Genomic DNA, 133,818 nt, shown 5'->3' with positions numbered 1-133,818 from the left:
TCACAGGCCAGATCAGCTTCAGTGGTTGTGGAAAGAGATGCCATCTCTTGATGAGAGAGTAGCAAGGGCATCTTGCGAGGGAACTGGGTGTTGAGAGGGGAACGTTTGGGGCGGTCTTTGCAAATAAGCAGAAGGGGCACTGAGCACACAGACGGGGAGGCACGAGTACTGGACGGTGGGCAAACCTCTTGTCCTTTACCAGAGCCCAAGCTCAGCATGTCAGAGGGGCTGAAGCTAAGAGCCGGATCAAGAAGGGCTTTGGGTGCCATACCCAGGCATTTGGGTTTTGTTCTGAAGGCGGCAGAGAACCACGAAGGAGATGGAGATGGGCAGGCTTTCTGTTTTGAAAGCCCTAGTGACTGGGACAGGGAGGATAGATGAGGTCACCTGCGCAGGCCCTCGCGGGGCCACCAGGGCGTGAGGATGGAGGCCTCATGACTAAGATTAGTGTCCTTAAAAAAGGGACCCCGCAGAGCTCTCTTGCCCTCTTTCAGCCATGTGAAGACTCAGCAAGAAGACGGCTTCGCCAGCTCCCTGATCTTGGCCTTCCAGCCCCCGGAGCTGTGAGAAATGGAGTTCTCTTGTAAGCCACCCCGTCTCTGGCATTTTGTGACAGCAGCCCAGACCGGCCGAGACTCTTACCCAGGTGAGTTCTGCGGGATCTGATAAAGGTCACACATAAGATGCAGGGTGGTAAGTGCTGTCAGCCAAAGCTGTCCCGTAAAGTCCGCCTCCAAGTACTATCTTGACTTGGTGTCGTGTTTGTATTCTTGGTCTTAACTTTGTTTTCTGGTAATTCCCTGCGAGTCTTTAAAAGAATAGCTTGGTTAGATGGATCCCGCTGCAGCTTTTGCCTGTTACTGCCTTTGTCAGCTCTAACTATGTCCTATGTCAAGGTCACCTCCCTGTTAATAGAGCCTCATGATTCAGTTCATAGTACAAAGCAGTAATTTGGCCTCAGGACTTTTTTTTTGGCTTGGAAGAATTACTCTCAGCATGTTTTCTTCAGCCATACAGAATGTTTTCCCAGGGACCTTAACTCCATTTAATTGCCTTCCATGAGTCTTGCTGTTTTCTCTTGACTGTTCTGGTTTTTTTCTGGAGAGGAGAAATTGTACTAGAGGGCAGTGTCTAAAGTCAGAGGATAAACAGGTGCAGAGTGAGGATGAGCCCAGAGGGAGTTGAGGGGAAGGAAGCCCTTTGGCGAAAAATCTAGATTCTCAAACTATTACTGAGCAGCTCTAGGTACAAAATGCTGTGCACACTGGTGCTAAGGAGAAGCACGAAGACACAATATTAACACTAGGTTTGGGAGATGAGCTACGAACTTATGAAAAGTCGCACAATACAGGAGAAATAGCAAGATAGGTGGATTGTTGATGCTCTTAAGTAGTGAAGTAATAGCATCGGCAGAACCTTTAATGAAGTCAAGAGTCATTCGGTGTGTGGTCCTCGCCGCTGGGATGTAGCGCTGAGCAAGTCACTTGTCAGGCTTCCTAGAGGACCTGGTTTTCAATTCTAACTCAAGAGGGGAAAGACAACACGATGGTTTGGACCAAGATGCTGAAATCCAGGAGAGATTTATGGGGCCGTGAGTAAATCGTTGGAAGTACGTCTTCCAGAGTGATCAGCTGGACCTGGATCCTTTCAACAGCTGCCTTGAGAGGAAGTTGTTAAGAGGCTTAATATTTTTTTTAAGATTTATTTACTTATTTGAGGAGGGAGAGGGAGAGAATCTCACGCAGACTCCCGGCTGGGCGTGGAGCTCCACATGGGGCTTGATCCCACGACCCCAAGATCTTGACCTGAGCTGAAATCAAGAGTTGGCCACTCAACCGACTGAGCCACCCAGGTGCCCCAAGGCTTGCTTTCTGATAGAGCAGCTGTTTGCTCTCCCAAAATGAGGCCTGTCCCTTTCACTTTCTGACGGGAAAGGCCCCTGTTGTGCTGGATCCTGGCATGACACTGGGGGTCAAAGGTCTGGGACAAGCTTGGCGCACGGTTACAAAAAGCCAAGGGGACTGTGGGAACAGATGTGGCCCTGCTTGAACAAGCCCCCTCTGCAGCTGTGCAGCCCCACAGGCACGGGGCTTGTGCCAGGGACATGTCACGCTCCGAGCTGCGGTGGCCCTGCGCGCTGGCCTTCCCGTCCTGACCAGGATGCCCGGAGCTCCAGCTCTCGCTAGGGCCGGAAGGCCCTGGGAACACTCTCTGCACCTGCTGCCCCAAGCCTGTATGACTCTGTTCCCCGGGGCTCAGGAGGGGTCTCTGAGCAGGGCCCGGAGACGGGGCCGGGACCATTTGAGTTAAGGGCGCCCGTCCTCGGGGAGGAAGGAAACCTAGGGGCACCCCAGCTTCACCTCTTTGCTAGAAGATGCTGGAACGCATAAGATCAGCTGGCTTATTAGTGACGGAGTCAGCCCAGCTCTCTACCAACTCTTCGCCTTTTGTGGAAGTGTGATGCTGTTCAGCTCCTAAGCCAGGTGTGCCCCGGTGTGCCCGACCGTTCTAGGTGGCCTCACCCTCCCTGCATCTCTAACGCGACGATTTGCCTTTCTCTTCCTCTTCAGGTCCTGCCTCCTTTGGTCCCGCGCTTCTTTCCAAGAAGAAAACAGAGCATCCCGCACCCCTATGTGTGTCTCATTCGTCCCCTTTGGCAAGTGACATGTCAGCCACCACCCCTCTCGGGCCCTCCCGCTCCTGCCTCCAAGCTGGCCCCTCTGTCTGCCCCCCCAGACCTCACCCAGACCTGTGGCCGGGCCTCCTGCTTGCGGGACTTCAGTGATGCTGCGTTCATCTCCAGCTCCTCCCTGGGCCTGGGGCTCTGCACCCACAGAGCACAGGCTCTCAGGACCCTTGCAACCAGCTTGCAACCAGCCCCCCGCAGAGCCGGCACCTTCGTGTCTAACCCGCCCCCTTTCCAAGGTCCCTGTGCTGTGTGTGGCACCACCAGACGGCCTGTGGTCTCAGCCAGGAGCCCGGGTCCTGCCTCAACCACTTGCCAGGTGAGTCAGGTTCTCTGGGTTCTCTGTCCTTGTCTCTCTGGCCTCTCCCCACTCCCCCTGTCGCCGGCTTAATTTAGCTCTTCGACTGAGAACCTGTACCCCTGCTTCAAGATTTGCTCAGCTCAAGTGTCATCGCCCCCAGGAAGCCTTCCAAAAGTCTGCTCAGACCATTATGTAATTGTTGGGTTATCTTTTTATCCTCTCCCATCGGACCATAAGTCTCTGCGAAGGCACTTCCCCCACCCCCCTTGTACCCAGCACGGCACTTCATCAGTGATTCTCAACTGCTCGAATGTGTAATGTGCAAATGGGTGAAGCGGGTCTTTTTTTTTTTTTTTTAAGATTTATTTATTTATTTATTTATTTATTTATTTATTTATTTATTTATTCCTGACAGACATAGAGAGAGAGAGAGGCAGAGAGACACAGGCAGAGGGAGAAGCAGGCCCCATCCAGGGAGCCTGATGTGGGACTCGATCCCGGGTCTCCAGGATCGGGCCCTGGACCAAAGGCAGGCCCCAAACTGCTGAGCCACCCAGGGATCCCCAAAGGAATTCATGCTTTTTAAAAAAAATTTTTTTTAATTTATTTATTGAGAGACACAGAGAGAGAGAGGCAGAGACACAGGCAGAGGGAGAAGCAGGCCCCATGCAGGGAGCCCGATGCAGGACTCAATCCCGGGTCTCCAGGACCACATCCTGGGCCAAACGCAGGCACTAAACCGCTGAGCCACCAGGGATCCCCTTAATATTTATTTTCCACAGGTGGGATTTGTGATCAAATGTGGGTGTTTCCATTCAACCTACCACATTCCACAGATTTTATCAGGTTTTCCCAGGCATATTTTCTCTTGTTCTCTTTCATTCTCTACTAAACACACGTGGAAGCAAGACTCAAAACTCAGAATACACGCTAGTGGCGGGAGATGCCACCCCAGGTTCCTGGACCAGAAAATGAAGTGAGTAAGCATCTCCAAAGGAAGTTAAGGTTGTAAACTGCAGTCAGACAAAATTAGCAAGCAGCAATTCCATGGGCCTGCCTGGGAGAGTGACTTTCCAGCCCCCCCTGGCTGGCCGTGGGTAGGAACACCAGTGGGACACCTTACCTCGCTCCTGTTCTCCCCGGGAGTTGGCCGCTACGGCTCGATTTTAGGCAAAGCGTCGTCGTTAGGGATGGAGAGCAGGTAAAGAGGGGCCAGCGTGGGGCCATGGGCATGGCATTCCCGCAGAGGGTGGAGGACAGGAGGCGACTCTCCGCCTGGGCTTGCCAATTCCCAGATTGTCTTTGCTGATTATAATGTACCGAATGTCAAAAAAAAAAAAAAAATTGGAGGACTTCGTAAGGGGACAGGTGGTGACTAGACATTATTGTGTTGATCGTTTCCCAGTGTACACACATGTAGAACCACGAGGTTGTTCCCCGGAAACTAATATAATGTTGCATGTCAATTACACTTCAATTTAAAAATATTACCTAATATTAAGCGCTCACATCCCCTATGTGTGTGTGTGTGTGTGTGTGTGTGTGTGTGTGTGTGTGAGATAGAGTCACAACCGGAAAAACCGTCTGGCCATTGCCATCGAGATTTTTTTTTTTTTTAATTTATAGCCTGAATGGGAAGAGGACAGGGAGTAGCGCATGTGAACCCATTTGTCAAATTATCCTTAGTTTTAATTCTTCCGTGAGCTCTGATTAAAGGAAACGCATTTGGGGAAAAGGTCATCCTGTTTGTTTATGTAGGACTTTTTTTTTTTTTCCCCTAATTTGTGAGAGATGCCGTGTCAAAGTGTGGAGGGCATTCTCTGGAATAGATCAATATGCCCCAGCCAAAGTCCAGATGTCCCTTTTTGGGGAAGTGGGGGAAAGGGTGATGGTGGCAATGTGGGTCTTTATGGCCCTGGCTGCAGAATTTTTCCCAGGCTGCTGGAAAATCCAAATTAAGGACAGGGCTTCTGGTCATACAGAGACCTCTGTCAGTTCAAAACCCTTTTGTGGTGTTGGTTGAACAAGCTTGGCACTTATCCCCTCCAAGAGGAATGCGTGCTCATGTGACTCAAGCCCTCAAGTGAGAACTGGCCTTGACCTGCAAGAAGGGCAGTGGTGATAAAAGAAACCTGATACGACATTCTAATCAGGTCCAACCCAAGCACCGGGGTTGAAAAATACAGCTGCTCCTTGTTCTTCCTTCTGCCAAGGAATTTGTTTAGGGAGCCTGAATTGGTGGAGTGTCCGACTTAGAGCTCGCGTCATGTGAGCTAGTTAAGCACAGGCTCCCTCGCTCCGGAATTTACTGAGCATTTGGGGCAGATGTTTAATATGTGTACGGCTGGATATTTCTAAGAACCATCCCCTGATCATTTTATGGAGGGCTGCAGCCATTCTATCATGGCCCTTTCACAGAAGCAGTGATGAAGTATTGCTTCAGTGGATGTCATTCAGGTCTCCACATCCTTCGTGCAGGAAACTATGTTCAGCAGCAGCATGGGTGTGAGAGGAGGCACGCTCAAACACGAATCCTCCTCTTGCAGGTGCTGCTGAAGGGCCCAGGCGCTGACCTGTGTGGAGGTTGGGTCCCCTTCTTTCTCTCCATAACAAAACCCAAAGTGATTTTTAAAAAAAGATTGTACTTATTTATTCATGAGAGACACAGAGAGAAAGAGAGGCAGAGACACGGGCAGAGGGAGAAGCAGGCTCCATGCAGGGAGCCTGATGTGGGACTTGATCCCGGGTCTCCAAGATCACACCCTGGGCTGAAGGTGGTGCTAAACTGCTGAGTCACCGGGGCTGCCCCAAAGTGATTTTTTTTAAACTTCAAGATTTTATTTATTCTCTCATGAATAAATAAACAAAATCTTTAAAATAAAGAAATAAAAACGATTTTATTTATTTGACAGAGAGAGAGCACAAGGAAGTAGAGGGGGAGGATGAAGCAGACTCCCCACTGAGCAGGGGGCCCAGTGCCGGGCTGGATACCAGGACCCAGTGATTATGACCTGAGCCAAAAGCAGACGTTTAACCAACTGAGCTGCCCAGGGGTGCCCCCCCCCCCAAACTGGAGATCTTATGAGAAGTAGTTGGAATGACAGGATTCAACTGTGGAATGAATACGGTGAGGCTCGCTAGAAAGTGTACTTAAGGAGATCATGGATCTGTAAGACTTATTTTGTTGTATTACAGGTACGGTGTTATCAGTTAGGAAAACTGCACGTGACAATACTCAGTCAAAGCGGTATTTTGTTTCATGGAACAAGAAGTCTGGAGGCAGGAAGCTGCTGGCCCTGGTTCAGCTCCACAATGTCTGGAGGACCCTTTCTGTCTTTGTCTTTTGGCCCCGCCCTTCTTAGCATGGGGGTCTTCTGTCATCATGCTTGTCACTTTGGGACGGTAAGAGGGCTGACACAGCGCTGGCACCGCATCTCTACTATAGGTAAGAGGGTGGGAAGGGGCAGGGCCGGGGGGCCACTGCTCCCAGACCTGGTCCTCTTACATAGAAGTAAAAGCTTTCCCCAGACCGGCCCCTCGTGCCCCCCAAGAGTTCCACCTATGTCTCATTAGGCAGAACTTGTCACATGGTCATCGTGCCCAGGTACAGAGGGACTGGGCCAGAGGTGTTGGGCTTTCTCCGCTTCTGTAGAGGAGGCTGCAAAGCAGAAGAGAAAGAGGAATAAGCCTCCCAACCAGTAACAAAAGAGTAGCTACCAGTCCTCCTTTAGGGAAGCAAGGAGTGGTCGGAGTCCATTTAATTGCTTCCTTTTGCGACACTTCTGTGTGAGTCACACTCTCCTCAGCTTCAGGATGCAGATACCTGCTCTGGTTCTTCTACTATTGTGAGGGCTACGTAGGGAAATAAAGGAGACAGGAGGTTACCTCAGGCCACATGGTCAGACCTCTGTGGTCAGGCTAGGTGGGACAATCTGGATGTGGTCATTGCTCCATTTCTTCAACGGCAGCTCTGGCGACACTGTGACAACAGTACCTGGTAGGTGGCTCTTCAGAATCGGCACCTATAGACCCCATGACTCAAATATTTGGTTTCTAAGCCTCTGCTCCTGCCTTTACCAGCAGACTTTCTCCTTGTGGCTTCTACCAAATGTCCTGAGAGAGCATCTGTTGGACCACCTGCACTGTCCCCTGGAGGAGGTGCCCTTGTGGGGCGGGGCGCTGGCTCACAGCCACCCCACCCTCTGGCTGGCCTGGCAATGGCTTCCTTTGGCCAATGAGTGTGTGAGCAGGGGGATGGGTCAGGGACTACCACTCTTGTCACTCTTGAACAGAAGAAGGGGAGAGTGGATGGGGTAGGCTCCCTGAGGCGACAGAGGAGGTAATGAAACAGTGTCCAGTCTGGATCCTCAGGCTCTCTGCTGCGCTGTGTCAAACTGGCCATTTTTTGGGGGGAGGTGGTGCAGCTGTTTTCATCTTTATCAAGAGTTGTCTCTCATTTGCTCAAAGTTAAAGCCCTAAAAGTTTTCTGCTCTACCCGAGTGTCCGAAAACTGGAATAAAAACACAAAACCCCTGCATTTTTATTGTTCTGACAGTATGTGTTCCTATATGCTGTTTTTTGCTTTTGTTTTTGTTTCTTAGAAATTGAGGTAAAATTCACCTAAAACTGAGTCTTTTGAAATTATATTTAGGGCATTAGTACACCGACCGTTTTAAAGTATACTTAGTACGTTTGCAATGCCGTGTAACTATCACCTCTGTCCAGACCCAGATGGTAGATTTTTGAACAAGTGTGTGTGAGTGTCGGGAATGACCCGGTCCTCGGTGCTGGATAGAAGGACTGACCCCAGGAGCTATCTGTTTATGGACCTCCGCTTCTTTATAGACTTCGCATAAGAAAAAGATACCCTCCTGCCCTATGTTACCAGCAGCTCTCCCAGTCCTCAGAAGCCTGCTTGTCCTCCCAAATATCCCTTAACTGCAGAAGACACAGTGAGAAGCTGTTTGTTGGCTGAGGATTTATTGTTTAATCATTTTATGGTGCCTTAGATAGCAGTTAAATTCACACAAGAGCAAACAAATGATGACCAAACGGAGTTAGGTACAAGGCCGTGGGTGGTTTGGTTCTGACATGAAAATAGAATCCCTCCTCCCATTCACTCTCTGGGGGAGGAATCTTCCAAATTAAGGCCTCAGGATGGATTCTCAGAGGGCCAGGCCACTACTAACCTCAACAGCAAGTTTTATGGCAAAACCCTCTCCCCTTCCTTGGCGCTGCCACAGAATCAGCTCATTGGATCCTCATAATGGGCCCATGAAGGAGGCAGGGCAAGTATTGTCATTTCTCTGTCTCTCTTTTTTTTTTTTATTCATTTATTTAAGAGAGAGAAGAGACAGAGATAGCAAGAGAGAGAGAGAGAGAGCACAAGTGGGGAGAAGAGGGAGAAGTAGGCTCCCCTCTGAGCAGGGAGTCTGACACAGGGCTCCATCTCAGGACCCTGAGATCATGACTCGAGCTGAAGGCAAACATTTTTGCAACTGAGCCAACCAGGTGCACCAGGTATTGTCATCTTATAAGACCAGAGATTCTGGGCACCTGGGTGGCTCAGTGGTTGAGAGTCTGACTTCGGCTCAGGTCGTAACCCTGGGGTCCTGGGATCGAGTCCCCCATGGGGCTCCCTGCAGGGGAGCTTCTCCCTCTGCCTGTGTCTCTGCCTCTCTCTCTCTCTCTCTCTCTCTGTGTGTGTCTCTCATGAATAAATAAATAAAATCTTAAAAAAAAGACAGAGACTCTGAGAGCATTGTCTGCCTCTCTCTTGACCACCCATCCCCTCTAACCCTACAAGGATAAATGGAAGAGCCACATAGGCCCCTCCAATTATAGACTAGCTTGGAAGGAATATGCTCAGATTTGACCTTTAACACCAGTGTTTTTTAAACTGATGTTTTTCAATTTAGGGGGCTATGAACAGTGTGAACATCAAGTGAGAGAGAATAGAATAATGAATATCAGAGTCACTGTGCTCATAGTAGGTATTTTCTCCTGGAATGTTTGCTTCAGTAGAGTGTGTGCGCACGCACACGGGTGTGTATGTGTGTGTACTGGGGCATGAAGTAAAATGTGTTTCCCAATGTAGGTTATAGTTTAACAAAGTTTGAAAGCTATGGACATAAATGACTATGGTCTGGTCAGGTCTGCTCAGATTTGGACATCGCCAGCCTCAGGCCTTGCCTATCTACTGCCCTGACCCTTCAAATATTAGCAGGATGATAATGGGTGTGTTCAGAGTCCTCGTGCCAAGCTCATGGACACTCTACCAGAGGCAAAAATTGAACATGACAGTCTGCACCGAGGGCAAGTTCCAAGAACGGAAAACACAGCCCTTGTAGGGTTGTATGACTTTTCAACTGTAAAAACAGTGTCAGTCCTGGCTTTGCTGTCCCCCCGATAATTTTGTGAAGGTACTTGAACATTCTAGTGCATTTCCAGAGCCACAGGCCAGGGCGCTGACCTCCCTTACACTCCGAAGAAGCCTGCTGCAGAGTGCTCTGGCTAAAATTATCCCTCTGAAGCCACCTGTTTCGTTCCTTTTATACTTGTGCCTCTCAGCATTAGATGTCCCAGATCACTTGTCCCAAATTCTTTTTCATGGAAAAAGCCATTATTCCATCTGTTGGAGGTTTTTCTTTTTTTTTTTTTTTTATTAAGATTTATTTATTTATTTTAGAGAGAGAGTGGGAGGAGAGGCAGAGGGAAAGGGAGAGTGAAACCCACGCTGAGCCCAGGGCCTGACGCGAGACCCAATCTCAGGACTCGGAGATCACCTAACCCTGAGATCATGACTCAGATCAGGACCTGAGCCGAAACCAAGAGTCGGATACTTAACCGACTGTGCCACCCACATGCTCCTCCATTTGCTGGAGATCGTACTTTGCCTTTTCTCTTTTGCTTCCAATAAGCTTAAGTCTGATAGTTTTCTTAGGCAGTGTCTACATGAAGGCAATCCCGAAAATTAGAGGTAAAATATTTTGTCAAATGAATAGCTATAAAAAAAATGCAGACAATTCCAGTCAAAGCTCAGCTTGATTTTTTTTTTTCCTGTTGAATAGTTAGTTTTCTTAGTGTCCCATAGTTTTAACTAGCCATTTTTGTTTCTGTTTCTGCCATATTTTTAACTTTTTAAAAAGTAATCTCTAGTTGCCGATGTAGGGCTTAAACCAATGACCCCGAGATTGAGAGTCACCGGCTCTTCTGACTGAGCCAGCCCATCGCCCCATGTTCCCATGTTCCTATTTGAAATTATTATTTAATAAAAGTTCATTAAAAGTATTGGGTACAAGCCTCAGGACCAAACCACCAAGAAATGGTAAGAGCTTAACTTTTAGATTCTTAACTATCTAGTAATACTGGTTTTACCTAAAGGCAGTGGGCCTTTTGGGTATAAGCTGAGAGAGATGTTCAGAACTCATGATGTTCAGAACACTCACGATGATGATGATAAGGATAGTGACGGTTGCGAGGCTTATTATATGCAGGGTGCCCTATTCATTATTTCATTTATTTCCTTTAATTATTACAAACACCCTCTGAAGAAAGTATGACACTGATTTCACCTTTAAGGACACTGAGAATTATAAAGAAGATATGTAACTTTTTCAGTTCTCACTAGTGAGATGCCAGGTCCCCAAATAACTGTGGGGTGTGTGTGTGTGTGTGTGTGTGTGCGCGCAAACCCAAGCTGTTCCTGAGTGTTGACAGGGGGACCAGGGGAAGTGAAGGTCAGGTTCCCAGGAGCATGCCCCAGAGCGCCCAGGCGTGGGGCTGCGAGGGGGGCACGGGGGGCTTGGGTGAGGGAAGGTTCAGGGCAGACCCAATTAGGGGGGACAGGGGGGTGGGATGGCCGGGGGCCGGGGAGGGCGCATTAGCATCCCGTCACTGCTAGAACCAATGACCACGGCCTCGGTGGCATAAAGCAGGACACATTTATTAGCTTGTAGCTCTAGAGGTCAGAAGCCTGAGCCTGGCCTCGCTGTGCCAAAGTAAGGTGCTGGGCAGGGCTGTGCTCCTTTCTGCAGGCTCTAGGAGAGAATCCGTTTCTGTGACTTTCCCAGCTTCTGGAGGCTGCCGGCCTCCCTTGGCTTTTGGCTCCTTCCACCTTCAAAGCCAACAATGGAGGGTTGAGTTCTTTTTTTTTTTTTTTTTAAGATTTTATTTATTTATTCCTGAGAGAGAGAGAGAGAGAGAGAGAGGCAGAGACACAGGCAGAGGGAGAAGCAGGCCCCCTGCAGGGAGCCCGACATGGGACTCGATCCCGGGTCTCCAGGATCACGCCCTGGGCTGAAGGCAGGCGCTAAACTGCTGAGTCACCCAGGGATCCCCCGAGGGCTGAGTTCTTACATCAAATCACCTGGCCTGTCTCCATAGTCCTATCTCCTTCTATGATTTGCTGCCGCCCTTTTCCATGAAGCAGCGCCCAGTGATTACATTGGGCCTTCCTTCTGCATAATCCAAGGTAACCCGCCCCCCTACAAGTCAGCTGGTTAGTATGGTTCGCAACCTTAATTCCCCCGGCAATCTACACCCCCCCTTATAACCTAACACAGTCATAGGCCTTTTGGGGGGTCATTGTTCTGCCCACCACAGCGGACTCTTGGATAAAGGAGGGATTAGGAGAGATTTCTTGGAGGACATTACCTCCAAAATGAGCCCTGAACGATGAGAGAGAATTAGCAAGAGCAAGAGTTTAGCTCGCACAAGGTCCCAGGAGTGCCAGGGAGCACTGGGCACGTTTGCGGAGGTGCAGGTGTCTCAGAGAAACACTCCCTGGCCCCCCCAGAAGATGTGTGCTCAGAAAGGCGCCTGTAACCGAGAGAAACCTATGCCCAAAGTGACAGTCCCACGAAACAGAATGTCTCAAACCTCAGCACCATTGCCATTTTGAGGATTCTTTGTTGGGAGAGGCCTTTCGGGGCATCGCGGGATGTTTGGCAGGGATCTGTGGCCCCTCCCCGACAGGTGCCAGTAGCCGCGGTCCAGTCGTAACAACCAAAAATGCCTCCGGACATTGTCAAACATCCCCTGAGGAGGCAAAATCTGGCTGAGAACCGCTGCTGTGAGATATAATGATACAGGATTTTACTGGCTCATTCCCCGTATCCCAGCTGGGAATCCTCGCCTCGCCAGGCGTTCCTGTTAGGATAGCGATGGCTCATTGCTGCTCCTCTTTGGCAAGGGGAGGGGAAGGTAGCTGGATGCCTCAGATGCAACCTGCAGCCCTTCCCCCCCCCCCCCAGCCCTCTCTTCCCCACCCCCACCCCAACCCTCCCAAGCCACTGAAGACTATCCCTAAAAGTGGTTTGATTCAGGCCTTTCGCTGCTTGGCACCAAGCATACAGACTCTTTCCTGTCAAGATCTAGGGCCACAGAACAATGTATCAGCATTGTTCCTTCTTTGTTTTAAAAAATATTTTATGTATTTATTTATGAGAGACACAGAGAGAGAGAGAGAGGCAGAGACACAGGCAGAGGGAGAAGCAGGCTCCACGCAGGGAGCCCGATGCGGGACTCGATCCTGGGACCCTGGGGTCACGACCTGAGCCAAAGGCAGAGGCTCAACCCCTGAGCCCCCCAGGCCTCCCTCAGCGTTGTTCTTGTAATTTAATGCAGTTGTACACACATTTGCTAAACTCTAGCTGATTTCACAGCATTTGCTCCTCATTAGGACACGACGCAGACTCAATGGCCAAGGCGATGAGAGACACGATGTGGGTGAGGGTCCCTCCTGCCCAGCTCGTCATGTGGACTGCGACAGTCCACTCATGGAGTGCTGCCTTGTGACTCTGAGGATCTCACTGCTCTGAACGGCGGCAAACCTAACTGGAAATAAGGATAAAAGCCCAGCTCCTTAAGATGACCTGTTAAGAGATAAGTGAATCAGTGAGGAGGATGGGGAACCAGATTCCTGGACTGCGGAGCCGGGAGGACCACACAGTGACGGGCTTCTGTGCCACACTCAGGGCTTGTCCTTAACCCTGAAGACTCTGGGGAGCCGATGAAGAGTTTTAAGCTCATCAGCGACAGAGCCCGATGAGCTTGGAAGGTATTTTTAGAGGACTTCCATTTTTACAAAGTGTATTTGTGCAAGCGTCACCTCATTTAACCTCCTGTAGGGTAGGTATTGTTTCCATTTGGCAAGCGAAGACTTCGAGACATTATTCATTAATCGAGGTCAGAGCGCTAATAAAGTTGTGGCCAGGACCGAGTGGAACCTAGGTCTTCATTTCCGCACAGCCATTCCGGGTGTGTTTATTGTAGTCAGATAAAAACTATACACGGAGAGCTGGTAAGGGGAAGTGGAGGCAAAGAATTATAAGAAAAGTGGTCGTGCCCGCCAGGGATCCACGCTGAGTAGTTAGTAGATTTTGTTTTGAGGCTTCCTACTGCTCTTTTGCTATTCTTGTTTTTAGAAGGTGGAGGAGGGACAGTAAAGTATCTTCCAAATTGAGAAGGCACTTTGAGACTGAATTAACAAAGCAGGTGACCCCAGACAGTTTGTAGAGAGTTTTATTCCGGAGAATCAGGTGACAATCCTGACGCTATGCAGGTATTCTCAACTAAGACCAACCTTTGTCTACAGATTGTATAGGGAGATGGGAGGTACAGAGGGCACTGTGATGGGGTCAAAGGGTCTGCATACACATAATTGATAATTAGCATTTAACAGACCTCATGGTATGACCTGTGCATGGGGGGGTGGTGGGGGGTGAACTATATTATCTCCATTAGTTATCTAAACAACCTTAGGGAAGACCAGAACAAGCCTTCCTACATTCCGGGCCAGGGCATATATTATCCTCCAAGGACATGAAGCCCCAAGGGAGGTCCTCACGGGGACGAACAAGATGGAAGGCCAAAGATGGGGTCAGTGTTGTCAGCGGCGTGCACTTGTTCCTAAACTAATTATGATGATGTAACCAAGTTACTGTTCCCCAGGGCAGTGATTTCCAACCTGTGGATGAAGGCCTTTTGGGGGGATCCACGACTATTCAGAGGGGCTTCAGGTTCAGTGCACATTTTCTTAATGGGAGCTGAGAATACCACCATCGATTTTATAGGGACTCCAAAGGTTTTAAAATTTTAGTTTATGTTACAAAGAGATCCTCATACTTGAACAGTTGGAATTGTGAATTACTAAATACTAAATATAAATTACTAGATATTATGTGTGTGTTACTAAGGATTATACGTATATTGGCAGAGGGTGGTAGGACATGGGAACAGTGGGGTTTGGGCGTGTAAAGGATGGATAGGAAAGCGGAAAGTCCACTTGGTGAGATGAGCATGGGGGCAGTAAACATCATGTATTTCGTCCCCTGCCCTAGAAAAGGAAGCAGGTCAATGACTCCCCCACCCCCAGACTGGGGATTGCATTTGTTTTTAGGTCAATTCTGGGGATACCCCAATCACGTCCAAACTGTATCATTAACAAAACAGCATGTAGACAAAACTTGAAGGATTCATTTAGAGTTCAAGTTGGAGGGAAAAGAAAACACTTTGTAAGCCCACGGCCGAGGCTGCTGGAGAAGCAGGAGAGGGGAATGAGAGAGGGTAATCCTGGGTCCTGGTATAGGCCACTTACCTCCAGGGACCTCAGTCCCTCATCTGTGAATGGAAATGACACCTCTTTGGTCTGAATAAACCCATGAATGTAAAGATCGCCGCCGTGACTCTTGGCATCAACAGCTGCAGGTTCTCTACAAATGTGTTTACTCTCTGACCCAGTGATTCTCCCGGGAGTTTACCCTAAAACTGTCTCTCCTCCAATAAAAGGAATACAAGCAAAGGCTTATTCACTATGCCACTATTTGCCATGGCAAAGTATTGCAAACAACCCGCATGCCGTGTTTTAGTTTTCTCTTGCTGCCTAATCCATGACCACAAGATTTAGCTGAGAGCAACATCGACTTGTTGGCTCCTAGCCCTGCCCATTGAAGTCTGACGTCGTGGCTGAGTTCTCTGCTCAGGGTGAATCAAGGTGTTTCTTATGGCGCCAGGACCAAGGATCCCGTTTCCTTGCTGGGTGACCCTCTCAGCTCCCCGAGGCTCCCTGCACCTCTTTGCCATCAAACCAGCACATCCAATCCTTCTTGTGATTTGAAGCTCTGACTTCCCTTCTGAGGGCAGCTAGAAAACACTCTGCTTTTAAAGGGCCTGCGTGATTAGGTCAGCCCACTGGACAGTCTCGCTCTCAGGGGATCAACTGATTTGGGACTTGACTACATGCATGCAAAATCCTTTCACAGCCATACCTAGATGAGTGTTTGATTGAATGGCTGGGAGAAGCATGTGTGCACCAGTGGCCAAGAATCCTGGGGCCCATCTTAGGACCCTGCCCATCACACATAGGCAGCTGAATACGTCTGCTGGGTCCAGGCACATGATGAAGAACTATGCTATAGTGAGAAGCGATGAGAGAGGCCTCTGTGGACTGCTCTAGCATGACTTCCAGGATGCGTTATACATTATCACATGCAAAAAGCCAGGTGGAATAAAGTGTGCTTCCTTTCCTGTAAGAAAGAAGGGGAAGTTAAGAAAAACATATATTATGGCAGGCAGCCTTGGAGATGGGCCCCAATGATCCTTGCCTTTTACATGTAAGCTTACATAATCCTTTTCCTTTGAGTCTGGGCTGGACTTATCAACTGGTTCCAGCCAATAGAATATAGCAGAAGTGTTAAATTAGGTTACGAAGGGATGATTGGCTTCCATCTTGGAATCAACGTCCCTGTCTCTCCCTGAGCTCGCTCTCTCTCTCTCTCTCTCTCTCTCTCTCCAGGGCAAAGCAAGCTGCTATGTTATGAGTAGTTACACGGAGGAGCCACAATGCAAGAAACCTAATTCTGACTCTTGTGGGTTGAATTGTGCCCACCAGAAAGACATGTTGAAGTTCTAGCTCACCTGGTACCTATGAGTATGACCATATTGGAAATAGGGCCTTCACAGACCTACTCAAATTAAGGTGAGGTCGTACTAGATCAGGGCAGATCCTGCTCCCCTGAAGGAAATGGGGACACAGAGACACATGCACCAAGGGAAGAACATCATGTAGAGGCAGAGGCAGAAATTGAAGTCATGCAGTTGCAAGCCAGGGAATGCCAAGGGTGGCTGGCAATGGCTCAAAGCTAGGAGAAACACAAGGAAGGACTTTCTTTTAGAGCCTGCAGAGAGAACATGGCCCTGCTGACATCTCAATTTTGGACTTCTGGCCTTCGGAACTTCAAGAGAATGAAATCTTGTTTTTCAAAGCCATCCAGTTTGTGGTAATTTGTTATGGCAGTCCCAGGAATCGAATACACTGGCCAGTGGCCAGTGAGGAGGACCTGAGGCCTGCCAATAGCCATGTGAGTGAGCTTGAAAGAGGATCTTCTAAAGCCTGCCAACAGCCAGGCTGAGTGCGCTTGGGAGCAGATTCTCCCCCGACTCCAGCCCTGATGTGCCTGCACCCACAGTCGAGGGTGCCACCTCGACTGCATTCTTGGGAGGCCCAGGAGGCCTTGGGAGCTACAGGTGTCTACCGGAGCCCCTCTGGGTTTTTGACCTACCAAAACTGTGAGCTAATACATGTTTGTCGTTTTAAGCTACTAAGCTTAGTAATATAGCAATAGATAACTAACAACTATATCTATATACAGTTATACATATTTTTAACATGGGGTTGATGAAAGAATAAGCTAGAAACTAAGGAAAGTGGTTACTGCTAGGAGGTGAGTGAGGCCAGAGTGCAAGGAATGAGGAGGGAGTTCAACCTTTGCAAGATTTTATTTTGAACCAAAAAATGAAATTGAATAAAAAGATGAAAAAAAGCAAACTCTCAAATTGATGCAAATAAAAATAACAAACTTAACAATGTATCAAATAGAGGACATAACCATATCAAAAAGCAATTAATTCAAGCAAACTTTGAATGCAGTACTCTCTCTACCTGCACAGCATTTAGAAGGATGTATTATAAAGATACAAAGACCTGCCAAGAAATCTGGAGCTTAAAATGTTTGTTGCTGGTGGTAGTACTGGTATGTGAGTCTCAACTAGTTTCTGTATATCGAAGAATAAATGAGCAAATATATTGATGCCGTTGAGAACTAGGGTTTTCATTGAGGGGGGAAGAAGATATAAATACAGAAAGAGGAAGGCTAGAATGAATCCTATGGTGTTGGATTTTGACTTGGAGGCATGAACTCATGACTCAAAACTATATTGGGGTGAAGAGGATAGCATTTACTGTGTTGTATCTACATCTCCATGAAAAAATATATATGCTCTGTCCACTGTAAGGGCCTAGAATGACAGCCCAGTAGCAATGAGCACAAGGACTCAGATCCAATTTCCTTAGTGCCATTTCCTACTAGAAGCAACTAGAGTTTTCCTGCTTAGGGCAGAGAAGATTCGGTGAAGAATTAGTAGGTCTTGGATCAGAAAATAGGGAAGTGCTCAAAGATTGATAGGATATTATATATATATATATGAATAAATATAGGCATATTATATATTTATATAAATGTATAAGTATATACATAAGCATATGTATACATATATATATGAATAAAGAATAAAGGTCAGGAGGCTTCCATTGGCCAAATATGGACAATTTGAGCATCAATAATAAAATAAATGAAGTATTTTTTTTATAGTAACTGAATTAAATTGAACTAAAAAAATGCAGGAGTCCACACTTACTCAAAAAGGGGGAGGTGGGGAGGGGAGCTGGGAAGGGAAGAAGGATGAGAAGCAGGGGGGAAAAAGAGGGGTACTCTTCTTTAGACATTTAGAAGGAATTAGAAAAGCATCAGAAAATCACCACTTTGTAACCAATTTGATGAGCGTTCATCAGTGTGTGCTACACCCCTTGGGCAAAAATATTCAACCCTCCAGCCTGCACTGTGGAGAGTCTCCGCTGCAGTGGGACAGAGGTACAGTTTTTTTTTTTTTTTGAGAGGTACAGTTAAAATAGAAAAGAAATGGAGACCAGCCTTGAAATTTCTCTAATCAGACAAAAACCAGTTTAATCATACAGAGCTTCATCTGCAAGGCTAACCTGACCTGGGTACTTTCTTGCGTAGGCTTCTGGCCATCCTAAGCAAGGCTTGGACTGTTTCTTAAGGTTGATATGAGGTAACCACTGACCAGTTTCCTGTCATTTAAGAGAATCCTAAATATTATAGCCAATTGCTGTGAAGAGCAGTCAATGCTTCCTGGCTCTATGAGCTGATTTATCACACACTCCTGCGCCTCGTTCTGTGTTTTGGGTTGGGTGCTCTCAGTTTGCAAACCATCCTTCTGATGCGGGCACAGTACACTTTTACTGATTACCAGCTTGGAGATTCATTGGTTTTATACTTCTATCATTTCCGGGCTTCTGACAATACCTTTGTGAGAGAGACCTGCCAACCGGTGCCCTGACCAAGTCATCCAGATCAGCACCACGGATGCCGGGACAAAGGAACACTGTGCCTTCTCATGGAAATAGCATCACCTGCTACTTTCTTACTAACATGTTTAACCCGCATCTGATCATAAGGAAACACTTCGATAAATCCAAATTGATGCCGTCTACGAGACAGTTGTCCTGGGCTTTCCAAATGTGTCAAAGTTATGAAAGATTTTGCAAAAAGTGGAGGCAACTAGTACACAAAAGGAGTTTCTAGAGGCTTGATGTTAACCAGGACGATGTGGGTAGATCCTGAATTTTCACAACGTGTGTGCGCACGTGTGCAGGTGCATAGCAGTTCGGGACAACAAAGGAGACTTAGATATAGACAGAATGTTGAATGCTGTGACCAATGGCATGGAATTTCTTGCAGGTGATAATGGCGAGGTAGGTAGGGGTGGGGCTGCAGCGTTGTGTGCAACTTTCCAAAGTTGGAGGGTGGAGGTGGGGGGACTTCTTTAGTGACAGCAAATATAGCAACTGTGAAACGGGAGCCCTGGGCGGAGGGTGTAGCGTCCACAGCGTTCCTATGCTTGCAACTCTTCAGCGGGTTCGTAAATTTGCAGACTAAAAGGCTGGGTTTAAAAAAAAAAAAAAAAAGCGCGAGTTTCCTTCCTCTGCAGAGGTTCACGCGGATGCAGAGAACCAGCACCCTGAGAAGCCTCCCGTCCCGCGGCCCTCGGTGCGTTGCCGAAAGTTTCTCTTTTCGCTGCAGAGTCGGGACCCGCGGCGGCGGGAGGGGTCGGCGGGTTCCCACGGCTCGCATCCGGGGTGGGGGGGGGGGGCGGCGAGCCTGAGACTCCGGGCCCGGGGCCCTCGGCCGCCTGCCAGTCACCGGCTGCTGGTAGGCGGGGCCGCGCGCCGGGACAGCCAATGGGAGCCGAGGCTGAGGGCGGGGCCGCGCGGGGTGGGCGGGGCCACACGCCGGAGCGGCCAATAGGAGCCGAGGTGGAGGGCGGGGCCGCGCGGGGTGGGCGGGGCCGCGCGGGGTGGACAGGCCCCCGCGGGGTGAGCGGGGCCGCGCGCCGGGGCGGCCAATGGGAGCCGAGGCGGTGGGCGGGGCCGCACGCCGGAGAGACCAATAGGAGCCGAGGCGGAGGGCGTGGCCGCGCGGGGTGGGCGTGGCTGCGCGCCGGCTCTCGGGCCGCCCCCGCGGCTCCGCAGCCTTTTCTCGGCTGCAGGCCGGCGGGCTCCGCGCTCCGCTGGGCGCCGCGGGGAGGACTCGGGGGCCGCCGCCGCCGGTAAGTGTCGGGCCGCTGCGTGCCTGCTCCGTGCCTGCTCCGTGCCTGCTCCGGGTCGCCCTCCGCCGGTCGGCCTCGGCGCGGGGCTGGGACTGCGGCGGGCGCGGCGCGGCGGGGCGTGCTCGGGGCTGCGGCTGCGCCCCGGGGTCGCGGGCAGAGCCCGGCCCCTGGGGCGCGCGGTTGGGCGGCGGGGCCCCCGGCTCCCGGCTCCCGGGCCTCGCCACTGGGCGGCGCGGCTGCTTGCTGTCCCGGCGTCGCAGCCCCGGGGAGCCCCGTGTGCCCCTGGCGCGTGCCCCCGGCCCCCGGCCCCCGCCCCCGCCTGTCGCTCCTGCGCCTGCACCCCCCTGGCTCAGGCTGCAGCCGGCGCCCGCGGGGCCCCCCTCGGAGAGGGCACCCCGCGCCCCGGCCTGCCCCCGGGACACCCCAGCTTGGCCCGCGTGGGGGCGGGGGTGCAGTCAGGGTGGCCTGGCCCTGGCGTCCTGCGCACGCCGCGCACCACGGCGCGGGGTCGGCCCTGCAGGCTCCGGCTTCGTCTTCCTCAGGTGGTGAAGAAAGTTGAGAGGCACGAACGCGGGCCTTGGCTCTGCCTTCTGCCGAGTTTTGCGATCGTGGGGCTCGGTTAATCCCTATGGAGTGAGCCGGGACTTCTCCAAGATTCCTCTTAAATCCCGTGCATCCTGAGACTGTGATGAGCCTGTTTTCCAGGCTGTGCCTGCAAAGAGAATGGGACCGAGGGAGAGTCTGTGAAGGGAGACGAGCAGGGAGCAGAGACTCAAGAGGGCACAGAGGTTTAGACGCTGGGATTGCAGCTTAAGACTGCAGAAACAGGCACAGAAAAAACAGGCACACGTTAATGGGAAAGGGCTTATCCAGAATTAATTGTATAACGGAAACTTGGAAGGCTTCCACAAGTTCCAGAAGCAAGTGCTGTAACTGTAGTTTCACCTCCCTTTGCAGCTGTGCAGACGGGGTGAGGAGAAAATCAGTACCAAGTCCACGTAGGAGGGAGGATGCTAACTTAGTACGCATCCTAAGTGTAGGGAGAATCCTTAATTTGTGCAGACCTTTGCACTCAGGAAACACACACACATAGGTGGAAAGTTTCTATTTCCTTTGCAGGAAAATCCTACATTTATTCCAAATGTGCAGAATGTCGTCCACTCCCATGTGCTTATATTTTTTCACAGCCTCTGTCTTTGTAGTCCACAGAGGAAAGGCCCTTTGCCCCTTTAGGGAGACCTTAGTTTGCCTACTTTCTAGCTGTGTGACTAGGGAAAGTCACTTTTTCCTCTCCGAGGCTGTCTTTCCTCAATTGTGAAATGTGGCTAATGGTACCTACTTAATAGGGTTGTAAGGATTAAATAAGATCTCTTATGTAGAAAATGTATAGCAGTCCCCGACATATAAGATGCAAGATATTCAATAGTGATGGCTGTTCTTAGCCTCGTGTCTTATAACGAGGAGTTTAGGTTGCCTAGAGGGTACGGCCTAGAGAGGAGTGCAAAGTGGGAAGCGAGCCATAAGCACTGCTGTGCCTGACACTGGAGTTTTTGCAAAGTTGGAATCCTTAGACCTCAGGCTGAGAGGTCATCCACACACTAGTGATTGCCTAGGATACCAGTCTCCCTGACTGCGTTGGCCTGTCCATTTGGGGACTTGAGTAGAGTTGGGATCCCCCCCCCCAAAAAAAAATTGTGCTAGGAAGTAAAGCAACATGTGTGAGGGGCGAAAACCCCTCCAAAGAGAGCTCTAAAGCAAAGAAATGGTTCTGTTTACCGACCAGAGATTACAGCTTGAGATAACTGGAGCCCGGTCTCAGCTTACTGGGCGTAATGTCTCCCATTCCAGTCTCAGCTAGAACCTTTTCTTTGTTTGGACGTTAGACCAGCTCCTGATACTCCCTGGTGGTTTTCTAAGCTAAAGGGACACAGCAAACATAAACCTGGGAATGCGGGGGGTAGTCTTCACCGCTCAGTAATCTAGCCCTAGTGATGGGAGAAGGGAGTCGAGCCCAAAGGTGATCGAATAGAGAGCGCTTTCTTACAGTTTAACCAGGGTTACAGGAGTGGACACTCCTGTGCAAGAGAAGTTTATGGTGGTGGGACATCTAAATAGGAGCAAATGGGTGTATGCTCCCTCCACCTGGGGGAGGGGGGGCAATTCCACAACAGTTTTGAGCTCTGGTTGAGTGTTTGTTTGCATTTGAGTCTAACCCAGAGCTTTCAGGGTTTGATCTAACCGAAAACTTAGTGTCAAAACTGACAGAAGGCATGAGAAGACTGGGCTGCCTGGTGGCTCAGTTGGTTAAGCATCTGCCTTGGGCTCACGTCATGATCTCAGGGTCTTGTTGGGGGGTGGCGTCTGCCTGTTGGGGAGCCTGCTCCTTCTCTTCCCTCTGTCCCTCCTCCCCCCTCTCTCAAATAAATAAATAAAATATTTTAAAAAGGACAAAGTAGCCAAAAGTAGCCATTAAAACCAAGCTAGTAAAATAAGTATGGCAGGAAACCAGAAAGTTAATCAGTGAGATGGCATGAAGCCATATGAAATAGTCTTAAAAATTTTTTTTGTTTTATTTTTAAATTAGAGGTCAGTTACGATTTCATTTCCCATAGAGTTTTGCTGGCATTTTGGAGGATAGCTTGTGTGTGTGTCTTCACATATGTAGACGCATTTATATTTCTCCCTATACAGACACACACATATGTATGTGTGGAAAAAAAAATCCCGGGGATCCCGGGTGGCTCAGCAGTTTAGTGCCCGCCTTTGGCCCAGGGTACGATCCTGGAGACCCGAGATCTAGTCCCACGTCGGGCTCCCTGCATGGAGCCTGCTTCTCCCTCTGCTTGTGTCTCTGCCTCTCTCTTTCTCTCTCTCTGTGTTTCATGAATGAATAAATTTTAAAAATCTTAAAAAATCCTACATTAAAAAAAAAAATCACTACTAAATGGAAGCATCAACTGTAACATCATCACCGGGAATTAACCACTTAAAATGGGAATTTAAGTGGAAAGTATTCGAAGTTGTGAATTGGCCGCCACATATTTAACTCACTGGTTTTCCAGTAGCAGCACACATGCTTGGGGGGTCCCAGAGAACCTCATTCTGTATGTGGGACCTTAATGCCTCTTAGTTTAAGGAGCTCTGTAGTCTGGCTAGGAACTACTACGGAGTCCTGCGCACCACACCCATGCCTAATGCATAGACAGGATCACGGCCAAGGAAATAAGAACCGTATGGAAGCCATAGGGAGAGGAGAATGGGAAACAACTGGGAACTGGTTTTCTTTCCTGGTGATGAAATATTTTGGGATATTTGGTCATCCCACATCCTGAGTGTATGAACTGCCACTGAAGTGTTCACTAGAATGGCTTATTTTATTAGTATGTGAATTTCACCGTCAGGAAAAACTCCAGGAATTTACTCGAACACACTCTCCATATGCTGTGTATTGGAAAAATAAATTACTGCTATTCAGATGGACTGTCTACCTTCTGAATATTCTCAAGACTTTTCTCTTAAATTAAGCACATTTTTATTGTTTATAAAATGCATCTGTATAAGATGTACTGTGTAAGCGGTGCCTTTTCGAAGCTGCTTGGTAATATTTTCTCCTTAATTAAAACCCCATTAGTCCTTTACAGCCTCAGATGGTAGCAGAAAGGACCCTGTACTTGGAATCCAAACACTCGGGTTGGAGGCCCAACTGCCCCATCAGCCATGTGGCCTTGGGCAAGGCACTTTGCCGAGACCCGGTTTCCTAGCCGATTTTTCTGTCCCGTCCCAAAGGTATTGAGAGATCCACTGAAATCACTTCCATCACACACTTTTCTAATGGCAAATTACAGTACTTCCACATGTCGCTGTTCTGTAATTATTGCTTGGGTTTTTTTTTTTTTTTTTTAACTTGAATAGCAGAATCCAAGAGTGGATTAAGGAAGGTACTTGTGGACCGTTAATGAATTATTGGATTTTTTTTTATTTTTTTTTATTTATTTATGATAGTCACAGAGAGATAGAGAGAGAGGCAGAGACACAGGCAGAGGGAGAAGCAGGCTCCATGCCCCGGGAGCCCGACGTGGGATTCGATCCCGGGTCTCCAGGATCGCGCCCTGGGCCAAAGGCAGGCGCCAAACCGCTGCGCCACCCAGGGATCCCTATTGGATTTATTATTAATGAAGCCCTTTATCCCGCTCACCTGGAACCAGTCTGAATTCGGTTAATGTCTGTAAATGAGAACAAATAGGTCTGTTTAGGGTCTCCTCTGGGTTCCTTGTGTTTTTTCTTAGTTTAAGCAAGCCCCTCGGCTTTGCTGCAAACTGACATTTTCGGCAATAGTGACTCTTTCTTGAAAAACGTAGCCTTGGGAAACTCCGAAAACGTGCAGAGTAAAGCCCCTGGGTATATTGTTCACCAATTATGACTATAATAAATTAGAAATTTTATTTTAAACCAACAATAATTATGGCTGATAGAGTATATATATATATATATATATATATACGCAAAAGTGTGTTAGTTTGCATGTTTCTCCTGTTAATGGACACGAGGCCAGGTTTTATTAAGTGAAAGTGCATAAAATTCAGAATGGGTAATGACTGTGGGGGACCTGGCATGGAAGTGTGCAAATACCTGTCGCCTGTGAGCACCTTTTAAGTGAAAGGAAGATGAAAGGCAGTATTTGTTCAGTGTCTTTTTTATGCTAGTTTAAAAGGATATGTTTAATTCCCACGATAGGAGTAAAAGGTAGGCATTTTATTTAGCATAACCAATTAAAGTATGGGCTCCACCACTAATTGGTTGTGTTGGCTGCTTCAGTGGTGATGAAGTTGTCGAAGAAAAAGCCTAGAGGTTGATAGGAACTTCCCCAGGAAGGATGTGGTGTGGCACTGACCCCAGAGTCCACCTCTTTCCTAATGCCAAGCTACCTCCCAGCTATTAACGCAACGTGGATGAGAAAAGAAAACGAAGATTTACAGAATATGAACTAGAAGTGCATTTTGGTACTTTTAAATAATTGTCAGTTTACCTGAGGACACTGGGTTGCAACATTTGTTTGCTCTAGTGCACCCAAGGGACTCGCTAAGACGATGGCAAACAAATGGCAACTATTTGTTGGATGAAAATGAATGGATTTTAGATCAAATAGACTACCCAGAAAGTGGCCTCTGTCCACTCACTGTATTACCGGACCAGCGTGTTGTATTCCTGAATGAGATTTAAAGCAACTGATAAAGCGAGGTTTAGTAAATACCCTGGCTTTGCTTTATTAAGGTGAGGCTCCCCTGGGGAATTGTGGGAGGGATGGGGGGGTTCATGGGTAGCATCTCCTGGCATTCTCCAAATGGAACCCAAGTTTAAAGAAGAAACAAACTGCTTTGTCCTCGAAGTTATAACTTTGAGATGTCTTCCTTCTGTGTCCAGGGAAAACCCTATTGGAGGCTATGTTGCTCTGGTCAAAGGAGACGAGACGGTGGTGAAGATGTCAGCCCTCAACTGGAAGCCCTTTGTGTATGGAGGGCTGGCCTCCATCACGGCAGAATGTGGTAAGGGGCCCGGGGGGCCACGCAGGTCTGTTTGCTTGCTACATGGGATTTTTTTTTTTTAAATTCTGTTTATTCATGAGAGAGAGACAGAGAGGAAGAGACACAGGCAGAGGGAGAAGCAGGCTCCCTGCGGGGAGCCTGATGCGGGACTCGATCCCAGGACCCCGGGGTCACACCCTGGGCCGAAGGCAGATGCTGCACCGCCGAGCCCCCCAGGTGCTCCTACATGGGATGTTGATTAAGAGTGAAGGTCGCTGTCTGGTGTTTGGCGGGACAAGCAGGGCCTGTGGGAATATGCAACGTTAATCTCAGATTTCAAAATTGCCTCTGTTGGCATGTTTTTCAAACAGTCATTTTGGCCGCCCACAGTGCAGAGCTCAAAGTTTAGTGTGGAAAAAGTTGAACCTGTTAATCAAACAGAAGTTTTGTCTGATTACATCTGGCCCCGGGTCCCTGTCCTTTAACCCACTTTGCCTCTGTTGGCGCCTGTGGCCGTGGAGAGGCTCGAGGAGGTCCCAGGTTCCAGGGACGGCCACTATGCCGTCCCGTGCCAGACGTGCACAGTATCCGTGTTGTGTTTGTGACTTTGCATCAGTGGAGTTCCACGTCAGATCCTGTTTATCTTGGTCTATATCCTGGCATGATTGACTCAACAAATACAGCTGGCACTCGGCAGTTGCTGGGCCTGACATGTCTGGGCCTGACATGTCATTTGCTTCTGGGGCTCAGTCGCTGCTGTCCTGGGCCAGAGGCTGTCCCCGAGGGGCCAGTGAGGACGGGGTGGAGGGGTTAAGGCGCCTTAACCACGCACCCACTTGGTTGACGGTGTGGGTGGGCCCTCCCGTGGCCACAATGAGTAGAGTTGCTGAGCGAGTGGCACGTATTTGGGTGGCCTGTCAGCGGGGCACTGGATTAAACATTCTTACCTGCGTTAACAGGTGCACTTTCAGATGACGGAACACAGAGCGGGAAGCTCCCCCAGAAAGTGAACTTCTCTTTCTTCATCCCTGTTGAACCCGACTGTAGCTTTCACATATGCAAAATATAGTAACTTATTTTAAAATTGCCCTTTTGTGTAAATCATTCCATGTACCCATCTCTTACAGCCATGCAGCTTTTAAAATCCTCTGCAGGGTAAGATGGGAAGTAGATAAACATGTAAAGAAAGAAAAATACAAAAAAAAAAAAAAAGAAAGAAAGAAAGAAAAAAGAAAGAAAGAAAGATAATTTATGCATTTTGGAGGGGGGTTAATATTTTGGTACCTTTTTTTTTTTTTTTTAAAGATTTTATTTTTTCATGAAAGACACAGGGAGAGAGAGAGGCAGAGACAGAGGCAGAGGGAGAAGCAGGCTCCCTGCGGGGAGCCCGACATGGGACCGGATCCCTGGTCTCCAGGATCAGGCCCTGGGCTGAAGGAGGCGCTAAACCACCAAGCCACTCGGGCTGCCCCCCTAATTCTTTTTTAATAGAGAAAAGATTGCAAAGTATCTGCTAGTTCTTAATTTTGTTTCTTACTTTATGTTATAGTTGCAGTGTTTTTTGTTTTGTTTTGTTTTGTTTTTTTAGTTGCAGTGTTTCCTCAGTAATCTCTCACCATGTAGCCTTTATTTAGTGGAATTTCTTTTTTAATCAAGTGAAATATTTCTTTTTTTTAAAAAAATATTTAAGGTACTTTTCCGATTGATTTAACCAAGACACGGCTCCAGATTCAAGGCCAGACAAATGATGCAAACTTTAAAGAAATCCGGTATCGAGGAATGTGGCATGCGTTGGTGCGGATAGGCAGAGAAGAAGGGCTGAAAGCTCTGTATTCAGGGTAAGTCGACCTTTGTGCATTTGTACTTGACTATTGACCTTTCAAACAAATAGATGGAAAAGTAGGATTCATAGAGAAAAAGTAGAAATCCACGGTATATTTGAAAAGAGCAAGTAGTTGGGCAGATTTCTCATTTCACCTTTAGTTTCTGTGTATCTTTTATGTAGTGAACTTTGTGGTGAAAGTATGTCTTTATTACATTCAAATACAGATGATAATGTAAAAATTACGTTTGTTTCAGAAAACAGTGATTCAGTGTTTCACTCTGAAAAAAGCCCTTCCCGTTGGCTATTCTGAATTACGAGGTTTTTGCTATAAGGAAAATGATAGCGTATCGGATGTGGGTAGGAGTTGTGAACAGCTTTTCTTTAATCCAGTATTTAGAGAACGGTGTGCTGAAGGCATGAGATAGGAAAGCGAGTAAGCCAGGTGCCTGCGTCAGCCTGAGTCCCTGCAGAAAACAGAATTCGCTTGGGTGGCTTCAGTCAGGAGACTTTAATGAAGGGGCTACTAAAAGACTAGAGGAAGCATACTGAGGTTCCCAGAAACTATCAAAGTGGACCCTAGGACCAAAAGGGCAAGGACAGGCATGGTGTTAGCAGAGCCTACTAGGACCGGAGCCTTGAAGGAGCAAACAGTAGCTGTGGTGGTGGGGAGGGGGGATGCTTTGGTAGTGCCCAGGAGAGGAATATACCTCCCCTCCCCATCCATCCATCCATCCATCCATCCATCCATCCATCCATCCCATTGTCTACTGGTGGAATCCACCTGGAAGCCAGCTGGCAGGAAGCCTGCATGATACAATCTGTGGGTGCCACCCTCTCAGGGCGCAGAGCATCACAGAGAAGGGTGAGCCTGGATCTAGGAGGTCGGAGGGGGATTAGCAGCAACACATGAAGGGGCTGTCGTTTAGTGGGGACAGCACATGTCCACCAGCCCGAGGGTGTGGAGGAAGCAGGGGACAAGGTTAATGTCTTGATTTCTGGTTTGGGCCAGAGTGTAGATGGAGCTTCCATTCCCTGGTCCGGGAAACAGAGAGGAGAGCCGATTGGTTGGAGCGGGAGGATGATGAGTTCAGTGTGGGAGCTTGGGTCGGAGGTGTGTGTAGCACATGCGCGATGAGAGATCTACGGAGCAGTTGGCAATGCATCGTTGGGCCAGTGCTGGGAGCAGGAATCCAGCGTCCCGAGTCTCGGACAGTGGTGGGCGCCGTCGGAGTCGATGAGCTCACCGGGTAGCATGGAGAGCGGGGAAGGAAGAGAGCACAGGACAGAATTCTGGGGAGCCCCAGAGGGCAGGGGTGGGAGGCTGTGGAGGAAAGGAAACCTGGGGGAGAGGGGCGTGTTTCGGAGCTCGGTGGGGGGCTGGCTGCGTGGAGGACCGAGGACAGACCAGCGAGGACCACAGAGAGGCTATGTAGGGTGCTAAGGGAGGGCATCGCTTCCTTCAGCAACACAGATGTCAGCTGGTCTCCTTGGGGAGGCAGCTTTGATGGAGGGGGGAAGGAAGGCACAGTGCGTTTCGAGGAGGAGGTGGGAGCACCGAGACAGTTGGGGCGGATAACTGCCCCAGGGTGGTTCTGGGCGCTGGAAGGATGAGAGACGGAGAGGAAGGACCTGGAACAGGGCCCCCCAAGTGGATGGGGGAGGCGCTCCAGAGCCGCAGCAGAAGAATGGCAGATGCTTGCAGAGGGCAGAGGTCACCAGGAGCCTCGCCTCGAGATGGAGGGCCCTTTCCCTTGAACGCCCGTGAGCACCAGAACCGCACGTTCACTTACACGTTTTCATTAAGGGTAACTACAGGGGCTGAGCTTTCACCTAGCACACTGACGATTTGCACAAATTTAACTGAACCCGACTATATTTTTGTTGGATCTTGAATCGTGAGAAGTCTGGTGTAGCATAGTTTGATTGTGGAAGGCGAACACGTGGTTGCGCCTGTGTGCCTCCTCGAGGATTTAAAGCGATTTTTAGCATCTCTGTCCTCTCGTACGTCGGCTTGCCAGGATTGCCCCTGCGATGTTACGCCAGGCTTCCTACGGCACCATCAAGATAGGCACCTACCAGAGCCTGAAGCGACTGTTTGTCGAACACCCTGAAGGTGAGTGGGGAATCTTTCTTCCACTTGTGGACAGGAGCTGGGCGGGTTGTGTGTCTTTTAGTCAAGACAAGATCAGGTTTTCTTTGCTGAACTTAGGGGAGTGGCAGTTAAAAGGAGCAATCTCTACAAAGTTTTATTTATTTATTTATTTTTTTTTAAAATTTTTATTTATTTACAATAGTCACATAGAGAGAGAAGGAGAGGCAGAGACATAGGCAGAGGGAGAAGCAGGCTCCATGCACCGGGAGCCCGATGTGGGATTCGATCCCGGGTCTCCAGGATCACGCCCTGGGCCAAAGGCAGACGCTAAACCGCTGCGCCACCCAGGGATCCCTCTACAAAGTTTTAATTTTCCTCCTCTCCAAAACACCTAGACCAGAGGGTGTGGTGTTGTAGTTCTAGCCAACTGAAAATTTTCTAAAATTTTCTAACAGGCATTATCATCTATTTTTCAGGAAAGCCGTAAATACCCTTCTTAGTATTAAGAACTGAATTCCTTTTTTTTTTTTTTTTAAAAAGAACTGAATTCTAATAATGTATTGCTGGTTGACTTTATGACTTTGCTTTAACCCATAGAACTTTTTTTTCTTTTTTTCTTTCTTATTACAATGAGACAAGCACCAAGCACCAGTCAACTGTTAGGTGAGAGTGGTCAGCACGAGCTAAGATGTTTTAGCACTTCAGTATACTTCACATTAAATCTATACGGCATGCTTTAAGACTATCTTCTCAGTGTCTCCTAGGAATGTACCTTTTTTTTTTTTAAGACTTATTTATTTACTTGAGAGAGAATGCACACATGTATGAGTGGGAGGAGGGAGAGAGGGAGAGGGCGAGGGGGAGAGAGAGAGAGAGAGAGAGAGAGAGAGAGAATATCTCAAGCGGACTCTCTGCTGAGCATGGACCCTGAATTAGGGCTGGATCCCAGGACCCTGAGATCATGATCTGAGCCAAAATCAAGAGTCGGAGGCTTAAATGAGTGAGCCACCTGGGCGTCCCAGGAGTATATATCTTTCTTATTCTCCTATGACCTATTCCTCATCTTAATTACTGTGGTGGTCAATATTTACACACAAAAGTGAGTTAGTATATGGTTGTTCATTTTGCATGATAATTCACAGTCCTTTTTGGATATCAAGTTATTTTGCTAGGCAAAATCCTGGTCAGCCAGCAAAATTCCTAATATTTTAAAAATTGCTTGATTCAGGGGCACCTGGCTGGCTCAGTCAGTGGAACATGGTGACTCTTGGTCTCAGGGCTGTAAGTTTAAGACCCATATTGGGTATAGAGATTATTAAAAGGAATAAAAAAATCTTTATTTATTTTTAAAAGTTATTTATTTATTTATTTATTTATTTATTTATTTATTTATTTATTATTCTTTTAAAGATATTATTTATTTACTCATGAGAACACAGAGAGAGAGAGAGGCAGAGACACAGGCAGAGGGAGAAGCAGGCTCCATGCAGGGAGCCCGACGTGAGACTCGATCCCGGGTCTCCTGGATCACGCCCTGGGCTGAAGGCGGCGCTAAACCACTGAGCCACCCGGGCTGCCCAAATAAAAAATGTTTTAAAAAAATTGCTTGAGGGGCAGCTGGGTGGCTCAGTTGGTTAAGCCTCTTGCCTTCCACTCAGGTCATGATTCCAGGGTCCTGGGATCAAGCCCTGCTTCGGGCTCCTGCTTCTCCTTCGGCCTCTGCCTGCTATTTCCCCTGCTTGTGGTCTCTCTGTCAAATAAGTAAATAAAATCTTTAAAAGAATTGCTTGATTCATAAAGCAGGAATTTTACGATTCTCTGAAGATGTACAAGCGGTATGTCAATGAGTTACACCTACTGATGTGAAGAGCTCTGTGTATACGAAAAGTCAAATAATATGTGTTTGTTTGTAGATGAGACTCTGCTGATAAATGTGGTGTGTGGAATTCTCTCTGGAGTCGTATCCTCTACCATCGCTAATCCGACTGATGTTTTGAAAGTAAGCAGTGCGATCCGTATCTTATAGGCACACTCCACATTTTCTTATTGAGAACAACATTCAGATAATGAAATGCTGCGGATATAACCCACCCTGGATGTGTGAATTTGTTTATAATTTAAGCACCATGAAGCCTCTAGCTTCTAAACATCCGCTGGGTGGATTTCCCGTGGATACAGAGGAGCTCACAAAGTAGAGCTCGTTGTAGAGACAAGGTTTTTGGTGATTAAGCAGCAAAAGAAAAAAATCGGGCATGGACACATTTGAATTTCATTTTTCCTTGAAAATCTTCCTTGTTTTATTTGTTCAGAAACCTAATGACCGTTTCTGAATGTGTGATGTCCTCCGTTAACTTGATTTCAGGGAATATGAATGGAAATATTTCCTGATCACAGTTTGACATGACGTATTGGCAGACCTTGTTGACAATACCAGGGATAGAACCTTTTTAGATCCTTTCTGGAATAAGACAAAGAAGTAAATTAATTTTTTTTTCTTAAAGATTTTATTTATTTATTCATGAGAGACACAGTGAGAGAGAGAGAGAGAGAGGGAGAGACACAGGCAGAGGGAGAAGCAGGCTCCATGCAGGGAGCCCGACGTGGGACTTGATCCTGGGTCTCCAGGATCAGGCCCTGGACCAAAGGCAGATGCTAAACCGCTGAGCCACCCAGGGATCCCAGAAGTAAATTAATTAAACAAAAGAGAAATCAGGCAGGACTTACTTTTTTCAGTGGTTCTCAGGATGTTTGCCTCTGTCCCTCCCTCTCCTTTTTTGTTCCTATTAGTTGACCAGTGTTCGCTGTGCTGCCCTCTGCCAGTTGATGTGCTGCGTGCTTAGAATCCCCAAATTAGTAAGATAAGGACCCTGCCCTCAGAGCCTTCACTCTGACAGGAGAGTCTGGCAAACATCAGAGTTCTTTTTTTTTTTTTTTAAGATTTTATTTATGTATTTGAGAGCGAGGAGCAAAGGAAGAGCCCAAGCAGCTGGAGCAGCAGGCAGAGGGAGAGGGAGAAGGTACCTCAGCTACCTGGGCTGAAGGTAGACGCTTAACCCACTGAGCCACCCCGGCGCCCCAACAAACATCAGAGTTTTATGCAGCAGTGTGTTGAGTACACTACACTTCTGCACAGTGAAGTGCTTTTGCCAGGATTTTTTGGGAGGGGGGGAAATAGAAATATCCCCACTCTTAATCTCTCTCTCTCTTTTTTTTTTTAAGATTTCTTTCTTTCTTTATTTATGATAGACGTAGAGAGAGAGAGAGAGAGAGAGAGGCAGAGACACAGGAGGAGGGAGAAGCAGGCTCCATGCAGGGAGCCCGATGCAGGACTCGATCCCGGGACTCCAGGATCGCTCCCTGGGCCAAAGGCAGTCGCTAAACCACTGTGCCACCCAGGGATCCCCTCTTAATCTCTTAAACATATGTCCGGGCTGATAGAAAGGCAGTTCCTGTATTTTGGTTTATTTTCCCACGTTAGCTTGGCAGTAACATTTTCCTTGGGAAGCTAGAGGTAATGTATTTGCTCCCTGAACAAAAAATAAGGTACCAAGTTTTAGTGAGAAGTCCCTTTTAATTGTAAAAAATGTAGAGAGCTACATCAAACGTTATCTCTACGTCGGAATCTCGGTCCCACGAATTCCACGGCCGCTGTCCAGTTTATTTGTAAGTTCAAGTGTAATGGAGCATGACGGGCATCATGTGATCATCTTGTGCTCAGCTCGCCTGCATACCTTTTGGTTCAGCTGGTTGGAAATAGTAGTGGGTTGAAGTAACTAATTTAAGAAATATGCTCGTCCATGCTCAGCACTGCCAACTATGCTGGATATGGATACTCTTATCAGTTATGTGAAGTCAGCCCATTGTCACATTCTCTTAACTGGTCAGTGACTTACAAGGAAATATGCCATTCTCTTTCCTTTTCAGAAGACTAGTTTTAAAAATCCATCTTTTTTGGACTCTTAATGAGCTCCGGCCTCAATGCATTTTGTTGATTCCAAAGTGCCTCAGATCCAGTCCTCATGAATGTTAAATCTTTATGATTATAAATCCTACAAAGGATATATTTTAGCATTACAGTTGTATTTATACTGCAATTCTTGTAATGGTTAGTAAACAACAGATTGAATGATTTCCGAAGTCTGCATTTGGGGAGAAATGTGCTTTCCTTCTCACGTCTGTCTTCAAAATAATCTCTAGATACGGATGCAAGCACAAAGCAGCACCATTCAAGGCGGAATGATTGGCAACTTCATTAACATTTACCAGCAAGAGGGAGCAAGAGGACTGTGGAAGGTGAGCCCACGGAACGGAGCCGTTTTCCTTCTTTGAATTTATTTCTCCTATTTCCATCATCTTAATCTGAATGGCAGATTGACCTACATGAAGAAGAGTGGCCTCTGCCCTCAAAGTTACTTTCTCCCTTATTCTCATTCCCCGCAGAGTGGAAATACAAGGCGTATGTCATAGTTTTAAAGTGCCTTTTGAATAATTCATGTATAAGAAATTCTATGAAGATTGAACATTTTTGTTTACTTTAAAAAATTCGTACGGAGAGGGGTTTTCTAGGTTATAGTTAGGCTGGATTTTTTTGATCTGTGCGGTTTCCCAGTCCCCTAAGTGAAGACTGACTTACTAGGCAGGTGCTGGTATGGGATGCTGTTCCTGCCTTTCTGGTGGCCCATCAGTTCCCAGAATAGGCCCTAAGGGTCATCCAGTATAGTGCTCTCTGTATGTACCAGGAAGCCAGAGCCTCTGTGAGGCGGCTTGTCCTGCCTGGCCAGGGTCTGGCCAACGTCATATAGTTAATGCCAGAATTAGGAGCAGACTTGGGAGCGTCTGATTTCTTTACCCTCTGGTCTTTTCTGATCTGTCATTCTATAGCTTTTTTTTTTTTTCCAAGGCCTGTTTCATGGAGAGCTCTCTGAATCTTGTTATTCGTATTTTTACCCAGGGCGTGTCCCTTACTGCACAGAGGGCTGCCATCGTTGTCGGTGTGGAGCTACCTGTCTACGACCTCACCAAGAAGCATCTGATTCTCTCGGGCCTGATGGGAGACACTGTGTATACCCACTTCCTGTATGTTTGTAGATTTAAAAAATAACATTTTAGGTGTGCATGAGGTTCAGGGTAGCGGTTTGCTACGACTTTATTAGAGATTTAAAGGTTTATTATCAAAGTATTAGAGTCTCATATTTGAAAAATTACAATTTAGAAGTGAACTGAGAAGAAGCAGAAGCCCTTATCTGCTTACACAGGTGACCGTTGTCAACAGCTTGTTTTTCAGGCACATGCAAGTATGTATAAGAGTCTACCCTGTGTACTTAGCGCACAGGCAAGATCATACTTAGTATTCTCTTACTTTTTTATTTTAATTTTTTAGCTTTATTGAGGTATAATTGACAAACTTGTGAGCTATTTAAGAGTGTACAGTATAATGATTTGATGCACATACACAACGTGAAAAGATCTGACCCTGAGTTCATTAACATATCCATCACTTCACATATTTATCCGTGTGTGTGCGCGTGTGCGTGCGTGCGTGTGTGAAAACATTTAACTTTTACTCTTTTAGCAAATGTCAGTTATGTGACTGTGTTACCAACTGTAGTCACCATGTCCTATATTAGATCCTCAGACCTTGTTCATTTTATTTTATTTTATTTTTGATTTTATTTTTTATTTTTATTTTTTAATTTATTTATGATCGTCACAGAGAGAGAGAGAGAATGAGGCAGAGACATAGGCAGAGGGAGAAGCAGGCTCCATGCACCGGGAGCCCGATGTGGGATTCGATCCCGGGTCTCCAGGATCGCGCCCTGGGCCAAAGGCAGGCGCCAAACTGCTGCGCCACCCAGGGATCCCTGACCTTGTTCATTTTATAGCTGAAAGTTTATGCCTTTTTCCCAGCCTCTTCCTATTTCCCTTAGCCCTTACCCCTGGCAACCACTTTTTGGTTTCTATGGGTTCTGTGTTTTTTGCTTTTGTATAGATCCCCACGTGGGGTACCATGCAGTATTTGCTGTTCTCCCTTGCTTTTTAAAATTTAATAATATATTCCAAATATCTTTCTGTGTCAGTTCAAACCAACGTCACATATTTTTAGTAGCTGCAGGTTAGGGTGGATGTATCATGGTTTCATCCACTTTCATCCAAATTTTTGGCAATTTCTGGAGACTGTTCTGACTGTTAGGACTGGGGGAGGACTGTTGGCATCTGCTGGGTAGAGGCCCGGGAGCTGCTGAACAGCTTACGGCCACGGGCCAGCCCTCCACAGCAGAGACCTGCCTGTCCACAATGTTTGAGGAGTGTGGGAGTTGAGAAATCCTGCCCTGAGTTGACTGATGCCAAGTGTGGTCTGTAGTCTTGTTGAGACCCTGTGGGCGCATTACGTGAGGACGTCTTTTTCTCTGCTAAGAATGGTGTGGTTATGATGGGACTAAAATTACTCTGACGCCTGCTTATAGCCAAGAGATGCAATAGATCATCGTTGGAGGACATTCTTTCGTGTTTCTATGAACCTTTGACATTCCTGTCCCTCAAAGTTTTTCTGCGTCGAGGCGGGAACTTCTAAGCCACCATAGTGCTGTATTTAAGAAGTTCACGCAGTGCCTTAGTGATGGGCCTCCTCCTGGAAACATTTCCTCTTGCTGCACGTCACGTTCGTGTGGTTCGGGAGGAGGCTGTTTCCTGCCTTTGATAGTGGTGGTTGCAGCTCAGTGATGGTGAACTTTCTGTCCCTCCCCCCCCCCCCCCCCCCCCCCGTATCTTTTTTTCATAGCTCGAGCTTCACCTGTGGCCTGGCTGGGGCCCTGGCCTCAAATCCCGTCGATGTTGTGAGAACACGTATGATGAACCAGAGAGTCCTTCGGGATGGCAGGTGCTCTGGCTACACAGGTACCCTGGACTGCCTGTTACAGGTGAGAGTGAACGCTCTCCTGGGCAGGGTCGTGAGGTCCTGTCACAGCCCAGTGGCTTCCTTGTTCCCCTCTGAAGAGCTTCTCATCATGATACAAACCACAGGGGTCAGAGCAAGACAAACCTGTGGATTTGTCCCTTGTAATTGTGTGACTTCGGTCGAGGTACAGACTCTCTACCCCAGTTTCCTCATAAGTGGAATGGGACAACAGTCGCATCCACGTCACGGGGTTGTGGTAAAAATCATTGAGATATAATGCCTACGAAACGGCACCGTGCCTGGATTACTGTGTAGTAAGCCCTGTTGGTATAAGTACTAATATTAAGGGGTACTTAGAAATAAGTTTATTTTACTTAATCTCCAATATTCCAGTGGTTCGTTTCAGTTGAAACTGCCCCCCCCAAATGTGTGTTGTGTGTGAGTACATACGTACGTGTTTACACACACACACACACACACACACACACACATTTGTATACAGATACTTGACCTAAGAAGTCACTGAATTTTGAGGGTTATTATAGCTAACACGAGTGATGCTCTCAAGCCCCGAGATGGGACCCAGTTCTGGCCACGCCGGGCTAACTCTTACAAATACAAAAATCTAGATGAATGTTTAGAAATGAAAGTTCATTTTCTTTATACCGCTGCTCAGCTGTAAAGGGAGAGAAAATGGTCAGAATTTCTGCCATCGCAATAGAACGGTCTCCTTGCAAAATGCACCTCCCCACTCTTGCGTCTGACCGCAATGAATATCCCTCATTCCGACATCTCTCCAGAGAATGTGTCGATCTTCCTGTAATTTTCAGTTGAAGTAGTGGGGCCTCCTGGTCCGGAGGGGATGAGAGTTTGTTGTGTTCCTGACTAGATTGCCACCAGCCAGGGGACCAGGGGCCGCTTGGTTGCTCCAAGCGATGCTGGCAAGTCCTAGACCTCAAGTTTGGCTTTCACGACGCACAGGTGCTTGTGTGGCTCCACCTCGTGACCTGAGGTGGCCGTGGTCTGAATTAGGTCCTAACCACCATCGACTAGCGTGTTTATTTCCCACCTGCAGTTGGGATTCAATCTCTTTTTTTTTTTTTTTTAAAGAAAAGCAGCAAAGCATCACGAGGTGTTTTTGTTTTTTAAGATTTATTTATTTATTCAGAGAGAGAGAGAGGCAGAGACACAGGCAGAGGAAGAAGCAGGCTCCATGCAGGGAGCCTGACGTGGGACTCGATCCCGGGTCTCCAGGATCAGGCCCCGGGCCGAAGGCAGCGCTAAACTGCTGAGCCACCCAGGCTGCCCCAGGATTTTATTTCTGAGAAAAAAAATCATTCGGTCTGACTCCTAATTATTAATGCACTTGACATCACTAGATAGTTGGAAGCTAACTTTTTTTTTCTCCCTCTTATAACAGACCTGGAAGAATGAAGGGTTTTTTGCTCTGTATAAAGGGTTTTGGCCAAATTGGTTGAGACTTGGTCCTTGGAACATCATCGTATCCTTTTCCTGTCGCACTACATCCGCCGAAAGCTGTAGCTACGAGACGATTGTTGGCATAAGCCCGTGTTTTGAATGATAATTTGGAAGTGGCTTCTTATTCTTTTGCATTCGTCTGATTCTAGGAAATGATGATTCAGTTTCTTTTTTTTTTTTTGATGATTCAGTTTCTATCTCAGCGGGTGTAAGATCTCTGTCCTGGGCTATCGGGATCTGGTTTAGTGATGCTGTCCCTGACCGGGACTTGACTGCAGTCGACGTTGCTGGGAATATTTATGATTACAGGAAGGCGCGGCTTGATTGCACATCCCTAGGCACCCTTGGGAAGGATCCGGTTTGGCGGCAGTGGTCCAGAATGCTTATTTTAGAGGGTCCCCGCGGATAAACAGGAGTTGGCTCCTGAGTGATGTGGCTGGTTAGCGGCAATGCCCCTACGCTAGGGGAGGCAGGACGGGAGTGGCACCTCGTTAGACGTGCCAGGGCCGAATGCTAAGGGGATGTGCTTTTCCCCACCCCCCGTTTCTCTTTATCTGCGCCTCCGTCCTGGTGAAGGCCTGCCCAGCCGTGCCCCGTGAGGAGAGCTCCCCGGGACTTGCTCGCTCTCTGTTTCACACAGAGTTGACTATTCTGGAAGGTCTGCCCATCACAGCGGCCGCCAGGGCCAGGCAGTGTGGACGTCCTCTTCGGGGAGGCCCTTGGAGCCGATGCTAGGGGATTTCTTTGTCTCCACTGTGATTGTTCTGCTCCAGGCTGAGCTTGGGAAGGCGGGTGGGAAGATGGTTTGGGGTGGGTGAGGCTGGCACCCCTCATGTTTAATGTGTCCATGGCACGTGGTCTGCCCAGACGCATCTGTGACACCTGCTGTCCCTGAGCCTGTGTTGACGCGTCGGGGTTGTTGAGATGGCATTTTCTTTGTCAGCCTTAACCAGTCACTGCAGTTCTTCGTGACCTACGAGCAGTTGAAGAAATTGGACTTGTGACAAGTCAAGGCTGCATGAGACGGCGCTCTGCAAACGCTCACTTCCGAAACAATAAAGCTTCCCATGTGTCACGCTGCTTCTCACTGCTTGGTTCATCACAGATGCTGAAGCGTGAGCAACACATGAAGGTGGGGCTAGTCCAGATGGCCGGGTGTGGGCAGCGGCCGCTCCGCGTCACATGTTTCATGCTAGAGACTAACGTCCAAACACTAGTCCCTAGCGTGGAAGTGCCCCCTGACGTCAGAGACAGCACATGGAACGCATGTTTCTTGCTCAAGAAAGCTGGCAAGGAGATCGGGAACCGGGTGTCGTTTTCTTCAGGGCTCAGGAGCACCTGCTGTGGCTCAGCTCGCCCCTGGGGAGGCCAGACGGCTCTGGAGGAGGCCATCGGAACCACGGAATAGAGCCTCCGGGACGGTGTTCTCGTTCCTGAACTTCTGACGGCTGTCGCTTCTCGTCAGCGGGAGAGATGTCACACGTGGAGACCTGGCCCTTTAGCTCCGGGTGTAAACAGTGCAGCAGATAGATCCCTGGCATATTGCACTGCTTTATAATCTCCTATTTCGGCAGGATCTTTCACTTATAATAAGTGACTTTAAGCCTTTGAAGGCCTGACCTTCGTGAGGAATTGTTACAAAGCGTTCGTATCCAAGCCCGTGACGCTGTGATGTGTTGGCTTTGAACGTGGCAAGGTCCATGTTGATGGACGATCTTTGAGGCAGCTTGGGTTGGCGGTCTTAGGTAACGTTAGTAATTTGCTCCGATTTTTAGCCAAGTTTGTGACTTCCCAGTCTGTAAAATGAGGGTAATAACGCATATTGATGCTGGGGGGGCAAAGGAAGACAAGGGTGGCTGCTGAGACCTGCCTGGAGGGTGGGCCTTGTGCACCAGCTGTGCTGTCGGCCCGCCGGAATGGTGGGAGAAGAATCCCCAGCAGAGCCCCTCGCCAAAGGCCTTGTGGAGACAAAGAACACGGTATGAGTGAACAGTTTCATTATGTTTTCCTTGGCAAGATGTTGCGAGTGAATTGAAGAGTTGATCTTTCCAGGTTTCTCAGTTTTTTGCTTTCGTTCAGGTTCTGTTTGTGAAGATATGTCCCGTGTCGGACTTCCTTGAAGTCCTAAAACACTTCCTGTCCTTCCTAAAACACTTGCTTGAAATTTTAGAAACTCTCCCTTTAGCACTGTACCTGTTTTCCAGTTTCTCGAAGAGGTCTATCGTATCTTCCTCTCTTTCTCTAAAGACAACAACAACAACAACAAAAAATCATTCTCCTTTCTCGCCTTCATCTTGTTCTTTTCAAAAATAAAACGTGACTCCAAGAGCCCTAAGAACTTCTAGAAGACAGCCCCAGGGAAGGGAACATATTTACTTGGGGACCTGCAGTTGTACGTTCGAGCACATTAAATACACCCTGACCCGGGGCTCCCAGGCGGAACCCCACACCCCCCCCCGCCCCCCGTGGTGTGTGCGGGGGCAGGTTCCCAGTTTCTCCCGCCCTGGGTCACCACTTCCTTTGACCCAGAATAGAAGGCATGGTAGGTTTTTCTTGGGGATCAGGCGGTTTTGTTACCTTTCCCTTTCACTTTGCCTTCTTTATGGATGTTTACTTTGAAAAAGCTTTTGTGAGGCAGAGTTGTATTTCCAAAACAGAGACAAAATCCTTAAAAAGAGGAAGGAAGGAAGGGAAGGGGTGGCCGGAGTGGCCTGTAGGTATTAACTGGTTAAAGACTTAAATGCAAGTCCAGACCCCACCCCCACCCCCACCCCCACCCCCCATGTGACTGTGCAGAGCTGAGCTCCCTGGGCCCCACTCCTGGTACTGAACCATATCTTTAGGCAGATATTTTTCTTCTCACCAAAACATTCCATTGACCTGGTCAGGGCGTTCTCAGGAAGACTTTCACTTTTGAGTTCTGGAGTTTAAAGGATTACTTTTTAAGAACCACTTTTTTTAAAATGAAGAAAACACTGTATTTTTTTAAGTGTACATATAATTTCTGAAACAGTAGAAGCAAGTTCATTTTGAAGACCACCTAAAGAGTCGACGTCACACAACATTCATTGTTATCAATTGGGTCAAATTATGTACGTGTTCATACCAGGATGAAAAGAAACTCAAACCTCACTATTAACCCCGAGCATGTTTTTAGGACAAAAAGAGAGTATTTCTCCAGTGTAGACATATGAAACATGCTATATAGAACAGGATCGTAACCTGTTCTGGTTTTTCTGCTTCCTGAAGGAGTTCATGGAATTGTTAAGCTTCTAACCAAGAAAGAACTTAAGGACTTGGAGCCTCGGTCCCCTTATTTTCAGGGGTGTGATTACAAGTCCCCCGACCCCCTTGGATATTGCTGAAATGTGGCAAAAGGATTTTTAGCTTTTATAACTAAAATGAAGATAATGGGGTTTTTTGTTTGCTTGTGGATTTCTGTAATCATTGATGCCAAATATTGCTAATCTGTGAAATAAAATGGCTCCTATCCTCCATATTTATTCATGAGCTAGAAATAGTATATATTATATGAAGACTATGCATTTTTCATGAGCCTTTATATTTCAATTCAAGCTCTTTATTTAAGCGTTGTTGGAATATGTGGCATAAACCTTGTTTCATTATTTAATAAACTGGACTAATACATAATAATCCAAATGATCTGTGGTTATTTTGGGTAAAGAGAAACCTTTAAGCAAAGATAAGCTCCAGAGAGTCCAGGAGGCTGGTGCACACATGGCGCTTGTAAAAGTGGCTACAGTCATTTCTCCTCAGGGAGAAGTTGTTGGGATCCTATATATATATATATATTTTTTTTTTTTTAATTTATTCATTCATTTAGAGAGGAGGAGGAGGGGCATAAGGAGAGAGAGAGAATCTTAAGCAGGCTCCACACCCAGCACAGAACCCAATGTGGGGCTGGATCTGAGATCATGACCTGAACCGAAACTGAGAGTTGGGTGCTTAACCAACTGGGCCATTCAGGTGCCCCTTTTTAAATTCCGTGTAATTTTAAAAAATTATTTATTTACTTAAAAGATTTTGAGAAAGAGCAAGAGAGCATGAGCAGCGGGGAGGGGTAGAGGGAGAAGCAGACTCCCACTTGCCAAGTGGGGAGCCAGATGTGGGGCTCGATCCCAGGACTCTGAGATCGTGACCTGAGCTGAAGGCAGAAGCTTAACCGATCGAGCCACCCGGGCACCATTTAATTTTATTTTTAAGTAATATCTACACCCTGCATGGGACTCATACTTACAGCCTCTGAGGTCAAGAGTCACATGCTCTACGGCCTGAGCCAGCCAGGTGCCCCAGCATCGTCTTCATTGCCTGGACACCTGTGTGACCTCTTAGAGGCCAGTGACTTTGATTCATGGACCGGCTTGGCAAGGTAGCTTGGAGATGCAGAGCGCCAGGGTGATGACACCAATGCCTCGCACTTTCGGGTTCCCTCAGTCCTTACAGTGTGTGCTGTTGGCTAGGGATGGGAGCTGGGATGTCTTGTTAACTGTGGACCAGGCAGGGGCACCTCTGGTTGGCATGGAAGAACCAGGGGATGAGACACAAATTCCTTAATTCTTCCACTTAAAAATATTTTTGAGGCGGCTGTTACACCCTCCTCTGGAGCTTTGTACTCTCACTTTGCTATTGCTCAATAAATCTTGCTTTGCTGTCCACCAAAAAATAAATTTTCAGGGTGCCTGCCTGGCTCAGTTGGTGGAGCATGTGACTCTTTATCTCGGGGTCATGAGTTCAGGTCTCACATTGGGCACAAAGCTTACTTAAAAAATAAATAACAAAAAATAAATAAATAACAGATTAACATATATACATATACACACATATACAACATTGTTTTATATATACATTAATATATTTGTGTGTGTATATATATAAATATATATATATATATATATAAACATTTTGAATTAAACATGGTGGTTTATTGAAAAAAATTGAGCTGGGAGAAAGGGGAGCTTTCTCTGTTCTATCACCTGAGAGATGAAATGACGTACGTGATTGACCTTATATGCGGGTTAGTGAGAACCACTGGCTTCTGGCGTTTCTCAAATACCTGTGGACAGTACACCGTCATGTGCATCATGGTACGTGTTAAGACACATTTGGCTTTAAATTCAGGGTATTTATGTCTAAACTGGAAGCTGGGAAAATATGACACTAAATTTTTGATACATTATAACTAGACCCATTCTGAAGCAAAACAGGAATACAAGACAAGGGCAGGTGTGTAAATAGGTTTCTTGAAAGCTTGGTGCAAATAATGGAATGAAGAGCAAAAAAACTAGAAACTATATGCCTCCACGTCCCTTGCTTAAATAATAGTCCATACAATAGCTTGCTGTGTATGTGGCTCTTGAGAATGAATTAGATCTCAGCCTGCTGACTTGGAACGATGTCCCTGATACGTTATTAAGTAGGAAAATTTAAGAGGTAAATCTTAAGGAAAAAGCATCTTAGGGAAAAAGCAAATTTAGTGTGTATGGAATGAATTTACATATTAGAATTCTCCAGAGAAACAGAGCCAGCAGGTGTGTGTGTGTGCGTGCGCGCATGTGTGCACATACATAAATGATTTAAGACACAGGCTCATGCAACTGTGGGGGATTGGCAAATCTGAGATCAGGAGGATAGACCAGCAGACTGAAAACTCGGGTGGGATTTCTGTTACAGTTTTGAAGTAGAATTTCTTCTTTGGGAAACCTTCCCCCTTGAAGCCTTTAACTGATTAGGTGGGGCCCACCATATCATGGAGTGTAATCTTAAAGTTAACGGATTATGTAAGGGGTTCACATCTACAAACTATCTTCACAGTGACAGCTAGCATTTGCCAGTCAACAACACCATAGCCGAGCCAAGTTGACACAAAATTTGATCATTATAGGGTAGAAAGGATTAGAAATTTTTTCCTTATACATAGCTGCATTATGGTTTTTGGCTTTTCAAAAGCCTACATTTTGTAATTTAAAACAAAACCTTCACCCAAAATCCAAAAAGGACTAGGTTGGGTTACAGATGTCTTATGTATGGTAAATGGGAGGAAGTGGGAGTTGCAGTATGTATAATATTTGATTTACATTTTAAGTATATAATGTTTCTAAAAGTATATTAAATATCTGTCAAAATTGAGCTGATAAATAATGGGAAATTTTTGCTCTTTATTTCAGTTTTTAACTACTTTTTATTCACAATACCTCTATGATTAAAAAAGCAGCTTAGCCTTTTTCTTTTTTTGACAGTGGGGGGGGCACCTCTATAAAGAGTGCATCAAGTGGGCTGTGTACTTAACTTCTAAATTCCTGGGTTATTTTACATAATTCTTAGTCTTTCTCTGACCATACAGACTTTCAAGTTATACTGTTTCACTGGACTGTATGGTAGAGACAGCTACGTTCTTAAGAGATTTTACTTCATTAGCTGTAGTCTTCCAAATATATTTCTGAAACACTCCACAATTCCTTTTTTAAATTTTTTTTTTATTTTGCTTTTATTTATTTATTTTTTTTTTTTTTATTTTGCTTTTAAAAGTATCTATTTATTCATTTGAGGAGAGGGAGAGGCAGTGGGAGAGGGAGAAACTTAAGTAGACCCTATGTTGAGCACAGAGCCTGACATAGGATTCCATCCCATGACCCTGAGATCACAACCCGAGCAAAAACCAAGAGTCAGCTGCTTAACTGACTGCACCACCCAGGTGCCCCTATTTATTTTATTTGAGAGAGAAAGATTTTTAGGGAGCGGTAGGGGGAGAGAGAGAATCTTACCCAGACTCCCTGCTGAGCCCCACTGGGGGCTGGACCCCCAGATCATGACCTGAACCGGATTCAAGAGTCAGTCGCTCAGCCGACTAGGCCACCCAGGCACCCCAACATTTCACGATTCTTTATGGAAAGGGAAGCCAACTGAATATAAATTATTGCCCATCTCCCTTGAATTTATGTGTGTGAGTTATGATGGCTCTAGACTTAAAAGGATTCCGTGTCGTACAGTTAGAGCCAGAGTTACAAACATCCAAGAACTGCTTAAGGCCACTGGCGAACTTCATCCTTAATTATATCCTTGCTTTAATTTGCCCTACTTTGCACTTTTTTAACCTGGTGTTTGCACATGGTAGATAATGGGGTGAATACTTGTGTTAAATGGAAGCAACCTTCTGAGGTTCGTTTGCTTACGACTTCTGGGATTCTTACGTGGTGTTATCTCAAGGTCACCAAAGATCCTGTGACAATTGGGGTGGGGCTACTACTTTTCTGAATTCACTTATTAGTTCTAATAGGTTTTGTCTTGTTTTGGTCCGTGTATGTGGAATCTTTAAGGTTTTCTGCATATAAGATCATATCATCTGCAAAAGGAGATAATTTCACATCTTCCTTTTCAATTTGGGTGTCTTTTATTTCTCATTGTTTCCTAATTGCTCTGGCTAGAACTTCTAGTACTATGTTGGATAGAAGTTACGAAAGTGGGTCTGTTTGCCTCATTCCTTGTCTTGGAAAGCTTTCAGTTTTTCACCAGTGAGTATGATATTCTTTGTCGGATTTTCATATATGGCTTTTATTCCTTTGAGGTAGTTTCCTTCTATTTCCTAGTTTGTTGGGTATTTTTTGCCAGAGAGGGGTGTTGACTTTTGTTAAATGCTTTTTCTGCATCAGTTGAGATGATCATATGTTTTTGCCATCACTCCGTTGATGTGGCGTATTTACATTGATCCATTGTCATGTTACAGGAATAGGTCCCACTTGGCTGTGATGTATAATCCTTTTAATATGTTGCTGAATTCAGTTTGCTAGTATCTTGAAGATTTTATCAATAATCATAGTGGATTTTGGTCTGTAATTTTCTATTATAATGTCTGGCTTTGGTATCAGGGTAATGCTGGCCTCATAGAATGAGTTAAGAAGTGTTACCTCTTCTTCAATTTTTTGGAAAATTTTGAGGATTGGTAAATATTTGGTGGAATTCACCAGGGGAACCATGAGATCCAAGGCTTTTCTTTGTTAGGAGATTTTTTTGAAAAAAAAAAAAGGAGATTTTTTTGATTACTGACTCAATTTCCTTACTAATTATAATTAGTATAATTAGTATTAATACTAATATAATTAATACTAGTATAATTAATAATTATAGGTCTATTCAGATTTTCTGTTCGTGATTTAGTCTTGGTATATTTTGTGTTGCTAGGAGTTTGTCCATTTCATTTAGGCTACCAAATTTGTTAGTGTATATGGTATACTTTTAGACTCCTTTTTATTTCTATAGAATCAGAAATAGCCTTACTTTCATTTCTGGTTTTAGTAATTTTATCTTCTCTTTTTGTCCTAGTCTATCTAGCTAAATTTTGCTGATCTTTTCAAAGACCCAACTTTTGGTTTCATTGATTTTTTTCTATTGTTTTTCTAGTCTCAATTTCATTTATCTCTGCTCTAGTCTTTATTATTTCCTTTATTCTGCTAGCTTTTGAGTTCTTTCTTCTTTTTATAGTTCTTTAAGTTATAAAGTTAGGTTGTTGGTTTGAGATTTTTCTTTTTAAATGTGTTTATAACTATACATTTTCCATTTGCACTGCTTTCACAGCATCCCATATGTTTTGGCAAGTTGTGTTTTCACTTTAATTTGTCTCTAAGTCTGTTCTTTCTTTCATTCTGTCTTTTTCTTCTTTTAGAGAGAGAGAGAGTGCACATGTGTGTGAACGGGGGAGAGGGGCAAAGAGAGACTACAAGAGAGAATCCCAAGTAGACTCCATGCTCAGCATGAAGCCCAACATGAGGCTTGATCTCAGGACTATGAGATCATGAACTGAGCCAAAGACAAGGCTTAACTGACTGAGGTCCCTTATTTGTCTCTAAGTATTTCTTTTTTTTTTTTAAGATTTATTTATTAATGATAGAGAGAGAGAGAGAGAGAGAGAGAGAGGCAGAGACACAGGCAGAGGGATAAGCAGGCTCCATCCCGGGACTCCAGGATCGCGCCCTGGGCCAAAGGCAAGCGCTAAACCACTGAGCCACCCAGGGATCCCCTGTCTCTAAGTATTTCTGACTTCCCTTCTAATTTCTTAGATCCATTGATTGCTTAAAAATGTGTTAATTTCTATAATTTTGTAAAATTTTCAGTTTTCCTTTTGTTATTGGTTTCTTTTCTTTTTTAAAGATTTTATTTTAAGTAGTCTCTACACCCAGCCTGAAGCTTGAACTTACGAGATCAAAACCCACATGTTCCACTGACTGAGCCAGTAAAGCATCCCTTGTTTTTGGTTTCTAATTTCATCCCACCATGGCCAGAGAAAATACTTCGTGTGACATTTATTTTTTCAATCTGTTGAGATTTTGTGACACAGCACATGGTTATCTTGGAAACTTTTATATGTACTTAAATAGAATGTGTATTCTCTTGTTGGGTAGAGTTTTCTGTATATGCCTGTTAGACCTAGTTATTTTATTGTGTTAAGTCCTTTATTTCCTTTTTTATCTTCTGTTTAGTTGTTTTATCCATTATTGTGATTAGGGTATTGAAGTCTCCAACTATTATTGTAGAACTGTCTGTCTCTCCTTTCAATTCTGTCAGTTTTGCTTAAAATTTTTTGATTTTTTATCATTAGGTGTGTAGATGTTTATAATTGTTATATATCAACTTGCTATATTGAACCTTTTATTAGTATACACTGTTCTTTCTTTCCTGTAAGCTCTTTTGACTTAAGTCTATTTTGTTTTTAATGTAGCCATTCTTGCTCTCTTTTGGTTACTATTTGTAGGGAATATCTTCTTCCTTTTATATTCAGCTTGTTTGGTCTTTGGATCTCAAATGAGTCTCTTATATATGGCATATATTTGGACCTTGTATTTTTTGATCCATTCTTCCGATTTTTGTCTTTTGAGTGGAGAGTTTAATCCATTTATATTTAAAGTAATTGTTAATAAGGAAGTACTTTTGTCATTATGTTATTTGTTTTTTTATGCCTTATAATTTTTTTGTCCCTTATTTCCTGTATTGCTGCTGCCTTTTGTGTTTATTTGACTTTCTGTAGTAAAATGTTCAAATTCTTTTCTTATTTCCTTTTACGTATATCTAGAAATTTTCTTTGTGGTTACCATGGGGATTACATTTAAAATTGTAAAATTATAACTCTTTAATTTGAATTTGTGCCAGCTTAACTTCAATACTGTACTAAAACTCTGCTTCTTTACAGCTCTGTCCCCAGCCCTTTTGGTTGTTGATGTCACAAATTACTTTATACGTTGTATGTCTAAAACAAACTAACGCTATTTAAAAATGCATTAGTCTCTTCAATCATTTACAAAACATGGTATGGAGTTATAAGCCAAAGTTACAGTAATACTAGCTCTTACACTAATAATTTAAACTTTTTCTTTAAATAATACCACTGACTATTGCTCATCTATTTACCTTTATTGAGATCTTTATTTTTCCGTATGGTTTTGAGTTACTGTCTAGTGTCCTTTAATTCCACCTTGTAGAACTCTCTCTAGCATTTCTTACAGGGCAGATCTTGTGATCATGACTCCCTCAGCTTTTCTTTATCTGGAAATATCTTCACTTATTTCTCATGTGGAGGGCAACTAGTGTTATATCATAGTTCAATACTAGATACCATACAGGTAGAAATCAATATTTTTACCTAGAGAATAAGAAAGAAGATTAAATACAAGGTAATCTTGTCAAGGTTAATTTGTCTTTAATTCTCAACAATTGAAGTAATAACATTGAGCAAAACTGATATTTATCTAGTGGGTGAAGGTGCAAAGAATATTCTTTGTAAGAATAAATCCTTTTTGGTAATATACATAGATGCTATAAAGTTCAAAAGATACCAAAAGTAATGCAATAAAAAATCCTTTTGTCCTGTGCTCCCCACCCCTCATCATTTTTTTTTTCTGCAGAGGCAACTGGTTACCGTGTGTGTGTGTGTGTGTGTGTGTGTATCCTTTCAGAGCAATAGATTATTTCTAAAAACTAATAATAACATACAATGTTGTGAGCCTTGCTCCCATTTAACAATATATCAACATTTTTTCCATATTGATATTTTAAGAACTACCTATTTTTTAAAGACTAATTTGTAAACCACTCTGAGATTGTATCATATTTATTTAGCTATTTCCCTATTGATGAATATTTAGATTGTTTCCAATTCTTTTGCTACTTCAAAAACAGTATATTAAGAATCTTTATATATTTATCATTTTTCATATCTGCAAATATTTCCAAAGAATGAAGTCCTGGGTCAAAATAATTGCAAATCTTTTCAAAGTTTTATTTTATTTGAGAGAAAGAGAGAAAATATGGGGGGAGAGGGGCAGAAGGGCAGTGGGGCAGAGGAGGAGAGAATCCCAAGCAGAGCCCTGTGGAGTGTGGAGCCCCACATGGGGCTTAGTCTCACCATCCTGAGATCAGCACCAGAGCCTAAACCAAGAGTTGGATACTCAACCAACTGCACCACCCAGGTGCCATGTGATTTTTTTTAAAGATTTTATTTATTTATTTGAGAGAGAGAAAGAGAACATGAGCAGAGGGGAGGGGCAGAGGGAGAGAGAGAGAAGAAAACTCCATGCTGAGCAGGGATCCTAACATGGAGTTCAATCCTAAAACCCCTGGATCACAACCTGAACCAAAGGCAGATGCTTAACCAACTGAGCCATCCAGGCATCCCTAATTGCAATTTTGATAGATGCTCCTATATATGTGAAATTAAGCAGATTTTCTTAGCAAATATACTTCTTAGCAAAGTACATTTATATTTACATTTTATATTTTTATGGATTTGTATTTCTGTATTTATATTTACATTTCTTTTTAGTCATTGGTCCTTTTCTTGCTGTCCATGATGTGACTTGTATTTTTTCGCAATTTGTCATTTGATTTTTGATTTTGTATAGAGTTTTTTTTTAAACCATGTAGAACTTTGTTTTATGTAGTCAAATTTATCAAAAATTTTTATTCTGTTTTTGTGATGTAGTGGATTAAGAACATGAATTATGGAGTGCAGGTGCTCAGATTCAAATCTTAGGGCTGCCACTTACTAGCAGTATGTTTCTGGGCGAGTTACTTAACCTCTCTGTGCTGGAGTCTCCTCCTCTGTGAAGCTGGGATAATAATAGGACTTGACTCATCATAGAGTTCTTGTGAGAATTAAGAGTTAACATTTGTAAAGTGGTAGAGCACATAGGAAAAAGTCTACGTAAATGTTTACAGTTGTGTCAGTCAGCACAGATTAGGTGATGCTGCAGTAACTAATAACCCCAACATCTCAGTGGCTTGTAACAAAGATTTATATATATATATTTAAACGATTTTTTAAAAGATTTTATTTATTCATGAGAAACACACACACACACACAGAGAAAGGCAGAGACACAGGCAGAGGGGGAAGCAGGCTCCATGCAGGGAGCGCGATGTGGGACTCGATCCAGGGTCTCCAGGATCACACCCTGGGCGGAAGGTGGCGCTAAAATGCTGAGCCACCCAGGCTGCCCTAAAGATTTATATTTTAAACACACTACATGTACATCAAAGATCAACTAAAGCTCTGCTCTACATTGTCTTCCCTTGGACCCAAGGTGATGGAACTTATTTTGGTATATGGTTGGTCTGTGGCACAGAGAAAAGAGATTGTGGTGAAGCACATCGTGGCTCAAGGTACCTACTTGGAAGCAATACACATTGCTTCTCATCTTATTGGCCAAAGCAAGTCACATGGCTACTCTTGAGTTCAACAAGATAAGCATGTATTTTCCTTCCGGGGCATGAACATCCAAACAAGGCCATCATAGGCAAGGAAACTGGAATGTTTAAGAGATAGTTATGCAATCTACTGCAGCCCTTCTCTTTTTTTTTTTTTTTTAAGATTTTATTTATTTATTCATGATAGAAAGAGAGAGAGAGAGGCAGAGACATAGGCAGAGGGAGAAGCAGGCTCCATGCAGGGAGCCCGACGTGGGACTAGATCCCGGGACTCCAGGATCGTGCCCTGGGCCAAAGGCAGGCGCTAAACCGCTGAGCCACCCAGGGATCCCCCTACTGCAGTCCTTCTCATTCTCTTGCATCCTATGTGGGCCTCTACACCAAGATTGTAAAAAATACTTCCCATGAATGTGTGCCCCAAGGAGGGCCCAGAAGATACTCCCTTCAATGAGGTATGATGAAATGTGCTGATAGGAACAGCTGCTTCCTTCAGAAACTTTGCAGGAGGTGTCCCCTGCAGGCTGAGAATGGCGGTGAGCAATGCTGCCACTTAAGTGGATTTCCTGATCTCAGAGGCCAAGTGACAGTGTTTCATACCAGAGACAGTAGGCATGGTTACTGCAATTGGCAGCAGGCCCGCGGTGGCAAATAGAATGCTTTGACTTCTGAGGATCTTTGATGGAGCCCCTGTCAATGACGTCGATGGTCAGCCTGCTAAAACATAATTTGATTTACGTAATTGGAAGGTGCCAGGTAAGCAGAGATCTAATTTGGGTCACTATCTTAGAATCATGGCCTTTCACCCAGTTCCAAGGTCTGAGCTGGTTCACAGACCTGGACCTCTTTGACACTGCTCCAAGTATATGCTCAACATCTTTCCTCAATCCCCAAGAGACCGATGGCCATTACTATGGGCTTCTTTGGAGGCAACATACAGGACATTTGAGTTTACTGCTGTGACCTATTTAGGAAGGAACTTGTTAGGCTGCCAGTTTGGAGTGAGGCCCAGAGCAAGAGAAGGTCTGTGGCAAGTTCAGGCCGTAGTACGTGGTGTTCTAGCACATGGACATGCCTGAAGTGTCTAGGACAGATGGATGCTGTATGGAGACTTCAGGAAACCCCACTAGCAGAATTGCAGTGCACACCCCTGGAGTTTGGGGGCAAAGCCATACCCTTTTCTGCAAATAACTATTTTTTCTTTGTGAAATAGCTTAAATTGTTACTGGCCTCTGACAGAAACTAAATGTTTGATAATGTGGTTGAGCTGCTCATCATGAAGTGGCAGGATTGAGGATGGCTCATGAAAGTTCTAAGAACAGAGCAAAAAATTTTGTTTTATAAGTATGATGGGAGAAAATGGAAAAATCCTAGAGTACTCCCAAGCCCTAGTAGAGTTGGACAATGGGGTAGAAATAGCCGTGAGGGGCATCTGGGTGGCTCTGGTTGAGCATCTCTCTTTGGCTCAGAACGTGATCCCAGGGTCCCAGGATCGAGTCCCGCATCGGGCTCCCCACAAGGAGCCTGCTTCTCCCTCTGCCTGTGTCCGTGCCTCTCTCTCTCTCTGTCTCTCATGAATAAATAAATAAATAATCTTAAAAAAAAAAAGAAAAACAAATGGCTGCGAAATCTAGGAGGCAGCTTCTACTACTTACGGGAAACCCCAGCATGGTGTAGGGAGAAATCAGATGTTCTGTATCTGACTGTGGTAGACGACACCGTGGAGCTACAGTAGGGCCTGGAGTGCGTCTGGCAATTTGGCTACAGCTCCAAGTGACTGGGCACCCCTCAGTTCTCATCTCTAATACTTTTGCAGGGAAGGGCTTCTCTGCACCCAGGGTGAAGTCCAGCTTGCCATCACGTGCTCCTGTGGCACCCTGTACTTCCCCTTCTTCAAGGCTAATTTTCAGGGAAAGTTAAAAGTGTCTCTTGTGCAGATAGAAATTAATGAGATGGAAGGAGTGTACCAGACAGGGAAAGAAAAACTATAAAAATGAACTAGGCAGATATAAAAGTAACTGGAGTTTTAAAAAATGATAGTATTTTAAAAATATAATCTTTGGGGCACCTGGGTGGCTCAGGCAGTTAAGCGCTTGACTCTTGATTTTGGCCCAGGTCACAATCTTGGGGATGCAAGCCCTGCATCGGGCTCTATGCTCAGTGTGGAGTCTGCTTGAGATCCTCTCTCCCTCTCCCGCTGCCTCTCCCCCTGCTCAAGGGAGCTCTCTCTCTCTCTCAAATAAAGAAAAATAAATCTTTAAAAACATAATCTGTAAAATGGGAAAAATATTACTGGAGGTTAAATCGAAGGCAAATGGTTGAAGAGAGAATTAGTAAACTGGAAACCAGATTGAAAGACATTTCTTCACATATAGCATGAGACAAGGAGATGGGAAGCTTCTGGGGACAAAGATTGGCTGTGGTCATGGGTTCCAGACCTCCAGCACTGGCAGTACCAAGGTGCCATTGGAAGTCTGAGCAGTCAGAGGATTTTCTTTCCCAGTTCTTTCCCAGTGACACTCCTGATTGGGGCTGTCACACTGCAGCTGTTCACATGTAGCCGGTACCTAGGTATTGTTCAAAACCATCTATAACCAGGCCTGCGTCTTTCCTTCCTCTGCCCGTAGGGAAATCCCAGTGATGCCAGGTGTGGCTTGAAGGAGAGGTAGCAGTGCGGCAGAACGACATGGCCCGGGAGTCGGAGCCACCTCCTCTTGCCTTCGGCAGCTGCCTGCACTTGACACCCCAGAACTTCCACATACCGCGCTCCACCGCCAGGCGTCCTGTCTCCTCTCTGGCCCTTTTACTTCACACTCAGTTAAATCCTCAAGCCCTGTGGATTTTATACTAATATCTCTTCCACGCATCCCCTTTCCCCATGGGCTCTCTTGTGGTCAGGCCTCCTAGACGGCTGAAAGAGCCTCTGCTGTGTCCCCACCTCCCTTGACTGGCCTCCTGTCATTGCACGTGTCATTCTGTCCAGAACCTTTCTGCATGGCCAGCGTGGCAATGTCCTCCCTGCTCCTTCTCCTCAGCACAGAGGCCAAACTCCTCAGCATGGCACCCAGGGTTTCGTACTCTTGTCTTGATGCACTTCTTGGCCTTCATCTCTTGTTCTTTTCTAAACTGAACTCCAAATTCCAGCCATCTTGGAAAATGTTTGACTTCCTGAAAGTGTTCTGTATTCTCCCTTCTAGGCATTAGCACGTGATCTTTCCTTTGTCTTGAAAGGGTTTCTTTCTCCTTTATTTGCCCTTTGCCTTTTTTTTTTTTTTAAAGAATTTATTTATTCATGAGAGACACACACACACACACACAGAGAGAGAGAGAGAGGCAGAGACACAGGCAGAGGGAGAAGCAGGCTCCATGCAGGGAGCCTGATGTGAGACTCGATCCTGGGTCTCTAGGATCACACCCTGGGCTGAAGGCAGCACTAAACCACTGGGCCACCGGGGCTGCCCCCCATTGCCCTTCTGATACCAATTCATTCAAAATACATTTATTGAGCATCTACTGCATGCAAAGCACAGTGCTTAGGTGTTCTTTCCTCCAGGAAACAAACCTTATCTTCCAAGAATGGATGAGATGCTTTTCTTCCGTGCTTTCTGTACTATCTCATGCTTGCTCCAGTGATATATTGGAATAACATATATGATCTATACAACCAGTACTTCTCTGTCTCTCTCACTGAATTGTAAGGTCCTGGAAGGCAGGGAATGTTCTTATTCAGACTAGCTAGCATGCCACCTGGCACATAGTAGGTACACACGAAATGCTTAATAGGTGGATCAGTTCATGAATGAGCTGGTTAGGTTTTGAGATCCTTTTTTTTTCTTTTTAAAAAATATTTTATTTTATTTATTTATTCATGAGAGACACAGAGAGGCAGAGACACAGGCAGAGAGAGAAGCAGGCTCCTCACAGGGAGCCTGATATGGGACTCGATCCTTGAACTGGGATCACACCCTGAGCCAAAGGCATACACTCAACCACTGAGCTACCCAGGCGTCCCAAGGTTTTGAGATCCTTAACACTATAACACACACACACACATACACACACACAACATACATAATGAAAATACAGGGGATTCCTGGGTGGCTCAGCAGTTTAGCGCCTGCCTTTGGCCCAGGGCGCGATCCTGGAGTCCCAGGATCGAGTCCCACGTCGGGCTCCCGGCATGGAGCCTGCTTCTCCCTCCTCCTGTGTCTCTGCCTCTCTCTCTCTCTATGTCTATCATAAATAAATAAATACATCTTAAAAAAGAAAATACATAGGAGTAATTAATATATACACATGGTGATAAATAATACATATTTATTTAACAATATAAAAAAACAAAATATAAGTAAAGTTGAAACAATTTAAATGACTAATAGGCCATCAAACAAGTTTACCATAGTTGTAGACTTAAGTTGCTTCCAAATGTTTGTTGGTATCCTATGATGAACATCTATGCACATAAAGATGTTTTTAAATATTTGATTACCAATTTTTTAAAAAAGCCCAGAGGTTAAAAAAAGTTTAAAAACTCCCGATAGATATTTTCAAAGATGTTCTACCAATGTTTATTCTCACCAGGGGGTGATAATGATTTTTTTGCACTTGTTTTAATTTTATGGCTAGCAAAGTCGCAGCTCACAGGTTTTTGAAGTTGAAATATTGGAAGGTAATTATGTCTGTCTTCAAATCTGACTTGACTCTAAATATTGATTCTGAATTCTAAGCTGAGAGACTGGTTGTCTGATCCCGGGCAGCAATTCTTCTTTTAATATGAAATAAAGCCTTTGCTACTATTTAAATAAATTGTCAAAGTTTAAGGTGATTTAACAGTTCACTGAGACGTGAATGAGAAATTGATAAAATGAGTAAGCAAGGAAATAACTTGAAAAAGCAAATAGATCTTCAGATACTTGGTAAAGCTATAAATGCCATCCCAAGAGAAGTGGTTCTAGTAGGCTGGAGGATTAGGCATGAAGAAATTCAGCCGTGCCAACCGTGCCAAATTCACATGTCCTGAAAATTCAAGAAGGTGCAGGTGTGCATAAGAATATTTTCTTTTAAATTATTCCATTTTGCAACTTTATTGCAAGTGAACAAGTCAAATGGAAGGGGATCTCAGAAGCCTTCCTCCCCTTCAATGCCATGATTTATGAACTACTTGAACTACTACTCCTGCCTCATAGTAGAACAGAACATACCAAAGCTTCAAGCCTTTTCCTCTTGGAGGTATTTCTTTGAACTTGTAATGCTCATGCTTGAGACTCATCCTTGCTACAACGTCCTATTACAGAAAGGTACTAATGGTTCCATGCATGTCCTCAGGTCACTCACTGTCATAATGTTAGCGTTGAGGGGAAAGAAGATCTGATCTTATCAGGCATCCTGGTTCCAGTGATAGGTCTGCTCTCTACCAATCATTAGTTAAGTAGGTCACAAACCTCCCAGGGGTTCAGTTCTTCACTCACTAATTGGAGATAATATCCACCAACTTTCTCCTAGCGTTAAAGTGAGAAGCAGATGCGAGGTACTTTGTGACTATAACATTGGCTCATTTTGCAATGTTGCATTATGAGCAGGGGTCCTTCCCAGTGTTCAGAATTTGATGACCGAGTGGGGCTGACCACCCAACGTGGACCTCTGCAGTACCCACTTTAAGGTCTTTGGATCCCTATGTCCATCTCTTCTGCTTCCTCACCCCTTCCCTGACCTGGAACAATCCTGCTGCTTGTCCCTTAGACATTTTTCCATTACCAGAGGCCCTGGAATGTGGATTCCCAGATACTTGTAGCAGGTGACAGGGAAGTTTCACCCCTGTCCATGCCTTTAGGGCAGCAGGACATGGTGCAGCGTTTCTCAAACTAGAGCCTGTGAACAACATTGTAAAATGTGTGTTTTCATTTCATGTATTTAAACAAATATATATATATTCTGGGTCGTCACCATGACTGCCTTAAAGCTAAGGGTTGCCATGTGATTTCTGCTTCCACCCTCTTTGTTTATGCACATATATGTATGTGTATATGTATGTATATATATGTATTTTTAAAGATTTTATTTATTCATGAGAGACACAGAGAGAGGCAGAGACACAAGCAGAGGGAGATGCAGGCTCCCTGCAAGGAGCCCAGTGGGACTTGAACCGAGGACCCCAGGATTACACCCTGAACCGAAGGCAGACCGGTTGAGCCACCCAGGCGTCCCAGTCTAATTTTTTTTTTTTTAAAAGGCTGTGTACATCACTCAAGTTGGAGAAGCTCCGAGGTAGTACAGTGAGCATCAGCCACAGAAGTCAGGTTATCTAAGTTCTAGCTGGGCTTTGACTAGCGTTAATCACCTGAGGGACTCTGGGCGAGTGGTCTCACCTCTGTACGCCTCAGCTGGCTCCTCTGCGGGATGGAGGGGTTTGATTATATGCTCTTTTGACTCTCTGCCGGCTCGAACTTCTCTTCTTTAAGAGGTTAAAGCCCTCCCTGGGGAAGGCGGCCTGGCTTGTGCCATTCGTACCCTGAGAACGAAGGCTGAGGTCGCTGTGACTTTAGCGGGAAGGTGTCCAGAGCACCAGGAGGCTGCTTCTGGCTGCCCCGATGCCCAGGGCAGGAGGAGGAGGCCTCGGCAGGTGTCCCTGATGCAGACACAGGTGCACACCTTGGCTTACCCTGCTGCACCGCGAGGATTCCTTATGGGCAGGGTTGCGGGGTGGTCATCAAGAGCAGGGGTTCTCAGTCCAGCGACCTTCCGGAGCCCCATCCCACCCGGGAACTGGGTTGACGTGGGACCCCTGCTGCCGTTGGGCCTGCAGCAGCTCCCCCTGGGGTGGGCCGCAGAGAGACGGCCTGAAAGCAGCTGAGGACTGATCCTTGGGGTGGGCTGGGTGCATTCCTGGAAGATGCTCCCAGGCAGAGGTGCAGCTGTGACCAAAGTCCCAGGGTCTTTGGAAGGTCAGCCTGGAGAATTCCAGACGGATCCTCCTCCTCCCCTCTCCTCTCCCCTCGCCACCCCCCTTCTCCAACAGCTCAACCTCACCGAGCACCTCCCATGCTTGAGTCTCAGGCTCTCCTATGCATCATCTCATTGTATCCTCGCTGCGCATCCTCTGCAGCAAGTACTTTTATTATTTTATTTGCACATTTTCCTACGAGGGCTCTGAGGCGCAGAGGTCCTGGGTGCCCCTCTGCATGTGTAGAAGAGGCCCAGGGTACCAGGCCCTCAGGCGGCCGGGCTGGGGTGCTTGGGTGTGCGCACGGATGCGAGGACAGGGGAAAGCGGGTGAACGGCCTGGACCCCAGGCCCTCCCCAGGGTGGGAGGGTGAATGGTGGGGCTCCGGCAACGACTGTGGCAGAAATAAAGACCCCCTAGGCCTGCGTCTGCAGCAGGGAGCTGAGCCGTGCTGGCTGCCTGGACCCCTCCGGAGAGGACAAGGGGGTCCCCAGGCACCTGTTCCTGATGCGCAAGGGCCGCAGCCTGGGGGTGGGGGGGCGAGGGGAAGGGCCAGCGGGCCGCCACCTGGGGGCGCTCCTGAGCGCGGCGGGGCCGGGACGCGAACCCGCAAACCTGCGAACCCCGTGCGGGCACCGGGGCCTAGGAGGCCGGACTCAGGGCGCAGCAGCCCCCTGGCAGGCTCACTTCTCAGCAAGGAAGTAAATAATAAATACAAGAAAAAGTTTATAAAATGGTTTACTTGGGGACCCCTGGGTGGCTCAGCGGTTGAGCGGCTGCCTTTGGCCCAGGGCGTGACCCCGGGGTCCTGGAATCGAGTCCCGCTCAAGCTCCCTGCATGGAGCCTGCTTCTCCCTCTGCCTGTGTCTCTGCTCCTCTCTCTCTGTCTCTCCTGAATAAATAAATCTTAAAAAAAAAAAAAAAAAAAAAAGGTTTTCTCTTCCTTCCCCTGCTTAGAGTTTGCAGATAAAAATGCCAGACCTGCTTGATGGAATTTGCAGACACAAATGTAAAACCGTAGGGCCTGGATTAGGCTGGTTGAGCATCTGCATGTTATGCCATGATGTAACCATGAAAGGTCTTCAATCTGAAAAAGGACAGATCTGCTCTTGCGTGGTTTTTTTTTTTTTAAGATTTTATTTATTTATTTATTTATTTTATTTTATTTATGAGAGACCAGAGAGAGAGAGAGAGAGAGAGAGAGAGAGAGAGGCAGAGACACAGGCAGAGGGAGAAGCAGGCTCCATGCAGGGAGCCCGATGCGGGACTCGATCCCAGGACCCCAGGATCACACCCTGGGCGGAAGGCGGCACTAAACCACTAAGCTACCGGGGCTGCCCTGTTGTTTTGTTTTTATTCACACACAAGCACACAAGGTTCACATACCAGGCTGCTAGTTTTAAAACTGAGAGCTCCAGGGACCCCTGGGTGACTCAGCGGTGAAGCACCTGCCTTCGGGCCAGGGCGTGACCCCGGGGTCTCGGGCTCAGCCCCAAATCGGGCTCCCTGCGGGGAGCCTGCTTCTCCCTCTGCCTGTGTCTCTCATGAATAAGTAAATAAAACAACAACAACACAACCTGAGAGTCCCAAAGCCTGTCTCCACCCACCGGAGTCCCTCACAGATCCCAAGACCTCTCCTCCCCACCATCCCTGCTGATAGGAGCAAGGAGAGGACCTGCTTTGCTGTGTGTTGGGGGAGGAGGGCCCCATTCAGACCTTGGGCCAGGGCTCATTTATCTTAGATTTACCACTGGTGCCTGTTAACAACTTTTACATATTTTGCCCCTATAACCGCTCTGGTCCCTGGCAGTGGGAATGCAAGTCGAGGGAGTACTGTGTGTGGAGTTAATAAGGAGCAGGGGCCACTGGAGATGGGTTTCTAGCACCTGGTCAATCCCCTGAAGTCCTAATGGGCTTCCAGTTCCTTCTTTCTTCTCCAGTTCCCCAGCCGGCTCTCAGTTTCTGGGCTACTGTGATGTCTACGCTGCTGTTCCTCAGGTCAGAGGATGGTCGTGAATCTCTTTTCCTCCACCCTTTCCTGAAAGGCTCCTCAAACCACTGAAAAACAGTTTTGAAGATCTACCAAATGAAACTTCCAGTTTCTTTATGATAGCTTCGCAATAAGAGTTGCACACATTTTGTAGAACATTAGGAATTAAAACAATCCCCCAGAACGCAAATGCGGTAGCATAAAAAGAGGCCCCAGTAGAGTGGGAAGCCCAGATTGTCTGACACACTTGACTTCGAGCAGCTCAAAGCTTGCCAGCCGCACGTGACCGCTTGTTCCGCTGGCCCGGAGTCACCCTCTTCCCCGGCTAGGGGACTGGAGGCACAAGGAGGAGCTGTGTGATTTGGGCAGGTGCGAATAGGGTACTTGATGGAGTATTGCTACCGACATGCAGGTTTTGTTTAAGGGCCTCAGAGCTGGAACTAGAGCTCGCTTTGTCTCATCCCCAATCCATGTTCATTCCTTAACAATTCTTTTTCAAAAAACAGTCTTAAAATAATGAAACCCCTGCCCTCTACCCCTCTCTCTGCCCTGCCAACCCGACTCACAGGGGATAATCTCTAATAACATTTTGCTACATGTCTTTTCAGACCTTTTTTCTTTTTCCTGTGTGTACGTGTAATTTTTGAACTAAATGTGGGATTATATTTATATTTTTCAGCAGCTTGCTTTTTTTTTTTTTTTTTTTTTTTAAGAGAGAAAGATAGAGAATCTTAAGCAGGCTCCAAGCCCAGGGTGGAGCCCGACACGGGGCTCGATCTCAGAACCCTCAACTGAAAACCAGAGTCAGACTCTTAATGGACTGAGCCCCCCAGGTGGCCCAGCAGCTTGTTTTCTTAATTCAACAATACATGATGACTCTTCTCTCATGTCATTACTTACATATCTGCTTCATTCTCCCTTACCCCAGTTTATAATGACTATGTTGCGTGTTCCTACGTACACTACACATGTTTCAACTGTACAATTTGCCCGGTTCTGACATATGTGTATAGTTGTGAGGTGACCACCAACAACAGGCAACAAGATAACATTTCATCAAACCAGGACATTTCCATTACTTTTAGAAGTTTCTTCATGCCGCTTGGTGATTCATCCATTGCATAGAAGCAGGATTGATAAAACACTTCATTCTTTTTAATGGTTAGCAAATTCGGACTCATGATGAGATTCAAAAATGGTGCCAGTTCTTTGCAACTCCTTCCACTGGGAAGCAGAGTCCATTTGCCTCCCACACCCTGGCCTGCCCGTGGAGACTCTTGACACACAGTGCAGGAGAAGGGACCTGTGACTTCTAAGGTGAGGTCAGCAGCCTCTGGGAACAGTCTCGCTAAGCTTCAAGCCACTGTCAGAAGCCCAAATACTCCTCATGCTAGAGAGAGCCCTTGGAGAGACCACATGAGGATGTGAAGATGGGCAGCCCAGTCCCCAGCTGTCCAGCCCCTAGTCATTTGAGTCAACCCCACCTATGATAGCTCCACACCTGTGAGTGAGATAGATCTTTTCTAACATGCCCCTGTAGACATTTCTGAGGCTCCCAATTATGAAAGATAACAATAACAAAATGGTGGGGTTTTTTTTAAGGGCATAGTTTTTTGGTTTAGTCTGCTAGGTAGCAATAGACAATGGGAACAAAACTATTCCTTTATTGAAAAATATTTAGGTGGTGTCCATTTTTTTCTCCATTACCAACTATCCTCTACATGTACCCTTTTTTTTTCACGTGTAGGAAATTTTCAGAGATAGAGTTGCTGGATCAAAGAGCTATCTTGGGGCACCTGGGTGGCTCGGTTGGTTAAATGTCCAAAGCTTGATTTTGGCTCTGGTTAGGATCTTGTGGGTGGTGAGACTGAGCCCTGTGTGGGGGCTCCACGTTCAGCAGGGGTCAGCTTGGAGATTCTCCTCCTCTGCCCCTCCCCCCCATGGGCACCCATGCTTGCTCTGTCTCTCTCAAATAAATAAATTTTAGAAAAATTAAAAAAATTAAAAAATAAAAAAAAAAGAGTTCTCTTCTCCCTCTCTTTCTTCCCATTTTTCCAGCCTCTGACTTGGTAGGGGTTGGCAAATTTCTCTCTAGAAAGAGCATATCACTTACCAGATTTCTCCACTGTAAAGTTAATATCTCTATCCCCCATTGTTGCTAATAAAAACCTCGTGGGAGATCATTTGATACAATGCAAATTTCTGGTTATTCTGAAACTTTCACCCACTAATTTTAGAATCCATTCTTACATCTTGCCTGTTGATTATTACCATTTTCCTCACTGTATATTTATTAAAGATTAGAATTCCTCTGTAGAGCTATCTCATTATTCAATCATTTATTTTTATCAGTATGGACTCACAGATACTGACTTATTCTTTAAGTTATGGAATATAGAACTTTTAGTCTACAAATTACCCAATACTATAGCTGTTTTGTTGCTCAAAACTGCAATGTGGGAGCTCCTGGGCGGCTCAGTGGGTTAAGGCATCTGCGTTTGGCTCAGGTCATGATGTCAGGGTCCTGAGGTCGAGCCCCACCTCTGACTTGTCTGGGAGCCTGCTTTTCCCTCTCCCTCTGCCGCTCTCCCTAATTATTCTCTCTCTCTCTCTCAAATAAATAAAATCTTTAAAAAACCCTATGATATGATTTAAAAGACTGGATAATATTTTTTAAATGATTTTATTTATTTATTTGAGAGAGGGAGAGAGAGAGAGTACAAGAGCAGGGGTAGGAGCAAGGGAGAGAGAGAGAAGCCCATGCAGACACCCTGTGAGAATGAAGCCCCCCCTCCTCCCCCAGCAGAGCTCCTTTCCTGGACCCTGAGGTCACGACCCCAGCACAATTCAAGAGTCCAGGGCTTAACTGACTGCAGCCACCCAGGTGCCCCAAGACAGGATGGCATTTCAATTTCATGTCTGTGCCATGAATTAATTAATCCAGCCCTTCAATATTGGACAGCCAGGTTGTTTCCAGTTATTTGAAACCATCAAGGATTTTTGATTACAGAAATCTTTGCATTTTCATGTGTTTCCATAACTTGGTTTTCTAACAGCATAACTACTGCACGTTGGAACAGTTTTATCCCGGTGGTTGGGATCTAGGCGGTTGGGATCCAGGTCGACATGTCTACACCGAAATCCCACGGGGTCTGCACGCTCCACCCCAACCGGTCAGCGGGGAGCCCAAGCCGCAGATCCCGGAGCTCGGGGGGACCTCTGCTGGCAGGGCTGCTGGCAGGGCCCGGTAGCGCAATTGTCACTAACCCGAACAACACGTGACAATAAAGTTATTGAAGTTGAGGCAGAGACTTCCGGTAGGGGCAGTTCTACTTCCGCCGCGGCCTGGCTCCCCCGCTTTCCCCGGCCTCCCAGCCGGAAATAGTCGTCCGCCGCCCAGAGCCACGTCAGTCTTGGCCGCGGTCCCGCCCACTCGCGCCGCGGAAGCACTTCCGGGGTGAGGGTCCCGGTGCCTCGCTGGAAGCCCTACTCCCCCGGAAGTGGCCCGGGCCTGCCTGTCGGGGTCCCCACCGGCCCGCGGCTGCTGAGGCCCGCAGGGGCGGCGGCGATGGCGGAGGCGGCGCTGTTGCTGCCGCAGGAGGCGGCGGCGGCGGAGCAGCGGGACGCTCGGGAGAGGCTGGCTTTCTGGGATCGGAGACCCGACACGACGGCGCCGCTGACCGACAGGCAGACGGACTCGGTGCTGGAGCTGAAGGCGGCGGCGGAGAACCTGCCGGTGCCGGCCGAGGTGAGGTGACGGGCTGGGCGCGGGCCGTCGGGCCTCGCTCTGCGGGTGGCCGGCCCCAGCCCTCCGCCTGCGGCCGTGCCCGGGGCGCCGCCTCCCCCCGCGGCGTAACCCCGCTTCCCGGTTCCGTGGCGGCGCCCGCACGGCCAGCGCGTCAGCCCGAGCGGCGCGCCCTGCGCGGCGACCTCCCCGTCAGGTGCGGGGACGCGACGGGCGTTTCCTCGGAAGGTGGGCACCCCCCGTGCGTCACCGGCACCGCAGGCGGTCGCTCGGAGGGGTCAACGTGCTGTTGCTTTTTTGCTTTTTTTTTTAAAGATTCTATTTACTTATTCATGAGAGACACAGGCAGAGCCCGACGCTGGACTCGATCCCGGGACCCCGGGGTCACACCCCAGGGGCTAAACCGCTGAGCCCCCCGGGCTGCCCTCAGCGTGTTTCTTCCTGATGAAAATATTACCGTTTGCACGATTCAGTTCAAGTAGTTACAACGCGAAGAAGCACTTTTTTTAAGGTTTTATTTATTTATTCATTCATTCATTCATTCATTCATTCATGAGATACAGAGAGATGGAGAGAGGCAGACACACAGGCAGAGGGAGAAGCAGGCTCCATGCCGGGAGCCCGACGTGGGACTCGATCCTAAGGCCTCCAGGATCACACCCTGGGCTGAAGGCAGGCGCTCAACCGCTGAGCCACCCAGGGATCGAAGAAGTACTTTTTACGAATTGTCACATGTTTGGCAAACTTTTTTTCTGGGTTGCGAGGGCCAGGTTTAGGATTATTATTTTGTTATAATAATATTTGTTGTAATTTTATTATTTTTTAATAATGATTTTTATAAATAAGTTTTATAGTTCTTACAATGTCATGATAATTTTTTGAATTAGTTTTTTTTTTCTTTTTAAAGATTTTAATTTATTTATTCATGAGAGACAGAGAGAGGCAGAGACACAGGTAAAGGGAGAAGCGGGCTCCACGCAGGGAGCCCCACGTGGGACTGGATCCCGGGACCCTAGGATCACGCCCTGAGCAGAACGCAGACACTCAACCGCTGAGCCACCCGGACGTCCCTTTAATTATTTTTTTAATGTCGGAAGCACTCATTGTACACGATTTGGAGCTGTGTCCAAAGGCAGATTGTTTTTAGAGGCTCAAAGTTTTTTTTTTTTTTTTTCTACTCTCAAATTATAGAGGTTAAGAACTCTGATTGGAAACTACGCTGAGGGGATCCCTTGGTGGCGCAGCGGTTTGGCGCCTGCCTTTGGCCCAGGGCATGATCCTGGAGACCCGGGATCGAATCCCACGTCGGGCTCCGGGTGCATGGAGCCTGCTTCTCCCTCTGCCTGTGTCTCTGCCTGTGTCTCTGCCTCTCTCTCTGTGACTATCATCAATAAATAAAAAATTAAAAAAAAAAAAAGGAAACTATGCTGAAATGAAGGAGGAAGCAGGTGGAAATCTTTTGGCTGGGCTATCAAAGTCTTTTATGCTCTAGATAATAGAAGTTGTTTGCTCTATAAATGTTCCAGTCTGTTTATAATTGATTTGGCCTGTTAGGGAAGCAGGATGCTTGAATATTGCAGCCCCTGTGGGGAACATAGTCCACAAGAAAAGTAACCCAATTGTGTTTTTTTTTTTTTTTTTAAGATTTTATTTACTTATTCATGGGAGAGAGAGGGACAGGCAGAGACATAAGCAGAGGGAGAAGCAGGCTCCATCCCAGGACCCCAGGATCACACCCTGAGCTAAAGGCAGGCGCTAAACCACTGAGCTACCTGGGCTGCCCAACTGAATTGTTTTTATTGTCTTAGCTCATAAACTCTTATTATTCTCATTGAGTGTGAAGGAAAGGGTTTGGAGGAAGTAAATGAAATCTTTAATTTTCACCCCATTTCCCCCCATATTTATGCAGTATAATGCCCACGTTAACCTCATGCAGTTGTTTGACATATATTATGTGCCCACCTTGGGCTGGGATTGAGGATAGAAAGATAAGAAAACCAAGAGCCCCCGTCTCATGGAGCCAATATAATTGTGATCATGAGCTTGTAAAAAAGAACAGGGTAAGTTGAGACGGTGACCCATGATACAAGGAAAATAAAACAGGATAGTGTGACACAAAGGGATGAGGTGTGCTCTAGACAAGGGAGGAAGCCCAAGAAAGTGACAATCCAAGGTGAGAACTCATGATGGAAAATACGAGATGCCAGCCTTGCAAAGACTAGAGAAATAACCTTCCAGGTGAAGGGGAAAAAAACCATGTGAAGTCTAGGGTAAGAGATGAGCTTGACAAGTTTAGGGCTTCAGTGAGGGTGTTCTGGTACATGCAGAATAGGGATTGGATTCCTCCGGGAATGAAATGACCTTTATTTACCTGTCTGGGATCTTCCATTATGTCTGGTGGGAAGACTGGAATTGAAATTTTTATCCATTACCACTGTCAACACTAGTGATGAAAAGGAATGCCTCAATTTTTATTTTGTCCAGTGTATCTGTGGAGGATTTTCTGTAGTATTTCACAATTTTCACAAGATATATTACTTCCTGAACAACTGGAACTAAGCAGGTTTGTTGAATAACAAAAGGCCAGTTAACATGTCAGCAAATATTATAAAACTGTTAAACTTCTTAAATAGCTTTGTCTTTAAATGAAGGGGAACTGGTTTTACCTTGGAAAGAAGTTATATCTTTTTTTTTTTTTTTTTTTTTGGTGTTAGATAAGAGAATTTGGAGTAAAATATTAGTTAGACTGGCCAGGGCAAATTTTCTAGTACTGAGTGCCTTTTTCTTTCTTGATAAATGCTGCAATTGATCCTGAAGTTTACCTGAAATGTACTGTGACAGTTGTCCTAAAGGCTGTGTGTTCTTAATAGATTTAGCTTCTTTGAGCCCTTTTTCTTCTTTATAAAATGGGGATTATAATACCGTTTATTTGTCTGATGGGGAGATGTGAGAATTCAATGAAATCATGTATTGTTAAGTGCATATGGCACACGACCTGCTAATATTATATTATATGCCTTTCCCCCCCAAATGATTAATAACTTGAAAGAATAGATTAGAATTTTGTGATCCTGAGCTGGTATAGGTGTCTCAGAGCAAAGGTAAGAAAAGAGAGGTTAGTGCTTTGAGGAAGGTTCTGAGATTCCATCTGTACCTCTTCATTGATTTGCTCCAAAGAGAGAAAGGAATGCACAGGTTTCATTTAGGGAGTGAATTGTTTAGATTATGAAAGTTGTATTCTCTAATCCAGAATTGTGAAAAAAAAAAAAAGTAAAGTTTAGGAAAGAAAGGTGTATTTGTTTTCTTCCTGGACCTGCTTAGCTGGTCAGGTAAGATTGATAGTTTATTGTAATTATTATTTAAGATATTAATGTGCTATTTGCATAAACTATACAGTAGCTCTCAAGGACTGACAATTAGGGTCTGTACTCTTCTCTCTGTGGTGGTTAAATGTCTGCTCCATCTGGAAGCTAGCACAATGTGAGTGAGCCAGAGGACTCAGGAGTGAATGAGATCCATCAGTTTATTTATTTATTTATTCAAAGTAATTTCTACATGCAATGAGGGCTCAAACTCATGATTCAGATCAAGAGTTTCGAGCTCCACTGACTGAACCAGCCAGGAGAGCCAGGAGTGAATGAGGGGTCAGAACAGGAAAGTTCACGACACCACCACACCCCGTCTTGATTTTCCATTCTGTTCCGGGTGCTTTGAGAAAAGAAGACAGCTGAGCAAGTGTACCCAATGGGAACATTTTTTCATACTCTTTTTTTTTTTTTTTTTTTAATTTTTATTTATTTATGATAGTCACAGAGAGAGAGAGGCAGAGACACAGGCAGAGGGAGGAGCAGGCTCCATGCACCGGGAGCCTGACGTGGGATTCGATCCCGGGTCTCCAGGATCGCGCCCTGGGCCAAAGGCAGGCGCCAAACCGCTGCGCCACCCAGGGATCCCATTTTTTCATACTCTTAAAAGCAACTTGTTTTGTGTCTCTAAAAAATTACTTCCTACAAGCAGTCAGCGCGACTTTTGCTTGGTTTGAGAGAAAATGTTTTTGTATCAGTGAGACAAAGGGAATGGGACAGGAAGCCTTTTTCTGCTTCTGGTATTTAAAAGTCCTTATGCTTGCAAAGTAGTTAGTATTTGTACATAAAGTAATTCTATTTAGAGTGCTTTATCATATATTCAAATTATGTTTACTCACAACATCTAGACTATAGACTCTGTCTAGAATATTTACACGAGCTTCTCAAGTATCTCGAGTTTTCATATGATTTTTGTTTTCTAAAGTAAATTAGAAGATAAATATTTTTTTGGTTTAAAATGGCAGACTGAGCACATGTGTATGACCCTTGGTCCCTTTGACATCACAGTAATAAATGCGTGGCACTCCAAAAAGACAGACAGTATCAGTGAACCTGTAGTTTTGGTAAATTTATGGAAGCCGGGAAGTATGTACTGCTACTTAAAAAAATCTAAAGACTTAATTACAAAACAAGGTATCAACATTATTTTTATAATCTAAAAAAGAGATGGTATAAATAACAAAATTTGAGGTTAAATGTAGAGGAAAATGTTAGCAATACTTATTTCTTAATTTTATTTAGCGAGGACCTCGAATTGATGAATTCAGTGAAGACAATGCCGTAAATCTGTGTTGTAGAGTTATAGGGTAACCGTAAATACTGAAAATGGCTAAATTGGCTAAAAGTAGGGGTTGGGGGAAGGATTTTACTATTCATTATAACTCTTGATGATTTAGAATAAAGTTGTGTTTATGTGTTTTGAATAATTTTGATAAGGGATGATAAAGATTGCAAATTATCTCTTTGATTCTTTATTAAGTTCTTCATTCTGCCCTCAAATTCCTTCAAAATATTTCTCAGTTATAAACACTGGTATTGCCTTAACAAGGAACTGCCAGGATAGAGGAGAAGAAGGAAGATTTGGTTTTTACTGAAATAATCATTCTGTACTCCTAGACTTCTAAAATAAATGGGTTTGTTATATTTTAATGACAGAGTTATGAATTTAAAGTGAGAGAGTAAAATCCACCTTTTCCTTACACTCTGTTGAGAGAGAATTGAAAAAAAAAAAGAAAAGAAAAAAAGAGAGAGAATTGAAAATGCTGCCTATTAAATGAAAAAGGCAGAGTGTATATGGTACCATTATCCAGGTTAAACAGGGTACACTTGGGGATTCCTGGGTGGCGCAGCTGTTTGGCGCCTGCCTTTGGCCCAGGGCGCGATCCTGGAGACCCGGGATCGAATCCCACGTCGGGCTCCCGGTGCATGGAGCCTGCTTCTCCCTCTGCCTGTGTCTCTGCCTCTCTCTCTCTCTCTCTGTGACTATCATAAATAAATAAAAATTAAAAAAAAATTAAAAAAAAAATAAACAGGGTACGCTTCCCTTGTATATACATAGGCTACCATAGGGAAGAGTTGTGAGAAACTAAGTAACTAATAGCTTCTGAGAAGGAACTGGATGGTTGGAGAATGGGTCCAGGAGAAGGAGACTGAATGTCCTTTGAATTTATTTTTTTAAGTAACTGTTTAAAAGGACTGCTATATGTATTAGAAATGATTGTGGAACAAGAGGAAAGTTACTTTTATCTGTAATTTGATATATCATGAAGTAGTATCAGACTTCTGTGGTTTAATACCTCATAAACTCTGATGGGAGAATATGATTCTTACATTTTCATTTGTAAAACCATAGTATGTGGTATGACAATCAGGGTTTTTTAAAAATTTTTATTTATTTATGATAGTCACACGGGGAGGGAGAGAGGGAGAGAGAGAGAGAGAGAGAGAGAGAGAGAGAGAGAGACATAGGCAGAGGGAGAAGCAGGCTCCATGCACCGGGAGCCCGACATGGGATTTGATCCCGGGTCTCCAGGATCGCACCCTGGGCCAAAGGCAGGCGCCAAACCGCTACGCCACCCAGGGATCCCAAGGAAACAATGACAATCAGGGTTTTGATATTGATCTACAGGATTTTTAAAGATACATTTAGGGCCTTTTTTCTCAAAGTGATTTAATTAAATTTAGATATAGGTTTTGGTGGTGTATTGAAGGACTGAATTTTGTTAGGTCCTCTGTGTGTTTTCAATATTTTAAATGATTGCCCTGGTGTTTATAACTTATTTCTTTAATTAGTCACAGTCTACCTTTATTTATTTATTTAAAGAGATTTTGTTTATTTACTTACAGGAGACACAGAGGGAGAAGCAAGCTCCCTGCAGGGAGCCTGATATGGGACTCAATCCCAGGACCCTGGGATCACGACCTGAGCCCAAGGCAGATGCTCAACCACAGAGCCGCCCAGGCGTTCCTGTTTTGTTTTTTAAAGACTCAGTTTTCTGTCTGGTATTATGTTCCATCTGCTTTTGAGGAGCTGGCTTTAACATTTCTTTTAGCCCAAGTCTGCTAGAAATGCATTCTCTCAGCCTTGTTTAAAGTCTCTATTTCCCTTTCATTTAAAAAAAAAATTCTAGATTGACTTTTTTTTCCTTTTATCACTTAAAAGATTTGCATAACTTCTGATGAGAATTTTTCTGTAATTCTTATCTTCTTTCTTCTGTATGTAATGTCTTTTTGGAATGAAACAAAGGCCCTTTTACTTTCAGAATCCCTGGTAGTAGCTCACAGTTGCTGCTGACACTTTAGACTGAAAGATAGATTTTCTCTGGATTTGAGAAACTTAGTTCTTGCTATGTCCTTTTATACTGAAGTACTATGTCACCATTCAGAAAGAGTTTACGTGAATACATGATGCCCTTAATAAGACGTGTTTACATATACCCACAACCTCCTGGCTCCTAAGTCAGACTCATTTGTGGGGAGAAGGCAGATGGAGGACCTTTCCTGAGCATGTTTGTTTGTTTTTTGGTCTGCAGCTTCCTAGCAGTATAAGAAGACTATTTTCCCACACCTGTGTTTTCTTTTTTTCATAGTGGTTCGTGATACATACTGTAATTCTTACTTTATAGAAAAGAAATTGAGGATTAGAAACATTAAGTAATTTGCCCATTGTCACACAGCTTATAAGTGAGCAGGAGCATGGTTCCAATCAGGCTGCTCTGTAAGGTGCTTTACCAAACCAGAAAGTATAGCTCCACTTGAACTCGGGTACAAAAACACCTGTTTTTTAAAGGATTTATTTCTAAGTTAGTGATGGTTCACTGTGCATCTAGCTTTTTTTTTTTTTTAGCTTTGAAGGTAAAATACTGTCTTTGGATGAAAGTTTTTTTATCTAGAAAAACAGGTGGGACAATTTTGTAAGGTCTTGGGTCAAGGTTTTATATAGGTGGGCCTTAAATGTTACGCTCTAAGGACTAAAAACTGGAATTGAAATGAAACAGGCCCTTTTACCCTACCCTGCATCCACACTCCATTTATTGGAGGTCTAAAAAAAGCACGTCTCTGTGACTATAGATGAATTAACACCTGGATTAGCTTTAGTGATTGAGAACTAGAAAGTGTTGTAGGTCTGATGGCATCAAAGTGAGACCTTATTTGTGGGCTTTTCTAAAAACTGTTGAGAAACTGGAATTCTTTCTACTCAGTTATAATTTCAAAATTTGTCACCAAGAAGGTGTGGTGGGTAAGTGTGCCAGTGGTAGAAATGGCAGAAGGAGATAATTGATAATTATTGATAACTGATGACTATTGATAGTTAATTCTTGGATGTGATTTATTTTCTGTTGGCAAGCATTAATGAGGCCAGGCTCTTTTGTTAGATCCTGGGAAAGACAAGCTACTTTCAACAACATACAGGTTTTTACCTTTGGTGCCAGCTTATAAGAGGGTCAAGGAAGGAAATGTGTATTGATCAGCACAGATTCACGGCTAGTATTAGAAAGGTAACTCAAAAATCCTACCTTACGGGATGCCTGGCTCAGTGGTTGAGTGTCTGCCTTTGGCTCAGGGCGTAATCTCAGGGGCTTGAGTCCCGCATCGGGCTCCCCACAGGGAGCCTGCTTCTCCCTCTGCCTATGTCTCTGCCTCTCTCTCCGTGTCTCTGTTTGTCTCATGAATAAATAAATAAAATCTTTAAAAAAGAAAATCATATTTTACTAATGGTGTGATCCAGTATCAGGTTTACATTTTGAGATTAGCATTTAATAGAAAGAACCTAGTTGTAAGTGTTATTAATGGCGTTTATTAACCTCAAATGATTTAATAGAAAACGTTCTTTTGTCTTTCAAAATGGTGAGATGGAATAATAATTTTGAGTTTAGAGAATTTTCAAGTTATTTAAATATCTTTATGGTTCTTTTTTTTTTTTTTTTTTTAAAGCTTCCAATTGAAGATTTGTGTAGTTTAGCATCCCAGTCGCGGCCCATTGCACAGACTTCAATAGTACCTGAATCTACAGAAGACATTCTCTTGAAGGGGTTCACTTCCTTAGAAATGGAAGAAGAAAGAATTGAAACTGCACAGCAGGTGAATGTTAATGTTATTCCTAAGGATGTTTGATTATTGTAAATATCTTAAGATAGGGCAATTAAAAAATATCCTAATTAAAAGTTCTAAACATTTGAAACTATAGTTAATATCAGATCTTTCTAGAACATTCTTGATTTTGTGTTAGCTGTGGCTGTTTTGTGTTTTATTTTTTTATTTTTATTTTTTAAAATATTTTTTATAGATTTTATTTATTCAGAAGAGACACGGGGGTGGGGGGGCGCGGGGAGAGGCAGAGACACAGGCAGAGGGAGAAGCAGGCTCCATGCGGGGAGCCCTACATGGGACTCGATCCTGGGGTCCCCAGGATCATGCCCTGAGCTGAAGGTGGCGCTAAACCACTGAGCCACCGGGGCTGCCCTGTTTTGTGTTTTAAATGAACCTATTGCCCAGTTATACTTGGCATACAAAGATACGATATTTCAAGTTTGAATGTTGATATCTACTCATTAGGGTTTATATATTTCATGCATTTTTTATCTCCCCCAGTGTATGTTGTTATTGTGTTCCTCTAGCGTGCCCGTGCCTGTGCACAAACACTCACATGTACACACACAACCCCTCTGCTTGTTGCTAGGTAATTTCTTTTTTTAAGAACTTAATTATTCTCTTCAGATGAATCCTTATAATTATTTTCAGTAATTTACATATGTAAAGTTCTCTTGATTTTTATTTTTTCCTAATTATAAACCTAAATGTTTAAATACCTAAATGGCAGTTTCTTCTGCCATTTCCCCTGTCTTTCCTTCCTACCCTATAAAAATCAAAGCTTAGGCCTTTACCAAGTAAAACAAAAAGCAAGCATGCTGAATTGCAGGTATAGTAAGTAAGTAAAGAGGCAGTGCTGCAGAGTGAAAAAGAACTCTCCACTGCTTGAGTTAGGCCATCCTAGATGTGAAAGTCACCTCCATCACTTACCATCTTTGTGAGTTTAGGCAAATTACTTGTATCTTGGGCTTTTAGTTCTAATCTGTAAAACAAAGATGATTGTGTACCCATTTTAGGAGATTTTTTCTGAAAGTTAAATAAGATAATGCATGCAGTGTATGGCAGGCACACAGTCAGTGTTCAGTAAATGATAGCTAAGGTACTTGGCAAGCCTAGTATCTTTAGGGAATCAAGCATACCCTTGACTTCAAATCCCACTTGAGAGTTGTAGAAGATAATCTTGCACTATGTCAATGACCTTATTTGGACTCTTTGAAAAAAAAAAAAGAGTTGTCTGGGCTAAATTTGTACCTGTGTATCTCTCTTTCAATTTTTTAAAAAAACTAATATATTGAGTTAGAATTTACACCCAGTAAAATATACTCCTTTTAAGTATATCACTTGATGAGTTTTGACGAGTGTAACTACCACTGTGATCAAGATATAAAACATTTCCATCATTCTTCATATTGTTAAGGTCAGTCTTCTCCACCTCTTTTTAATAATAGATATTTTTCATGACATAGGTGGCAAGGCCCCAGGACTCAAATCCAGGTTTAGGTGATACAAAAGTCCATGTTCTTAAATCATTCTGTTATATTATTTCAGTTTATATTTTTACAATTCTTATTAGATAGCATTGATATTAACATTTACCCCAAACTCTATGTTACCTATTCAAATTTAGCAAAGTAGCAAATAGGCATTAGCTTCTTCAACAGGGATATATATTTTTTACGTGTTGTATCTTTAATACTCTTCCTTGTTTGACTCCGAATCCAGTGTCTTTAAAATCCTTTGCTTTTCCTAGCATATAGATACTGACTATGGAATTAAATTATTATCTCCTGGCTTAAAAGTAATTATTAATGTCTGAGCCCCAAACAATAAGACTTAGTGTCTACTCTTTTGACTTGCTGTTTAGCATGTAGCCACTTTTCATTTTGTCTGTTTTAGTTTTGTTGACACTATAATACTTTTTATTTTTCCAGTTTTTCTCCTGGTTTGCAAAGCTACAAACTCAGATGGATCAGGATGAAGAAACTAAATACAGGTATGTGGTTCTTGAGTTTGTTGGCTCCCTACAGCATTTCATTTCATTTTTTTTTTTTTTATTGTAATCTGTCTTTAAAAAGAATTAAGGTATATGTCACAACAGTGACATTTTCTTTAAAAAGAGCTAGAGAGGGGATCCCTGGGTGGCTCAGCGGTTTAGCACCTGCCTTTGGCCCAGGGCATGATCCTGGAGTCCTGGGATTGAGTCCCACATTGGGCTCCCTGCATGGAGCCTGCTTCTCCCTCTGCCTGTTTCTCTACCTGTCTCTCTTTCTCTGTGTCTCCCATGAATAAATAAATAAATTTTTTAACAACAGCAACAACAACAAAAAAAGAGCTAGAGAGAAATTATGTGATTAAAAAAAAAGTTCTATCCTAATTTATTAATTAGGTTAGAGAAATTATGTGATTAAAAAAAAAGTTCTATCCTAATTTATTAATTAGGTTAGGAAGTATAGACATTGGGTTGGTAGATAACTCTAGAAAGGTTTGGGTTCAAGTGGGAATTTTACAGGAACTATAAGAGATATCTGTTGCTTTTCTTTAGATGTAGGGACCCAAGAGATTTTAGGGATGCCCACCTGGACTGAGTATAAAACTGTGTTGTTCTGTTTGTGTATATTGATAGCATGGAAAAAATGAATGGTGCATCGTTTCTAGCTGATTTGGCGACAGTGGGTTGAATAATTGCATTTATTTAACATTAAGTGACTGTTATTGCTAGGTAGTGTGTTAGGGTTTTTGATACATGATTCCACTTAATCTTTACAGCAGCTATGTGAGAAAAGGTATTATTATCATTCCCTTTTTACAAATGTGCAAACTGAGGCCTGAAAGTAACTTGCTTAATGTCATAGAGACTTGGACACAGCTGGAACTTGGACTCAGGTCTTCTAATTCCAAGTCCGGAATTCTTTCCATGACATCACACCATCATGGGATTTTTGGCATAAATGACCTGAGGGATTGACCTGCTTGATACCTTGGGATGGCCCTAGTGTCTCAGTTTTTGAAAGTTAAGCCAGGGCTTTGTTGCCGATGTGTGGAAAGCTAACTTTTGGCTTCAAGGGTGATTCCTTTTGTTGCTTATAGTTGCAGTGATTTTCCCTCTAAATTACTGAAAAAGGTGTTAAAATACTTTTTGAATATAATGAGCTTTAGTAGTGGGTCAGACTTCTCTCCTGAAATTAAAGCATTTGGGGAAAATTGAGACTTTGTTGTTTATTGACTCTGCTTATTGGGGGAAAATATTATTGCCAATCCCCTTTTGGTTCTGTTTTCTAGACAGATGAGGGATTACTTGTCTGGGTTTCAGGAGCAGTGTGATGCTATATTGAATGATGTAAACAATGCTCTTCAGCATCTGGAATCATTGCAGAAACAGTATCTTTTTGTGTCCAATAAGACAGGAACCCTACATGAAGCCTGTGAACAGCTCCTAAAAGAACAGGTAATTTGGAGTATGGGAGAGAGTGATTATATTTAATATTTTATTTTTAAGTAGACGGATAGAATTTAATTCTAATTTCTTTAATTTCTCCAAGTGTATATTGAAGTCTGCTCTGCATGAGGCCTTGTGCTATGCATACAAATTATTACATTGTCAGACTGTTTTTTATTTTAAATAAGCTTACATGAATGAATGGGACAAGACAGGCTTTCCTATGTTATGAGCTAGAAGTTCTGTCTCAGTACAATTTCAGTGAAGAGGTTACATTAATTTGCTCTGTCCACTCTTTAGACACTTTATAGACAAGCACGGTGATTATAGTAATGGTGGAGTTTATGAAAAGATGAACTGATCTTTTTTTTTTTTTTTTAAGATGAACTGATCTTGATTGCAGTAAAATTTATGATTTAAAGATAGAACATTTAAGTTATTTTATGTGAGTTTTCTTTGTGTATCTTGTGTGTTTTTTGAAAGGCAATTTATTGTTTTATAAAAGATCATATGTAAGTTGCTGTACTAATCATTGTTTATTAGTTCATAATTGTAGAAATCTTTGAGCATTAGTCTGAAATCTTATGTCTAACATAAACCTGTATATCTGATATAAATCTGTTCAGTGCAATTTTGAGACTGGAGTGTTGATTCGTATATTCTTATACTGATTTTTTTCTTTTAAAAAATGCAAGTCGGAACTTGTTGATCTGGCTGAAAACATTCAACAAAAGCTTTCCTATTTTAATGAATTGGAAACTATTAACACAGTAAGCATTGTTTTTTACTTTTTTGTAAAGTTAATGACTTAATTTTATATTTTCCTTTTGGAATATAACCTTTAAATTTATAAATTGGCCTGAGTGGTATTTGAACTTAATAGTTTGCTTGCTGATAGGATATTCTATTTGTACCTGATGGAGGTAACATTACTAGTTCAGATTTTTAAAAATATGATTTAAGTTGTGTAGTTCTTCTTAAGTTATATTACTGTTATTAAAATCTCCTTGTCAGTTACCACTTATAGTGTCTTATTTGTAAGCTATGAAGGTTGTAAAAAGAAATATTAAATTTTAAATCTAGCTGTGTTTGTGCTGTTATTAGTAATCAAAACATTTTTTAAGTTAATCTCATGTTCAGTTTGAAGTATAGTCCTTATAATGCATGCTTATATCCCAAAATAATAGTTTCAATGAAGACTGCTGTGTAAATTACATCCCTGTGTCTTTCTGGCTCATAAATTAATCATAAGTAGTATGTATAAATTATTAAAATTATTGAATTAATAATAATTATTATAGTTTACTACAGAGATAGAAAACTAGTAGCCAGTTAACAATGGGATACAAGGGAGATCATTCATTGCCAAACTATCAAGATAAATAATTGTCCGTTTATATTTTAACATACATCACTTATATTTTTATATATTATATAAAGACATATGTTATATAATTTTATATATCTTAATATGTAATTTTATACTTTATTAAAGATTTATATGTTATTTGCATTTATACTTATTTGTGTATGTTTATTTTTATATACATTTACTTGTAGTTTGCTTATAGATTTTATGTTTTACTTTTGTAACATGACTGCGAAACATGGTATGACTGCTAGTTAATTCTTTAACTTGAGAAAATTGCCAGGGTTTGAAAGTAGGAAATTTGTATATGTTGTAAAGTACTAGAAAATGGGAAATCTGGGTAGTTGATGTGTTATTTTAGTATAACGTGGTACAATTGGGTGAATAAATATTTGTTAGTTTATGTAGAGCCCCCTTAAAGCTCATTAGTAATAAGCTGAATTAAATCAGTATTTTTTTGGTCCTTTCTTTATTATTATTACACGTGGGCTATATTTGAGGATATTTTAGTAATTATTAAAATATAAGGACATTAGTATAACTGTTGTAGCCTAAAGGGAAATATGCTAATTCCAATACATAATTTTCAACTTTCGCCTGTATATTTTTTGTGAATTATGATTTTTTTTTTCTTAAAGAAATTGAATTCTCCTACGTTGTCTGTTAATAGTGAAGGATTTATACCTATGCTGGCCAAGTTAGATGATTGTATAACATATATCTCATCACATGTAAGTCATGGTATTTTTGCATGTTTTTAAGAAATCTTAACATCCCTATGTATCATTTCTTAGGCTATAAAGTAATTATTTCTTCTGAAGGGAAAAACGTATCTGTATTATACTTGAAGAAAGACTGTAGTAAATTCTTAGTCGTTGTTTGCAGTGGTGTAAAGAAGTACTTTTAGCTGCTGATGCAACAATCCCTGGAGTAGAAGAGGTCCTGGCTGACAGTTTTATCCCTTCTAACAGGAGGAGTGATTTTTATGCTGTTGACTTCCTGTTGTTTTAGATACTTCTTTGGAAATAAAAAGTGTTACTTGGGAGGAAATTAAAGGAACAGGCCCTTTAATGTAATCACTCTCTTTCTGTCCACCAAGGATTTATAGCAGTATAAGGTTTCCCCCACTATCTGAAAGTAGTAGCTGAAATGGCATAAAATGAAACATTTACCATTTCATAAAAGTGAAAATCCTCTTTGGATTTCTTTTCATTAGCGAAAACAAGTACTATTGTAGGTCTTATGTCAAATAAAAGTGAAGTGGCATAAAGTGAACTTTTGCTTGGGCAGGTGTTGGTGGGGTGTGGGCAGCCTGTATTCATCTTTGCTGAGAGCTTCCTATCTGTGTAAGACCCTATAAAAGACAGATTTGTTTTTGTAGTTTACTCTGCCTTTTTTTGTTTCCTCTTTATAAATCTTTCCCTTTCCTTTACAGCCAAATTTTAAAGATTATCCTGTATATTTGCTGAAGTTTAAGCAATGTCTTTCTAAAGCTTTGCATCTTATGAAGACCTACACTATAAACACACTACAAAACCTCACAAATCAGTTATTAAAAAGGGTGAGTTACCTGATGAGGTGGTTTTTTTTTTCCTTTTTTTATTCATCTTCCATAATCTAAATATAAGATTAGTACTTATTAACTCTAAAAACTTTTTTACCTTTTGTTAAATAAGAATATGTATTGGTTTTATTTATAATATGAAAAAATGGCTGTATTGTATCTGTCCATCAGACTCTTATTTTCAAAAAATATTTAATAGTGTGAGAAGTACTCCGTACTATATAGTAAATAATAAAATTCAAACTATTTGTCATTTAAAACATTTTCTTATCTTCATGAAAGTATTGGAAAGAAATACATCAAAATGATAAAAGTGGTTCTTAGTGGTGGGATTATATATAATGGATACTTTGAACTTTTTTCCTTATGTAAGATAGATAATTTTCTGTGTTTAGCAAATGTATTTTTATTGAGTGCTTTCTCAGTGCTTGGCATTGTACTGGGAACCGTACAATAGAGAGAAGGAGCCAGCAAGGTCCTTGTGCTCATGGAGCTTATATTCAGGAGAAGCAGTCAGCAAAGACTGCTGGATCCTTTGCTGAAGGAAACAAATTAATTATAGATGGAGCAAAACAAGCTAGGTGGAAAATGGACAGGGTGTTATGTTAGAAAATTAAGAGTGGACCTAGCTAAGATGGTCATTGAACACATTTCTTTCATAAGAAAATAAAATCATAAAGATTATGCATTTTATTTCTTAAGCTCAATTTCTAAAAAACATGGAATATCTTCTTGAACTTTCAGTTCAAAGCCACTGATTTTGGGGTGACAGTTTACTGTTCAGTTGCTCTTAACTGATATGAAGGCCGACTATATAATTTTTCTATTTTGTAAAGTTTTTAATAAGTTTAGGAAATTAATACCTAATCAGTACTAGTACCTACTGTGTTCTAGTAACTAGGCCTTCACTGTTGAGCTGTATAAAACCTTTATGAGTACATGTTATCACCATTTGGTGGATGCACTGAATCTCAGGTCCAGTAATTTGGCCAATATCCTACTGTCAGTAAGTGACTGAGTATGAATCTGAATTCAGGTCTATTTACCATCAAAATTCATGTAACGTAGGGTAAATTTTAATTATAAAGAGGTAGGAGACGACAGCTCCACATAAGTATTTCTCATTTTTAGCGATAGTACTACAAAAGAGATTTCATTGAATATGAAATCTCTCTTTGAGATTTTTCTCTTTAAGCTTTTGGTTGGTATATAGGCCGAGCAGTAGCTGTTTGAAATGATTGGTGTCACATTTTCTGAATAATTATTTGTTGGGTGACTATCTTCCTTCCCTATCTTCCTCCATGTCTCTTTAGGATCCTGCATCTATACCTAATGCAGACAATGCCTTTACATTATTTTATGTGAAATTTCGAGCTGCTGCTCCCAAAGTCAGAGTAAGTCCATTGACATAAATATTACTATGAAGTTTATTTAGCCAGCTGCTTTGAAATTCTACTATATGTTAGGCCTGTTGCTTATACCAGGAAAATGAACATGAATGAAATGTAGACACTGTCTTTCCATATTACAGTGGTGTACCTTAGTGGTATCTTAAAAGCAAGGGGTATCACATATGCTAATCCAGGAAAAATGGAGAACTAGTGAAGTATTTTATTGTATTTATTCACTTATTTTAAATATTTATTTGTTTAGTTAGAGAGTGAGCAAGTAAGGGGGGGGGTGTAGAGGGAGAGAAAAATCTCCCGCAGATTCCCCTCTGAGTACAGAGCTGGACATGGGGCTCAAACTTGTGAGGTATTTTATTCATTCATTCATTCATTCATTCATACGTTTTTAAAGATTATTTATTTATTTACTTATTTACTTATTTATTTATTCATTCATGAGAAACACAGGAGGAGAGAGAGAGGCAGAGACACAGGCAGAGGGAGAAGCAGGCTCCATCCCTGGAGCCTGATGTGGGACTCGATCCCAGGTCTCCAGGATCACGCCCTAAGCTGAAGGCGGTGCTAAACTGCTGAGCCACCTGGGCTGCCCTAGTGAGGTATTTTAAACAGAAGAATGATTTGGTCAGATTTGCCATTTCTTTGAATTAAGGATTCACTGTGTAGAATGGATTGTGGTGAAAAGAGATTTTCAACAGGGAGGCCTGATTAACAAAGATTTTGCAGTAGTCCAAAAGTAGTCCAAAAATAGTCCCCTATTTTTGAGAGATAGGGGTTGATAAGTGTTGGTATATATTCTTGAGGTTGGGAACATGTGACTTCTTTACTGTCCTTTGTTAGCACAGTGCCTGATACATAAAGGAATGCACTGAATATTTATCTTGATTGAGTGATTGGAATTGGAGGGTGCAGAAAGTAGATAAATGTGTTAATGTTTTCAAGTATATGCATGATACAGTTGACTAGAGCTGGTACATGTATCCTTTTTCTACTTCATTGTGAAGATACTAGAAATTCTGAGTAGTCTACCTTTGCTGCCTCTGACTCCTTGTTTCTCTCTTGAGAGTTAGTGAAGGATTTTTTTTTTTTTAATTTAAATTTTAGTTAGCATACAGTGCAATATTGGTTTCTGGAATAGAATTCAGTGATTCATCACTTACATACAATATGCAGTGCTCATCACAAGTGATCACAAGTGCCCTCTTTAATACCCATCACCCATCTAGCCCATTCCCCTCCCATCACCCTCCATCAACCCTCACTTTGTTCTCTATCATTAAGAGCTTCTAACGGTGTGTTTCCCTCTCTCCTTTAGTCCTTTTCCCCTTCCTCTTATGTTCATCTGTTTTCTTTTTTAAAATCCACATATGAGTGAGATTATATAGTATTTATCTTTCTTTGACTGACTTATTTCACTTAGCATTATTTCGCTCTAGTTCCATCCATGTCATTGCAAGTGGCAAGATTTAATTTCTTTTGATGGCTGAGTAATATTCCATTGTATTAATATGCGCCACATCTTCTTTATTCATTCATCAGTCAATGGACATTGGGGCTCTCTCCATGGTTTGGATATTGCTGATAATGCTGCTACAAACATTGGGGTGCATGTACCCCTTCGAATCTGTATTTTTGTATCCTTTGGGTAAACACCCAGTAGTGCAATTGCTGGATTGTAGGGTAGTTCTCTTTTTAACTTTTTGAGGAACCTCCATACTGTTCTCTGGAGTGGCTTCACCAGTTTGCAATCCCATCACCAGTGTAAGGGGGTTCCCCTTTCTCTACATCCTTGCCAACACCTGTTGTTTCTTGTGTTGTTCATTTTAGCTGTCCTGACAGGTGTGAGGTAGTATCTCATTGTGGTTTTGATATGTATATCCCTGATAATGAGTGATGTGGAGCATCTTCTCATGTGTCTGTTGGCTATCTGGATGTCTTCTTTGAAAAAGTGTCTGTTCACGTCTTCTGCCCATTCCTTTACTGGATTATTTTTTTGGATGTTGTGTTTGATAAGTTCTTTATAGATTTTGGAACTAATCCTTTATCATGTATGTTGTTTGCAGAATCTTCTCCCATTCCGTAGGCTGCCTTTTGGTTTTGTTGATTGTTTCCTTTGCTGTACAGCTTTTTATCTTGATGAAGTCCCATTAGTTTATCTTTGCTTTTGTTTCCCTTGCCTCCAGAGAGTGTCTAATAGGAAGTTGCTATGGCTGAGGTCAGAGAGGTTGCTGCCTGTGTTCTCATCTAGGATTTTGATGGTTTCCTGCCTCATATTTAGATCTTTGATCTATTTTGAATTTATGTTTGTGTATGATGTAAGAGAGTGGTCCAGTTTCATTCTTCTGCATGTGGCTGTCCAGTTTTCCCAACACCATTTGTTGAAGAGACTGTCTCTCTTCCATTGGATATTCTTTCCTGCTTTGTCAAAGTTGACGCTATAGTTGTGGGTCCACTTCTGGATTTTCTATTCCGTTCCACTGATCTTTCTGTTTTTGTGCCAGTCCCATACCATCTTGATGACTATAGCTTTGTAATATAGCTTGAAATGCCTCCAGTGTTGTTTTTTAGAATTGGTTTGGCTATTTGGGGTCTTTTGTGGTTCCATACAAATTTTAGGATTGTTTTAGCTCTCTGAAGAATGCTGTTGGTATTTTGATAGGGATTGCATTAAATATATAGATTCCTTTGGGTAGTATAGACATCTTAACAATGTTTTTTTCTTCTAATCCATGAGAATGGAATGTTTTTCCATTTCTTTGTGTCTTCTTCAATTTCTTTCAAAAGTGTTCTATAATTTTCAAAGTACAGATCTTTTACTGCTTTCATTACGCTTGTTCCTAGGTATCTTACTGTTTTTGGTGCAGTTGTAAATTGGATTAATTTCTTGATTTCTTTTTCTGCTTTAGAAATGCAACAGATTTCTCCACATTGATTTTATATCCTGCAAATTTGCTGAATTCATGTTTAGCTCTAGCAAGTTTTTGGTGGAGTCTTTCGGGTTTTCTACATAGAATGGTATGTTGTCTGCAGATAGTGAAAGTTGACTTTTTCCTTGCTGATTTGGATGCCTTTTATTTCTTTTTTTTTTTTTTTGTCTGATTGCTGTGGCTAGGACTTCCACTACTGTGTTAAATAGTAATGGTGAGGGTAGACATCCTTGTCTTGTTCCTGACCATAGGAGAAAGGCTCTCAGTTTTTCCCTGTTGAGGATTACATTAGCAACTGTGGGTCTTTGATATATGGCCTTTATGATGTTGAGGTATGTTCCATCTATCCCGTCTTTGTTGAGGTTTTTATCAGGAAAGGATGCTGTATCATGTCAAATTTTTTTTTCTGCATCTATTGACAGGATCATAGGGTTCTTATCCTTTCTTTTACTAATGTGAATCATGTTGATTCATTTATGAATATTGAACCACCTCTGCAGGCCAGGAATAAATCTCACTTGGTCGTGATGAGTAGTTCTTTTCATGTACTGTTCAATTTGGTTTGCTGGTGTTTCATTAAACATTTTTACATCCATGTTCATCAGGAATATTGGCTTGTAATTCTCCTTTTTAATGGGAGATTTGCTGATTTTGGAGTCAAGGTAATGCTGGCTTCATAGAATGAGTTTGGAAGCTTTCCTTCCTTTTCTGTTTTTTGGAACAGTTTGAGAAGAATAGGTATTAGCTCTTTAAATGTCTGATAGAATTCCCCTGGGAAGCCATCTGGCCCAGGACTCTTGTTTATTAGGAGATTTTTGACTACAGATTCAATTTCTTCACTGGTTAGGGTCTGTTTTAATTTTCTACTTCTTCCTGTTTCAGTTTTGGTAGTTTGTAAGTTTCTAGGAAATTTGTCCATTTCTTCTAAGTTGTCCAGTTTGTTGGGATATAATTTTTCATAGTATTCTCTTATAATTGTATTTCTCTGGTGTTGGTTGTGATCTCTTCTTTTTCATTCATAATTTTATCTGTTTAGGTCCTTTCTCTTGATAAGTCTAGCTAGGGATTTATGAATTTTCTTAATTTATTAAGAACCAGCTCTTAGTTTCATTCATCTATTCTACTGTTTTTTTGTTTCTATATTATTTCTGCTCCACTCTTTATTACTACCTTTGTGTTATTATCAATGAGTTTTTACATATTTATTAATAATTGATTTATATGTTTGGGTGCTCCCAGGTTGGCATAAATATTTACAATTGTTAGATCTTCTTGATGGATGGAACCCTTAATTATGATATAATGCCCTTCTTCATCTCTCGTTACAGATTTTGTTTTAAAATATAGTTTGTTGGGCAGCCCGGTGGCTCAGCGGTTTAGTGCAGCCTTTGGCCCAGGGTGTGATCCTGGAGTCCCGGGATCGAGTCCCGCATCAGGTTTCTTGCGTGGAGCCTGCTTCTCCCTCTGCCTGTGTCTCTGCCTCTCTCTCTCTGTGTCTCATGAATAAATAAATAAAATCTTAAAAAAAAATATATATATATATAGTTTGTTGTGTATGGCTACTCTGGTTTTCTTTTGATGCCCATTAGCATGAAAGATGATTCTTCATTCCTTTGCTTTGAACCTGCAGGTGTCTTTAGGTCTAAAATGAGTCCCTTGTAGGCAGCATATAGATAAGTCTTGTTTTTTTTTTGTTTTTTTTTGTTTTGTTTATTCTGATACCCTGTGTCTTTTGTTCGGAGCATTTAGTCCATTTATATTGAGTAATTATTGAAAGGTAGGAATCTAGTGCCATTGTGTTAACCTGTAGAGTTAGTGTTTCTGTTGATGTTCTCTGGTCCTTTCTAGAGTTTGTTGTTTTTGGTCTTAGAGCCCTTAAAATTTCTTGTAGGGCTGATTTAAATAGTGGTCATGAACTCCTTTATTTTTTGTGTGGGACACTCTTTATCTCTCCTTCTGTTGTGAATGACAGCCTTGCTGGATAAATAATTCTTGCTTGCATATCTTCCTTATTCAGCATGTTGAGTATTTTCTGCCACTCTCTTCTGACCTGTCAAATTTCTGTGGACAGATCTGCTGTGAACCTGTTTTCCCTTGTAGGTTAAGGACTTTTTTATCCCTTGCTGCTTTCAGGATTCTTTCCTTGTCTGTGTTTTTTTGTGAATTTGACTATAATATGCCTTTGCAATGGCCAGCTTTTGTTGAATTTAATGGAAGTTCTCTGTGCTGCTTGGATTTGGGTGTCTCTGTCCTTCTCCAGGTTAGGGAAGTTTTCAGCTATAATTTGTTTGAATAAACTTTCTGCCCCTTTTTTTCTCTCTCTTCATCTTTTGGGACTCCTATGATATTAATATTATTGCACTTTTTAATAAGTCACGAGTTTCCTAAGTCTACCTTTGTAACCCATTACCCTAACCCACCTCAGGCATGTGACTGAGTTTCAAAACTCCACAATTTTAGGAATTCCCCTGGTGCAGACCTGTGCTGTTCCTACTGGAGAGGGTCTTGCCCCACTTTTGCCATTTGTCAGTGGGCCCTAGGAAAGGTCAGATAGCTGCGCAGCTGTTTGCCGTTTATGGCAATGCAGAGCAGAAAGCTGGCACCAAGACCTCTGCTCTCAGCCGGCTACCATGCTCCTGTGCCTGGTGCCACCCCTTCTTATGACCCAGGGGATCCTCAGACCAAGATATTACTCCTGGGATTTTGCCCTGCTTCGTTACCTGAGCCCCCTGAAGACAGGCACGACCCCCATGGTAGAGGACTTCTAACTAAAAGTTCAGATTTTATGCTCTGCTGCTTCTAATACTTTAGTAATAGGCTCCGTAAGCAGGCTCCCTCCCTGCCTTCTCACCCATAGCTATATTTCCCCAAAGTCAACTCTCTGCACCTCTTACTTTCTTGAAAACATGATTGCTTTTCTATTTGTAGATTTGCAGTTTTTGTTCTCTCAGCTCTCTGATTTCTTGGATGTTCAGAATGACTTGATAGCTATCTAGCTGTGTTTGAGGGTGGAGATAGGCTTAGGGTCCCCCCACTCCTCTGCCATCTTGACTTCTTCCTCAATTTTGTTGTTTTTTGAAGTAAGAGAAACTTGGACTTATTTATAGAAGATACAGGGGAAGAGTGGTTCATTGATGGTATAAGGTTTAGATTGTGCCTAATTGGTTGCTTTTGCTTAGTAGTCAAGTACCAGTGGTTAAAATTTGATTAGAAAAGAAATGGTATAGATAAGTGTGATATAGCTCAGTGTGGCAAGTGGATATAAAATGATTAATTATATAATCATTATTAATATAATCATTAATTATATAATTATAATATATAATATATATAATCATTATATATATAATATATAATTTATATATTATATAATACATTGTATATATAATAATGTATATAATACATTATAATACAATGTGTATATATATACATTATATATATAATATATATAATATATAATAATATATAATCATTATAATCATTAATTATATAATTATCAGTGGCTTTCCTATATGCCTTTTACTAATGGTAACCAATTAATATAAGTGATGGAGTCTTATATTAGTGACAGCACAAAATACTTACCTAGAAATAACTTTAATGGAAATACAAGGATGAAGAAAATGAAAAAGCTAGACAGGAAATCACAAAAGATTAAATAAATAATAAGCCTATCTTGTTCTGGTTGAGGAAACTTAATTTTTTAAATGTCAGTTCCTCCTAATATAATTTATATGTCAGTTTCTCCAAATATAATCTTAACAAAAATTCCAGTGGAATTTCTTTTTGGATGATGCTGAAATTCATTTGGTATACTAAATTAGCAAGACTAACTATATAAGTAAATTTGAAAAATACATTGATACAGATTCAAGAATTCGTTGATGGATCATTGGAATGGAAAATTCAGGAGCTTAATACATAAGTCAGTCTTCTCAAATCAAAGAGGAAGTGTTGTAGTTTCCTACATAATTTTGGGAAGTTTTGCTAAGTATGTGGGGAAAAAAGTAAGCTCTTCATTTTATAATATTAGAATACATTCTAAGTGAACTAAAGAGTTAAATGTAAAAATAAGGAGGAAAAAGGAGGAAAAGAAAACTAGCAGAAATTATTGGGAAAAAATTACTGAGTAAAAGATTCAGGCTATAAAAATTATATTTTCTGAATTTTAAACAGCGAAAGAAAAGCAGAAACTAGCATGTTTGCAACAGATAAGTGAGGTTAATATTTATAGTGTGTGTATATAACAAACTGAAAGAATATTATAAAATATTGTTATTTTGTGATATAGGTGGTTTTTATGTTTCAGCTTTTTTGTATTTACAGATTTTCTAACATTAGCATGTTTTAGTTAAAATCAGAAAGTAAATAAAAGTATAGCTCAAACAGATGAATTTTTAGTCTATTTTTATTTTGCAGACTCTTATTGAACAAATAGAACAGCGATCTGAAAAAATACCTGAGTGAGTACCTAGAAGTTCCTGTTTCTACATTACCTTCTTCTTGACGTGCTTTTTTTCTGAATCTGTTATGTTCCTAGTATTTTCTGAGAATTACTTTGCATACTATGCAAGCTTTTTCTTGTAGCACATAACTTATTTTGGGAAAAGGTTGTAGACCTAACTTTGAGTTTGCAAGACATCTCTTTTTCCCATTGCAGGATTTGCTTTTAATTTCAAAGATATAAGATTTTTCTCTACTCTTGGGAGATAAATCTTTAAAAGAATAAAAATCATAGCTTTTGAACCACAGTTCATTATGGTTTATTTTTTTCTTTTTATATATAATAAATATTTCTAGTGTTTAATATCGGGCACATGAGAGGTGACCTTATTGCTTTAGAGGTTTGGAAACTTCTGAGATTTAAGATCAGATTTAATTTACATATCTGAAATCAGAAGTTTATATTCCAATCTCTTTTGCTTTTTATCAGATACCAACAACTGCTAAATGACATCCATCAGTGTTACCTTGACCAGCGGGAGCTCCTTTTGGGCCCTAGTATCACTTGTACCGTAACAGAGTTAACAAGCCAGAATAATAGAGATCATTGTGCCTTGGTAAGCTTCTGCTAGTTCGGAATGATGTTAAACCTTCCTCTGAAATATTTTGATGTCCTAGAAGCTGTATGTAGGTATAAATGTTCTGGATCCCCTGTCAAAAAGCTTAAAGGATTTTTCTTTCAGTTATGAGACATCTGGTATAGTAATTAGCATTCAGCTTATCAAAATACTCTGATTTTGATTTATTTTTTAAAGAATGAAGATTGACAAACAACTGTTACTACTTGAAAGATGAAGTTTCAGAGTTTGTGGATTTATCCTGACAATTTAGTTTAACTTTTGCTGCGGAAGTGCTATTTTATTTAGTGATTTTAATTCGTATATAGAAAAATACACAAAGATTCTTTTATTAAATGCCCCCTCTTTAACTAGAAAAGTAATTTCATTGTCAAAAGTTTAGAAAATAAAAGAAGAAAATAAAAATGAGTCATATTCACATTATGCAATAAATGGTTAAAAATCAACCATTTTCTGTTCTTCAGTGAGTTCTTTTATGAATATATGTGCACAATCTCATTGCAAATAAAAGATTTATTTTATTCATAAATGCTGAAATCATTATGTGTCTTTAACTGAAGGTAATGTGTGTTTCTTTCCTGCAGATTCGCAGTGGCTGTGCCTTTATGGTCCATGTATGCCAGGATGAGCACCAACTTTACAATGAATTTTTCACAAAACCAACATCAAAATTAGAGTAGGTGGTACACCAACTCTAACTCTTAGTTTTAAGATTTAATTTGCTAATCACTCTCATAGCATATTATAGGAGTATTTTAACATTAACTGCAGAGTGTTTTAACTTTTGTGGATGTGTGAACAATACTATTGGATAGGACAGTAGTTATTTTAAAATAAATGTGCAATTCAAAGGCCAACATGCTTTTATATTATTTATAATGTATCTATGGAGACAATACAGTAAAATAGTAAGAGTCCTATGTTGGGAACTAAGTCTTAGCAATCTATGTCTGTTTATCTCACTAAATATAATAATTCCTTCTAGTTGAAAAATTCTGTGGTTTTAACCAATGAAAGACACTTAAAAACACAGACATTATTTATTTAATACCCTTTCCTATTTTTCCCCCAAAGTGTCTTTCAATGCCTGTGTTAGTCACTTTTGGTTTCTTCATATTGGTGATGTTGACTCTTGAAAATATTCCAAGATTATGACTCTTGTAGTGAGGAAGAAACAAATGTATCTTATAGTTTTGATTAGGTTGATCACTTCTGATGAAATGCTATATATGAAAGTGCTATTTAAGTTTTTCCTTTCAAATGTTCAAAATTGCCAAAAATACTTGTATGCCCAAGTGCTTTGAATTTTGTTTATCAAAATCCAAGTATTGAAGAAGTTTGAATTCATCTTTCGCAGGGAAAATGTTACATTTGATTCACAAATGATGTAGAATATAAAAGAATAGTTAAATCAACCAAAATATTTGTTACTGTGTTTAAGAGGATATATATATATATAAAGTATTGCTGAAATAAATAAGGTTGTAATGAATTGACATTTAGCTGGGGGAAGCTACTTTGGGGTGACTGTTGAAGACTGCTTTTGGATTTTGAGCTCTTAAAGCACAAAAAAATCTACAGTATTATTTTCACCCTTCACTTTTCATTTTATAATGTTCCCATGCACTATTTTCCAGTAGATTTTTATTTTTATTGACTGGAGGAAATCAATGTTGCCTTTTAAACTATTAGAAAATCCTGAAAAGATTACTACTTATAACCATGTTTTATTCTTTCATTTTAGTGAACTTTTGGAGAAACTCTGTGTGTCATTGTATGATGTCTTCAGGCCATTGATCATTCATGTTATTCACTTAGAGACTCTGTCGGAACTTTGTGGAATTCTTAAAAATGAGGTGCTTGAAGATCATGTACAGAACAATGGTAAATGATAATTAGAAGTGATAACCTCAAAAGTCTTAATTTTATCTGTGGCTCTCACAAATTCACTATTTGAAAACTCGCTATCCTCTACCCCACTTACCTATGTAAAGTTTAATATTTTTTATAGCCCGAGTTGGTGCCGTGTCCCTTTTAAAGTCAAGATGTACCTTATTTTTTTGACTAATGGTACAAATTAAATGGGGAAAGAGTTTTAAAATCTGGACAAAATTAGTAGTGAAATATGGTTAACTATTCTTCCTGGCATCTAAAATCCAGAGTGAATTGTTGGTTTTTGCTTAGACATTTATTTTTTTTTTTTAAGATTTTATTAATTATGAAAGAGACAGAGAGAGAGGCAGAGACATAGGCAGAGGGAGAAGGAGGCTCCATGCAGAAAGCCTGATGTGGGACTCGATCCTGGAACTACAGGATCATGCCCTGAGCCAAAGGCAGACACTTAACCAATGAGCCACCCAGGTGTCCCTAGACATTTCTAATACATTCTTACCAAAATACTTAAAATCATGACTATATTGCATACTCTTCATTTAAAAACAGGAATTGTTTTAGTGTACATATATAATAATGACCTATCTTTTTTGAAATTACAGATAAGCAATTCTCTGGAAAACTCTAACCATCTGATATATTCTTTAATATTTGATTTGTCATAGAGAACCTCATTTTCCTAATGAGATTTAAGTAACTTTAAAAAAAACTCTTCAAGTAATTATTTTACTAGCAGAAATTATTGTTCTCATTTTGATTTTCGTTAGGAGACACTTTAGGTTTTTTATGCTTCCAAAGTTTCTTATTCTGCGTTTAATTCATTCTAAGATGTGTATTTTCTTACATATTAATGCCTCTCAATTATATTAATTTGAATATTTATGTTATGCAATGTTTTCAACACCCTGCCCTTGGAAAGTTGTTACTGAATTGCTGCTGTTTTAATACTGATGTCATCTAAAGAATGCAGAAATTCTATATAAACTCATATTTCATCTTAATTTTTTACTCACTTTTCTTTGTGGAAACATTAACAAGTTGTTTAATATCTGTGGAACTCCATTTAATTTTAAAACTGGAATGATACAACTAGTAAGCTGCTCCAGCTGTCTCTCAGGATTGGTCTGAAGCTGAATGAGATAACTTTTAAAAGCACAAAACACTTTAAAATTCAGACTTTATTATTCACATTAATAATAGAAATAATATCATAGAGTTTCAGGAAGAAGATATAAGGGCAAATTTATTTCCCAGTTTTAAATTTGAGGAAATTGAAGGACATTTATTAAATTTTTCTGAGGTCATTGAGTCATAATGAAATAGAATGCAACCACAGTCCCTGAGGCCAAATTACTTCCTATTACTACTAGACACTTGAGTAATATTTTTGCTTGTTTAAAGAAAGTATTTTTCTAAATACAAAGGAATGGTTGATTACATTTTCTTACCAGCTGAACAACTGGGAGCATTTGCAGCTGGAGTAAAACAGATGTTAGAAGATGTCCAAGAGCGCCTGGTCTACAGAACTCACATCTACATTCAGACAGACATCACAGGGTACAAACCTGCTCCTGGAGATCTGGCTTATCCTGACAAGTTGGTGATGATGGAGGTAGGGTTCCCTTAATTCATTTTGATCTCTCCCTTGGCCGCACACACCTTTTGGTATTAGTGAAAATAGGATTTTTCTTTTTAATTCTCATTCAAGGTATAAAATCAAGATAAACTTATCATAAAATCACAGGAAATGAAATTTTAAAAAATTGAATAAAAGATTTATTAGGTTGTTTTTCCTTCAAGTTGTATTTTATAACTCAGTTCCCTCCCCTTTTTAGGAAATGAATGTTCTCAATTTTTTAAAAGATTTATTATGTACTTTTGTGCATGCATGAGCATGGGGAGGGGCAGAGAGAGAAGGAGAGGGAATGGGAGAATTTCAGGCAGCTTCCTTCCCGAGCGTGGAGCCTGATCCCACGACTCTGAGATCACAACCGGAGCTGACATCAAGAGTTGGACACTTAATCCCCTGAGCCACCCAGGTGCCCCGCTTTCTCAATTTTTAAATTGAATTTGTGCTCCCTGTGATTTCTCTTTTTTTTTAATAAATGGCATAGAAGAGGATTGATAACATAGGAGCCACCATAGTTGATTTTCATATAACCATGTGTCATGCTGTCTCATAAAAACCCTGTAGGCCATCTCTTCAAAATTCTGCAGTACCAATGTCCAGTTTATGGTGTGAAGAGTTACCTCACTGATCATTTGTCTCACTGATGCAGTTACACATGAATCTTTATTTTCTTTGAGTGCTAGACTGAGTTTAAATAATGCTGAGGATATTAGTGCTAAAACAGAATTAGAACCTAGAAATTTTTTTTTTTTTTTAAGTAGGTTCCATGCCCAGTGTGGAACCCAGCATGAGACTTGAACTCACAACCCTGAGATCAAGACCTGAGCTGAGATCGAGTCAGATACTTAACCAATAACCAACTAAGTCACTCATGCGCCCCAGAACCTAGAACTTTTTTAATAGAAGTTTCAAATATGAGCAAAAAGTAGAGAGAATAATATAATTAACTCTTACACATCATTACCCCAGCTTCCACATGGCCAGTCTTAGTTCACTTAGACCTCCATTACTCCTCTTCCCTACCATTAGTTACATTGGAGCAAATTCCTAACATTTTATTAATAAATACTTCAGTAGGTGACTTTTTTTTTTTTTTTCAGTAGGTGACTTTAAAAGGTAAGGGCACATTTTATTTTTTTGCAATGAAGTCTTTTTTTTCCAGTTTTATTGAAAGGAATTGACATATATCAGCAAATTTAAGGCATAGACTATGATGATTTGATTTATATACTTTGTAAAATAATGACCACAATAGGGTATCCCTGGGTGGCTCAGCAGTTTAGCGCCTGCCTTTGGCCCAGGGTGCGATCCTGGAGTCCCGGGATCGAGTCCCGCGTAGGGCTTCCGGCATGGAGCCTGCTTCTCCCTCTGCCTGTGTCTCTGCCTCTCTCTCTCTCTCTCTCTCTCTCTCTCTATGTCTATCATAAATAAATAAATAAAATCTTAAAAAAAAAATAATGACCACAATAGGTTTAGTTAACATCAGTCATCTCATGTGGATAACAATACAAAGAAAAGAAATTTCTCTTTGTGATAAGCTCTTAGGGTCTACCTCTGAACAACTTTCCTATCTATACACAGTCTTATTGTTAACTATGGTCATCATGTTGTAAGTTACATTTATAGTATTTATTTTATAACTGAAAATTTGCACTTTTTATTTATTTATTTATTTTATTATTATTTTTTTTTAAATTTGCACTTTTTAAAACAATTTTTTAGATTTCACATGTGAGATCATACAGTATTTGTCTTTCTCTGACTTCACTTAGCATAATGTCTTCAGGGTCTATCCATGTTGTTGCAAATTGTAGAATTTCGTTATTTTTTTTAATGGCCAAGTGATATTCCACTATCTCTATAGATCACAACTTCTTTATCCATTCATTCATTGGTAGACACTTAGGTTGTTTCCATGTCTTAGCTATTGTGAGTAATGCTGGCAGTTAACATGGGGGTGCAGATACTCTTTTGAATTAGTGTTTTCATTTCCTTTGGATATATTCCCAGAAGTGGAATTGCTGGGTCATATGGTAGTTCTGTTTTTAATTTTTTGAAGATCCTGCATACTGTTCTCCAGAGTGGCTGCATCAGTTTACAGTTCTGCCAATAGAGAACAAGGGTTCCCTTTTCTCCATATCCTTACCAATACTTTTTCTTTTTATCTCTTGTCTTTTTGATAATTGCCATTCTAACAGGCATGAGATGGTATCTCATTGTGGTTTTAATTTGCATTTCCCTGATGATTATTGATGTCGAGCATCTTTTCATTCCCTGTTGGTCATTTGTATATCCTCTTTGGAAAAGTGTTGATTCAAGTCCTTCATCCATTTTTAATTGGGTTGCTTGGTTTTTATGCTATTGAGTTGTATGAGTCTTTATTAACTCCTGATCAGATAGATGGCTTACAAATGTTTTTTCCCATTCTGTAAGTCATGTTTTTGCTTTGTTGATGGTTTTTTTTTTTTTTAATTTTTTTTTTTTAAGATTTTATTTATTTATTCATGATAGTCACACAGAGAGAGACAGAGAGGCAGAGACACAGGCAGAGAGAGAAGCAGGCTCCATGCACCGGGAGCCTGATGTGGGATTCGATCCCAGGTCTCCAGGATCGCGCCCTGGGCCAAAGGCAGGCGCCAAACCGCTGCGCCACCCAGGGATCCCTGTTGATGGTTTCTTTTGCTGTGCAGAAGCTTTTTAGTTTAATGCAGTCCTACCTGTTTATTTTGCTGAGCGCACTTTTCATTTTAATACAACTGTGATATAGTTATCACAGCTATAAACGTTATTGTAGTTCCTTAATATCATTGAAAATTCAGTTGAATCTGGAATTTTTTCAGATTTAGTAGTTGTTAGTGTTTTGTCCCACTTTATCTCTTTGTATGTTTTATTACTGAACCATTTGAGGGATCCCTGGGTGGCGCAGCGGTTTAGCGCCTGCCTTTGGCCCAGGGCGCGATCCTGGAGACCTGGGATCGAATCCTACGTCGGGCTCCCGGTGCATGGAGCCTGCTTCTCCCTCTGCCTATGTCTCTGCCTCTCTCTCTCTCTCTCTCTCTCTCTCTCTGTGACTATCATAAATAATAAAATTAAAAAAAAATTTGAACCATTTGAAAGTAAATTATAGACATTGTGATACTTCACTTCTGAATACTTCAGTTCTTACTGTCCTAAGAATAAAAATATTTTTCACATAATCACATGCATATATATTTTTTTACATATATAACAATTAACATTAATTCAACAATATTGTTTATATGCAGTACATATTCAAATGTGCCCAGTTGTCCTTCAAATATCTTGAAAATAGGATAAAAAAATTTAATAGGTGGAATCCAGTCAAGGTTACCATTTCTCCCTGTTTTTTTTTTTTGTTTTTTTTTGTTTTTTTTTTTTTAATGACATTGGCTTTTTTTAAAGAGACTGAGCTGGCTTTATTGTAGAATGTGCCACATTCTGGATTTGTCTTATTGTTTTCTTCATATTTAGATTCAGATTAAACTTTTGTCTTTAAAACAATTTTTTTTTGCAAGAATACTACACAGCTGATGTGTACTTAACTCATGACATCAAAGGCACATAATGTCAGGAAGTCCCACAATTGGTTAAGGTAGTAATCGCTAACTTTCTTCATTATAAAAGTTCATTATCAAAAACAAAACAAAACAAAAGTCCATTATCCCCTTTATAATTAGTGAGTAATGATGAAATGATACTTTGGGATTATGTGGGGTTTATGTTCCCCAGCATCTTTTTACCTGGTGGTTATTGGAACCATTAATGATCTGTGCCTAAACTAGTTATTATGTTAGGAGTAGCAAAATAGCAATTTTCTTATCTGCCATTTCTTCTGCATTTATTAGTTGGCATTCTACTGTGTAAAGAATTAATTTCTCTTTCTTGCTCCCTTTTTCCTACCTCTGACCCTTCTAGACTAGCAGAGTTTTTAAAAAATTTATTATAATATATTGCCATTTTTCTTTTTGAAGCTCAGAATTGTCCCAGATTTGACCAGTGGAAGATGGCTTCTTTGTCCCTTAGACAGCTTTTAGATGGCTTCTTTGTCCTTTTGACATGTTCCTGTAATTTTTGAGGACTTCTTCCTTTTTTATAAACAGTTTTATTGAATTATAGTTTATAAACCCCAAATTCACCCACTTAGAGTTTATAATATATTCATGGATAGGTGGAACCATCACCATACTCAATTTTAGACCATTTTCACCATCTCAGAAAGCAACCCTGTACCTTTAGCTGTCAGCCTTCTAGTCTGAGGCAGACACTGATTTCTGCCTATAGATTGCTCTATTTTAAACATTTCGTATGAATAGAATTATGTAATATATGGTCTTTTGTGATGTCTTTCACTTAGCATGTCTTCACAGTTCATCTATGTAATAGCATGTATTAGTACTTTTTTCCTTTTTAATGGCTGGATAATATTCCACTGTATGATTGTAATAGATGTATCACATTTTGTTTATCCATTTGTCCACTGATGGACACTTGGGTTGCTTCCGCCTGTTGGGTGTTATAAATAATATTGGTTCAAACATTCACATACACATTTTTGTGTGGACATGAGTTTTCATTTCTGTTGTGTATATGCCTAGGAGTGGAATTGCTATGTTATAGTAACTATCTGTTTACTCAGAATAGCTAGATTGTTTTCCAGAGTGGCTGTACTAGTTTACATTCCTACCAGCAGTGTATGAGGGTTCTGATTTCTCCACCATTTTCTTTTTTAAAGGTTTTATTTATTTAGTTTAAGAGAGAGTGTGTGCAAGCAGAGGGAGAGGGAGAGATATAATCCTTAAGCAAACTCCCCAGTGAGTATGAAGCCTGATGTAGGCTCAGTCCCCTGACTCTGAGATCATGATTTGAGCCCAAATCAAGAGTTGAATGCTTTCACTTGCCATGAGGGAAATACAAATCAAAACCACAATGAGATACCATCTCACACCAGTGAGAATGGGGAAAATTAACAAGACAGGAAACAACACATGTTGGAGAGGATGTGAGAAAGGGAAACCCTCTTGCACTGTTGGTGGGAATGTGACCTGGTGCAGCCACTCTGGAAAACTGTGTGGAGGTTCCTCAAAGTGTTAAAAATAGAACTGCCCTATGACCCAGCAATTGCACTGCTGGGGATTTACCCCAAAGATACAGATGCAGTGAAACAGCAGGATACCTGCACCCCAATGTTTCTAGCAGCAATGTCCACAATAGCCACACTGTGGAAGGAGCCTCGGTATCCATGGAAAGATGAATGGATAAAGAAGTTATGGTCTGTGTATACAATGGAATATTACTCAGCCATTAAAAATGACAAATATCCATCATTTGCTTCAACGTGGATGGAACTGGAGGGTATGATGCTGAGTGAAGTAAGTCAATCGGAAAAGGACAAACATTATATGGGTCTCATTCATTTGGGGAATATAAGAAATAGTGAAAAGGAATAAAGGGGAAAGGAGATAAAATGAGTGGGAAATATCAGTGAGGGTGACGGAACATGAGAGACTCCTAACTCTGGGAAATGAACAAGGGGTGGTGGAAAGGGAGGTGGGCGGGTGGTTGGGGTGACTGGGTGACAGGCATTTGACGGGATGAGCACTGGGTGTTATCCTATATGTTGGCAAATTGAACTCCAATAAAAAATATACAAAATAGGGGATCCCTGGGTGGCTCAGCGGTTTAGCGCCTGCCTTTGGCCCGGGGCGCAATCCTGGAGTCCCGGGATCAAGTCCCACGTCGGGCTCCCGGCATGATGGAGCCTGCTTCTCCCTCCTCCTGTGTCTCTGCCCTCCCCCCCCCCCCCCCCCCCCGTCTATCATGAATGAATGAATAAATAAATAAATAAATAAATAAATCTTTTAAAAAATGTATATATATACAAAATAAATAAATAATCACAAAAAAAGAGTTGTAATAATTGTGTTGTTTTAAAGCTAACAGGCTTGAAATATATCAGGCTATTTAGTTTATTGCCCTTGCCTATTTTAAGAATTTTCTCAACTTTCATCCCTTCGTCTGACTTCTATTTACATTTATATTTTGGATAATTAATTATTTGCATAGTACTTCTTGCTAATAATATATAAAATCAGCCTTATAGGAATCAGATATATGATAGGTAGGACATATAGTTTTGAGGCTGTTTGTTTATTACCCAGCTTTTATTACTCTGCAGGCTCATAGTAGGAATATTGCTAATAATTCCAAGGAAAGGTAGATAATCCCTTTGCAGGAGTTACTTGGCTTTGAAGGCCACAAAGTTGGTATGATGAAGACTAGCTCTGTTTCTCAGTCCAGTCTGGGGAATTGTATTCTCATTCCTTCTTCCCCTTCTTTCTTTGTCTTCTTTATGAATTTCAGCTTTATATTTTAGATAGAATGCCTGTTTTAATAGTTCTGATAGGATGTTAGGTGATGAAGCTTACTAGAAGTTGCCCTCCCACTGTAACTTAGTGATATATTTAGTATGTTTACTTAGTCATCACATGACCAGTATCCTAATGCTTTCTTGTGTGGACCTTTTGGCTTAAGGATACCACTTTTCAGTAAATATGCTTGCTTTGTTTTTCTTTTGGTGTGGGGCAGGGGCATAAGGTGATCCTGCTGTGACACTTGTGTACCATTTAGGGATTGGCTGTACTTTCTGGTTTCTGCATGCAGAGAGGACTGGCTCGAGCCATATGGAGTCTGTCTCCCAAACGGTTTTCTGGCCATTCCTTTTGGTAGTAGCTATGTGTTTGTTAGTTCTTCATTTCTGTATATTTCTACCTTTATAAAGCTATAAATATGAATTAGTGAGATTTTCATTATTAACTTAGTAGTTAGTGACGTGTGTCTATTTGATGTTATTCTTTAGACAGTGAAGAAGGGTTTCAAAAATAGTATACTGTAGCTATTCTCACATAAAGAGAAAGCCAGTTGTTTAGATTGGCCAGTTAATTGATAAAAGTACTTCTGATTCAGAATATATCCTCCTATCCAATCTTAAACTTTGTTTCTAAGCATAAAGTTGAAAATTAGCTTCCTATATACTAACCTGTTTATTTCACCCTTCAGCAGATACCTGGTAATGGTTCTGAAATTAGTGGTATATTTATGGGAATAGAGACACTATACTAATTTAATTTTTTCATTTCCGTAGGTGGTTTTGCTGTGGTTCTCTTCATTAGTCCATTTATTTATTAACTAGTTTTTTTAACTTTATTGAAAAAAACATGTTCATATTGCCAAACACAGCTGAAAGCTACACTTTAATATTTCTTCTGATTTCTTTATATAGCAAATTGCAAAGAGTTTAAAAGATGAGCAGAAGAAGGTACCTTCAGAAGCTTCATTTTCAGATGTTCGGTTAGAGGAAACGGAGTCTAATAATCTAACAAAATCTGGTATGTTATGGTGTTCAACTCTTTTATTCATTTGTTTAAACTTTTATTGAGGACTTGTCATGTTCTAGGCATGATAAACAGTTTTCTGCCTTTGAGGAGCCCACACTTGGGTGGGCGGGGGGGGAGATTGATAAGCCACAGATATAATTGAATGGTGACATGCTAAAGATATGTACAGTGCACTCTTGGGCCATAGTAGAAGGGCATCAGAATTATGAAGGGAGATGAGGTTTGAGTGCAGGAAGGTGAGTTCGGTGAGAGATGTGGTATCTGAAAGCTGTACTGTATAAAGAAAAGAACGAGAGAACCAGGTGAAGTAAGGTTGTTTAAGATAGAATAGCCTGGAGGAGGATGTAGGAATGGAAGACCGTGGTGGTTTTGGGGAAGTCAAATGGTTTTGGTATGTTTGGGCATAGGTTGGTTGTAGGGAAGAGCAGATAAAACAGGCCAGGTAGGTGTCCATAATAGTCCCATGGACTTTGGACTTCTTGCTAATATAATGTTTTGGCAAATTCCACATTTGCATCTTATAAATATATTGAGTACCTGGGACTGGGATAAGATACTGATAAAAATATATGGGATAGTTTGGACTAGGGTGCATGTTATGAAAGAAACAAAATTGTCCAAGAAGCGTCCTGAGTATTTATGGATTATGTAGACCACAAGCTAGATGGGAAGCAGGGTTATTCCTTCTGCTCTCCTTTTCACTGTAAGGGAGACACTGAAGCTCACCTCCTCATGGAGCTGGGACTGACTGGGAGTTGGGGTAGTGAGAATGGGAGGCTTTAAAGAGCCCCAATTGTCTCTAAATCCCCAGGTTTAGGGCATCTTCAGTTATTGTGTGATATTCTATGAATAGTTGTGATACCTCAAAGCCAGAATGCCAAGCGGCTTGGATAGTCCCTCTTTGGCGAAGCCATTTTATCACACTTGCCTCATAGAAAGAGAGACTCATTGGGGGTTAAAATTTCCTCCTTTGAAATAGAACCTGTGCCGTATCTTAGTATACCTTTTGATCCTAGTATACACCTTGGACCTAGTAAACCTCTGCAAGAGTAATTGGAGAGATTAGAGTACATTTCTGTCTTATAGACCTTGGTCTTGTACATCTTCCCTTTCCCCAGTTAATTCTATTCTTTTACCCATGCCTGGCCTTGATATAAATAAGGTATTGTTGGCAGAACTATAGAGACTAGTTAGGAGATTGTTTTGTTTTCATTTGGAAGATAAAAGTTTGAGCTAGGGCACTGACAAGAGGATGGAGAGAAGTGAATAGATGAGACATCTGATTAAAAGCTTGAATCAATAGAATTTGAGGACACACTAGTTGTGGGGGCTGAGACAGACTTAGCAGGTCCATGTGGACAACTGGGAGAATCTGTGTATATCAGTCTAGAGCTGTACTGTTCAGTATGGTTCAGCAGCCTGCCATTGAACATGTGAAATGTGACTCATAGGAATATCCTGTTAGCATATAAAATGCACACCAGATTTCAAAGACTTAATATGAAATAAGATAGAAAATACCTTATTACTAATATGTCTTGAATACATGTTAAAATGGTGATATTTTGGATATATATTGGGTTAAAAATATTAAAACTCATTCGACTTATTTTCTTTTTAATTTTTTTAATGTGGCATTTTAATATGTTACATTTATGGCTCACATTGTGTTTGTCTCGGACAGTACTTCTCTAGAGCCTTAAAAAGGACTGAGTTGGAGGATGAAGATTGTAGAGTAGTTGACACTTTGGGCTTGTGTGTAGAATCACTTCAGGACAGATAGTAGTAGAGTAGCAATAGCAGAAATCTGGAGAGAATACCTCAGCAGATGCTAACAGTAAAGAGCAAATGGAATTAGAAGAGTGTCCTGGGCTGACAGCGAGATAGGTCAGAAGCAAGGGGATAGGATGTGATTGAAGACAAAGTAGGAGGGCTTGACATAGTGTTAGGTAAAGCGTGAGAAATGGAAGATCACAAAGATACTGTGGTCAGAGAATGAGATGCTAAGATTTAATAATTAAGAGATGAAATAGTTTGGAGTGGTAAGAATGTCTGTAGAAAATATTAAAGTAATTCTGAAAGAAAGTCTTGAGAAAATCTGTATGGTAGGGAATGCAGGGATGGAAGTGAAGGTCTTCAGAATTGACAACCATGTGGTTGTCCATATGGTTATTGATGCTATTTAGAGTGTGATAGAATTTGGGATGGAAAGCAAGACTGAGTCAAGCAGCAAGGGGCGGAAAAAAAAGAGTATATAATCACTTTTCTTGGTTCTTGGTTTCTTGGTATGTTGGAAGTGAAAATGAGAAGCCTCCAAAGTGAGAGCTTTAAACAACATGATGTTCATATAGTGTAACTAGGTGCCAGGGCAAATTGATAGAGGGACCATAGTGTGAAGAGGCTGATTATCAGTATGTTTAAAAGAATAGGCCCTATTCTCTACATAGAGCAGTTCAGGGGAGGATGGGGCTCATGGAGATAGAGGAGGATGCCAGAGGAAGATTGCAGGAGGAAGAAGCCCTGCTCTTCAAAAGAGGCAGCCAATAGCTACTCCCCTTTTGATGTATTGTCATGTAAATTGACTTTCCCTCTGTCATAAGCCAACTTCTGCTTTAAAGTACTTAAATAGATAAGTTTCACTGAACTTGTATTTGGGAGTACTTTTTTGGCTCTATTTTATATTGAAGGAGGGATCCTACAGATATGATAATCTTAGCACAACTAGAGATGTTTAATTTCCTAAACATTCTTTGATATAATTTGTCGAGTTTATTCTTTTTAAGGAACTTCCTATAAAGTAGATATTTTAAGGTAGTGCCTTAGAGAGGAGCTTTTAAAATTACATGTGAAAGTTTATGTACTTTTGAAAAGCAGAAAGTTAAAGTGAAAAGCAGAATTGTAAAGTGAAAGCACTAACCTACAACATTCTCTCTTTTTCCCCATATACCACGACCTCCAGACCTTCTTCTAAGCATAGGCCGTTTTAGCTCTTTTTTTTAAAAAAAAAAAAAGGACTGTGCTTTCCTTGGCTATACTTTTATATTTTTATTATTGAAAAGATTTCAAATATACCAAAAAGCAGAAGGAATGATACAACAGACAGTGAACACTAGTACTCACCATTTGGATTCAAGACTTTACATTTTATCACATTATATATACATAATATTCTTTGGTTAATCATTGTATTTTTATTTTTTTTAAGTTTATTTAAGTAATCTCTGCACCCAGTGTGAGGCTCGAACTCACGACCCCAAGATCAAGAGCCTCATACTCCTCCAGCTGAGCCAGCCAGGTGCCCCAATCTTTCGCTAAAGATTGCCATCATTGCCAGTTTATTCTTGAGTATTTCATTATCTCTCTAAAAAAAGGACATCTCTTATATAACCACAAAACTTTATTGCACTAAAACATTTAGTAGAGTTTCCTAATGTCTTCTAATACCCAGTCTATATTTCATGATCCCTTCTTGTTCCAAAGTATTATCTTAACTTTGCTTATGTGGCTCATTTGAACTCTGGTGATTGTGCTTTCCTTACAAAGATGTCTCTGTTCAACTGAGCTTCCCGCCTGTTGCTCCTCACCTTCACCAGAGTGTCTGCCCTGTCTCAGAGCGAGGGGGGACATTACTCTTGGGAATTGGATAGACTAAGTAGGCCTGTAAGTAATACAGCTAAGAGCATGGAAGGCAGGCTGTCAAGCTTTGATTAATTTTCCTGTTTCACATTGCTTTATTTTCTTGTCATTCAATCCCTCCATTGATTCCCACTTGCTTCCACATGACTACATACAGATCTACCTCCTTTTTGAATAAGGTGTATGTATACTGTTTATTTATTCCATAAAGATTATTGATCAGGGTTCTAGAATAGCTGTTTGAGTTAAATACACACACACACACACACACACACACACACGAGGCTGGAATGTATATATGTATTTATGTGCAGTGTCACTTAATTGTGTTAAATACCAGCTGTCATGGATTCCTGTGGGTTTCTATGGCATTCTTGATTAAAGGTGAAAAAACCTAGAGAAAAAATAGATGCCTCCAGCTATTGATAACTAATAACAGTTTATAGTTAACATGCAAATAAGACAAACCTCCAATGTGTGTGAAATGTGTCTTTTTTTTCCACTTGGGTTTTTAGGTTCAACAGAATCCCTCAATCCTAGACCACAGACCACAATTTCTCCAGCAGACCTTCATGGAATGTGGTATCCTACAGTTCGAAGAACTCTTGTGTGTCTCTCCAAATTGTACAGATGTATAGATGTACGTGTGTAAATTCTTAAGTATTTACTGTAAATTGCTTGCCCTTTCATGTGAAATTTAAAAATTTTAAGATCTTGATGTAGTATTTTGTTGGGTATTAAATGAGAATCATGATTTTTAGAGACCAAGGTAAGTTTAAGATAAACCTAATTAAAAAAAAAAAAAGATAAACCTAATTAGGGATTCTTTCTTTTTGAAAGAGTTTATTTATTAAAGAGAGAAAGCATGAGGCAGGGGGAGGGGCAGAGGAGGAGAGAGAACCAGACTGCTAAACAGGGAGCCCGATGTGGGGCTTGATCCCAGGATTGTGGGGCAGACACTTACCCAACTGAGCCACCAGCCACCCCTAATTTAGGAATTCTTAACCTGTTCATTCTGTAGACCCTTGGAATTCACTAGTGGCCTTTGGAGAGTCTATGAACGCCTTGAAATTATGGGTATAATTGTGTTTGTATGTCTATATTTGTGTCTTTCTTAGGAGAGAGAAGGGATCTATGATCACATAAAAATTTAAAACTACTGGTTAGTTCATTTATTTTCATTTGTACGTAAGGAAAAAGACATGCAGAAAGGTTACATGATAATGTCTACTGTCACATGGGTATAATATATATTTAATATTAAATTTATTATTAAGTGCATCTACTTTAATTTAGGTTTTTAAAATAAGGATTATTTATTTTCAAGAGAGCATGTGTGTACCTATGCATTAGTGAGGGGAGAGGCAAAGGGAGAGGGAGAGGAAGAGTATATTTCAAGCAGACTCTGCACTGAGCCTGACCCAGGGCTTGATTTCATGACCGTGAGATTATGTCCTGAGATGAAGCCAGGAGTCGAGTGCTTAACCAACTGAGCCACCTGGGCACTCCATTATTTTAGTTTTGAACTCCGTTTAAATCGATATTCTTTTTTTTTAAAGATTTATTTCTTTTTTTTTTTTAAGATTTTATTTATTCATGAGAGACATAGAGAGAGAGGAGGGGGCAGAGACATAGGCAGAGGGAGTAGTAGGCTCCATGCAGGGAGCCTGATGTAGGACTCAATCCTGGGACTCTAGGATCAGGCTCTGGGCCAAAGGCAGGTGCTAAACCATTGAGCCACCCAGGCGTCCCAAGATTTATATATTTATTTGAGAGAGAGAGAGAGAGAGAGTGAACATGGAACTGGGGGTGTGGAGAGAAGGACAGAGGGGGAGAGAAAATCTTTAGCAGATTTCCCACCATGTGCAGACTCCAGCTTGGGCTTGATTTCATGATCCTGATATAATGACCTGAGCTGAAATCAAGAGTCAGAGGAGCTTAACTGACTGAATCAGGCACCTCTAACTCAACATTCTTAACAAGTAGTATTAAGAATCCATGTGTTTCTTTTTTTTTTTTTTTTTAAGATTTTATTTATTTATTCATGAGAGACACAGAGAGAGGCAGAGACACAGGCAGAGGGAGAAGCAGGCTCCATGCAGGGAGCCCAACGTGGGATTTGATCCTGGGTCTCCAGGGTCACACCCTGGGCTGAAGGCAGACGCTCAACCGCTGAGCCACCCAGGCGTCCCAATCCATGTGTTTCTAACCATGAACTAATTTTAGTTATTTGCTGAAATAACTAAAACAGTACCTTTTCTTTTTCTTTTTTTTTTAAGTACTACCTTAAACTCTGTGCATTGATTTAGGTCAGAGTTAGTGTAAACATTCTGGAATGTTTAATGATCCGATTATCAATCTTGACAGATTAGAGTTGTCTTTACCTATTTAGTGTTAGGAGTTTGCTGCTGAAATAGTTTATGCAATTTAATTTTTTAAAAAGTTTTATTTGTTTAAGTAATCTCTACACCCAACATGGGACTTGAACTTATAACCCTGAGATCAAGAATTGTATGCTCCTCCAACTGAGCCAGCCAGGTGCCCTTAAAATTCAGTGTTTAATTTAAAATTTGATTGTTACAACTCAAATAGTATGTAAAAGTAAAAAGTGGTTAAATACAAGAGCAATGTAATTAATTGTCAAGATGGTATTATTTTCTTTAGACAAGAGTTCGAAGGGAGTGTTATATCCCCCTGCCCAAATGCTCCATATCTTAGAGGCCTAGGGGCAGGCAAGATTGCACAGTTGTTTCATTGGTTCAGTAGAGTGCACAGTGCTTAATGTCTATTTTAAGCTACATAGCTATTGGAATTTGTGCTTAGATTTTGAAATTCAACCAGAAAATATCTTTTGGCCTGTTCTGGGACTTTTAGCATGAGGCCAGATCACCTCTTCAGTTAGATGTCTTACCTCTTTTGCCCAGCTAATGAGTTGTCTTCCAGAAGGAGGTTTGGACTTTGGCATCTCCTCTTCCCCAGATTCCCCAGTATGTGTGCTGAATGATGGTATATGAGAATGATGGCTCAGTTACTGGGATTCAGTAACTTCGTAGAGTAGAGCAAGATCTCGAGGGACACATGAGGGTGTATTCCACATAGAACCTGTTACCATGATAGGCCCTTGTGAAGCCTTTTAGGTGCTTAACAGGGATTTTAGCCAAACAGTAGGATAGACCTGAGATACCACTCTCCCTGTTTTTATTTTATGTCCGGGGGCCGGCCTAATTTCTTTTTTTTTTTTTTTAATCTAGCTTATGTCCAAATCTTATCCCTCTCTATCTTAAGCATTTGAGGCAAGGAAAGCCAAGTCTAGTGAAAAACTCATGATGAAGACTGAGCAGGGGGAAGGGAAGGTCTTCCTCAGGCAGGGGCAGTGACCTAGCAAGAGGCATCCCTAATCTTTTTTACTGCGGAAGCCTCATGGAAAACACATGAGAGGGAAGCAGTACGAAAAGAGAATAACATCAAGTTAGGACCCAGGACTGTGGCCTCATAATAAATATCTTGCTCACATTCCTCCATATCGGTTCTCTCTCAGATGGGATGGAAGCAGGGTGGGAAGCAAGGGACTGCAGGCAACCCTGCGCAGACCACCATGTGACGCCTCTGGAAGATACAGAAATGGCAGAATTAAATTAAGACTCCTACTTTTGCATGCTATTTGTAACCTAATTACTTTGTTTTTACCTAATTATATCTTATAAAAATTTTATTGCTTTCTTTAGCATTTCTGTATTTCATGCACAGTATTGTATAATTTATATTTACTAGTATTTTATTTGTCAACTTCTCCATCATTGAACATTTATTTGTGTTTTTTTTTTTGCTGTTTTAAATAATGTACTCAAGAGCCATGTGCATGAATTTTATGATACAACAGTGATTGTTTGGGATACATTTTTAGAAGTGGATTTACCGAGGCTTTGTTTTAGAGTTGGTTTTATTGATTTGAAAAGCAGCCTACAACATGAGACCATATTGGAATCAGGGCTCTGTGGGTCAGAACCACATCTACCTTGTTCACCCACCCCTGTGCATCCAACATTTAGCACAGAGCCTAGCATGAAACAGGTGCTAAGAAAATATTGTTGAAAGATTACAATGAGAGTTTTAAGAGATACAAAATACAAAACTATGTGTTGTTCTAGATAGGTTGCATGGGAATAGGAAACTCCAGGAGGAATATCGTCAGTAACCTGTTAACCCAGTGGGTGCGGGCAAGCAAGCATCCATTGTTCCGTGTACTCCATTTACAATTTCTCTTTTTGTGTTGTGAAGCACTTCAGGGTAATGTTTTTCTTTTATTTCACCAGAGGGCAGTGTTCCAAGGATTATCACAGGAAGCCTTGTCTGCCTGCATTCAGTCATTGCTTGGAGCATCAGAGTCTATCAGCAAAAACAAGGTTTGATGAAGTGTTGGTGAAGTCTTGTTACCTATAATAATATTGTGGAATGTAGCATTTGTTTAGAGGCACAGGAATTTAAAGGCATTTTTGGCAGTAGGTTTTGTTTGTTTAATATGATTTAATTTTGAGGCCCTTTAAGAGAAGCCAGAACAATTGACTCCTGAACAATACAGGAGTTAGGGGGCACAAATCCCCCCACGAAGTTGACAATCCATGTAGAACTTTTGACTTCTCCAACACTTAACTGCTGTTGACTGGCAGCCTACTGATAACATAAACAATTAATACATATTTTTTATGTTATATGTATTATGTACTGTATTCTTAAAGTAAGCTAGAGAAGAGAAAATGTTATTAAGAAAGTTGTAGGGTAGAGAAAATACACTTATAATACTGTACTATAAAAAAATTCACATGTACATGGACCAGTGCAGTTCAAACTATGTTGTTCAAGGCTCAATTGTATTTTATTATAGTGCTAACTAAAGACAGCACTATAAAAGAGTGCTTAGCTTTGCTAAAGTGTCAAAAAGGGTACTTTGGTTATAAATTTTATAGGGTAAAAGTTTATTATAGCCTTAGCAACTGGGAAGGTAGTAGGCTCCTGTTTCCCTGAAAAGACCAAAACAGTGTTTTCAAGAAAACATAGCAATTTTTAATCATCCCTTCAATGATCCCTTCAGTGATAGTTGAATGGCCTCACTGGGAGGAACTTAGCCAAGTCAGTTTGGAAGACTGTGGTCCGTGGGTTGTGTGACTAGAAGTAGTTGCCATAACTTTGTGACATACAGTTTTTAATCAAGAAGTGATTTAGGGCTGAAGTTTGTTCCCAGGGCCTCTTGAGAATTTTTTATAGCATGGTCAAAAGTGTTGGTCATTTAACACTGCTTTAAAATACCTGTCGCCCAAAGGGAGGGAGCTGTGGGAGCTGTTTCCAGGGAAACTTTTTTTGCTGCTTGGAGTATTCTAACCTTGTGAACCCTTCCGGACTTCTAGATTTACAAACTTGATTTCTTACTTCAAGGCTTTAGATAAATTAGTGTAAAACCAAGCAAAAACAAGTGACAAAGGAAACTTCCCACAGAAAAATTTGGGATTCTGTTGCCAGGAAAACTGTACCTATATGTTTGTGACCTCTGCATTTTCCCAGTCATGGAATGGAAGATTGAAATGAATTTTCATATGCTGGAAAGAGGAAGGAAAATTAGTTGTAGATAGGCAGATTTAAGTTTTAAAAAGTATTTCTAAATCTGAGCTCTTATATTAATAATATGTGAAATCAGGAAGCATGTCTAATATTAGGCAAATGGGTTAATTGTGGCATACTCCATAGAGTAGACTATTATATAGCCATTAAATATATTTATCTATTTAAAAAGTTTTTAAAAAATTATTTATTTATTTTTTTTGAGAGAGAGAAACCAAGAATGAGAGAAAAGCACAAGCAGGGGGAGCAGCAGAGGGAGAGGAAGAGGGAGAAGCAGACTCCTTGCTGAGCAGGGAGACTCCTAGGTGGGTCCCGACAGGGCGGATGCAAGTGTAGTGACTCTCGGGGTGTACAGTGTCAGTGCTCTGTTCATGACAGGATAATCCAAAAATGGTAATCCCAAATCATTTTTATATTTGGAAGCTCCTTTTGTGTAAATGTGAATATTTCTGATATTCTGGATATTGAAACCACCTTGATCAAATAGTGAGAGCCCTGTTACTTGAAGAGAAACTAGAAAGCCATGAGAGGTCAGAGTCACGCTCATGTTTTGACCTTTACTTCCTGCTCCCTGCCATGGTTAGGTCACTTCATCTCTTCTGTTTCTGAACTAAGTTAAAATAGATTTGATTTCTTTTTCTAAACGTGTTATTTTGTAACCTTTGTCTGATTTACTTTCTTGGATTGATGAAATAGAGTGGGTGATTTGCAGCAAGATTTTTCCAGAAAATTCAAACCTGGGTAATATGGGGAAAGTTCATTGCACAACAAAGGAGTATTGGTAGATAGTTAGGATAAGGGCCATAAACCTAGGTAGGTTAATGTTGATTAGTAACAACACCATGTGTTTTATATGTTTTTATTTAATCTGTGATAATATCCATTTTTCTGTCTTGCAATTTAGACTCAGATTGATGGACAACTTTTCTTAATTAAGCACCTTTTGATTCTTCGTGAACAAATTGCTCCATTTCATACTGAATTCACCATTAAGGAAATTTCCCTGGACCTCAAGAAAACTAGAGGTACTTCATTGTCCTAGCTGGCACAGTTGGGTGTGTTTGACCTGTCCAAATGTGTCAGCAAAGGTTATAGGTTTATTTTATGTTCATCTGCAATTTTTTTTGCATGCTGCGCTTGCTAAGCATGTTGCTTGTTCATATTAAGCTGAGCTGTCAACATCCTAATTACATCTGACTTGTTATATTTTCTTTATGAAGGGAACTGTATCTGAGCATTTCACTTTGTGATATAGCATTACTTCTCTTAGACTCTGCCACATATTACCATAACCAGTTAAAAAAATGAAAAATCAGTGTAACAGCTACTTAACAGTGTCAGCTAATTGGGGTGATTTTAAACATTGAGTAGAGTTTGTCGGTTCATGAAAATTCAGGAAGCCAGCTGGGTAAAATGGGAGGAGTACTTATCTAAGAGTCTGAAAAGATTTGGGTTCTGTTCCTGGCCCATCATTTCCTGGTTCTTTTGTGATCTTGGATGGGTATATTAGCTTTCCTATCCCAGGTGAAATTAGCAGAATCAACTTGTCATGATAACATCACCAGATTATTGAGATCATTAAGCATGAAAATGTATGTTAAAGTGCTTTATAAACTTTAGGTGCTTAAATAAGCCTATTTGGTATTATTAAATCAGCTGGTTGTTAAGTAAGTAATCATGTGGATAGGGCCTTTGAGTTGTTAATAGACACTGAATCATCTTGGGAAAGATGATTCATCCGTCCTGGTGATTTGCCTCTGACTGAATTAACAAGAGGTGATTTCTGAAAGCTTGAACTAGTGGGATGCCTGGCTGGCTCAGTGGTTGAGCATCTGCCTTTGGCCCAGGGCATGATCCTAGAGTCCTGGGATCGAGTCCCCCATTGGGCTTCCTACACGGAACCTGCTTCTCCCTCTGCCTGTGTCTCTGCCTCTCTGTTCTCTCATGAATGAATATAAATAAATAAAATGTTTAAAAAGAAAAATTAAAGATCAAAATAGCTATTTTCTAAGATGTTGATCTTAAGCAGTTAAGGATATACTATGAATATCCCTAGTTTCCCTTACTTACAAATTTATCTAGACTTTGTCTTAACCATTTCTAAGAGAATTAAGTTCTAATGCCTTAAGTCATTGTTTATATAATGGAACTTCTCTCTTAGGTGTTGGGGAAATTGAGAAAGTAGTCACTCAAATTATTTACTGTACTCTGTTGTTAGAGGAACTCCAAATATAGCATTTTCAAGGGTAGCCGGTTGCTCGTTCCCTAATGATGTGCTTATAAATAGTGGGCTTGACTTACCTGAGAACCAAAGTGGTTTCATCATGAGTCATATTAGATCAGTTTACTTTTTATTTTTTCCTAATGTTCTCTCCTTTCCACCACAGAGAATACTTCTTGGTTCTGTTCGAATTTGAATAGTAAGCCTGTGTGTTACTTGTATATTTTGTGATTTTTAAATTTTTTTTATTTTTAAAAAGATTTTCATTCATTCATTCATCCATTCATTCATATTCATTTAAAGGGGTGGGTGGGGGTGAGAGAGTGCTTGTGTGCTTGAGCTTGGAGGGAAGAGCAGCAGATGAGACAGAAGTAGAGAAGGGAGGGAGAGGGACCCGCAGACTCCCTGAAGAGCTGGATGTGGGCTTGATCTCAATCTTAACCACCCTGAGATCATAACCTGATCTGAAATCAAGAGTCAGACACTCAACTGACTAAGCCACCCAGGCGTTCCTGTGATTTTTTTTTTTTTTTAAAACAGTAGCCAAATTTCCTGGCTTTTGCCTTTATAAAATGCATGATTTTTTTTATAGCTGATTCTTCTCAAAGGCTTTCATCCCCCTCCCAGTCTAGTGGATTTCCTTCTGTCCTTTCAATGTGAGGTGTGGGAATATTGCTGTAGCTTTGAAGTGTGCAGGGGCTGATATTCCTTAACTTTATTTAAAGTGATGGAACAAAGTAAGGTTGATGTACTTTCTTTCATTTTTTTTTTCTTATTCATAATTTGTTGCTGCTTACTTAGTTCTGGTATAGATCCACTGAAGTGTGAGAAAATGAAATGCCCTAAAATTTTGGCCAATACTGGTTTAAAGTATGTTTTCCCTAAAATATTATAAAGCCTATATAATCCTACCATATGCCGATTTGATTCTATTTAATCGCAGTCAGTCTTTGAGGTTATCTTGTAGAAAAGACAGCAGAAACAAAGCTTTACTCTCAATACTGAATCTGATCTTTTTCAGTAAGATTAGTGTCAAGGCAGTAAGTACTGTTGTGTGTACTTGTAGAAACCACAGAGTTGGTAGTATTTCATGCTTTGCTTCTCCAGCGTGGCAAAGCAAAGAAATGGTCTTTTCTATCACTTAAGAATACTTGCTCTCTTTACTTTTAAACCTCTAACCTCTCATGACTAACATTATATCTTATTGCATTTGAACATCAATGAGACCTCAGTACCTTGTATAGATTCTAGTTAGTCTGGAGGTTAAGGGGTAAATATGTCCTTTTGGTGTTTTCTTTCTGGCTGACACATTAGTTTATTCGCTCTACTTCAAATGAATAAATTTCTGTGCCAGCTAGGATCTTAACAAATGAAGCTGGGTAAGTATATGAATTTTTTAAAAAATAACCTATTTAGCAGCATAAAAGTAAAGCAGGGAAGTTTTAAGGCATCAATTACCATTTATCATTTTTCTTTTTTTCTGTAAATGAATAATTGAGATTAATAGTCATTGTGAAAGTGACTTGTAGGAAAAAACTATGTGTGGATACTAGAGCCATGGTTGGCATTAATCTCCTCCTCTTCCATTCATGGAGGTGAATTGGAATTGAGACGACTCTTGCTTTGTGGTAACAGATAAACTAGTGTATGTTAACACACTGAAACGGTAACTTGGCCTTTCTGCTAAAATTGTACATATTCACTGGATGAGTAATTTTGTTTCACAGATGCAGCATTTAAAATCCTGAACCCTATGACTGTTCCGAGATTTTTTAGGCTGAATAGCAACAATGCCTTGATAGAGTTCTTGTTGGAGGTGAGAAGGAGTCTGTTTTATTGGTGGTGGGAGATAAATGGCATTCTTTACATGTCTGGTAATTTCTAGACACGTAAAAACAGGAGGAAATTGTCATCTTCTTTTTAAGGGTACTCCTGAGATAAGAGAACATTATCTTGACTCTAAAAAAGATGTAGACCGTCATCTGAAATCGGCCTGTGAGCAGTTTATTCAGCAACAGACCAAGCTGTTTGTAGAGCAGCTGGAGGAGTTCATGACAAAGGTATAGACCTTGGTGCATATTGGGTAAAGTAATTTTGACTTCTTCCTTAGATTTCCTTTTGAATTACCCTCTTGTGAAAACTCTGGCAGGAGACAGTAAATAGCCGATTCCATCTAGGAAATCACTGTGTTTCCTATAATGGAAGCTTTTTGCTTTGGACTTTTAGATAAGCTTGCACAGTTTTCAGTTTTTAAGAGAAAAAGTGCATATATTGTCTACTAGCTAAAATCCATCCAAGTGGCTAATGCTAGTAATGAAAAAAATCAGGTCATGGCTATTTTGACTTTACTGTTTCAACCTTATTTTTTATTTTTATTTTTTTTAATACTTAAATACTGTTACTGAGGACTTTACTTCATAAAAATGTCTAAAAAGTCTGGAAATTAAAAAAAAAAGTCTTGACATTAACTTTCATTTATTAAGCCTCTACTGTCCAGACTTGTATTAGAGTACATTATAAAAAGAATAAAAATATGACAACCCTTTCTCTCAAATTTACTTACCTAATTCCTAACTGGAAAGACAAGTTGTATCTCTGAAATGCCCGGGAGACCGTGAAGCAAATTGTTAGTAATTTTTTGCCGGGGTCATCAAGACTAATATGCCTGAAGCCTGTGATATTTGTTCAAAAGACAGAAGACATTTGTTTTTAAAAATAGTAATAAATGCTGAAAAACCAAATATAGAAATATTAAAGCAGTCAAACTATTTTATCATTGGCATATATCACTTGTTTACTGGGTTTTAGTCCATTCATATCAAGTATTTGGAGTATGAATTCTTTTCCTTGCCACGTAATTTAAAAGGAAATTGGTAGATTTCTTCCTGGGTTTTGATTTTTTTTTAAAAATGGCACAAGTATGTTGATACTCTGTGATTTACAGATAAATCCATTACGGTTTTTACTGAAATTGTCCTTAAGGGAAACCAGTCTGTAGATTGTATTATGTATTTTGGGGAGAGCATCCACATTAATCCTGCTGGGAAATACTGTAGATGAGTATTCTGCAATAGCAGAGCAACAGAATGAATCTTCTGACATAAGCAAGTTGATTATAATGAAATCTAGGATTAAAGGGTTTTTCTGGAAAATGTCTGTGGAAGTCAGGAGAGTGAAAATTCACTGATGCAGCTGTCTAAGTAGTATAAGTTTGGTAAATCTGGTATAACTCTGTAATTGTACATTTTGGAAGGTTCTGAACATTATGAACAGTTTTAAAAAATCAGAGGTATATGTAGAAAACATACATTCCAAGTCTGAATTCATAATGGTTCTCTGTGGACATGTTACACATCGATAGCAGAGACTTCTGTATAGCTGTTCTCACATCTCTTTTTGTACACTACTCACTGAGGGATTGGAGAGGGAAAGGCCCTGCCTCTTGACATCATTGAGAAGTCAGTCTCATCCTTGGTGCTTAGTCTTTGTTGCCCAGGGTCAGAGCATTCACTGATGTCTTATTTTCTTTTTTCTTTTCTTTTCTTTTTTTAAATATGGAACGCTTCATGAATTTGCATGTCATCCTTGTGCAGGGGCCATGCTAATCTTCTCTGTATCGTTCCAATTTTAGTATATGTGCTGCCGAAGCAAGCACTTTCTTTTTTCAATCTTGGTCCCTCACTGGTCTTCAGAATCCAGTCAATATATTTTGCAGATAGTACAGCTGAGAGGACTGAGCATCCCTTTACGTTATCTTATTCCACATTCAAGTCCCTTCCCCCATCCTTTTGGAGTAGAATGAGTCAGAGACAAAGATACACATGCATGCACAGAGCATGCAGCATAAGCACTAGAGTTCACACAGATATATGTGATCGTTTAAGACATTGCTTCTTAGAATTTGTGGACCAGACATTTTTCACTTTTTATCTGGTGGCTGTCACTAGTATTCTGAATAGCAGACATGGAATAAATGATTTTAAAACTTTAAAATGATTTTCTTTAAAGGTAAATCTGCAAGTGCAGAATCTTGTGCCTCTTTTATTATAGTTGGCATCTTAGAAGGCAGCCCATGATTGTACCTTGATAAATGATTGCAAGAGAAGCAGCATTCATAGGTACAGAAAGGGAACAGTATTTCATCTTCAATTTGGGTGTATGCTTGTAGGTCTCAGTATTTTACCATTTGGATGTAAGCCTCATCAACAAATGTTCTCAGCTGAGAACAGTTCGGGCTGATTTTTTAAATAGATGTGGGTTTGCATAATAAAACAAACTATGAGTGAGGGGAACATTCTTAGGCTGTCTGAAGACTTGTTTTTGAGCAGAAAGCTAGGGGTGTGATTCTGGTCCCCTTTTACCTGCTGTAAATTGGCCTTTTTGGTTGTGTAGCTCGTTCCTTGACTCCTATTGAGATGCTTTGTTTTCATTAATTCTCATTATATCCCTGGCACCTAGAGTAAGTAAAACCTCTTCATTTCACAGATTGAGAAACAAAAGTTTTACAGAGTGATTCAGTATACTTAAGACAGTCATTTCTACAAACTCTTAATCTGACTGGTGTGAACATCCTTCCTGATTTTTTTCGGTACGGTTCATGAGGTTTCTTGAGAAAAATAAATTCTAGAAGAACATACATTGTCTATTGTCCTATTTCCTGCTCCTTGAAAGATAACCTTTTCTCTAAGTATTTGAGTAACCCTAAGGAGTATATAATACTGTTTTAAGTGTTAGGGGTAGAAGTTCATATGAAAATAATTTGGGTCAAATATCTTGTGTTAAACTCAAAAACTATTGATACTTTTTATTGTTTTAGAATTTCATTATACTGAACATTGCTTGAAGCAAACCCTTAAGTAGGGGTCAGACTAATCATGGGTAGGGTAGAAAGAGCAGTGAGGAAGGCTCAGCCCTGGCCCCCCTTCGGCCACCTGCTGAGTGAAAAGGTGGCAAAGTAGATTCTCCAAGCCTTGATTTTCTAATCTCTGTAGCAGAGAGAGAGCTACTGTATCCCTCTTCCCAGCTTAAGTTTAATATGAAGACCAAAAGAAGATCATATATGTGATGGTACTTTAAATGCTGCAGAAATGTTGTAGGAAAATATGACAAATTTGAAGTGCAGGTTTGGCTTTAGCAAAAAATCTGAATGAAAGCATTTTAAAGGAAATACCTTTCAAGTTGATAACTAAGCTAAAGTGTTTCCCCATGTTAGGACCAGTTAGCTTATGCTGAAGACTCAGGCTTGTATTTAACAATATTCATTTTTTTCCAAGTAATTTACTAAAGTATTTGAGGTTTATTTATTCTGGGAGAGAGGGGCAGATGGAGAGGGAAAGAATCTTCAAGCAGGCTTCATGTACCAGCATGGAACCCAACACAGGACTCGATTTCACAACTCTGATGTGACCTGAGCTGAATATCAAGAGTCGAATGCTTAACTAGCTGACCCACCCAGGTGCCCTGCCCTGCAAGCTTATTCTTAATATTTCCTCTGAAGTATTATTAGTTTCCTCAGCAACACTATAAATTTAAATTTTTTCTTGATTGTAAGACATGTAATAGAATTTGACCTATAAATTTAATTTTTGTTCTCACAGACTTATAACCTAATGGGAAATCATGATAGAAAATATGTAACATTATGACGTGTACTACAGTGTTACCATGAGACAGTGGGGCTTTGTTCATTTTGTAGGGTTTTTGGGAAAGATAGGGCTAATTGGGGAAAACTTTTGAAGTAAATTCTCCTTGCAGTTTAACTTAAAGGTATGTATATTACCTAGGTGGTAAATAGAGATGGATATAGAAGTTTTTCTTGGTTTTTAATATAAAAATAATATAAAATAAAATAATCATAATAATATAAAAATAAGCCTAAACCTATAGCATATATGTCATTATGAAATTGGCCAGATTGTGGAACAATCAGTGGAATAATAGGCAACCATAACTAATAAAATGTAACTGTTGGACACTGAAAAATGTCCAGAAATTAGAGTTAAGTGGGGAAAAAAGATGTCAAAGCACAGTGTTCCTATTTTTGGAAATGTAGACATATGTTTATATATTTATGTTGGAAAAGATTTCAGATAACATATACTATACACGAACATGTTTTTCTTTTAGCGTTGTCTAATCTATAATCATACATATGATTTGTTTTTAAAAGTTGCATCTCACTATAAAAAGTAAAGATACAGAGAAGGATAGACAGTAGGAAAGGGGTGATTTTATATATATGGCAGCAAAAGTCTATAAGGAGTGGAAGTTTGGATCTGACTTAACATTATTGTATTTTGTCTGTGCCGACTTCTGCCTAAATATTTTTCTGGCCACCTTTAATCAAAAGTGTTGGTTCTCAGATTTTTCTAATGAGATTATCTAGTGAGGCCAAGGTCACAGCCTGGACATTTGGCACCTAACAGTCCATTTAAAAAAATGTTTTATGCAGTTTCTATCCTTCACCTTCCCCAACTATACCTTAGCCCCACCACAATTTGCCATCTTAAGAGCAAGCTTGTCGGATGTACTTTTTGGGTTTGCTTCTCTGTAGTGATGGCTGAGGATAGAAAGGGAGATGAATAAAAGATAGGCATCCAAGCCTGCCTGTAGACTAATTGGTCAAGTATGTCTTTTGATGCTATTTGGAAATCTTGTTTTCATAACATTCTCTCTGTCTGTGATATAATAAAAAGAATCTCTAGATATGAAAAGGAGATTCTGTCCTGCTGGGGTGACATTTTTCTAACAGCATACAATAATAATTCAATGTTGAAATAATAGTCCACTTAAAAAGAGCCCTGTTCTATGTTCTTATTTCCCTAGGTCCTCAGTTTGTCTTCTTTCTCTAAAATGTTTCAGACTGAATCAGGACATGGGTGGTGGGCTTTTTTTCTTTTTTTTTTGCAAGACAGCATATGCCCTGAAATCATGAAAGAAGTTTTGCTAAAATACGTTATTAGCTGGAAGGATTGTGAGTTATGATGCATTTTTTTTTAGGATTGCATATTTGACTGTCATCATGTTTTAATAGGTTCAGATGGTGAATATAAGCTTGGAAAGCTGTGAAATAAGAAGAAACGTTTTTCTTTTTGTCTCATCTACCAGGTTTCGGCATTAAAGACGATGGCCAGTCAGGGTGGACCCAAGTATACCCTTTCACAGCAGCCTTGGGCACAGCCAGGTAGTCAACATTTTACTATTTGGGATTTCTTTTTTTAGAATGTTGATTAAGTTTTATTTATATAGTCTTTGACAGCTTGGAGTTGGTTTCCTACTTATACTGTGGTTTGTGTTGAAGCAAGATGCAGTTTGGAGCTGACAGGTCTTAATGGGCCAGCACTACTTGCATTTCAAAAAGCAGTCCGAGGAAAGATGAATTAAAAGAAAAAATACGCAGAGTTAAAAATAAAACGTGGCTTAGATGGAAACACTTTGATTCTGCACACCTGCTTTTCATTGTGTTAGAGCTTTGATGAAAGTACTGTTTTGTAGTCTGAAATTATGGAGGGAATGCTATTGTTCTCAAGTGTTAAATGAAAGAATGTTGGGTCATTATTTTGTTTTACCTTTTGTGCAAGTCACATCTTCTGTTAACATTTTTAGAATGTTCGGAAAAACATTATAAAAATTGTGGTGTCAGTGGGGAGTTGGGAAGCAGTATCATTGTCTGATTGGCAGATATGCTTGAGATGTTCCCAATCTTACTCTTTCCTAAATGTGAATTTTTTTGTGCCAGAGGGTCTTGTCTTTTCTTTTTTCTTTTCTTTTCTTTTCTTTTCTTTTCTTTTCTTTTCTCTTTTTTCTTTTCTTCTTTCTTTCTTTCTTTCTTTCTTTCTTTCTTTCTTTCTTTCTTTCTTTCTTAATTATTTATTTATGATAGTCACACAGAGAGAGAGAGAGGCAGAGACACAGGCAGAGGGAAAAACAGGCTCCATGCACCGGGAGCCTGATGTGGGACTCGATCCCGGGTCTCCAGGATCGCGCCCTGGGCCAAAGGCAGGCGCCAAACCGCTGCGCCACCCAGGGATCCCCTCTTTCTTTTCTTTTTTCTTTTCTTTTCTTTTCTTTTCTTTTCTTTTCTTTTCTTTTCTTTCTTTTCTTTTTCTCTTTCTTTCTTTCTTTCTTTCTTTCTTTCTTTCTTTCTTTCCCTTTAGCCATTAGACCTTGGACATTTAGGGTCATAATTCTGTGGGTCACTTTTGGTTCATTTTTTGGCATTTTATATTACCATTAAACCAGAATTAATGATTTTGGAAGATTTGAAAGTATTTCTGGCTCTTCCCTGGCCCATATCATGATAGAGACCTTTTGAAACCAAAAAGGGCAAAATGGTAGAAGAATTGTGTTTTAATTATGGATAGGCTGTATCCAAGTTGGTATTGGTAGGGCAGCTTTGTGCTGACAGAGAGATCCAAATTCAGATTTAGCATCTATAAAAAATTGTCCAGAGGCATCTAATCTAGTGTTAGGTTTTTATATGATTGGTTTTCCATGTTGAAAGAATATAATGTTTTGTTAGGTATTTATTTCTTTTGAGAAAAAGAATTGAGGCCATTCTAAAATTTTTGGCTCTTATTAATGGCTCAGGTTAATTTGAAGTTGAACTAGAACTGAGAACCTGAAAGAGTAGCTGTGCATCTCCTCTCATAGGAGGATTTGTAAATGTCCAGAATTACTGGTTGTATTTGAATGGAAGACAGGATTTTATTTCAAAAATTTGTAATATGAACTTTGATGATGTCAGATAGGTTTACATTGATTTGCTTTATTGCAAATAAACTTTGTACAGCTTTAGGCCTTTTGTTTACCTGTGATGGAGACAGTAAATGTTTTAGTGTCTTCATTATTTTAAATTTTTGTGTCACATGTGAGATTGAAATCTTCATCATCTTACCAAGGACAGAGATCATACCTGATGCAGTAGTACATTCTCTCAGAAGACAAAATAATATTCTTTTATTGATAACACTGGAAATTCTTTTTTTTTTAAACATTTTATTTATTTATTTGAGATGGAGAGGGCAGGAGCAGGGGGAGGGGCAGAGAGAAAAGCAGACTCCCCGTTGAGCAGGGTTCCTGATGCTGGCTCAATCCCAGGACCCTGATATTATGATCTGAGCTGAAGGCAGATACTTTAACTGACTGATCCACCCAAGCACCCCTGGAAATTCTTTTTGAAATTTATTTCTTTAATTAATTAATTAATTTTTAGAGAGCATGCAAGCATGGGTGTGGGGAAGGGCAGAGGGGAGAGGGAGAGAGAGACTCTTGAGCAGGCTCTGTGCAGAGCCCCACACAGGGCTTGATCTCATGACCCTGAGATCATGACCTGAGCCAAAAATCAGATGTCTAACCAACTGAACCACCCAGATGCTCCAACAGTGTAAATTCTAATCATAGTTAGCTGTGGTAGTAGTAGCCAGTTCTTTTTTTTTTTTTTTCCTTAATTTAATTTATTTATTTGAGAGAGAGAGAGAGCCCACTCCTGGGGGGAAGAGCAGAGAGAGAAGGAGAAGCAGGCTCCCTGTAGGGGCTCGAGCCCCGGAACTCCAGGATCCTGACCCGAGGCCAAAGGCAGCAGGTGCTTAACTGACATAGCCACCCAGGTGCCCCTAGTAGCCACCTGTTCTGACCTTTCACAGTCAGGAGCAGACTTGTCATTCCATAACTCAGCACAATACCAGGAAAGCATTCTGACCACCTCTGGATTAATTAGGACTTTGACTCAAGATTTCAGTCACTCTTAGGGCTTATTTAGAAATAGGAGGTGATTTTACTTTTGAATGTTTATATAAATGAAACTCTTGGGTGCAATCAATCTTTCTTAAAATAGGTAGAAACCAACAAACAGGCATAGGTGTACTTAATACAGCTAAGCCCAGGGGCTTGACGCATAATTAATATACTTTTCTTTCTTCTGTGGAAAGATCCTCTTTCCACACTCAAAACAGGGACTGTCATTTTTTCAGATGGCATCCTACTGGAGTCCCCAGTGTTAGGTGTATTGTACTCTATGGCATTGTTAGCACAGTCACTAGTAAAGCAGGAGTAGATGGAGGGCAGCTGACAACGGGACAGATTGCAGTGGGGCTTGCTGTTTTGTCATTAACTCATTTCCTGTCTTTCTGAGGGCCGAGGTCTTGGCAAATAGAGCAGTGGCACTTCAGTTTACTTAGTTCTTGCATTTTCTGGTCCATGTAGCCTCATGGAGCTGTGGAGTTGCTTTTTCTTCATCTGTAGTACAAGAAGCCCATGCTGAAATGTCAGGGATGTTTGGGTCTTTAGTGTGTGGGAGCATCGAGAACAATCTAGGGACTTGTCTAGGGCCCTAGAAACCCAAGGTGATTGGTTCATGCCATCTTGATCAGGTTCCTGGGGATCATTTTATGATTATAAACTCAAAGGAGATTGAGTCGTAAATTAGGGTGCCAATTTGTTAATGTACTCTGAGAAATATACCTTTATGAAGAGCCTTTAGGAGGGGCTCCTCTGTTCACTAGGCTTCACACCCAGCATTTGGTTATCAAGAGCTCTGAAAATTGATTTGGGGATTTTTCAAGTATGTTAGTGAGGATAGAACCAGAGCCCATGGAATTAAGTGCCCTAAGGGAACTTCCATTTATTTTATGAAAAATAATTCCTGGATTGTTTGTTCTTTCTTCTTGAGAGCCTTGATACTTTCTTACCCTACTCTACCATAGCCCTTCTAAATTAAAAAAAATGTTTTTAGGGCAGCCCAGGTGGCTCAGCAGTTTAGCATTGCCTTCGGCCCAGGGCATAATCCTGGAGACCCAGGATTGAGTCCCATGTTGGGCTCCCTGCATGGAGCCTGCTTCTCCCTCTGCCTGTGTCTCTTTTTTTCTCTCTCTCTCTCTCTCTGTCTCTGTCTCTTGTGGATAAATAAATAAAATCTTAAAAAAAATGTTTTTAATACGGCATAAAATTTGAGCTTTGAAGAAGTATAAGATGAAAAGTAATTCTATTTTCCAGCTCCAAACCAGTCCTCTCAAAGGTAGCCACTATTAATAGTCTCTTTTCTGCAGTCATTCTGCATATGTACTAGCCTATATGGACTTTAAAAATATTGTACAAATAAAATTATACCATATGCCTTGCTTTTTTTTAAAATTCTGCCTTTTTTCTTTTTTACTTATTCTGTGTCTTGGAGCTCTTTCTGTACTGGCATATCCAGCTTTATGCATTCTATTTAAATGATGCATGGAATGCATCACTCTAGCATAATTTCTTTAATAATTCTGTTAATAGATAAAGTATTTTTTAGTTCTTTTTCCCATCCGTTCTTTAATGTCCTTGTACACGGATCTTAGTATTTTCTGAGTATATCCATAGATAAATTTCTAGTAGTGGTAGTATTAAGTGACAGAATATATGTGCATTTTCAGTTTTGCTAGACATTGCTGAATATCCCTCCAGAGTGGCTAAACCAGTTTATACTCCCGGCAGCAGTGGATGAGAAGGTCTGTTTCTGCACACCCTTACCAAATGTGGATCTTCACAGTCTTAGTTATTTTTCCCAATCCTAAAATACCTCAGTTATTTTAATACACATTTCTTTAATTATGAGTGATCTTTAAAATTATTAACCAGTCTTTTTCTTCATAGCTTTCTAGGTGGTTTCCTCTTTTAAATGACCTCATAAAGATCACTACTCTTTTCCATTGTACTTCTTTTCAGACACTATACTTGGGCTACATAATTATTTCAGTTAACAGTTTTCTGGAATTCTGTATCTTTTCTGATAATACAGTATAAGAATGTAACAGATGGGGGCACCTGGGTGGCTCAGTCAGTTGAGTGTCTGATTCTTGGTTTCAGCTCAGGTCCTGAGATGGAGCCCTGCGTCAAACCCTGTGTTCAGGCATGGAGTCTGCTTGTCCCTCTCTCTCCCCCCCTCTGCTGCTCCTCTCACTCATGCTCTCTCAAATAAATGAATGAAATCTTAAAAAAAAAAAAAGACTGTAACAGATGTATTTTTAGATATCATTAAATATGTGTGGATGTTTTCAGAATGGTCTCACAAGACAAGAGAGCATCTCTTGCTGTGAGTGAAAAAGCTCATTCATAATAAAATGATTCTTACTAGTATCTGCAAATCATTTTTTATTTTGTCTTCACTGTTACCTAAATTCCAAAGGCACCATCATGTAGCCCCTGTGAGTGTCCTGAAGGGTGTTGGAGGAGTTTTTTGCTGCCCTAGCCTTTGGGAGTAGAATTTTGTATACAGTAGATAATGAAGGTTTATAGGGCTTGTGGTTAAACTTGATCAATAGGAAAAGTGAAAGAAAATTTGGGGAGAAATAGAGTCCTTTCTTCTGCCATTTTTTCTTTTCCTTTATTCCCCTTTGAATGAAAACGGAAGTGTTTCTTCTCTTTTTGTTTGTAACACTAATGAGGTTAATTCTTTTCAGCAAAGGTCAGTGACCTTGTAACAAGTGTCTACAAGACAATAAAAGCAAAGCTGCCTCTGACTTTGAGAAGTATGTCGTTGTACCTATCCAATAAAGACACAGAGTTCATCTTGTTTAAACCTGTTAGGGTGAGTATTTTGATATTTTATTTGAATGTTAGCCAGTCTCTTTAAGTTTTCTTGCCTTGTCTACCATTTTCCTCTTCCTGTAGGCATTTAAAAGTGTTGGCATGCTATTCTAGTAAAGTGGATTGGTGATCACTGTAATTCTTGAAAAGCTTACAAAGCCAGCGACTGCCTGATTGTATCTCCCCCACCCCAATCCCTATCCTTTGTCATAAATTATTGTCTTACCTTTGGCAACAAGGTAATTTTGGCCTTAAAGTACAAAATAGTAAATAAGTACGTCTCTAGACCCTATCATTGAATGTGGCCCAGTACTTGAGAAAGCAGCATTTCAGGAATTATGCTTCATTTTCCTGGTGAGTAGTGGAAATAAATGACTTGCAGTGGTCATCAAGGGATTAAATGTCAAAGCAAATTTAGTGCTCATAATTTCCAGCTCTGTGTTGAGCTCACATCTTTACTGAAGGCATTGGTTGATTTTTAAAGTATGTTTTATGTGTCTGGGAACTTTATTATCTTTTGTGTAAGGAATTGCTGCTGAAGGCTGTTATTATTCTCTGGGGGAACAAGGCTTACTAGAGTTTAGTTTTTCCAGGAAATATTATCTGGTAAGTCTTAGTCGGGTTGTGCTAGCATGTGAATTATTAAGTGCAAATTACATGTCTTTGGTAATCCAATGAAAGATACATTTCTTCCACTTGTTTGGCAAATAATAAGATTTAACATTCTTAGAGAGGCAAACCAAGAACAGACTCTCAACTATGAGAATAAACTAATAGTTACCAGAGGGGTGATGAGTAGGGGAAATGGGTGAAATAGGTGATGGGATTAAGGAGCGTACTGGTTGTGATGAGCATGGGGTAATGTATGGAAGTGCTAAATTACTATATTTTATACCTGAAACTAATATAACACTGTTAACTAACTGGAATTTAAATGAAAATTTAAAAAGAAAAGATTTAACATTCTTAATGCTTCATGTTTAAGAAAATCTGTATTTCATATGTGCTCATATGTTTCTGGTGACTCATTTAATGACATTGCCTCTTCTACTTTCTAAGAATAATATTCAGCAAGTCTTCCAGAAGTTCCATGTTTTGTTAAAGGAAGAGTTTAGCCCTGAAGATGTCCAGATCATTGCTTGTCCTTCTATGGAACAGGTAAATCCCATCATCTGAAGATCCTATTACTTTTATTATTCCCTCTTGGTTATTTTACTTGTGTAGGTAATGTCTTTGAGAAACCATGAATTTATTTTAATTTAAGAAATTGTACTTGGGCAGCCTGGGTGGCTCAGCAGTTTAGTGCTGCCTTCAGCCCAGGGCATGATCCTGGAGACCCAGGATCAAGTCCCATGTCAGGCTACCTGCATGGAGTGTGCTTCTCCCTCTGCCCCCCCCCCCCCCCTTCTCTCTCTCATGAATAAGTAAATAAAATCTTTAAAAAAAAATTGTACATTATTTTATTCTGATGAGCAAGAATTCAAACTTTGAATTGCTCTCTTTTAGTGATGACACTATAATTTTTTAATTGCTTTTTAATCTTTTCTATTGAAAATTGCTGTGTTTAACATGCATGAACTGTTTGTGAAAGATTCAAATAATGGTATTTAGGTTGCTGAATAATTTGCAGTATGCATGATAAGAGGCCCACATTTCACATGAAAAAAAGTTAACTTTAGGGATTCAATGTTAGAAGTATTTGTTTTTTCTCTTCTTCTTAAATTTAAAGAACTGAATACAGAGCTCAACCTGTGTTTACTGTCATTCATGTATTCAGTTCAGCCAGCAAGTTTTTATTGAGCCCGTGTTATCTATTAGGAGTAGGCTGGTTCTATGGAGGGTATTTTATTTCCAGTTTTAAGTTTGGTATAGCTTAGGAGTTTTATATATGTAAGGACTAGAGGGTGTAGGAGAGAGTGGTAAGGTGTGGGGGCCTAGTCAGAGTTGTTGGAGAGCTTGGGGAAGGGACTGGAGGCAGTGAGTGTGGGTGAGTCTTTTGGTAGTTTTACCACATTGGGAGAGAAAAGGTATAGCTGGAGGGGAGATAGGGTCTTTTTTTTTTTTTTTTTTTTTAATTAAGATAGGACTCATATGCAATGAAATTCATCCTTTTAGAGTGGACATTCTGTGGGTTTTTAGTATATTCACTAAGTTGTGTAGTATCACCACTAAGTCCAGAATATTTTCATATCCCCCCCCAGAAGAAACCTCATACCCATTAGCAGATTCCCCATTCCTCCATCTTCTATAATTTATTTTTTTGTCTCTATGGATTTGCTTCTTCTGGACATTTCATTAAACAAAATCATACAATACATGGCCTTTTATGACTGGCTTCTTTCTCTTATCAGAATGTTTTAAGGCTCTTCCATGTTGTAGCATGTTTTAGAACTTTATTCTTTTTTATGGCTTTATGTAGTCCTTTGTATGGATAGATGGGTCAGGATGTGTCTGTGGTTCCAGGATTATAGTTAAAATTCTTTTTTTTTTTTTTTTAAGATTTTATTTATTCATGAGAGACACAGAGAGGCAGATATAGGCAGAGGGAGATGCAGGCTCCATGCAGGTGGGAAGCCGTATGTGGGATTTGATCCCAGAACTCTGGGATTATGCCCTGAGCCAAAGGCAGACGCTCCACCGCTGAGCTACCCAGGCGTCCCTAAAATTCTTTTTTAGTAAGTAATTTGGAGTAATTATATTCTGTGTGATTATACCACTAACTTGATATATAGTTAGGTTTGTTCTCAGTACTTAGAGATTTTTTTGCCACCATTTTGATTTAATTTTGTTTTCTTATATAAAATATTAACATGGTTCCCAAGTCAGAATTCTAGAAAAAGGTAGAATTGGAGGCATCTTGCTTCCCTTTCAGCCCCCTCCAGCCTTTTCCTTCCTTTGCTCTATAAATAACTCTTGCTTTTATTTGTTACTGGATTATCTTTTTCCATTTTTTTTTCTTCCTTTAAAGATAAGGGAAAATACATGTTCTATATTCATGAGGAGTTTTTAGAGAAAGGGAAAAATTGATGCTGGAATAATGTCCTTGAATAGTAAAGGGGGGGATGGAATCTCAGGAACAGTTGGGGAGTGGAGCCTTTGTTTAGGTGCATGGGGGTGGGGGTATTCAGTTGCAAAGGAAAGAAAGCCAGTGTGTGGGCACACGTGGGGAGATGGTGGACATGATAGGGCCCCATGGAAGCTCTCATCTGATTGCTTCATGCCTGTGAGTGAAACAGGAAGCAGAGTCACCACTAAAAGGGAGGAGGTGCTAAAGATTTGGGGAGAAAGGCTCAGTTGAGTTCAGTGGTTATGAATCCAAGAGATACCAGTCAGCATGGTTGTTTGTTTTTCTTCCAGTTACAGTCAGTTGCAGGCGTGTAGATGAGAGTAGTCAGGTGGGGCTTGCCAAGAACATGCAGGGTTTCTGGGCTCCTGCCGACTCCTGCCAGCAACATACGTGTTTTAGTATATGTGTATATGTTTGTAAATTAAAAGTTTGACAGTAATCAGTCACATTATGTACAACCCAATTTGCTTTGCTCTTCTTTTCCCTATTCATTTGATAGGGAAACCACTACATTGGGTTACAGGAACCATTGGGTTATAGGGAACCACTACATTGTTCTCATGATGTACCAGTGGATTGCAACCTATAATTTGAGAAACACTGATAGACCATCATTCTGTGCCTTGATCCCCTTTCAGAACCATCTTTTCCAGATAATAATGATAGCTGATTTTTTTTTTTTTAGAGAGCAAGCAGGGGGAGGGGCAGAGTGAGAGAGAGAGAATCTTTTTTTCCCCCCAAGATTTTTACTTGAGAGAACGAGAGAGAAAAAAAACAGTGGGGGAGGGGCAGAAGGAGAGGGAGAAGGAGAATCTCAAGCAGACTCCCTGTTGAGTGCGGAGCCTGACTACAGTGTTCAGTCTCATGACCCTGAGATTATGACTTGAGCCAAAATCAAAGAGTCAGAAATTTAACAGACCAAGCACCCCAATACATGGTATTATTGACTGCTGCCTGCTGCCAGGCACTGTTCTAAGGATCTGACATGTATTATCTTATTTAATCTTCCCTTGAAGATATTTGCCCCTTTTAATTGATGAAGTAGCCATGGCCCTGAAAGTTTTAAGTAACTTGGTTGAGTTCCTCACAGGGTAGGAACCAGAGCCTTGTCTTCTGATCCTGTACATCATTGCTTAAGGGAACCCTTTCTCTCCCATTTTAAATTTCCCTGGAGGGGCACCTGGCTGGCTCGGTTGGCGGAGCCTGTAACTTTTGGTCTTGGGGTTGTGAGTTTAAGCCTTATGTTGGACATAGAGCTTGCCTAAAAAAAAAAAAAATTTCCCTAGAAATTGAATGTTTATGACCCATTTTCTTAAGATCCAATATAAGCCAGTACAGATTTTTTTGGTAACTTAATTTTGTTATAATTTTAAACTTACAGGAAAAATGCAAGAATGGTAATAAGGAACTTTACCCAGTTGTTTACACCTTACTCATTCACTCTTATCATTATTGTCTTTTCCTTCTCCTCTCCCACCACCATTTTTTAAGCAATTTGAGAGGAAGTTGGGAGACACTGTGCTCCTTTACCTGGATATAGTTCCGTGTACTTCCCAAGAACAAGGAATTCTTTGACCCTACCCCTCCGCCCCATGGTGATCATAATAGGAAATCTAACATTGATGCTATGATCTAGGTCATGTTCAGATTTCCTTGAGTGTCGTGATAATGTCCTTTAAAAAAAAAAAAAAAGATTTCTTCATTCATGAGAGACACAGGCAGAGAGAGAAGCAGGCTCCCCACAGGAGCCCAATGTGGGACTCGATCCCAGATCCCGGGATCATGACCTGAGCCAAAGGTAACCGCCTAACCGCTGAGCCACCCAGGCGTCCTGATAATGTCCTTTACAGATACTTCTCTCCAGGTCCAGGATCCAGGCCACGTGTTGCTTTCAGATATCACTTTTCTTTAGTTTCTTTTAACCCGGAGCAGCTCTGTAGGCTTTTTGGCTTTCTTGACCTTGACAGGCCAATTATTTTGTAGAATGCCCTACAATTTGGTGTTGTCTATTTTGTCACGATTAGATTGAAGTTTTTTATTTTTGGCAGGAAAAACACAGAGGTGATGTTGTGTCACTCTCACTGGGAGTACAAATTTATAGAAGAGATTAGGGGGGGCAGTTATTTTGATCACCAAAATGGTTTGTACTGTGTAGGAGGGTTTACTGCCAGGTTCATTTAACCGCATGTCTTCTAGGGCCTGGGTAACAGATTTCTGGTGTGCAGACTGCACACCTACCTTGTCCCATGGTGGGTTTCTCTGCTTCTCTCAGGTGCCAGCTCCATGTCCTGCCTGCCCTCCTGTACAGAGTGGGCAGGGTGCTCCAGGGGTCATCAGAGTTAGTGACTGAGCTGAAGTTCACTCCTTGGCCTGTTATGCATTTAAAAATAATCATTCAAAGAATTCAGCGTATACACAACTCTTTCCCACAATACACTCTGCACAGGAAAAGGTGCAAGTGATAATTTAGATCTGTTTCTGTCTCTTCTCAGGGATAGAGATAGGTATGGTATGTAGTTTTTTGGTCTGTAGTTTGGCATGTAGTTTTTTTTTTTTTTTTCCTGTCATTTTTCATTGGATTCAAAGTAAGTTGAGGGCCTCGATTCAGTGATAGAGTGTGACCCCCTCACAGGGTGCCACTGCACAAATGAGTCCAGCCGTGTTCATTTGAATTCTTAAAAATCCTAGACTTTTTCTCTCATTCTGTTTTTGAGGATCTAAACAGCACTTCAAGTTTGGTATTTGATGGCAGAGCTAACGTAGCCTTTCCTTTGGCTTTTCAGCTGAACCTCCTGCTGTCAGTTTGTAAATAACCCAGCTGGCGGTCAGGCCCCGCGTCAGTGTCTGCGCGGCTGGAGTGGGCTGAGGAGTCCGGGGCCTGCAGGACGCTGCGGAACTGTATGTGGGAATGGCCCTGAGAACCACAGCCGTGCTGCTCACTGCTGGCTGCACGATGAAGTATAAGCAAAGTGTTTGGAAGATCGGTGTTTCCCTTTCAAAAACATCAAAATGCCAAAGATTAATCTGGGAGTGTGCGAACTGCCTTCTTTAAAAGGTCACGAGAAACATGAGTTTTTTAGAGGTAGCTATGAGGGGCGCGCAGGGAAATGGTTCTTAGCAAAAGATGTGCAATGAAAGTAGGTTACAATAAGTAGTGCAGAGAAGAACTTTACAGAAGTACCGTTCATTAGAAAGCTTCTATGAGTAAGGTTTGTCAAAGCACGAAACACTGCAATACTTTGAGCCACAGAGATTCCATGGTGGCTATTTTTTACTTCCAGAAATCTTATTTCTACGCTATATTTAATGAAATGTCTCTCCTATCACTTTGAAGTTTTGTTTGGAGTAGATGGGGTGCGTCTTGAGAACACATTCGGCTTTCCTGGGAATCTGGGGTGTTCTCTGTGTGTTTGATATGAGGTGGTTTTGAGGTGCAAGGACCTCGTGTATGGTCCTGGTGTCTGTACTCCTTGAATTCAGGTGCAGAACGTTCAAAAGCAGGGGTTGGAGCCTCCTTATAATAGATATGCACAGTATCTATAATGAGAATTGTCACGGTACCACAGTCTGTGTTTGTGAGTGGGAAGCACCAATTAAGGTGTCTTCAGTCTGGTACGTAAGGGAGAGAAGGTAACCCAAGGACTAGTATATTTCATGCACAAAGCTTAGGGCTACCAGCTTTCTGGGCACTGCCTTTAGTTTTGGTAGTTCTTTGAAAAGTGAACACTTTCTTCTCCCACTTTTACTCATTGGCTGTGTCGTGTACCAGCCTTGTGGGGCTCTAGCCCTGTCACAGCAGGATACATTTTACTAACAAAGATTAGGAGGATGAAGATGGTCCACCCCTTGAAATCTACCATATTATATCAGGGATTGTCACAGATTACACACATCTATGAGTTTTCCTACAGAAATCTACTTGCTGAGTGGATTGGTTTTGCCTCTGATCTTGGGAACATAAGCTGCTTTTCGGTTCAGAAGGAATTTTGGGTTACTCAAACACTATCTAGGGATGAACACTGAAAAGAGGGTTCTAGAATGTAGCCAGCTGACCTCATTCTACAGAGATGTCTTCCCCATAAAGCAGACTCTCGCAATGTGTAGATAGGTTACATATCCTGATGTCTGTCATTTTAAACAGGTCACGTGTTCTTTAGCTCCTTTTAAATCGGCGATGAATGTGGCTTGATAGTCTGTTTTGGGAAGGTATAAGGTAAAGAGGGTCCATATTCATTCTTTGACATGAAATGATGAATCAGGAAGATTGTATTTACGTCCACTTACTATTTTAAATACATGTTTAATGAAATTGTAAAATACCCTGTTTTCTGTATTATATGTACATTTGATTTTTTAAATAGCCTTTCCAAAGAAATGAGGGCATGATTATTGTACAAATACTGTGACTGATTTAATTTGATGTACAGAGCAGGCTGTGTTCTTAAGGATAAAAATATTTGATGGCACTCATTCTTGTGTTTTGAATCTTTAATTTCTGAAACACTCAAACAGCTTACAAAGTACTGAGTAGGTGATGGTGACCCAACTTGTAGGCTAAATGAGTATTTGTTTAAATCTGTACAGTTTCAAGTGTTTACTTATACAAAAAGTGTACATACTTTCAAATTAATTTAAGATGCTTTATATTATTTGGCTAGAAATTGCTGTTTTTAATAAATGTGAATTTTTTAAAAAATAAAGATTTTTGCTTCCTATTCTGTCCTTATATGTCTGTGTATGGATTCTTTTTAAAAACAAATTTTTAATTGAAATTTTTATTGAGCTAGCTTGTGATTCACATGCAGTTTTAAGAAGTAACACAGGGAGATCCCGTGTCCCTTTTCCCCAGTTTCTCCCAGTGGTAACATCTTGTGAAAGTAGAACACATCACAAGCAGGGTGTCAACCCTGGTACACTCCACCACTGGGCTGTTCACGCTTGCCCAGTTTTACTTGGGCTGTATGGATTTTTTTGTAAGAATATTATTGTGGAAAGACATTTTTTTTTAAGCCTCTTAATGCTTCATTAGTTGGAAGGTAATTTAATGTTAGGGAAGTAGCAATAAAGATGAGTTTTTATTTTCTCCCTGGTTTAACAATCCCATATCTTTATTTTTTTATTTTTATTTTTTTAAAGTTTTTATTTATTCATGAGAGAGACAGAGAGAGAGAGAGGCAGAGATACAGGCAGAGGGAGAAGCAGGCTCCATGCAGGGAGCCCCACGTTGGACTCGATCCCGGGTCTCCAGGATCATGCCCTGGGCCAAAGGCAGGTGCTAAGCCCTGGCCACCCTGAGCCAGGGATCCCCACCAATCCCGTATCTGTAAATTCTCTTCTGCTATTTATTACCTTACAAGAAAGAATAGTCAACCTTCGGGCCATAGAGAATCTTTCATTGGTTGGTGAGAGAATGTTGCTTCTCAGAAAAGAGGAACTTTGTCATTTGCTCTCTGGAGCACTTCTGTCCTGCGGGTGGCTTGGCCAGCAGCTTGTCCATCTGCCAGCATGGGGCCCCTGCCCATCTGTGTTTTCGGGCCTCGACTCCCCACTCCTCGTCCTCTGGACCTGTCCAGGTCCCTCCGAGTGCACACAACAGGAGACATCACTGTCACTTGGCAGGAAAGGGCTCTGCCCAAAGGAAATGGGGGGGACTGGGTAGGGACAGACCAGAGGCTCAGAGAACCAGAGGGATAAGAGCAGGAAATACCACGGATGTATATAGTTCTTCAAAGGAGGAGATAGTGTAGACCCCAGTGCTGTGGCAGGGTCCTGGTGTCACCACCACAACCACATTCCTCTTGGGACAGGTTCAGGAAGACAGTCTCTGTGCCAGCTATTGATTTACAGCCTCTCAGCTCAAGACTCCGGAACCGGACCCTGAGAACATTGCTCCTTTGCAAGCAGGTGCAAAGTTAGGCTTTGTAGGGTGCTGGAGATATGCTGCCGGGCACGGGGAAAGGGGACTCTGTTGCTCAAACCTTTCTTTCCTTCTGCACGGCAGTTGTGGCAGCGTGTGGGGGTCTGGGGACACTCGCTGTACAGTGCTCTTCCTGGTGTCCTCGTGGGAAACTTGCAGCTCCCCCACACTCCAGTGAAATTCCCCACCAGCCAGCGGGCCACAGCTCCAGCTCTGTCCTCAGCCTTGGTGCTGGGGGGGGGGGGGTAGGGGCTTTTTGAGGTTCTTCCCTCTGTCCTGGGTACTCGCAGCCTGTCCCTCACCTCCACCCCTCTTCGATCTGCAGTCCCTTCCCTCTCAGCCAGGGACTCTGCTTTGCTGTGCTTCTCCACAAAGCCGCACTTTTGTGGTTTTGCTACTGCTTGCTCTGAGGTCTCTGTAGTTCCCCTGGAGGCAGACAACTTGTTCTTTCCTCTTTGGGCCTTGAGCACTTGGTGGAAGCTCAGTGTGTATTTGCTGCATGCCCTAATTAGTGACTGAATTAATTAGTAATGTTGTGGGCACTGGACAAGGCTCCATTTGCCTCCGGGTGCTCACTGATTGTCACTCAGCAGGGAACCCTTGGGTTGTGTGCAACTGAACAGGTTGGTATTCCTAAACAGCCCAACTTAGTTCATTTTCGTTTTCAGGAGAAGCACCTCTTCCTGCCAAGTCACTGAAGATAGAATGATGGGAAGGGCCCAGGGTATGCGGCGCAGAGGGTGCTACAGGTGGAGGTGGAATTATGCCCTCCCACCCGCACCCCGCACATTCTTATGTTGGAGTCCTAACCCCAGTACCTGGGAACGTGACCTTATTTGGAAATAGGTTGTTGCAGATGTAATTAGTCAAGATGAGGCCCTACCGAGGCACACCAGGCCCTATCCAGTGTGGCTGGTGTCCCTATAAATAAAGGACTTTGAGGCAGGGACGCAGGGAGAAGGCCGGGTGAGGTCCAGGACCCACCAGAAGCGGGCGAGGCTGGAACAAACACAGGCCCCCCCTCGCGCCCCTGGAGGGAAGCTCTCGCACCTCCGGGCTCCAGAAGCACGCCCAGCAAGTTTGTGTTGTGGCGGGCACCCAGCGTGGGCCTCCCGCGGACGTGCGGGGGGTGGGATCTCCATTCGCGCACCTCCCGGCCACCCGGCTGGCGGCCTGGCTTCCTTCCCAGTCTGGGAGGTGATTCGCTTTCCCTTGTGCAAAGCCCCTGATGACCGCGTGACTCTGTCCCGTTTCAGGTGACGCTGGTGCAGAGCCCCCGTTACTCCTATGTGAAGTCTCTGGTCTTTTAAATGTCGGCAGCCAAAGATTTTAAAAAGGGGGCTGACCAAACCGAACACCTCTGCCAGGGCACCTGGGGCGGAAGGGGGGAGGGGGGCTCAGCGGGGGAGCATCCGCCTTCGCCCAGGGCGTGACCCCGAGGTCCCGGGATCGAGTCCCGCGTCGGGCTCCCTGCGTGGAGCCTGCTTCTCCCTCTGCCTGTGTCTCTGCCTCTCTCTCTCTCTCACACAAAAAAATAAAATAAAAAAACAAAACAAAACCTCAAAACCCCCTCCGGGAGGCCGCCTGCTGACCGGCTCCGCAAGTTCGTGAACAGGTCCTCGCCCTCGCGAGAGGAGGAAGGTCGGCGTGGGAACCGGCTGGAGCTCGCGAGAACCCACGCGGCGGAAGGCCGAGCGCAGGGGCTTGTGGGCGGAGGCGCTGCTTCCGCTCGCCCCCCGGGTGTGTGCGTCTGTGAGGTGAGCCCGGTGACCGCCCTCCTGTCACAGGTAAGGAGACGGGCTGGCTGCTCGGCCCGAGTGGGCACAGCTCGCGGGCGGGGTTGGTGGCCCCCTCGCCAGGGGGCGTGCCCGCGGCCCTCCGTGGCCCTCCACGGGCCTGAGGACACGACCGGACCAGCGCGGCGACGGCCACAAGCGGCCACAAACGTGGGGGGGGGGGAGGGGAGGACTTGCTTGTTGCTGAGACCTTCTTAGCGGCTGGTAAGGGCTTCCGTGCCCTGCGGCGTCGGGCTCCTTGCCTTGCACGGCGGCGGCGACGACGTGAGGAGAGCAGGGGAGCCGGGCCGCGAAGGTGGCAGCGGGCCCCGGGGTCGCGGTCGGGGTCACGGCCAGTTGCCAGGGCTGACTGCGAGGAAGGGGTTTCCCTTCCGGTCTTGGTTTAGGGCTGCGGCGCGGGTCATCCTGGGAAGTTGGCGGTGTCGCGGGCAGCCTCAAGGCCGCACCGTGTGAGGCCGCTGAGTGCCCGCTTTTTCTAGAAACTTCTGCTTGCACCCGGTGCGCAGGCGTCAAGACCTAACCCCGCCCTTCCGGCCCACGTGGGGCTGCGCCCGGAGCGTCCTCCTGAGGAGGCCGGTTGTGACCTCTGGGGTCTTGCGACGACGTCGGGGAAGCAAAGCCACGTGACGTGAGGCGCGCAGACGGGGCGTCTTCAGGACGAGGAGGACGAAAGTCCCCCTAGCTTTCGGCGGCTTCCCGCGCTCCGATCCTTTCCTGGGACCCACTGCACCTTCCTTCCAGGTGACTCATTTCCTGTTTTCCTTTACCTGCGCGAGTTGGGGACTGTCACCTGTGAGCAAAAAGGCCCCAACTAGGCAGCCTGGGTGGCTCAGCGGTTTAGCGCCGCCTTCAGCCCAGGGCCTGATCCTGGAGATCCAGGATCGAGTCCCACGTCAAGCTCCCAGCGTGGAGCCTGCTTCTCCCTCTGCCTGTGTCTCTGTCTCTCTCTCTCTCTAATAAA

General features: G+C 41.9%; 2 protein-coding genes and 1 non-coding gene across 4 annotated transcripts; 2 read left to right on the top strand and 1 right to left on the bottom strand.

The window, feature by feature from the left end:
• Window positions 1-2,078: 2,078 nt before the first annotated feature.
• Window positions 2,079-41,143, top strand: SLC25A30 (solute carrier family 25 member 30). Of its 2 annotated transcripts, XM_026017224.2 has the most exons (14): window positions 2,079-2,233; window positions 2,571-3,005; window positions 6,183-6,432; window positions 12,670-13,047; window positions 15,784-16,556; window positions 25,098-25,219; window positions 26,889-27,036; window positions 29,042-29,136; window positions 31,029-31,114; window positions 33,313-33,408; window positions 34,067-34,191; window positions 35,894-36,032; window positions 37,431-37,511; window positions 38,452-41,143. In XM_026017224.2, the coding sequence occupies exons 6-14, from the start codon at window positions 25,156-25,158 to the stop codon at window positions 38,491-38,493; spliced, it is 876 nt and encodes a 291-aa protein (XP_025873009.2). In that variant the 5' UTR covers window positions 2,079-2,233; window positions 2,571-3,005; window positions 6,183-6,432; window positions 12,670-13,047; window positions 15,784-16,556; window positions 25,098-25,155; the 3' UTR covers window positions 38,494-41,143. The 2 variants fall into 2 exon arrangements, with proteins under 2 accessions (XP_025873009.2, XP_072616690.1); XM_072760589.1 differs by lacking the exons at window positions 2,079-2,233; window positions 2,571-3,005; window positions 6,183-6,432; window positions 12,670-13,047; window positions 15,784-16,556 and adding an exon at window positions 19,537-19,676.
• A 21,446-nt stretch (window positions 41,144-62,589) lies between these two features.
• COG3 (component of oligomeric golgi complex 3) lies at window positions 62,590-129,859 on the top strand. The gene is made up of 23 exons (XM_026017205.2): window positions 62,590-62,875; window positions 71,173-71,319; window positions 73,260-73,321; window positions 74,608-74,773; window positions 75,460-75,534; window positions 76,772-76,864; window positions 77,569-77,694; window positions 79,011-79,091; window positions 86,450-86,493; window positions 86,964-87,090; window positions 87,696-87,787; window positions 88,856-88,995; window positions 90,456-90,616; window positions 97,935-98,040; window positions 102,201-102,325; window positions 105,999-106,088; window positions 108,203-108,323; window positions 111,247-111,335; window positions 111,445-111,579; window positions 116,627-116,702; window positions 121,951-122,078; window positions 123,137-123,235; window positions 127,928-129,859. Exons 1-23 carry the CDS (start codon window positions 62,696-62,698, stop codon window positions 127,955-127,957), a joined length of 2,493 nt encoding a protein of 830 aa, XP_025872990.1. The 5' UTR covers window positions 62,590-62,695; the 3' UTR covers window positions 127,958-129,859.
• On the bottom strand, window positions 113,068-113,174 carry LOC112933958 (U6 spliceosomal RNA). The gene has a single exon (XR_003237787.1). It is a non-coding gene; the product is annotated as a U6 spliceosomal RNA (small nuclear RNA).
• Window positions 129,860-133,818: the final 3,959 nt, after the last annotated feature.

Source organism: Vulpes vulpes, chromosome 6, assembly GCF_048418805.1.
Source record: "Vulpes vulpes isolate BD-2025 chromosome 6, VulVul3, whole genome shotgun sequence".
Taxonomy (NCBI): Eukaryota; Metazoa; Chordata; class Mammalia; order Carnivora; family Canidae; genus Vulpes; species Vulpes vulpes.
This window is presented reverse-complemented; position numbering and strand designations above follow the sequence as displayed.

What these genes read in the sequence shown, in the direction of transcription:
- SLC25A30 (XM_026017224.2), top strand. Translation starts at nt 25,156, where the DNA reads ATGTCAGCCCTCAACTGGAAGCCCTTTGTGTATGGAGGGCTGGCCTCC. An exon ending in CTGAAAGCTCTGTATTCAGG is followed by an intron (nt 27,037 to 29,041) that starts GTAAGTCGACCT and finishes TCGGCTTGCCAG; the next exon opens with GATTGCCCCTGCGATGTTAC. An exon ending in GAGCAAGAGGACTGTGGAAG is followed by an intron (nt 33,409 to 34,066) that starts GTGAGCCCACGG and finishes ATTTTTACCCAG; the next exon opens with GGCGTGTCCCTTACTGCACA.
- COG3 (XM_026017205.2), top strand. Translation starts at nt 62,696, where the DNA reads ATGGCGGAGGCGGCGCTGTTGCTGCCGCAGGAGGCGGCGGCGGCGGAG. An exon ending in ACCTGCCGGTGCCGGCCGAG is followed by an intron (nt 62,876 to 71,172) that starts GTGAGGTGACGG and finishes TTTTTTTTAAAG; the next exon opens with CTTCCAATTGAAGATTTGTG. An exon ending in TAACATATATCTCATCACAT is followed by an intron (nt 76,865 to 77,568) that starts GTAAGTCATGGT and finishes TTTCCTTTACAG; the next exon opens with CCAAATTTTAAAGATTATCC.